Here is a 144,179-nt window from a genome sequence, read left to right on the forward strand (position 1 = left end):
TATCATAATGAACTACAAATGCCATGATGATCTGGACGAGACTGCCGAATCGAGGCAAGGGTAAGAATTTCTGGATTAACTATAATGTTAAATGTAATGCATAAATTGGCAACATTTTCTTTAAATTGTCTTGTGCAAGTTTGAAATTGTCACAATACCTGTTAGCAAAGGTGTCAGCTAGAGATGACGTGCAGGAATTTGTAGTTTTGGAAGAGGGCTACATTGATGCTAATTAGTATTTTCCTTATCTGAGAGTAAATAGAGTCGAATATATTAAGTTACTTTGTCCAAGAGAGATTTACATAGTTATCAAAACGTCACGCCAGGGTTAGGCTAGACGAAACACAGCCCTTATTTTAAGTGTTTCTAAAATCCCCTATGGGGAAAACGAATGGTGTAAAAACGATTGGAACCATTTCCCTGTTTGATCTCTAGGTTTTATGGGTATTATTAGACCTCCACTGTGGGGATCTATACTATGGGTAAGGAGAAAGGTTATCTTTTTAAAATGATAAACTTGGATTAGCTAACACAACGTGCCATCGGAACACAGGAGTGATGGTTGCTGATAATGGGCCTCTGTACACCTATGTAGATATTCCATACAAAATCAGCTGTTTCCAGCTACAATAGTAATTTACAACATTATCAATGTCTACACTGTATTTCTGATCAATATGATGTTATTTTAATGGACAAAAAATGTCCATGGACATTTCTAAATGACCCCACACTTTTGAACGGTAGTGTATGTAAACCTAGTTGTCAGCATATGGACACTGTGACACTGTGCTATCTAACCTCCAAACGAGCTTCAATGCCATACAACACTCCTTCCGTGGCCTCCAACTGCTCTTAAACGCTAGTAAAACCAAATGCATGCTTTTCAACCGTTCGCTGCCTGCACCCGCACGCCCGACTAGCATCACCACCCTGGACGGTTCCGACCTAGAATATGTGGACATCTATAAGTACCTAGGTGTCTGGCTAGACTGCAAACTCTCCTTCCAGACTCATATCAAACATCTCCAATCCAAAATCAAATCAAGAATCGGCTTTCTATTCCGCAACAAAGCCTCCTTCACTCACGCCGCCAAACTTACCCTAGTAAAACTGACTATCCTACCGATCCTCGACTTCGGCGATGTCATCTACAAAATAGCTTCCAACACTCTACTCAGCAAACTGGATGCAGTTTATCACAGTGCCATTCGTTTTGTTACTAAAGCACCTTATACGACCCACCACTGCGACCTGTATGCCCTAGTCGGCTGGCCCTCGCTACATGTTCGTCGTCAGACCCACTGGCTCCAGGTCATCTACAAGGCTATGCTAGGTAAAGTGCCGCCTTATCTCAGTTCACTGGTCACGATGGCTACACCCACCCGCAGCACGCGCTCCAGCAGGTGTATCTCACTGATCATCCCTAAAGCTAAAACCTCATTTGGACGCCTTTCCTTCCAGTTCTCTGCTGCCTGCGACTGGAACGAATTGCAAAAATCTCTGAAGTTGGAGACTTTTATCACCCTCAACAACTTTAAAAATCTGCTATCCGAGCAGCTAACCGATCGCTGCAGCTGTACATAGTCCATCTGTAAACTACCCACCCAATTTACCTACCTCACTCCCCATACTGCTTTTATTTATTTACTTTTCTGCTCTTTTGCACACCAGTATCTCTTCTTGCACATGATCATCTGATGATTTATCACTCCAGTGTTAATCTGCTAAATTGTAATTATTCGATTTATTGCCTACCTCATGCCTTTTGCACACATTGTATATAGATTCTCTTTTTTTCTACCATGTTATTGACTTGTTTATTGTTTACTCCATGTGTAACTCTGTGTTGTCTGTTCACACTGCTATGCTTTATCTTGGCCAGGTCGCAGTTGCAAATGAGAACTTGTTCTCAACTAGCCTACCTGGTTAAATAAAGGTGAAAAAAATAAAAATATATATATATATATACATACTCATCTCACTTTTCACAACAATTTGTAAAACAGAATTATTGTTTGCTACCATAGTAGGAGAATCAAAAGGAGAAAAAGAGGTTGTCTCAACCATTTTTAATGTTGGAAACTCAAAGAATAATTATTTAAGAAACTGTATAAAGTATATTTATTTCAATGGAATGTTGATCTATCTTTTTATATTTTGAAGAAAAAAATAAACATATCAAAAGTGTCATAATTTTGACTATTGAGACTTAAAATGTATGAATGTCAATGCGCTCTAATGTGATTAGAAATCTCGAAAACTGCTTGAATGAATACATTATTAAAGTCATGAAATGCTTTTCAAAGGCATTTAAAATGGTTGAAATCATTTGAAATGAACTTCAAATAAATGAAAAAATATTTCAAATCAATAAAGTACAACACCTTGATGACCACGTGTGTTTGTTTTGTGTCTGCATTATTTTAATATTGTATCGAGCATCATAACTATGATCAGTGTCGGTTTCATTTAAACTTGTGTTTCCCTTTTCAGAAGAAACGGAGAGGTTTCAAAACAAAGGCGTGTCATGTTGATGCTGAAGTAGTGCTGAGTGATTACTGCTTTTTTGAGGTCAGTTCGGGTTCGGGTCAATTATTAAAGAATAACAATGTTTTTCGGTTTCGATCATTAAAAAAAAAAAAAAATGCACTTTGAATTATGTGGGTTGAATTCTGTAACACAGAATAAAACTTTTAAGTCCCATGATTGTAGTGACTGCCCATTGCAGCATATCACTAATTATAAACTGGGTTGTTCAAGCCCTGAATGCTGATTTGGCTGACAGCCATGGCATATCAGACCGTATACCACGGGTATAACAAAACATAATTTTTTACTGCTCTAATCATGTTGGTAACCAGTTTATTTTAATAAAAGGCACCTCGGGTTTGTTGTATATGGCCAATATATCACGGCTGTAAGGGTTGCGGAACTGGTGGCAGTGAAGTCAGACGCAGGAGTGCAGAAATAGGTCATAGCCGGAGCAGTTTAATTACAAAACCCACGGCAATACAAAAAGTAACTACATGGGTACAAAACCCGACGCGCACCAGTAACATAGAGTACAAGCACTTACAAACAAACAATTCCACACAAGGACATGGGGGGAACAGAGGGTTAAATACACAACAATTAATGAGGGAAATGGAAAACAGGTGTATAAGAAAACAAGACAAAACAAATGGAAAATTAAAAGTGGATCGACGATGGCTAGAAGACCGGTGATGCCGACCGCCGAACACAGCCCGAACAAGGAGAGGAAACGACTTCGGTGGAAGTCGTGACAACGGCTAAGGGCTGTATCCAGGCACTTCGTGTTGTGTCGTGCTTAATAACGGCTTAATTAAACAATTTATTTACTTTACTTTAATAAAATATTTCAGTTGTGTATATTACATTTTGTTTTATTTGATGACTTTATTTCATTCCAAGTCATCGCATCTCTATAGAGCTGCTGCCCTTGCTGTCTGACAATCACTATTTTAGTAGTTCTTTAAAGTAAATAAGGCATCATTTTATGACTGCTGAATACCAACTATCAATCGCTTAGATCATGTATTTTCAGGTAGAGATACCTCGCGAAGCAACTGCTCCCTATCCATCTCGATCACGTATTCTCTTCTCTCCCTCTCCGTGTCTGCCCTAAACTAACCTAATGTAGCATGCGTAAAAGAAACACACAGACAGGACAAGTAGGCGCGCAATGGATTATGGTCATGTTAGTTAATTACCAGGTTTTCTGCACTAAACAATGTGGAATATTGGCCTGTTGGAAACTACAACTCCCTACTACATCGCACAATTAGGGCTTGATCTGATTAATTTCTAGAGAAACTGGGCAGTGACCCAGAAAAAAACAACATGTCAGTCAATTCGTTTAAAAACCAAATAACAGACATTTCGGTTAATCGCTCAGTACTATGCTGAAGACATATACATCGTTTTGTAAATACAGTACCAGTCAAAAGTTTGGACACACCTATTCATTCAAGGGTTTGTCTTATTTTTTACTATTTTCTACAGTGTAGAATAATAGTGAAGACATCAAAACTATTAAATAACACATATGGAATCATGTAACCAAACAAGTGTTAAACAAATCTAAATATATTTTAGATTCTTCAATGTAGCCACCCTTTGACTTGATGACAGCTTCACCCGGAATGCTTTTCCAACAGTCATGAAGGAGTTCCCACATATGCTGAGCACTTGTTGGCTGCTTTTCCTTCACTATGCTGTCCAACTCATCCCAAAGCATCTCAATTGGGTTGAGGTCAGGCGATTGTGGAGGCCAGGTCATCTGATGCAGCACTCCATCACTCTTCTTCTTGGTCAAATAGCCCTTACACAGCCTGGAGGTGTGTTTTTGGTTATTGTCCTGTTGAAAAAAGAAATGATACTCCCACTAAGTGCAAACCAGATGGGATGGCGTGTCACTGCAGATTGCTGTGGTAGCCATGCTAGTTACGTGTGCCTTGAAATCTATATAAATTGCAGACAGTATCACCAACAAAGCACCCACACACCATCACACCACCTCCTCCATGCTTCATGGTGGGAACCACACATGCAGAGATCATCCGTTCACCTACTCTACGTCTCACAAAGACATGGCGGTTAGAACCAAAAATCTCAAATTTGGACTCATCAGACCAAAGGACAGATTTCCACCGGTCTAAAGTTCATTGCACGTGTTTCTTGGCCCAATCAAGTATATTCTTCTTATTGGTGTCTTTTAGTAGTGTTTTCTTTGCAGCAATTCGACCATGAAGGCCTGATTCACACAGTCTCCTCTGAATAGTTGATGTTGAGATGTGTCTGTTACTTGAACTATGTGAAGCATTTATTTGGGCTGCAATCTGAGGTGCAGTTAACTCTAATGTGTGTGGAGGCCTAGGGAAACCCTTCACGTCTTCACATTTGGACTTTTAGATTTTTTTGAATAGTTCTTGAAAACGACACCATTTTTTAATAACTGAAATATTTTATCAGAACCCGAGTTATGAGCTTTTTAAAGTTGACTTCAGCTAAAAAGTAAAAACAGTAGAAAACAGCGATCAAAGATTCCATTATGTTTTTTTGTAATTCCATTTAGATGCATGAGAGACAAACACCAACACTGACATTGAGTGTTTCAAAAGTGTCACTATTGTATTACTTTTAAAACAGCAACTGCTGGTATTGTTTTTATTCATTTATATAATCATTGCTAGAACTAATAATTATACTGTGGAATAATAGATACATATATTTGAATTTGAGCCAAAATAATTTAACACATTTCAGTGTGATTATGATCTGTCAACAACAAATCCTTAAGTCAAATATTAAAGAAAAATCTGTTTGATTTTACTATATACAACACTGGATGGCATGAAAGATGGCAAAAATTATTATAAGTTAAATTCAGTTTTCCAACATCTGGCCACCAGATCCATGAGCCTGCCCATTTCCGTCAGCATCTTAACCTGAGGGAAAACAAAAACATGTTTCAGTTCTTTATCACTCTTACTTATTTGGGTACACAATAAAGTAAATAGTCATGGAGACCCAAATGAAAAATATTAAAATTAAGAAAAAAAAACACAAAGGGGCTCTCCTCCTCTTCAAACTGCTGTGTCTCTTCTCTCCCCCTCGCTGAATTAATTAACACGAACTTGTTATTTAGCTAACTTGTTTTGTGGAATACAGGGTTGAAAAATACCATGGCTGGTGAAATATTCAGGTGAAACATTTAGGCTAATGTTATCTATTCCAGCTTGTCATCATAACTTGTATTCAATAGTAATATCCCTCCAACAACACTGCCTTTAGCCTACCTTGAACAAACACAAAGAATATGCAGCCAGGTAGTGAAGGCCTGAGTTTATAAAGTCTATCTAGCTAATGCATTTTGTACTTAATTAGTGGAACATAAATTATTTATTAAGGGTCCTTTTAATAACCTAATATGATCACCAAGCATGTCCCAACCCCTAAACTTGCAAAAACGTTCATATGTAAATAAAACCTCTGTAAACTTTCTAGCTGACTGTCGGTGATCTGACCATCTGAATGGTCACTTCTCACTGACAGCTAGCAGTGGTAGTGTGTGGCACTGATAGCTTCTCTAGATGGCAGCTATCTCAAAACAGCTTCAACAGAACCAGCTCAAAAGAGGCGTAAAGGTGTTCTTACTCTATAGCCCCAGGCTGTAATAATGAATTTTACAGAACAGAAGGAGTCCACTACCATGCCCTACCACTCAAGCAACAATCAGTGTTGCAACAATGGCTTGTGGCTATGAAGCGCCAAAGCCCACCTGTTACTCACAAATGCATAGTTTGCAGTGCCCACTTCAAAGATTCAGATTTTGAATTTAAAAAAAAGTGAAATGCCTCTGGGATGCTAATTGAGGTGAAGACCCATAACCTAAAACCAGATGCAGTACCCTCCATATTCAACTTCTCAGGGTACAGTATTGGAAACACAGACCGGCAGTCAACACAGCAACGAGCAACTATGTTCGACACGGGGAGTGAGCGTGAAACGCGGTAGCAAGCTAGTGGAAAGAGAGGTAAGGTCCACAGCCCAACTGTAGCTAGTTGTAAGAAAGAGTATAGCTAAATAAGTGATGTTGAATCATGATGTCTTTATGCTCACATTCGATCCAAATCAGGTTATCAAACAGACGGAGCTAGATTTGCTTTGCTTTCCTATATTAGCTAGCTATCGGCAGTACTATTAGCTAGGTCGACGCTAGTTACTGCAATTCTATAGCCCAGCTGTCCATATAGCACACATTATTCAACAAAAAAGACTGCCACAGTGCAGGATGAATTTCACTACCAACATAAAATGTCATGTTTACGCTGAAAACACCTGCTGCAATGTAGTAAGATGGCACCGACAGACATGATTGTTCTGCCTCTAGCTCCCAAACATCTTTGCAGTATATATATATACATTTTTGTTATTTCTTACATTATTAGCCCAGAAAGTTTTCTGTGTTATTACATACAGCCGGAAATAACTTTTGGATATCAGAGCGGCGGTAACTCACCAGCATTCCGACAAGGAATATGACTTTCCCAAATTGGATCCTTTGTTCGTAACCCCCAAGGCAATTGAACTGACCCCAGATGCTGCCCCAAAACGCCGTTGGCGGAGAAGAGGTATTCAGAGTGGACTTCTAGTCGAACTCAGGAGGTGTGCACACCAACCACCACTTCTGAGTACATTACTTGCTCAGGTTCAGTCCCTGGACAAAAAAGTAGACAAGCTCAGGTTGAGGATCTCCTTCCAGAGAGGACTGTGGCATACTCTGTTTTATGGAATCATGGCTCTCTCTGGATATACTGTCCCCGTCCATACAGCCAGCTGGATTCTCAGTACATTGCGCAGACAGGAATAAAGAACTCTCCGGGAAGAAGAAAGGCGTTGGTGTATGTTTCATGATTAGCTACTCATGGTGCGATTGTGATAACGTACCAGAACTCAAGTCCTTTCGTTCACCCGACCTAGAATATGTCACAATCAAATGGCGACCGTATTACCTACCAAGAGAATTCTCTTCGGTTATAGTCACAGCCGTGTATATTCCCCCTCAAGCCAATACCACGACGGCCCTCAGGGAACTACGCTGGACTTTGTGCAAACTAGAAACCACATATCCCGAGGCCGCATTTATTGTAGCTGGAGACTTTAACAATGCAAATGTGAGAAACGCTACCAACATTTTCTCAACACTTTGCCTGTAGTACTTGCACTTTAAAAACTCTCATCCATTGTTACTCGCACTTCCGTTTTAAAAGTCCCTCCCTTTGGAAAATCAGATCACATCTTCATTCTGCTCCTCCCTTCCTATTGGCAGAAACTCAAACAGAAAGTACCTGTGCTAAGGTCCATTCAACGCTGGTCTGACCAATCGGAATCCATGCATCAAGATTGTTTTAAACACTCTGTCTGGGATCTAAAACTGTTTGAATGATGTCTGTGAGTATAACAGAACTCATATGGCAGGCAAAAACCTGTGGAAAAAATCCAACCAGGAAGTGGAAAATCTGAGGTTTGTAGTTTTTCAACTCTTTGCCTATCCAAGATACAGTGGACATTTGGGTTCCGGGTTGCCTCTGAGAATAACATTGATGTATATACTGACACGGTGACTGAGTTCATCAGGAAGTGTATAGGGGATGTTGCTCCCACCATGACTATTAAAAGTTACCCAAACCCAAAAGACATGGATAGATGGCAGCATTCCTGCAAAACTGAAAGTGCGAACCACTGCATTTAACAAACTATAGTTTTGGCAAGTCGGTTAAGACATCTACTTTGTGCATGACACAAGTAATTTTTCCAACAATTTTTTACAGACAGATTATTTCACTTATCATTCACTGTATCACAATACCAGTGGGTCAGAAGTTACATACACTAAGTTGACTGTGCCTTTAAACAGCTTGGAGAATTCCAGAAAATGATGACATGGCTTTAGAAGCTTCTGATAGGCTAATTGAAATAATTTGAGTCAATTGGAGGTGTACCTGTGGATGTATTTCAAGGCCTACCTTCAAACTCATTGCCTCTTTGCTTGACATCATGGGAAAATCAAAAGAAATCAGCCAAGACCTCAGAAAGAAATTGTAGACCTCCACAAGTCTGGTTCATCCTTGGGAGCAATTTCCAAATGCCTGAAGGTACCATGTTCATCTGTACAAACAATAGTACGCAGGTATAAACACCATGGGACACGCAGCCGTCATACCGCTCAGGAAGGAGACGCATTCTGTTTCCTAGAGATGAACGTACTTTGGTGCGAAAAGTGCAAATCAATCCCAGAACAACAGCAAAGGTCCTTGTGAAGATGCTGGAGGAAACAGGTACAAAAGTATCTATATCCACAGTAAAACGAGGCCTATATCGACATAACCTGAAAGGCCGCTCAGCAAGGAAGAAGCCACTGCTCCAAAACCACCATAAAAAAGCCAGACTACGGTTTGCAACTGCACATGGGGACAAAGATCGTAGTTTTTGGAGAAATGTCTCCAAAAGAAACAAAACATTTTGAAGAAACAAAAATAGAACTGTTTGGCCATAATGACCATCGTTATGTTTGGAGGAAAAAGGGGGATGCTTGCAAGCCGAAGAACACCATCCCAACCGTGAAGAACGGGGGTGGCAGCATCATGTTGTGGGGTTGCTTTGCTGCAGGAGGGACTGGTGCACTTCACAAAATAAATTGCATCATGAAGAAGGAAAATAATGTGGATATATTGAAGCAACATCTCAAGACATCAGTCAGAAAGTTAAAGCTTGGTCACAAATGGGTCTTCCAAATGGACAATGACCCCAAGCATACTTCCGAAGTTGAGGCAAAATGGCTTAAGGACAACAAAGTCAAGGTATTGGAGTGGCCAACACAAAGCCCTGACCTCTATCCCATAGAAAATTTGTGGGCTGAACTGAAAAAGCTTGTGCGAGCAAGGAGGCCTACAAACCTGACTCAGTTACACCTGCTCTGTCAGGAGGAATGGGCCAAAATTCCCCCAAGTTATTGTGGGAAGCTTGTGGAAGGCTACCCGAAACGTTTGACCCAAGTTAAACAATTTAAAGGCAATGCTACTAAATACTAATTGACTGTACAGTATGTGAACTTCTGATCCACTGGGAATGTGATGAAAGAAATATAAGCTGAAATAAATCATTCCCTCTACTATTATTCTTACATTTCACAGGTTGGATGGGGAGCATCGCTGCACAGCTATTTTCAGGTCTCTCCTGAGATGTTCGATTGGGCTGGGCCAATCAAGGACATTCAGAGACTTGTCCCGAAGCCACTCCTGCGTTGTTGTGGCTGTGTGCTAACTGTCATTTTCCAATTGGAAGGTGTACGTTCGCCCCCAGTCTGAGGTCCTGATAGCTTTGGAGCAGGTTTTCATCAAGGATCACTCTGTACTTTGCTCTGTTCACCTTTCCCTTGATCCTGACTAGTCTCCCAGTCCCTGCTGGAGGGACTGCTCCCAGACCCTTCAGCTCTAGGAAGAGTCTTGGTGGTTCCTGACATCTTCCATTTATGGATAATGTAGGCCACTTTGTTTTTGGGGACCTTCAATGCTGCAGAAATGTTTTGTTACCCTTCCCCAGATCTGTGCCTCGACACAATCATGTCTCAGAGCTCTACGGATAATTCATTCGACTTCATGGTTTGGTTTTTGATCTGAAATCCACTATCAACTGTGGTACCTTATATAGACAGGTGTGTGCCTTTCCAAGTCATGTCCAATGAACTGAATTTACCACAGATGGATTCCAATCAACTTGTAGAAACATCTCAAGGATGATCAATGGAAACAGGATCACCCTGAGCTCAATGTCGAGTCTCATTGCAAAATGTCTGAATACATTTTAAAATATTTGCTAAAATGTCTAAAAACCTGTTTCGATTTGTCAAGATAGGGTATTGTGTGTGTATATTGAGGAAAAAATGTATTTAATCAATTGTAGAATGTGGAATGTGGAATGTGAAAAAAGTCAAGGGGTCTGAATAATTTCCGAAAGGAACTCTATATACATTACCAGTCAAAAGTTTGGACACACCTACTCATTCAAGGGTTTTTCTTTATTTTTACTATTTTCTACATTGTAGCATAATAGTGAAGACGGCAAAACTATGAAGTAACCAAAAAAGTCTTTAACAAATCAAAATATTTGAGATTTGAGATTCTTCAAAGTAGCCAACCTTTGCCTTGATGACAGCTTTGCAAACTCCTGGCATTCTCTCAACCAGCTTCATGAGGTAGTCACCTGAAATGCATTTCAATTAACAGGTGTGCCTTGTTATAAGTGTATTTGTGGAATGTCTTTCCTTCTTAATGAGTTTGAGACAATCAGTTGTGTTGTGACAAGGTAGGGGTGGTATAAAGAAGATAGCCCTTTTTGATGAAAGACCAAGACCATTAACATAAATCTTCAATAATGTTTCAACCGGAGAATTCCTTTTTCTTTAGAAATTAAAAGGAACGCAGCTACCTCTCACAGGAGCGCGCCTGAATGAGCTCATGGCCTTCATGATAGACCCCTTACTCAATGAGCTCTTATTCTCTCCTCCTTTACAGTAGAAGCCTGAAACAAGGTTCTAAAGACTGTTGACATCTAGTGGAAGCCTTAGGAATTGCAATCGGACCAAATGTCCACTGTATCTTGGATAGGCAAAGAGTTGAAAAACTACAAACCTCAGATTTTCCACTTCCTGGTTGGATTTCTTTCACAGGTTTTTGCCTGCCATTTGAGTTCTGTTATACTCACAGACATCATTCAAACAGTTTTAGAAACTGCAGAGTTATTTCTATCCAAATCTACTAATAATATACATATCTTAGCTTCTGGGCCTGAGTAGCAGGCAGTTTACTCTGGGCACCTTATTCATCCAAGCTACTCAATACAGCCCCCCAGCCATAAGAAGTTAATCCAGCAGCAGTGTCAGATTTCAAAAAGGCTTTACGGCTAAAGTAGACCATTCGTTTATCTGAGGACAGCATCCTGCATACAAACACATGAAAGTCATATGTCAACCAGCCAGGTGTGACACAAAAGTCAGAAATAACGATATAATTCATGCCTTACCTTTGAAGATCTTCTTCTGTTGGCACTCCAAAATGTCCCAGAAACATCACAAATGGTCCTTTTGTTCAATAAATTCCTTCTTTATATCCACAAAATGTCAATTTATTTGGCACGTTTGATTCAGAAATACACCGGTTTCAACTCGCCCAACATGCCTACAAAGTATCTAATAAGTTACCTGTAAACTTGGTCCAAACATTTCAAACAACTTTCCTAATTCAAACTTAGGTACCCTAAAACGTAAATAATCGATACATTTTAAGACGGGATATACTGTGTTCAATACAGGACGAAAACAAAGTGAAGCGCGTTCCAGGTCGTGCGCACCAGAAGACTTGAGTCACTCCGAGTGACACATGGAAAGAACAAGACTACTTCGTCATTTCTCAAAAGAAAAACATCAACCAATTTCTGGATACCAATTTCTGGATATCATAAGGTGAATGCACCAATTTGTAAGTCGCTCTGGATAAGAGCGTCTGCTAAATGACTTAAATGTAAATGTAAATGTAAATTTCTAAAGGCTGTTGACATCTAGTGGAAGCTATAGGAACTGCAACCATATTCCTATTTAAAAGGGCTTCCCATAGAAACCTAATGGAAAACAGAATAACCTCAACAACAACAAAAAATCCCTGGATGGATTGTGCTCGGGGTTTCGCCTGCCAAATCAGTTCTGTTATACTCACAGACATTATTCAAACAGTTTTAGAAACTTCGGAGTGTTTTCTATCCAAATACACTAATAAGCTTCTGGGCCTGAGTAGCAGGCAGTTTACTTTGGGCACGCTTTTCATCCGGATGTCAAAATACTGCCCCCTAGCCTTAAGAAGTTTTAAACCTACCCTTTCAAATGACTTCAATAACAACAGTGAATCAATTTAGTTATCAAGCGATCACTCAATAACTATTCTCAAAATAGCACATTGCTAGTAGTCCGTGACAAATATCAAAGGACCGAGAGACAGCTTCTATCTCAAGGCCATCAGACTGTTAAACAGCCATCACTAAACACAGAGAGGCTGCTGCCTACATACACACTTGAAATCATTGGCCACTTTAACGGATCACTAGTCACATTAATAATGTTTACATATCTTGCATTACTCATCTCATATGTATATACTGTATTTTATACCATCTATTGCATCTTGCCTATGCCGCTCTGTCATTGCTCATCCATATATTAATATGTATATATTCTTATTCCGTTACTTAGATTTGTGTTGATAAGGGAATTTATAAGTTTAAAGATAATGATTAAATAATTCCACCCTGAAACCTAACTATGAGTGATCATAGTTTATGTAGCATGTACAGTGGGGAGAACAAGTATTTGATACACTGCCGATTTTGCAGGTTTTCCTACTTACAAAGCATGTAGAGGTCTGTAATTTTTATCATAGGTACACTTCAACTGTGAGAGACGGAATCTAAAACAAAAATCCAGAAAATCACATTGTATGATTTTTAAGTAATTAATTTGCATTTTATTGCATGACATAAGTATTTGATACATCAGAAAAGCAGAACTTAATATTTGGTACAGAAACCTTTGTTTGCAATTACAAAGATCATACGTTTCCTGTAGTTATTGACCAGGTTTGCACACACTGCAGCAGGGATTTTGGCCCACTCCTCCATACATACCTTCTCCAGATCCTTCAGGTTTCGGGGCTGTCGGTGGGCAATACGGACGTTCAGCTCCCTCCAAAGATTTTCTATTGGGTTCAGGTCTGGAGACTGGCTAGGCCACTCCAGGACCTTGAGATGCTTCTTACGGAGCCACTCCTTAGTTGCCCTGGCTGTGTGTTTCGGGTCGTTGTCATAATGGAAGATCCAGCCAAGACCCATCTTCAATGCTCTTACTGAGGGAAGGAGGTTTTTGGCCAAGATCTCGCGATACATGGCCCCATCCATCCTCCCCTCAATACGGTGCAGTCGTCCTGTCCCCTTTGCAGAAAAGCATCCCCAAAGAATTATGTTTCCACCTCCATGCTTCACGGTTGGGAGGGTGTTCTTGGGGTTGTACTCAACCTTCTTCTTCCTCCAAACACGGCGAGTGGAGTTTAGACCAAAAAGCTCTATTTTTGTCTCATCAGACCACATGACCTTCTCCCATTCCTCCTCTGGATCATCCAGATGGTCATTGGCAAACTTCAGACGGGCCTGGACATGCGCTGGCTTGAGCAGGGGGACCTTGCGTGCGCTGCAGGATTTCAATCCATGACAGCGTAGTGTGTTACTAATGGTTTTCTTTGAGACTGTGGTCCCAGCTCTCTTCAGGTCATTGACCAGGTCCTGCCGTGTAGTTCTGGGCTGATCCCTCACCTTCCTTATGATCATTGATGCCCCACGAGGTGAGATCTTGCATGGAGCCCCAGACCGAGGGTGATTGACCGTCATCTTGAACATCTTCCATTTTCTAATAATTGCGCCAACAGTTGTTGCCTTCTCACCAAGCTGCTTGCCTATTGTCCTGTAGCCCATCCCAGCCTTGTGCAGGTCTACAATTTTATCCCTGATGTCCTTACACAGCTCTCTGGTCTTGGCCATTGTGGAGAGATTGGAGTCTGTTTGATTGAGTGTGTGTACAGGTGTCTTTTATACAGGTAACAAGTTCAAACAGGTGCAGTTAATACAGGTAATGAGTGGAGAACAGGAGGGCTTCTAAAAGAAAAACTAACAGGTCTGTGAGAGCCGGAATTCTTACTGGTTGGTAGGTGATCAAATACTTATGTCACGCAATAAAATGCAATTTAATTACTTAAAAATCATACAATGTGATTTTCTGGATTTTTGTTTTAGATTCCGTCTCTCACAGTTGAAGTGTACCTATGATAAAAATTACAGACGTCTACATGCTTTGGAAGTAGGAAAACCTTCAAAATCGGCAGTGTATCAAATACTTGTTCTCCCCACTGTATAAGGAATAACTAAAGTATTAAACGTAAGTCCAACTAGGTTCAGAAGAGACCTGTGAGGGAGAGAAATGTATGTGTATGTGTGTGCCTAAGAAAATACAGAGAAAAATTCAACTGTGTTTGACCCAACCTGGCTAGAACTCTGAGAAACTTATGATAGGACAGGGAGTACTTCTCAAGGTTTCTCTAATCTCGGGGGAATGGAACTGTCGGCTGGGTAGTGATAAACAGTGGTGAGAACTCTGGAGAAGGATACAACTCACCTACTGTTCGTGTGTATGTATGTGCGTAGGATATCTACTGTTTGTGTGGAAGTATGTGCGTAAGTAGGAAGCAAGTATAAAATGGATGCCTTTGTATAATGGACTTCAGAGTACTCTCGTGAATAAACATTTTGACTATTGTAAGCTGGGACTCTGTCTGTTTAATTCAACCATAGTCTTACAAACTCTGGGTTGGAGACTGAGTAGATTCTTTTAAGTTTATGAACATTGATAACGGAATTCTCATAACAGTGTGTATTAGGTAGGTGTTGTGGAATTGTTAGATTACATGTTAGATACTGCTGCACTTTCAGAACTAGAAGCACAAGCATTTCACTACACTCGCAATAACATCTGCTAACAATGTGTATGTGACCAATAGAGTTTGATGTAAGTAGGGCTTGGTTAAAACCCTGGATGGGAGACCAAATGAATGGCGGTATATACAGTTGAAGTCGGAAATTTACATACACCTTAGCCAAATACATTTAAACTCAGTTTTTCACAATTCCTGACATTTAATCCTAGTAAAAATTCCCTGTCTTAGGTCAGTTAGGATCACCACTTTATTTTAAGAATATGAAATGTCAGAATAATAGTAGGGAAATATTTATTTCAACTTATATTTCTGTCATCACATTCCCAGTAGGTCAGAAGGTTACATATACACTCAATTAGTATTTGGTAGCATTGCCTTTATATTGTTTAACTTGGGTCAAACGTTTTGGGAAGCATTCCACAAGCTTCCCACAATAAGTTGGGTGAATTTTGGCCCATTCCTCCTGACAGAGCTGGTGTAACTGAATCAGGTTTGTAGGCCTCCTTGCTCGAACACACTTTTTCAGTTCTGCCCACAATTTTCTACAGAATTGAGGTCAGGGCTTTGTGATGGTCACTCCAATACCTTGACTTTGTTGTCCTTAAGCATTTTGCAACAACTTTGGAAGTATGCGTGGGGTCATTGTCCATTTTGAAGACCCATTTGCGACCAACCTATAACTTCCTGACTGATGTCTTGAGATGTTGCTTCAATATATCCACATAAATTTCCTGCCTCATGATGCCATCTATTTTGTAAAGTGCACCAGTCCATCCTCCATCCTGCAAAAAGTACAATCTCTGTCCCGTGTGCAGTTGCAAACCGTAGTCTGGCTTTTTTATGGCGGTTTTGGAGCAATGGCTTCTTCTTTGCTGAGCGGCCTTTCAGGTTATGTCTTTATAGGACTCGTTTTACTGTGGAAATAGATACTTTTGTACCGGTTTCCTCCAGCATCTTCACAAGGTCCTTTGCTGTTGTTCTGGCATTACTTTGCACTTTTCGCACCAAGGTACGTTCATCTCTAGGAGACAGAACGTGTCTACTACAAGTTTGGTTCATCCACCAAACTTGTGGAGGTCTACAATTTTGTTTGAGGTCTTGGCTGATTTCCTTTGATTTCCCCATGATGTCAAGCAAAGACGCACGGAGTTTGAAGGTATGCCTTGAAATACATCCACAGGTACACCTCCAATTGACTCAAATGATGTCAATTAGCCTATCAGAAGCTTCTAAAGCCATGACATCATTTTCTGGAATTTTCCAAGCTGTTTAAAGGCACAGTCAACTTAGTGTATGTAAACTTCTGACCCACTGGAATTGTGATACAGATAATTATAAGTTAAATACTCTGACTGCAAACAATTGTTGTAAAAATTACTTTTGTCATGCACAAAGTAGATGTCCTAACCGACTTGCCAAAACTATAGTTTGTTAACAAGACATTTGTGGAGTGGTTGAAAAATGAGTTTTAATGATTCCAACCTAAGTGTATGTAAACTTCCGACTTCAACTGTAGATAAATTCTCTAGTAGGAGGTGCTGCCCAGCCTATAGTTTTTTTTTCTGATAGTGGATATAACGTTGAAGATTTGACATTGTTTCGAAAAGGTACAAATTCAACATATTTTATACAAGGTTCATCTATGTTGAAAACTGGTTTCAATGATGACATAATCCAGTGATTGAAAAAACAATTTACGTTGATAACTTTTTCAAATCCAATGTATTTTCAATGTAGATTCCACGTCACAATACGTTGACAAATTACGTTGATTCAACCAATTTGTGCCCAGTGGGAACCTGATACGAGGGAAGGATTAAAAAAGAATCAAGAACACAGCAAGGAACTGCTCCTGTTGACCTTCCATAGGAAGGATTACAAAACCTTATTTGGAAGAGGAATTATAATGCGGAACAAGAAATTAAACACTTAGTTTCCATCCATTTTACAGGTATTTTTTAATTACAGCTTTTACAATCATTATCATTATTGTTATATTATTTTCAATTATCATCACTACTCTTCATTAATTTAAATCATAAGTTGTTTTTAAAATGTACATATACAATATTATCTTAAATGTCCATAACTTAAAACGCATTTACTTTAAACAAAAATTACAGTCAGTCTTAACTAAGTATAAAATGAACATACAGTTCAGATACACACACACAAAAAAATTATACAAATAAAACACACATTTTACAAATTACCCGTACCCAAGCTTTCATGTCATTACATGATTGATATTATTAATCTCACTCTAAAATGGTTTTGTTTTGGCATGCATATTAACAAACTTTTTTGTTGTTGGAACAGGATTTTGTCATAATGCACTTCACTCATTGTCCATTGTCCTTCTCATTGTGCACCTCATGTTGAATGTTATGGCTTAAGAACATGATTCCATTCCCTCACATACTCTCCCTTCATAACTGTTTATAACCCTTATAACTTATTTCGTAACCTCCCTCTCCCTCTGTCCTAACACAGTGTTCCTCAACCTCTGGTCCACGGACCGATCAGTTCCTTGGATGATGCTGACTGGTCCCTCAGATGGTTAGCTGTACCTGATTTAGTCAGTTCTCAAGTGCTCGTTTTAATGTAAATGGTTCCCCAAGAGAGAAGGACCTTAACTTGTGGGTCCTTAGTAAAGAAAATACCTTATCTTGCCTGTTCATGTCACAAAAAGGTTGAGAAACACGATCCCAATACCACGTTCTGAGATTTTAACAGATCGGGTATGCATGTTCTCTCGACAGTCCCCAAAAAGAGAGAGAGACAGAGACAGAGACAGAGACAGACAGAGAGAGAGACAGAGAGAGAGACAGAGAGAGAGACAGAGAGAGACAGATGGACATTCACTCTATTTTTGCATCTTTCCATTCTCTCACATTGTCCTTGTTTCTTGAAGGATTCCAAATGAATTCTTGTTGTTTGTGTTCTATTCTCCATTTTGTTGATGATCTTCATCTTAAACTGGGTGGATTTTTTTTCGGACTCTAAAACAAAGACAGGGTTGATAAATAATGAAGCAACCAAAAAATAACTGCATTTCAGTGTGGGTCGGCTCTTTTCTGAAACGTGTTTGGATGACTGAGATGACTGAAATGACAAATGTGTTCTGATGACAGTACTGAAAGGACTGAAATATTTTGGGATGATGGCTCACTGAAATTAGTGGAATGTTTTTGGATAACTGATATTACTTACTGAAATGTGTTTGGATGCATGAGATGACTGAAATGACATGTTTAGGTGACTGAAGTTCAGACACTTACAGAAGGTGACAAAAGCACCATTCAAAATGTAAAAAAGTTGATGCTTTGTTGAGCCAGGAATGACCATTGACTACTTTACAACCAGTGGTGGAAAAAGTACCCAATCTTCATACTTGAGTAAAAGTAAAAGATACCTTAATAGAAAATGACTCAACTACTGAGTATCAAAAGTAAATGTAATTCCAAAAAATACTTAAGTATCAAAAGTAAAAGTATGAATCATTTCACATTCCTTATATTAAGCAATCCAGATGGCACCGTGTTCTTGTTTTTATAATTTACGGATAGCCAGGGGCATGCTCCAACACGAAGACATAATTTACAAACAAAGCATGTGTTTAGTGAGTCTGCCAGATCAGAGGCAGTAGGGATGACCAGGGATGTTCTCTTGATAAGTGTGTGAATTAGACCATTTTCCTGTCCTGCTAATAAGCATTCCAAATGTAGCAAGTACTTTCATGTGTCAGGGAAAACGTACGGAGTAAAAGGTACATACTTTCAATAAGAATGTAGTGAAATAAAAGTTGTCAAAAATATAAATAGTAAAGTACAGATACCCCAAAAAACTTCTTAAGTAGTACTTCCAAGTATTTTTACTTCAGTACTTTACACCAGTGTTTACAACTTTGTACACGTTTATGATATTATTTGGCAATTAAGTATTTTTCTCACCTGGTGTGCTTATCTCTAGCAGGAATATGTTCTCACTGACCCTGACTCACCCCTGGGCCCGGAGTTCACTGAAACAGATAGCATTACGATTTTAAACACCAGTCAATGACACTAGATTTCCAGTCGATAACACTGAAATGATTGGTCAGCATGGAACCAATGACTCAAATAGCAGGTACCCAGGGGGAAGGAGATGAAAGAGACGACCACCTCACCTTCACTTTGGACTTTCCTCAGGGTGACGGAGGGCGTGGAGATTGCGGAGGCACGGAAGTTGGCGGGTAACGTTTCCGAGGAATCAGAGGTCACGCCCCGGAGGTCCTTCTCTCTGAACATCTTTCTCCACGAGGGTGAACGACTGAACGTCTTAGTGCCATCCTGTCAACGAGACAATATTGTATGATGATATAAGATTTACCAAGTGCTAATTAAAGTCAGAAGTTTACATACACCTTAGCCAAAAACATTTCAACTCAGTTTTTCACAATTTCTGACATTTAATCCAGGTAAATATTCCCTGTTTTAGGTCAGTTAGGATCACCACTTTATTTTAAGAATGTGTAATGTCAGAATAAAAGAGAATGATATATTTCAGCTTCTATTTCTTTCATCACATTCACAGTGGGTCAGAAGTTTACATACACTCAATTAGTATTTGGTAGCATTGTCTTTAAATTGTTTAACTTGGGTCAGACATTTTGGGTAGCCTTCCACAAGCTTCCCACAATAAGCTGGGTGACTTTTCGCCCATTCCTCCTGAGAGAGCTGGTGTAACCGAGTCAGGTTTGTAGGCCTCCTTGCTCGCACACACTTTTTCAGTTCTGCCCACAAATTTTCTATAGGTTTGAAGTCAGGGCTTTGTGATGGCCACTTCAATACTTTGACTTTGTTGTCCTTAAGCCATTTTGCCACAGCTTTGGAAGTATGCTTGGGGTCATTGTCCATTTGGAAGTCCCATTTGCGACCAAGCTTTAAACGTCCTGGCTGATGTCTTGAGATGTTGCTTCAATATATCCACATAATTTTCCTAGCTCATGATGCCATCTATTTTGTGAAGTGCACCAGTCTCCCCTGCAGCAAAGCACCCTAACAGGGGTTCATGGTTGGGATGGTGTACTTTGGCTTGCAAGCATCCCCCTTTTTCCTCCAAACATAACAATGGTCATTATGGCCAAACAGTTCTATTTTTGTTTCATCAGACCAGAGGACATTTCTCCAAAAAGTACAATCTTTGTCCCCATGTGCAGTTGCAAACTGTAGTCTGGCTTTTCATGGCGGTTTGGAGCAGTGGCTTCTTCCTTGCTGAGCGGCCTTTCAGGTTATGTCGATATAGGGCTCGTTTTACTGTGGATATAGATAATTTTGTATCTGTTTCCTCCAGAATCTTCACCAGATCCTTTGCTGTTGTTGTGGGATTGATTTGCACTTTTTGCACCAAAGTACGTTCATCTCTAGGAGACAGAACGCGTCTCCTTCCTGAGCGGTATGACGGCTGCGTGGTCCCATGGTGTTTATACTTGCGTACTATTGTTTGTACAGATGAACGTGGTACCTTCAGGCAGTTAGAAATTGCTACCAAGGATGAACCATACTTGTGGAGGTCTACAATTTTTTTTTCTGAGATCCTGGCTGATTTCTTTTGATTTTCCCGTAATGTCAAGGAAAGAGGCACTGAATATGAAGGTAGGCCTTGAAAGAAGTCCACAGGTACACCTCCAATTGACTCAAATTATGTCAATTAGCCTATCAGAAGCTTCTAAAGCATTGACATCCTTTTCTGGAATTTTCCAAGCTGTTTAAAGGAACAGTCAACTTAGTATATGTAAACTTCTGACCCACTTGAATTGTGATACAGTGAATTATAAGTGAAATAATCTCTGTAAACAACTGTTGGAAAAATTACTTGTGTCATGCACAAAATAGATGTCCTTACCGACTTGCCAAAACTATAGATTGTTAACAAGAAATTTGTGGAGTGGTTGAAAAACGAGTTTTAATGATTCCAACCTAAGTGTATGTAAACTTCCGACTTCAACTGTAGGTATACTATTGAACAGCATGTGGGAAAAATACATGCACATGGTTCCCAGTTAATGTTGGTAGAAACAAACTGCCTTTCTTCATGAGCAAAGCCTTCGGCAAGCAAATAATCCATTTCATAAAGATTGTAACGCTTGCTTGTATGACTCATTAACATTGAGCATAACGTTATTGATGTTGTTTTCATTGGCATTCTTTGATTATTATTATTTTTACCTCATCTGGTCTTCTCTCAGTTCCCATGGAGATGAGAGCATTGTACTCCTTCTCCAGCATCTGCCTCGCCTGGGAGAGAAAGAATGAGTGTATTAAGATTAGAATTAAGATTATCAAGGGCATTTAGTGATTACATTGAATTACAAAACAGTTGTAAATGAAGTAGGTTGGCGATTGTGGTGAATGATGGTTGTTCTGATTAGACTATTAGATAGTAGAATGGGTGATGCCTGTGCTCTGATTGGATAGTGGTCAGCCCGTCGGCATGGCTGGATTTTAGAGAACATTTTAGAGGACCCCATCTTGGCTGTGTAGAGACTTTTTTTTTTTTAATTTAAGGACAAGTTTCTCAATGGAGTTGAAAGAAATTGTGTCAGTTTTAAAGGTGTGATATGCAGAAATCGCATCGCCATTTCCTGATTAAAAAAATTAGAATAGTTTGCCTAATTTCAATTTGTGTGACAAAATAAGCAACAAAAACAAGTAGAGAATCATTGTACCATTTAAATCGCTGTGAAATATATTTTAACGAAAAATATTGAAATTTCAGCTTGTTTGAAGCTGGTGTACAAAAGTATCAAAGTACGAGATTAAAAGATGCAAAAACTAAACATAAGAATGGTAGGCATAGAGAACTCGCACATAGAACACATCTACTGCTTCTTAGACTGGCTTTCAATGAGAATGACAGATCTATAACTCACATTTCTATATGAATTTGGTCAGGTCACCCAAAAAGTGACATATTGCAGCTTTAAAGTAAATGTCTTAGCTTTTATTTTAGTGATTGTTAGTTCTCAAACATTATATTATTAAAATATATAGGTCCATTATTATCTTTATGTCTGGTTTTAGTTGTTTAGGTTTACACTGAAAGCATTTTTCCATCATAAAATAAATATGAAAAAACTTAGATTTCCATGGCAGAAAAATCCCTGGTGGTGAGTACCTGCATGTTCTGATTGGACTACTGTACACAAAAATATGCTGGGTTGTTTGGATGATCCAACTGCTGGGTTGCAGGCATTGGGCCACTTAGTTGGGTTGTTTACTTTAAAAAGAGCAAGGTTGGGTTATTGATGCTGATAGACCGTAGGCGTGGCTTAGTAGGGGCATGGCTTTCAGGTAGTTTTTGGCCACACATGAGTGCAAATGTCATTCCGGTTAATCTGTTCTGTTGTTGTATTGTTATCACATGAAGGTTGAACACTAATGCTTTTATAGCTTTAATAAGGGTCACACAAGTGTATGAGTCAAAAGCCTATGCATATCTAAATGTTGGGATAGCTACCACTTTGTTACAATATTAAAAATACTATTATTATTCATTTCATATCAGAATATGGAAAATTTAAATTTACAGCGTACAAACTTAACATGATGAACAGGAATGACATTTACTCTCACGGGTGGGCAAAAATAACTGTCTGAAAGCCACGCCTGCAAATTACCTATGGATTAGAATAAAAAAATGGTTTGTGTTATCCTTGGGATGTCCCTACCCTTAACCCTACCTGCATTTTACTGTTAGTCTACATCTGTTGTTTACGAAGCTTGTGACAAATACAATTTGATTTGAATGGATAAAGCCATCGATCACGTGACACCATTCATTCCTATGTGAAGACTCAATAGCGCATTGAAGCCAAATGAAGTCGGTTAAGATGGCGTCTCATGGAGACATACCATGCACAGTTTGAGCTACTCCAGGAAGTGATGTTGCAGGCTAGCTAGATTGCTTCACCTCTCACTGAGTAACTCGAGTTGAAGGCCGACCGGTGTACTGCAGGCTGCCATTAGCAACTCAAATATAACTTCTTCTGTGTTCGATTTTAAAATAATAAGTTAAAGGACATACTCACACAGGCCAGTTTATTAAGTACACCATCCACGGTCACGGAGATTATTATTTCTACAGACAGTGAGTCACGTGGCTGTGCCTTACTATACAAAGCAGGCAGACAGGCATCGAGGCATTCAGTTACTGTTCGATTGAATGTGCAAAATGAGTGACCTAAGCGACTTTGAGCGTGGTATGATCGACGGTGCCAGGCGTGCCGGATCCAGTATCTCAGAAACAGCCACCCTCCTGGGCTTTTCACGCACGACAGTGTCTAGGGTTTACAGAGAATGGTGTGACAAAAAAATAAATAAACATCCAGTCAGCGGCAGTCCTGTGGGCGAAAACAGCTCATTAATGAGTGAGGTCGAAAGAGAATGGCAAGAATTGTGCAAGCTAACAGGTGGGCCACGAACAGGCAGGCAAATAAATGCGCAGTACAACAGTGGTTTGCAGAACGACATCTCAGAACGCACAACTGGTCGATCCTTCCTATGGATCAGCTATTGCAGCAGACGACCACAACAGGTTCCACCACTATCAGCTAAAAACAAGAAGAAGTGACTCCAGTGGGCACACGATCACCAACACTGGACAATTGGACGGTTTCTGTTGTGTCATGTTGATGGCAGAGTCATGATTTGGCGTAAGCAGCATGAGTCCATGGCCCCATCCTGGCTGGTGTCAACAGTACAGGCTGGTGGCAGGGGTGTACTGGTGTGGGGAATGTTTTCCTGGCAGACATTAGGTCCCTTGATACCAATTGAGCAACAAATGTTTCCAAAACCTTGTAGAATCCATGCACCGAAGATTTCAGGCTATTCTGTAGGCAAAGGGTGGTCTGACCCGGAAGAAGACGGGTGTACTTAATACACTGTCAGGTGACTGTACATCTGGTGTATTACAAGCTATTATTGGTACCATGATTGTGTTTAAAAACTTTACACAAACATTTACCACGAAGATTGCAATTTTCCCATTCACTATAACGGGGGATCCTGTTTTCTGCTAACAATTCCTGCAGTACCACGGTTGGCTTTGAACTTCCGTGGCTTCAATGAGAGGGGGCAGTCATTCACCCCTGGGTCAACCCAGCATGAAAGTGATGGTGAAATTAGCCAGTGTTTGTGTAATCCAAACAACCAAACATATTGGGTTAATCACACAACACAACTGGCTGGGTCAAAATAACCCATTGTGTGTTCTGTCCAATATTTACCCGAATATCCGAACAGACATTATTATTCGATTACTTGTGAGAGTATATATTTTTTTATTTAAAAAAATAAATATATAATAATTTAATATAATAAGTATTTATTTTTATTAAAAGGCTTTGACTAAAATTGTATTCTCTATGTGACCTTGCTACATGCAAGGATAGACCATGACATTAAAAATGTTTATAAAACAACAGTTTTATGACAGTTTTGATGACAGTTTTTATGAGTGTGCCCATGAAAAAAGACTTACCGGCAGCCTACACACTTTTCACGCGTGTAGCTTGTTATTGTCAGTCAATCAAAACAGCTTTACTGTCAGAGGCTCTATGTGTGGCAGTGAAGTGGGAGAGTAGGCTACAATGATCATCCAATAGGTGGGCTGTTGATTAATATGAATAGAGTTGTTGGACGGGGAGCGCAGATAAATAGCCTCAATTAGCCTTGCTAGCTAGCTGGCTAACTTAGCTGGCTAGTGTAGCTAGCTAGCTTCTTAACTTCAACTTGATGCAGTCAAGACAGACACTACCAGATGAGATGATAAACGTGTTGCTGCAATAGGTTGTCTAACTTGCGCGAGTTGGTTTGGCTACTTTCTCTCTACCCCTCCATGTCAGACACTCTGCCCCTCCCGCACCGTTCTGTGCTGAAACAAGCAGAGTACACCTCTTGAGTCGCACGAGCAAGTCCCCATTGAAGTGTAAAATGTATTTAGACTATCCGGACACCATGATATTATTCGTATAGTGAAATTATTTCAAAAGCCCATCCCTAGCGTTGGGTTAGCAAACTGGGTCGTTTTTAACCCGGCATTTTTTGGAGTGTAGCAGGAAGGGAAGGTACCTGTGTGTTCTGATTGGGCATCTGGAGGAGCAGGGCTAGGTCGGTGTAATCAAACGTGTCGTCCAGGGCAAGGAGGGCCCCATGGACCCCACTCTCTGTGAGATTATCTGCAAACTCCTTTAGCCCAATGGCCTGGACCCAACACATCACTCGATCATTGGACCATACCATCACATCTAGGGAGCGGGCAGAAAGAGGCCGCTACTGTAGTACAATAACAATCAAGTGGGGTTACAAATACAGTGAACATTTTCATTTGAGAGACAAAGAATTTGGCGACGTTATAGCCCAAGTTACCCTTTTTATTTGCAAGACAACAATCATTGGCAATATCAGACGAGCCCCCAAATACGTTATGGTTCAAGATACCTGTACGTATACTGTACGTATGCTCACCTTGGTTCTGATGTTGGTTCTCATCCCTCCTCCTTTCAAGCTCCTTCCTGTCGTAGTTCAAACGCTTCAAGCACATGATGCCATAATGCAGACTGACCCTGCGAGAGAGAGAGAGAAAGAGAGGGAGAAAGAGAGAGAAAAGAGCGTTACTGTTGATGTCCTCACAACCAAACACACAAACACATTAAAAACCCTGACGCAGAGAAACTGGAGATAAGAAAACGATTGAGTAGGGTAGACCAGGGTTGGTTGTCACAGTGCTAATTACTCCCAATCTAAATGGCACTCTAATATTTTCAAGGTTAAAATATGTGAATTCTTTGAAAGAACTCGGACACCTGGTCAATTCATGTCATACATCCATGGACATACTACCTCAATTGGCCCGACCAACCAGTGCTCCCGCACATTGGCTAACTGGGCTATCTGAATTGTGTCCCACCTCCCGCCAATCCCTCCTTTTATGCTACTGCTACTCTCTGTTCATCATATATGCATAGCTCCCTTTGTTGCCCCTCTCTCACACATATTTGTTTCTGTCACACACCCACATGTGCAAACACACGCATACACTCACAAATTTACTAAAAAGGTACTTTGTTATTCTCACGGCCTAAAATGCTGAATTTTGTTAGGAATATCATTCGATCAAAGAAAGGCAATTTTTTTGTATACTATATTGCTTTATTTCCTGTAACAAAAGGTATACACTTCTAGCAAAAACCAACCCCATACTGTGTGACATCATTCCACAATGGGGCTGGTTGTCACAAGTGGACAGAGTGTGTGGTGGCTTATGGAATAAGATAGGAGAATAAAAATGGTCCCCGTTTCAAACCAAGTAAGTCTTTGGTCTTTCTCCTGATATTGAAAAAATTATTGTAAGATACACTACATAACCAAAAGTATGTGGAAACCTGCTCGTCGATCATCTCATTCCAAAATATCATTCCACTAGATGTTGGAACATTGCTGCGGGGACTTGCTTCAATTCAGCCACAAGAGCATTAGTGAGATCGGGCACTGATGTTGGGTGATCAGGCCTGGCTCGCAGTTGGCGTTCCAATTCATCCCAAAGGTGTTTGACGGGGTTGAGGTCAGGGCTCTGTGCAGGCCAGTCAAGTTCTTCCACACCGATCTCAACAAACCATTTCTGTATGGACCTCGCTTAGTGCACGGGGGCATTGTCATGCTGAAACAGGACTGGGCCTTCCCCAAACTGTTGGCACAAAGATGGAAGCACAGAATCGTCTAGAATGTCATCGTATGCTGTAGCATTAAGGTTTCCCTTCAATGGAACTAAGGTGCCTAGCCCGAAACATGAAAAATAGCTGCTCTAGAGTCCAATGGCGACAAGCTCTACACAACTCCAGCCGACGCTTGGCATTGTGCATGGTGAGGCTTTTTCATGAAAACCCATTTCATGACGCTCCCGACGAACGTGCTGATGTTCCAAACTGCCTCTGGAAGCAACTCGGTAGTGAGTGTTGCAACCGAGGACAGACCATTTAAACGCGTTACGCACTTCACCACTTGGGCAGTCCCGTTCTGTGAGCTTGTCTGGCCTATCACTTCTCGGCAAAGCCGTTGTTGCTCCTAGTCGTTTCCACTTCACAATAACAGCACTTACAGTTGACCCGAGGCAGCTCTAGCAGAGCAGAAAATTTGACGAACTGACTTGTTGGAAAGGTGGCGTCCTATGATGGTGCCACGTTGAAAGTCAATGAGCTCTTCAGTAAGTCCATTCTACTGCCAATGTTTGTCTATGGAGATTGCATGGCCGTGTGCTAAATTTTATACACCTGTCAGCAAAAGGTGTGGCTGAAGTAGCCGAATCCACTCATTTGAAGGGGTGTCCACATACGTTTGTATATATAGTGTATACTGGTGCTAAGAAATACACACAAGAGTAAAACGTGTGACAACCAACCCCTTCTCCTCTAGAGAAGAGGAATGAAAGAGATGATGATAAGAAATACATGTAAAAACCATTGAAATATGTAACTGAGCAGAGGACACTAGATAAGATGCCCTTTGGTTTAATATTCTGTTGATGATCAGTATTTTATTTGTTTTCATGCAGCACATAAATTAAGGAAGCAGATGTGCCAAATCAATACGAAGATTTTGGCATGAATCTGCTTCCATACATGGAATGCCTTTCGATGACAGCAAAGATTGATTGAAACTATTTGAATCCAACCTGTGGAAGCTGTCCACCATTTTAAGCTGTCCCCTAAGCTCCTTCTTGGTGAGGTGGTCCAGCATGCGAGCATCCACCAGAGACTCCATGAAGTAGGAACGGTACTGGGGCAGACCCAGGCTGGGCAACCACTCATTCCCTACCCACTCATGATTCATGTCCCCGTAGGCCAGGATCTAGATGGGGGGCAAAGAGGGAGGGAGAGAGAAGGGGTGTTGGGATACAAAACATAGGGGGGAAAGAGGGAGGCGGGATATAAAAACGAGAGAAAAAGTGGGTAAGAGAGAGCACCAGACAGTGAGAATCGATGGCCTCTGAAAGACAATTTATTTAAATTTCCTAAATTTCCTTCCAAAATCTTCTCTGAGAATAGATGAAATAATTTAACATTTGAACATTTGGATTTGGGATATACAGTTGAAATCAGAGGTTTACATACACTTAGGTTGGAGTCATTAAAACTCATTTTTCAACCACTCCACAAATTTCTTGTTAACAAACTATAATTTTCCCAACAATTGTTTACAGACAAATTATTTCACTTATAAATCACTGTATCACAATTCAAGTGGGTCAGAAGTTTACATATACTAAGTTGACTGTTCTTTAAGCAGCTTGGAAAATTCCAGAAAATGATGTCATGGCTTTAGAAGCTTCTGATAGGCTAATTGACATCATTTGAGTCAATTGGAGGTGTACCTGTGGCTTATTTCAAGGCCTACCTTCATATTCAGTGCCGCATTCCTTGACATTATGGGAAAATCAAAAGAAATCAGCCAGGACCTCAGAAAAAAAAATTGTAGACCTCCACAAGTATGGTTCATCCTTGGGAGCAATTTCTAAACGCCTGAAGGTACCACGTTCATCTGTACAAACAATAGTACACAAGTATAAACACCATGGGACCACGCAGCCGTCATACCACTCAGGAAGGAGACGTGTTCTGTCTCCGAGAGATGAACGTACTTTGGTGCGAAAAGTGCAAATCAATCCCAGAACAACAGCAAAAGATCTGGTGAAGATTCTGGAGGAAACAGGTACAAAATGATCTATATCCACAGTAAAACGAGCCCTATATCGACATAACCTGAAAGGCCGCTCAGCAAGGAAGAAGCCACTGCTCCAAAACCGCCATAAAAAAAGCCAGACTACGGTTTGCAACTGCACATGGAGACAAAGATTGTACTTTTTGGAGAAATGTCCTCTGGTCTGATGAAACAAAAATAGAACTGTAATGACCATCGTTATGTTTGGAGGAAAAAGGGGGATGCTTGCAAGCCGAAGAACACCATCCCAACCGTGAAGCACGGGGGTGGCAACATCATGTTGTGGGGGTGCTTTGCTGCAGGAGCGACTGGTGCACTTCACAAAATAGATGGCATCATGAGCTAGGAAAATTATGTGGATATGTTGAAACAACATCTCAAGACATCAGTCAGGAAGTTAAAGCTTGGTCGCAAATGGGTCTTCCAAATGGACAATGACCCCAAGGATACTTCCAAAGTTGTGGCAAAATGGCTTAAGGACAACAAAGTCAAGGTATTGGAGTGGCCATCACAAAGCCCTGACCTCAATCCTATTGAAAATGTGTGGGCAGAACTGAAAAAGCATGTGCGAGCAAGGAGGCCTACAAACCTGACTCAGTTACACCAGCTCTGTCAGGAGGAATGGGCCAAAATTCACCCAACTTATTGTGGGAAGCTTGTGGAAAGCTACCCAAAACGTCTGAACCAAGTTAAATAATTTAAAGGCAATGCTACCAAATACTAATTGAGTGTATGTAAACTTCTGACCCAGTGTATGTAAACTTCTGACCCACTGGGAATGTGATGAAATGTTATTCTGACATTAAAATAAAGTGGTGATCCTAACTGACCTAAGACAGGGAATTTTTACTTGGAATAAATGTCAGGAACTGTGAAAAACTGAGTTTAAATGCATTTGGCTAAGGTGGATGTAAACTTCCGACTTCAACTGTATGGTCTGTTTGCAATGTGATATAATCAATATAGTTTTGCTGATCCTGATAATAATATTATCGACAAAAACAACTCACCTGGTCCCAGCTGAACTCCTTCACTTCCTTCAGGCAAAGGAAGGAGAAAAAAAGGATAGATATAGAGGGAGAGGGAGAAGGAACGATTGCCAGAACGGTAAATGGCAGGAGGCATTATGGAGAGGAGAATATATAAGGAAGGATGGGCAGAAGGAGGAATAGTTTGTTAGTGAAGGAAAATTAGTTGGAGAAACACTACATTCAAAGAGAAATTGGGGGAGTAGTGGGGGAAAGGTGCAGCAATACATGCCTAATCAGAGACAAAGACAAAGAAAACAAATGATAAATGGCATTTCATTCAGCATAGTCTCAAGTTGCCTGATGATTTTAAGCCAGTTAAATGTGTACCATACAATCTTATACAGTTTCGAATGAATACACTATCGTTAGATAATTGTGTTGCACGAAATGTCTTAATTTGTTGAACATTTTGAAATAAGATATTTTCTAAAGGGAACTTAAATCAAATACAAAAATACAAAACAGCTTACTGGTTTTATGGTAGCGGTCAATGACTCCATTTCTGCATGAGTCATCCAGATATTACTGGTCGACTGTGACGTCATTGAGGACAATTTGAGATTGGAAAGGAATAAATGATTAGTTTGAATACATTTTCACTCAGACATATTCAAACTTCTGGATGTGTAGCAAGTATGTTACTGAACATATGCTAATGTTTGTGTGCAGGTTGTTACGTATTGTATCACTTACAGAGTGTGTGCTGGCCGGTGCCGAGGGGCTGGTGAGGGACACCATCTCCTGAATGGCCAGGCGCAGTTTAAGGCGGTGCAGGGGGTTACTGATGCCAATCTCCCGCTGGATCTCTGTGTCCGACAGGTTGGCCATAATGGCACCGCTCTTCACATTGGCACGACACGCAGCCACATACCAGGCGGGCATGCCCACCCACAACTAAGACGAGGGAGACAGAATATGAGAATATTTACACACATATACCTGCCGATAAGGCTGAATTGAATAATATGTTCATCATGTACAATAACAGTACAAAAGTTGACACCTACTCATTCAATGGCTTTTCTTTATTTTTCCTATTCTCTACACTGCAGAATTATAGTGAAGACATCAAAACTATGAAATAACACATATGGAATCATGTAGTAACCTAAAAGGCGTTAAACATATCAACATATATTTTATATTTGAGATTCTTCAAAGTAGCCACCCTTCGCCTTGATGACAGCTTTGCACACTCTTGGCATTCTCTCAACCAGCATCATGAGGTACTCACCTGGAATATATTTCAATTAACAGGTGGGCCTTGTTAAAAGTTAATTGGTGGAATTTCTTTCCTTCTTAATGCGTTTGAGCCAATCAGTTGTGTTGTGACAAGGTAGGGGTGGTATACAGAAGATAGCCCTATTTGGTAAAAGACCAAGTCCATATTATGGCATGAACAGCTCAAATAAGCAAAGAGAAACGACAGTCTATCATTACTTTAGAACATGAGGTCAGTCAACACGGAAAATTTCAAGAACTTTGAAAGTGAAGTTGCAAAAACCATCAAGAGCTATGATGAAACTGGCTCTCACGAGGACCGCCACAGAAAAGGAAGACCCAGAGTTACCTCTGTTGCAGAGGATAAGCTCATTAGAATTAACTGCAACTCAGATTGCAGGCCAAATAAATGCTTCACAGAGTTCAAGTAACAGACATCACTCAATGCAAGATGGCGCCGACAGAGATGGTCGCCTCGCCTTAGGAAACTATGCAGTTATGTTTTTTTATGTATTATTTTATGCATTATTTCTTACATGTTAGCCCAGGAAATCTCAAGTGTTATTACATACAGCTGCGAAGAACTATTGGAAATAAAAGCGATGACAACTTACCAACATTACGACCAGGAATAAGTCTTTCCCGAAGCGGATCCTTTGTTCGGAACCTCCACCCTGGACATGGGATCTTATCCCAGAAGCTGACCCAAAACAACGCGGTCGCCGCGGGAGAGGCAGACGGAGTGGCCTACTGGTCAGACTCAGAAGGCGAGCACACCATCCACTGCTCCCGAGCATATTACTCGGCAATGTCCCAATCTCTAGATAACAAGGTAGACGAATTTAGGGCACAAGTTGCCTTCCAGAGAGACATCAGTGATTGTAACATTCTCTGTTTCACGGAAATATGGCTCACTCGGGATATGTTGTGAGAGTCGCAACAGTCACCCGGTTTCTTCATGCATCGCGCCGACAAACAAACATCTCTCTGGTAAGAAGAAGGGCGGGGGTGTATGCCTTATAATTAACGACTCATGGTGTAATCACAACAACATACAGGAACTTAAGTAATTTTGTTCACCTGAGCTAGACCTTACAATCAAATGCCGACCGCATTATCTACCGCATTATCTTCTCCCCCCCCCCCAAGCAGATACCTCGACGGCCCTGAAAGAACTTCACTGGACTCTATGTAAACTGGAAACCATACATCCTGAGGCTGCATTTATTGTAGCCGGGGATTTTAACAAAGCTAACCTGAGAACGAGACTTCCTAAATTCTATCAGCATATCGAATGCGAGACATGGGCTGCTAGCATTCTGGATCATTGCTAGTCTAACTTCTGGGATGCATACAAAGCCTTCCCCTGCCCTGCCTTCGGCAAATCTGACCATGACTCCATTTTGTTGCTCCCAGCCTATAGACAGAAACTAAAACAGGAAATGCCCATGCTCAGGTCCGTCCAACGCTGGTCTGACCAATCGGATTCCGCGCTTCAGGATTGCTTCGATCACGTGGACTGGGATATGTTCTGGATAGCCTCAGACAACAAGATGGATGTATACGCTGACTCGGTGGGCAAGTTTATTTGCAAGTGCATCGGAGATGTCATACCCACGGTGACTATTAAAACATGTCCTAACCAAAAACCGTGGATTGATGGCAGCATTCGCGCAAAACTGAAAGCTCGAACCCCCGCTTTTAATCATGGCAAGGCAACTGGAAACATGACCGAATACAAACAGTGCAGCTATTCCCTCCGCAAGGCAATCAAAACAAGCAAAGCGTCAGTATAGAGACAAAGAGTCGCAATACAACGGCTCAATCACGGGACGTATGTAGCAGGGTCTACAGTCAATCACTGATTACAAAAAGAAAACCAGCCCCGTCGCAGACATCGACGTCTTGCTCCCAGACAAATTAAACAACTTCCTTGCTCGCTTTGAGGACAATACAGTGCCACTGACATGGCCCGCTACCAAAGCCTGTGGGCTCTCCTTCTCCGTGGCCAACGTGAGTAAAACATTTAAACGGGATAACCCTGGCAAGGCTGCCGGCCCAGACGGCATCCCTAGCCGCGTCCTCAGAGCATGCGCGTTTACGGACATATTCAATCAATGCCTATCCCAGTCTGTTGTCCCCACATGCTTCAAGATGGTCACCATTGTTCCTGTACTCAAGAAAGCTGAGGTAACTGAACTAAATCACAATCGCCCCGTAGCACACACTTCTGTCATCATGAAGTGCTTTGAGAGACTAGTCAAGGAGCATATCACCTCCACCCTACCTGATACCCTAGACCCACTCCAATTTGCTTACCGCCCCAATAAGTCCACTGACGATGCAATCGCCATAACACTGCACACTGCCCTAACCCATCTGGACAAGAGGAATACCTCTGTACGAATGCTATGTACGCCCTGTTCACCCATGACTGCGTGGCCATGCAAGCTTCCAACTCAATCATCAAGTTTGCAGACGACACTATAGTGGTAGGCTTGATTACCAACAACAACGAAACGGCCTACAGGGAGGAGATGAGGGCCCTCGGAGTGTGGTGTCAGGAAAATAACCTCTCACTCAACGTCAACAAAACAAAGGAGATGATCGTGGACTTTAGGAACCCCCCCCCCCCCATTGACGCGACAGTAGTGGAGAAGGAGAAAAGCTTCAAGTTCCTCGGCGTACTGACAATATGAATGTTCCACCCACACAGACAGTATGGTGAAGAAGGTGCAACAGCGCCTCTTCAACCTCAGGAGGCTGAAGAAATTCGGCTCGTCACCTAAAACACACAAACTTTTACAGATGCACAATCGAGAGCATCCTGTTGGGCTGTATCACCGCCTGGTACGGAAACTGCACCACCCTCAACTGCAGGCTCTCCAGAAGGTGGTGTGGTCTGCACAACGCATCACCGGGGGCAAACTACCTGCCCTCATGACACCTACAGCACCTAAAGTCACAGGAAGGCCAAAAAGATCATCAAGGACAACAACCACCCGAGCCACTGCATGTTCACCCTGCTATCATCCAGAAGGTAGGTCAGTACAGGTGCATCAAAGCTGGGACCGAGAGACTGAAAAACAGCTTCTATCTCAAGTCCATCAGACTGTTAAACGGCCATCACTAACATAGAGAGGCTGCTGTCAACATACAGACTCAAATCTCTGGCCACTTTAATAAATGGACTTAATAAAAGGTATCACTAGTCACCTTAAATAAGGCCACTTTAATGAAGTTTACATATCCTACATTACTCATCTCATATGTATATACTGCTCTATACCATCTACTGCATCTTGCCTATGCCGCACAGCCATCACTCATCCATATATTATATGTACATATTCTTATTCATCCCTTACATGTGTGTGTATAAGGTAGTTGTTGTGAATTTGTTAGATTACTTGTTAGATATTACTGCATTGTCGGAACTAGAAGCACAAGCATTTCGCTACACTCGCATTAACTTGTTAGGGACCCCTTTTCTCCATTTCCGCCTGAATAACATGCCCAAAGCAAACTGCCTGTAGCTCAGGCCCTGAAGCCAGGATATGCATATTTTGGTACCATTTGAAAGAAAACACTTTGAAGTTTGTAGAAATTTTAAAATAATGTAGGAGAATATAACAATAGATATGGTAGGAGAAACTCCAAAGAAAAACCAAACGGAAATTGTTTTTTTTGAGAGACCATCCTCTTAGAAATGCAAGAGAAAGCTCATATTGTAAAATGGCTCCCTGGATGCAATTCCTTTGGCTTCCATAGGGAGCCATACAAAATATTTATTGGCATTTCTTTTTTTACAAAACATCATGCTACATTGGGGCACATCGTGTAATTAATTACTTAAAAATCATACAATGTGATTTCCTGGATTTTTTTTGGGAAAACCTGCAAAATCGTCAGTGTATCAAATACTTGTTCTCCCCACTGTATGCATAAGTGTGCCCACTGCCGTTTTACACCTTAGAATTGATCTTATACAGTCTCTGGTGTAAAGTAGACCCTATGCAAAATATTGAATTGCACCAACTTGTGCCTTGTGTTAAATGAAAGACGCTGAGCATCTAAAAAGAGCTTTCCCCCTTTTCTCATCCTCAGAAATAAGACCACGGTCATCATGCCACTTCATGCAAGCTTTCAGAGCTTCATCATTCCCTAACAGAGCTTGAAGACTAGAGTAAATGTAAGAAATGAAACCTTTTACCCCTTTCCTCTCCAGCCACAGTTGATCAATTATAGGTTTACTCATGGGCTGAATCCTACCTCCCTGCTGAGTGGCAATATAATGCCTAACCTGTAGGTACTTGAAGAAATTAGTTTGAGGTAGCTGAAAATGAGATGCCAGTTGTTGAAAGGATAGTAGTTTTAATGTTTTAATTCCTTTGTTGAACCAAGAAAATGTAATACCATCTCTCAGGGCTTTGGGTAAGATGGGGTTATTATAGAAAGGTGTTTGTTCATATATAGATCTAAGCCCTTCTGTTTGTTTACAGACTTCAATCCATATATTTAAAAGTGTTTTTAATGAAAGGGTTGTTTATGAGACCTAGCGAAGCTTTAGGTGGGCTAATATAAGGTATAGATGCCAATGTAGCAGGGGTCAGACACTCCTCTGTCTCCAAGAGGGTGAACTTGTTGTTGTATCTTGCCATAACCCCACAGCCTTTAACTGAGATGCCCAGTAATACAACTGGAAGTCAGGTAGAGTGAGTCCTCTTGAGTATGGTTAGCATAAAGTTGTGAGTTTCACTCTGGGGGGGGTTTCCCTTTCCACAGAAATGAAGACACCTTCCTATTAAGTTGTTTGAAAAAAAATGGGGGAATAGGAAAGGGCAAGGTTTGAAAAAGGTACAAGAATTTTGGTAATATATTCATCTTTACACAATTGACCCGCCCAATAAGAGAAATTGGTAAATCCCGCCCGCAATCTATCCAATTCTTCCCCAACCTTTTTGAGAAGTGGAGTATTGTTCAGTTGATATGTCTTAATAATTTCAGAAGGAATTTGCAATCTAAGATATGTCATTTTCTGTGGTTTCCAAGAAAACGGCTGGACTAAGATTGGGTTCTTCATAGCTGCCCTGTTAAAAGGCATAATTACACCCTTCGATAGGTTTATTTTATATCCTGAAAAGGTCCCATATTCTTTCAGGATGTCAACTAATGTTCAAAGTGACATTTCTGGTTTAGTGAGGTTAAGCAAAATGTCATCGGCATATAGCGAGACCAGATGTTCACGCCCACCTATACGAACACCATGGATTGATGAGATCTAAAAGCTTCTGCCAGTGGCTCTATAGCCAAAGAAAAAAGGAGTGGACTAGCGGGACAACACTCTCTTGTGCCACGTGATAGGGAGAACTGTGAGGAAATGTTTCCATTAGTCAGGATTTGAGCTACCGGACATTTGTACAGGAATCTAATCAGACCAACATACTTAGGTCCAATATTCATCCTCTGTAAAACTTCAAACAGGTAGTTCCATTCTATGCAGTCAAAAGCTTTTTCCGCATCTAATGAAGTCGCCACTACAAATTCTTGGTCATTCTCTACATAATGCATGATATTAAATAATCTTCTGATATTATCAGGAGATGAGCAGTTTCTTACAAAGAATGTTTGGTCCATATCAACCAAGTCCGGAAGAACCTTATCCAGTCTAAGAGCTATGAGTTTCGCAAGAATCTTATATGAAGTGCTCAATAGAGATATTGGTCTATACGACCCACAAAGCATAGGATCTTTCCCAGGTTTAAAAAAAACTGTGATCAGTGCCTGTTCAAGTGTGTTTGGGAGCTTTTCTGTCTCTATGGCATAATTAAACTGCAAAGAGGCTCAATTAGTTTGGGTAAAAATCCTCTCGTCTTATCTGCCAAGCAACTTTCCTGCTTTATCTCCATGTTCGTAGTAGTTTTGTTGTCCTAAGAGCATTTTCCGCTGTATGGGTCGTCAGGGTGTTATATTCCAATCGCTTTGAGTCAAATTTTTGTGGAGTTGAGTCGTCAAATGTTATACTATGCTCATTTTACAGATCTCTAATTTCATTCTCCAACGAATCTACTTGAGCCTTATACATCTTACGAGCACCTGAACTAAAGGATATGATTTTCCCCCTCAGATATGCAAGGAGAGCTTACCATAATTAAGGGGGAGGCAGAGTTGTTATTGGTGCTAAGAAAATATGTCTACATGAGTGTTCAGAAATGTTACAAATGTGGGATTATTTAGTAAGTATGTGCCAAATCTTCTTGAGGGTGGTTGTGTTTTACTGATTGGTACTGAAGCCAGCAGGGCAGAATGATCTGATATACATCTTGGTAAGTAATTACAGACAGTAGTTAAACTTCCCTGGCCTGAAGGAATAAGAAATAAGTACATTCTAGAGTAATTTATGGACAGGGGAGTAAAATGAGTATTCTTTAACCATTTAGTTGTGTATTCTCCATAAGTCTACAAGTCCAAAATGTTTCATTTCTGCCTTTAACATTTTAGCTGCCTGTATGAGGTTGATACTATTAGAGGAAGATCTATCACTGGAAGGGTCCAGTACCAAGTTAAAATCCCCTGCCATTATTATATCTGATGATGGGCATGTTAACTTCAAAAAGATGTCTTGGTAAAATGTAGGATCATCATGGTTAGCCCCATACACATTCACAATGGTAATGGGCTCAGTGTTAATGAAACCTTGAATGATCACAAACCTACCACCTTTGTCTTTAATCTGAGATTGTATCTGAAAGGGGCAATGCTTATTAATGAGAGTGGCCACCCCTCTTCCCGAGAGGTGAAAAATGAATAGTACACTTGACCCACCCACTCTCTCTCCAGTTTATCATGCTCAGAGTCAGTCAGGTGTGTCTCCTGAAGAAGAGCTATATCAACCTTATGCTGCTTTAGATCATTCAGAATGCGTTTGCGCTTGACTGGGCATTTAGTACCCCTAATGTTAAGTGGCATAACTGTATAGTTATTAGGTGCCGACATCTTTAAAGAAAATAAGAAACAGGGAAAAGGAAAGAAACAAAATTGCGTTGAGTGTATACAACTTGTACAAAATTAAATTATGAAAGTATAAAGTAGTAAACATCTCATAAACTAATACCCTGATCCTACCACAAACACACCCAACCCCTCCCCAACTGAGGGAGTTAAAGAACCCATATCCTTAGACGCTAGTCTTTAAGCTAGATGTACCTGCTAGGCATAGCATCACTCGAATTAGGTTCATTCTAAATTATATGTATATGGAATTAGAAGTACATTGACTGTTCCTTGTAGCATGGAAATATTGTTAGTCAAGTAACAAAATACAATTTGATTACAACAATAATGACCGGACTATTTAGCCCCACTTGAGCATGTCTCAACAACAACAAAAACTTTGGGTGCATCCATAGTCACCAACAGAGCCTACCCGCACACCCCAATGTCAACCAATCGGCATTCCCCAATGCGCCCTGAAACCTGTCCCGCACGGCGACAAAAGCGATGACCAGCAGGTAAGGAAAAAAGACATCAAGCTATGATGTATAAATGAAAATCTTTACCAGACGATAAACTATCATCTCTCAAATATAAAAAATAGGGACAAGTAGTCAAACAATCACCATCCTCCTGAGTTCACCCTCCCCCCCAAAAATATTATATATGTACGCACATACACAAGTATAAAGCTATCAGCTAGCTGGCAATTAGGCGGACAGCCAGTGTGTAGCTTATCCCTGCCTCAGTATCACTAATGCTAGCATACATCTCTAACAATAAACAAGCCAGCAAATGTAATAGTAGCTAAAATTCCACGAAGAAATATAAACAACATAGTTAGGCTTGAAACCCAGTCAAAAGCCAAATAACTATTTAACCAAACCCGACCTATCTGCGTAAAATAAAAGTAGACAGCAAAAATGTAACTACCTGGCATAGTGTGGATGTATAGTAGCTATAGCTACACCCTTGTAAACTTAGCGAGCTGGCTAAATAGCACAGCCAGCATTAGCTATGATCCAACTTTACCTCGCCAGTCATTATCACGCTAGCCATCTAGCCAGTCGTTTCCCGGAGGGGATAGATCCAGAATTTTGGGAATCCATTCCTGTAGAAAGGAGATTGCGTCTCTTCCCTCCACGGGCCTCCGGGAAACCTTGTAGTCTCGTAATAATAAAATGTATCCTCGAGTTTAGAGATGGCGTCTTCCAACTTCTTGTATTTTTGGTCCACTTCCTCGCGGACGTCCAGGATGGCAGCCTGGTGGTCAGCATGGTCTTCTTCTAACTTTGTCACTCGTCCCTTTGTGACTTTCTGGTCTTCGTGGAGTTTATCGACCAGTATATCAATTTTGCTGAGGTGTTCAGAAAGTGTCTCTTGGATTCTTGTTATACCCTTGTCCATCTCCATTCTGAACCATGCTGGTGCTTCTTCCGAGCTAGCATCCTACGAGGCCGAAGAAGGGCTGTCAGAGAGGGGCATTTTTCCATGCCTCGTCTGAGGCTTTGACATATTGGGCATCTTTTGCTTTGGCGATAGAATAGATGTTTTAACTTCCAACTCACTATTAACGAACCGGTAAACCGTGTCAAAATGCCTTAATTTTTCGAAAGTTCGAGGACGCTACGCAGACGCGTCTTGTTAGAGCTTCGCCATTGCCGGAAGTCCCATGAAGACACAGTCTTGAAAATCTGTGTCATCGTGCGCCATGATGAAGTTGCGCACCTGCTAAAATCCGTTTCCTATTGAACATACTTCTTTCCGAAAAATATATTATAGTTTGATTACATTTTAGGGTGTCTGAGGAGTAAATACAAACGTATTTTGACTTGTTGAAACTAAGTTTAGGGGTAGATTTTTGGATTTCTTTCTCTGCAAGTTGAACAAGTGGATTACTCAAATCGATGGCACCAACTATACAGACTTTTTGGGATATAAAAAAATGATTTTATCTAACAAAACTACACTACATGTTATCTCTGGGACCCTTTGGATGACAAATCAGAGGAAGATTTTCAAAAAGTAAGTGAATATTTAATCTTTATATGTGAATGTATGAAACATGTACCAGTGCAATTTTCTTTGTTGATGTGGGGTGCCATCCTCAAACAATCGCATGGCATGTTTTCGCTGTAATAGCTACTGTAAATTGAACAGTGCAGTTAGATTAACAATAATTTAAGCTTTCAGCCTATATAAGACACTTATGTACCTAAATGTTTAACAGCTATAATAACTATTAGAATTTATTTGAATTACCGCCCTCCAGTTCGACCGGAAATTGTAGCGCCAGTGGTACACTGATCCCGAACAGGTTTTAACATCTGCTAACCATGTGTATGTGACCAATAACATTTTATTTTATTTGACATTAACTGTTCAGAGGAGACTGCGTAAATCAGGCCATAATGGTCAAATTGCTGCAACAACAAAAAAACTACTAAAGGAAAAAACTACCAATAATAAGAAGATACTTCTTCTTAATCTGCCTTTGGTCTGATGAGTCCAAATTTGAGATTGTTGGTTCCAACCGCCATGTCTTTGTGAGATGCAGAGTAGGTGAACGGATGATCTCTGCATGTGTGGTTCCCACCGTGAAGCATGGAGGAGGTGGTGTGATGGTGTGGGGGTGCTTTGCTGGTGATACTGTCTGCAATTTATATAGAATTCAAGGCACACGTAACTAGCATGGCTACCACAGCAATCTGCAGTGACACGCCATCCCATCTGGTTTGCACTTAGTGGGAGTATCATTTCTTTTTTCAACAGGACAATAACCCAAAACACACCTCCAGGCTGTGTAAGGGCTATTTGACCAAGAAGAAGAGTGATGGAGTTCTGCATCAGATGACCTGGCCTCCACAATCGCCCGACCTCAACCCAATTGAGATGGTTTGGGATGAGTTGGACCTCAGAGTGAAGGAAAAGCAGCCAACAAGTGCTCAGCATATGTGGGAACTGCTTCAAGACTGTTGGAAAAGCATTCCTCATGAAGCTGGTTGAGAGAATGCCAAGTGTGCAAAGCTGTCATCAAGGCAAAGGGTGGCTACTTTGAAGAATCTCAAGTATTAAATATATTTGGATTTGTTTAACTGTTTTGGTTACCACATGATCCCATATGTGTTATTTCATAGTTTTGATGTCTTCACTATTATTCTACGATGTAGAAAATAGTAAAAAAATAAAGAAAAACCCTTGACTGAAAAGGTGTGTCCAAACTTTTGACTGGTACTGTACGTTATTCAGATCCACTCATAATTAAATGGAGCACCTTCAGGTAAAACACTGCACATCATTAATGATTTCCTCCCAGATAGTTAACTAGTGAGACAACGTACCTCAAGCCATGTGACCACGGTGGGGCCATCCCATGAGGCAAAGGGAAGACCCTGACGACAGGCTTTTTCTAGCAGGTCTTGCTTCTTCTTGCTGCGGCGATCTTTCTCCACGGTGCCAGTTCCCATCTTGGCCAGGCCCAGGGGGTCGGCTGATCCCAGGTCATCAGAGGGCGTGGAGGCTGAGGTCAAAGGTCACTGCTTAAACCACAGGTGTCAAACTCATTCCACGGAGGGCGGAGTGTCTGGGTTTTCACTCCTCCCTTGTACTTGATTGATGAATTAAGGTCACTAATTAGTAAGGAACTCCTCACACCTGGTTGTCTAGGGCTTAATTGAAAATAAAAAATAAAAACCTGCAGACACTAGGCCCTCCATTGAATGAATGAGTTTAACACTGGCTTAAACCACCTCTGTCTAGGACAGGGTTCTCCATCCCTGTTCCTGGAGAGCTACCCTCCTGTAGGTTTTCGCTCCAACCCCAGTTGTAACTCACCTGATTCAGCTTATCAACCAGCTAATTATTAGAAGCAGGTGTGCTATATTAGGGTGGAGTGAAAACCTCCAGGACTGTAGCTCTCTTGGAACAAGGTTGGTGAGCCCTTGTCTAGGAATACTCCACATGATTACTGGAAAATCGGTTTTGCCATCGGTTTTTCTTCGTAAAACTGTGAAAGTAGCTGACCTTGTTGTATATGTCTTTAGGGTAAATGATATTACAAGAAATAGTGTATACTGTATAAGTGTGCAGGCAACCTTACATTGTTTCTAACCCTCATACCACACACATGGTTAACACTCTATATTGACTTACCCAGAGAGGCAGACTGACTCCCAGGTCCTCCAATCCTCCCTTTCTCCTTCTTTCCAAACAGGCGTCCAATGGAGGATTTGATGCTCTTCCTCTTGCTGGCTTTGTGGAGAGAGTCCTGACTACTGGTGGTTGCACCATCAGCAGACAGACTGACAAATTAATCTCAGAACATCACTAGTGACACATGAGGGTCACGGATCTAGTTGGTAATCTATTCTATATATATTATATTGGCAAGCTATTTTATATATTATTTTTTCTTTATTTCAACAGGAAGTCAATTATATTACCTAGCTTCCTAACAAACACCACACAATGTAGACTAAAGTCATTTCTGTACCTGCGGAATTCGCGGTGATCATCCAGCCCCGCCCCTGGGTGTGTGTGAGTCATTCTGTCTAATCGCAGAGCGCGAGGAACTGGAGGAGGGGTGGAGTCAATCAGGGCTAGCGCCCGGCAGTCGTCGCTCTCTTTGCTGTTCTGTATTGACAGAGAATCAGTTCACTGTAGACCACTCTAATACACTTTAATTGCTGTAGGAAGATGTGTTCATTCAAGTAACTGTGCTAGTTTAATTCATTTGGAACCCCATAGACAGTTCCACCCATTATAATCACAATAGAAAACTATATTTATTTGTTGTACTGTAAACAATTCCGCTTGTTTAAGTCACAGCACACTTGAGACTTGCAGCAACAATAATACCAGATTGGCATAATTGTTTTTCTCGCGCAGCCACATGAGAATATATTTAGAAGACCAAACAAAAGAAAAAGTGGAGTGAAGTGAAGTGTAAAGTGGTTGTTCCACTGGATATCATAAGGTGAATGCACCAATTTGTAAGTCGCTCTGGATAAGAGCGTCTGCTAAATGACTTAAATGTAAAATGTAAATGCAAACACACAAATAGACACAATCAAACACAGTGTAGACATAAAGAAGAAGCTCCTTTACCCAGCGGGTAAAACTATTGAAATGATGCTACAACTAGGTTATAACCAGTTCTGATTGTAAACTGACATGATGTCATTTCAACTAGCCTTACCCGTTGGGGAGCAACAACCAAGAAGTGCACATTGAAATGCTAGATGTGTCCAAACACAGACAGCCACCAGCAGTACGGTACTGTACCTGTCTGTCTGACTCTCGGGCAGGGGAATGTGACAGTCGGGGGGTGGAATGTCCAGAGCTAGGGGGAGACGGGGAGGCCAAGGTGGAGGAAGTGAGGGAGGGGGTCATGTAGCCCCTCCCCACACTCTCCCTGCCCCCGCCCAGTGAGGAGGGGGGGAGGAGAGGGTTGGAGTCCAAGGCCACGCTGCTCACCCGGCTCTCGATCTCCTCCGCCCTCAGCTGAGTGCTCTCCTTCTCCTCCTGGATCAGCCTGAGAGGAGAGTGGCAACGAGAGGAGAAAGGGGAGGAAAGGAAGAGTGATGCGACAGAAAGGGGCAAGTGGAGGAGATGAGAAAAGAGGAGAAGAAAGAGAAGGGAGAAAAATAGGAAAAAAAACTCCTGAGGAGAGCCGCAAAGAGATGTTTGCGGTATCACTATTTTATGATATGCATGTGCAATAAACCTCTGGCTTGAGTAAAGCAACTGAGTGTGAGTTTTTCCATCTGTATCGGTGTTATTATTCACTCCTGGTTTGGATAAAGCAGAGTAGAAAAGCAAAGAGCGGTCGATTTTTAGTTAATGTTGGGGTTTTGCCCTCTGGATCACCCATCGAATGGGACAGAGGATATAGTAAGAGTGTAGTTTATTGACGTATTTCTGAGGCAATTTTAGGTCCGTTAGGAATTCAGTCAAACCCACCATTCCTGTTTGCGTTGTACCAGAAGACTTACTTGATCTCCTTGTTGATGGCCTCCAGTTGCTCCTGCAGCATGATGGCGAGGGTCTGCACGTCCGTCTGTCCGCTGGGCGAGAGCAGCTCCGAGCCAAACAGGGTCTCCCTGTCCTCTTCGTCGTCCGAGCAGCCCCCATCAGCTCCCCCCTCAAACCTGGAACCCAGCATGGTGCCTCTGTCCCACTCTCCATACTGCAGAGAGACAGAGGAGAGAAAAAGAAAAGAAGAGACATGACTTGTAATGCTGTTAGCTACACTGTTAAACATTTCTTGTAAAATGAACAGTAAGACAGGGTTTGCCAAACAAAGCTTGAAGATGAGTTGGTTATTTGAAAACCACTGTGAAACGTTTCACCTAAATTGGCACAGGACTCTCACTAACGGGTGCAACAAATATAGCCACTTCAAGGCATGCCTTAAAATATGTTAATGAGTCAGAAACAACAATACTATGCACCCACTAGTGTTCAAAAGGTTTTTGGAGCTCCAAAAATAAAGTATGATACTGTATTCTGAATTATAGTAAATTACTGGCAGAAAATAGTCAGTGCTGCAGAGGAAAATATTTGTAGAAATTCTTCTAATACAGTATATTACTGTATTCTGTGGGGGTACTGCGTTCCCATAATTAATTCTGTAAAACACATTTATGGTATTTTACTGTGCATTCAACAGTGTTTTACTGTTGAAATTAGAGAAATGTCTTACAGTGTACTTGTATCCTTACATGTCACATCAAGACTCAAACTAAATGGCCCCAATGTGTAGGAGTGACAGGTCACTCAGTCAATAATAAATCATTAAAACACAAAATTAGGCACCACCCAGAGAGCTAGACTTGTCCAAGACTGTACATTGTGGGACAGGAGTTGAAACCCTTACAAAGGCAGCAAAGCTGTTGAAATGTTGGTATTTATTCAATTGCATCGGAACCACATACAGTGCCTTCGGAAAGTATTCAGACCCCTTGACTTTTCCACATTTTATTACGTTAAAGCCTTATTCTGAAATGTATTAAATAGTTTTTTCCCCCTCATCAATCTACACACAATAGCGGATAGTGACGAAGCAAAAAACAATATTTTTAAACATTTTAGCGATTTAATTTATTTTATTTTTTAAAATATGAAATATATAATTTACACAAGTATTCAGACCCTTTATTCAGTACTTTGTTGAATCACCTTTGGCAGCGATTATAGCATTGAGTCTTCTTGGGTATGACGCTACAAGCTTACACAGGTACACCTGTATTTGGGGAGTTTCTTCCATTCTTCTCTGCAAATCCTCTCAAGCTTTGTCACAGCTGCTGCACAGCTATTTTCAGGTCTCTCCAGAGATGTTCGATCAGGTTCAAGTACAGGCTCTGGCTTGGGCCACTCAAGGCATTCAGAGACTTGTCCAAAAGCCACTCCTGCATTGTCTTGGCTGTGTGCTTAGGGTCGTTGTCCTGTTGGAAGGTGAACCGTCACTCCAGTCTGAGGCCCTGAGCACTTTGGAGCAGGTTTTCATGAAAGATCTCTCTGTACTTTGCGCCGTTCATCTTTGCCTCGATGCTTACTAGTCTCCCAGTCCCTGAAAAACATCCCTACAGCATGTTGCTGTCACTACCATGCTTCACCGTAAGGATGGTGCCATGTCTCTTCCAGACATGACGCTTGGCATTCAGGCCAAAGAGTTCAATCTTGGTTTCATCAGACCAGAGAATCTTGTTTCTCATGGGCTGAGAGTCCTTTAGGTGCCTTTTGGCAAACTCCAAGTGGGCTGTCATGTGCCTTTTACTGAAAAGTGGCTTCTGTCTGGCCACTCTACCGTAAAGGCCTGATTGGTGGAGTGCTGCAGAGATGGTTGTCCTTCTGGAAGGTTCTCCCATCTCCACAGAGGAACTATGGAGCTCTGTCACCATTGCGTTCTGGGTCACCTCCCTGACCAAGGCCCTTCTCCCCCGATTGCTCAGTTTGGCCTGGCGGCCAGCTCTAGGAAGAGTCTTGGTGGTTGCAAACTTCTTCCACTTAAGAATGATGGAGGCCACTGTGTTCTTGTGTACCTTCAATGCTGCAGAAATGTTTTGGTACACCTCCCCAGATCTGTGCCTCAACACAATCTAGTCTCGGAGGTCTACGGACAATTCCTTCGACCTCATGGCTTGGTTTTTGCTCTGACATGCACTGTCAACTGTGGGACCTTATATAGACAGATGTGTGCCTTTCCAAATCATGTCCAATCAATTGAGTTTAACACAGGTGGACTCCAATCAAGTTGTAGAAACATCTCAAGGATGATCAACGGAAACAGGATGCACCTGAGCTCAATTTCGAGTCTCATAGCAAAGGGTCTAAATACTTATGTAAATAAGGTGTTTGTTTTTTTTATTTTGCAAAAATGTTTTTAAAAAACAGTTTTCACTTTGTTATTATGGGATATTGTGTGTACATTGCTGAGAATTGTTATTTATTTAATCCATTTTAGAATAAGGCTGTAACGTAACAAAATGTGGAAAAAGTCAAGAGGTCTGAATACTTTACGAAGGCACTGTAAATGCGCAGCCTTTCTTTTCTAGGAGTTGGCTATAGCCAATACGTTACGGGCGAAGGCTACCAGAGAGCTACAGTACTGTAGATAGTCCATGAGATCCTCACCTTGTTGCTTTCATCCCTAGGGGAAGCCCATCGGCCGCGGTGTGCCCTTCGGACCACCACGCCACAGGAGGAGCTGCCATAGCCGGCTGGGAGGGAGCCACCACCCTGGGGGTACCGGAGCTCTGAGGCACTCCCTGAAAGAGATCTTCAAAATAGATTGGAAGGAAGTGAGTTCACATTGCTCGCCCTACAGCATTGGTCACAAACAGTTGATCGCGATAGAATGGTCGATCTCCAAGGCATTCCTAGTTAACTTCTTACGGCTGAGATCGACTTGACAGTGAAAGTGCAGGGCGCCAAATTCAAACAACAGAAATCTCATAATTAAAATTCCTCAAACATACAAGCATTTTACATCATTTTAAAGATAAACTTGTTGTTAATCCCACCACAGTGTCCGATTTCAAAAAGGCTTTACGACGAAAGTACAACATATCATTATGTTAGGTCAGTACCTAGTCACAAAAACACAGCCATTTTTCCAGCCAAAGAGAGGAGTCCCAAAAAGCAGAAATAGAGATAAAATTAATCACTTACCTTTGATGATCTTCATCAGATGACACTCATAGGACTTCATGTTACACAATACATGTATGTTTTGTTCGATAAAGTTCATATTTATATCCCAAAATCTTAGTTTACATTGACGTGTTATGTTCAGTAATGTTTTGCCTCCAAAACATCCGGTGATTTTGCAGAGAGCCACATCAATTTACAGAAATACTCATAATAAACATTGATAAAAGATACAAGTGTTATGCATGGAACTTTAGATAAACTTCTCCTTAATGCAACCGCTGTGTCAGATTTCAAAAAAACTTTACGAAAAAAGCACACCATGCAATAATCTGAGTACGGCGCTCAGACACAAAAACAAGCCATACAGGTACCCGCCATGTTGTGGAGTCAACAGAAGTCAGAAATAGCATTATAAATATTCACTTAGCTTTGATGATCTTCATCAGAATGCACTCCCAGGAATCGCAGTTCCACAATAAATGTTTGTTTTGTTTGATAAAGTTCATAATTTATGTCCAAATACCTCCTTTTTGTTCGTGCGTTTAGTTCAAAAATCCAAATTCATGACTCGCAGGCCAGACGAAAAGTCAAAAAGTTCCATTACAGTTCGTAGAAACATGTCAAATTATGTATAGAATCAATCTTTAGGATATTTTTAACATAAATCTTCAATAATGTTTCAACCGGAGAATTCCTTTGTCTTTATAAACGAAAAGGAACGCAGCTACCTCTCACGGGGGCGCGCCTGAGTGAGCTCGTGGCACTCTGCCAGAAACCTGGTTGAAACAGCTCTCATTCCCTCATCATTCACAGTAGAAGCCTGAAACAATGTTCTAAAGACTGTTGACATCTAGTGGAAGCCTTAGGAAGTGCAATATGACCCCATATTGGATAGGCAAACCAATATTACTAATAATATGCATATCTTAGCCTCTGGGCCTGAGTAGCAGGCAGTTTACTCTGGGCACCTTATTCATCCAAGCTACTCAATACTGCTCCCAGCCATAAGACATTAATGGCGAAACATTTCTATAATAAAGCCTTGCATTCCTACTTTTTTCTGTCTTGCGTTGTTGGCAGTAGGTGCATTTGTTTCAGCTGCCCTGAACACCGGGTAGGTGAAGTATTCCCATTTTAAACCATTTCATGTGTCTGAAGGTACAAACTCTGCCTACTCGGCGTGCTCGGAGAGCAAATCAAGTGCACCTATAGACTTTCTCGTTGATACTGTGAAAACGTCTAAAACCATGACTAGAGAGAGACTGCCAACAAATACAGCAGTGCTGTTTTTATGAGTGAGTTCATGTTTAAGTTTCATTCAGCACAGTCAATACTTTTTATTCAACACTTTATAAGCCATGAAAGGCGCTGCTCCACTTGTACTGCAACCAGCACTGCAGCTTCAATGAATGAGTAGCAAAGTGTATCGATAGGCTTGCGTAGTTATTATTAGCGGCTGTGTTTTTTAATATCGTGGAATATTTCACTTTCTCTAGTCATAGGAGTAACAACATGAATTTGTGTATGAGGTAGAAATGATGCGGTGTGACTTGAGTTTCAGCATCAGCTCGAAGACGGTTTCCCCTTTTTGGTCAGTCTTAGCGGAGGGGGGAGAGCTGAGGGACGGTTCAACGATGAGAGGCAGAACCTCTGATGTTATCCCTCCGCTGAGACTGACCATCAGATGCAGGCACCATTAGTCCAGTAAAATGTAGAAAGAAAATAATTTAAATGTATGCTCACTTAGCTGTGTCTCACAAGTAATACAACAAATGATGATCTATTACCAGTGTGATCATATACATCAAGTTTTTAAATACAGAGAGGAACAACATTGGCAGGGCAAATTCAATCATAGCCAATATGCAGTGATAATATATTGGGCCTATAGCATACTGCACAAACCTCATTGATACAAAACTGTTTTTAATAGATTACTGTTGCATAGGCTTACGTTTTTTAAGTAATGTAAAAAAAACAAAAAACATCTGTGCTGTAGATCTCAGCCTGCATAGGGCAGTGGTCACCAAAAAAGTTAGTTGACCACTGCCCAAAAGAGTTTGTCATATTTTGTAAGATGAGAAAATAAAAACACTTTATTCGTTATAGCACATCTTTCAGAATGTATTTCTCTCATTTCCTGAAAAAAAAAAGTGATGCATTTCTTCAGGATCGGTGGGTCCCCCATGTGACGGTTACATAGGCTAACATAGGTTAATGCGATTAGCATGAAGTTGTAAGTAACCATAAAATTTCCCAGGACATAGACACATCTGATATTGGCAGAAAGCTTAAATTCTTGTTAATCTAACTTCACTGTCCAATTTACAGTAGCTATTACAGTGAAAGAATACCATTGCTATTGTTTGAGGAGAGTGCACAGTTCTGAACTTGAAAAGTTATGAATAAACCAATTAGGCACATTTGGTACAACATTTTGAACAGAAATGCAATGGTTCATTGGATCAGTCTTAAACTTTGCATATACACTGCTGCCATCTAGTAGCCAAAATCTAAATTGTGCCTGGGCTGGAATAATATTTTTTGCCTTTTTCTCTTGCATTTCAAAGATGATGGTACAAAAAATCATTAAAAAATTGTTGTTTTTTTTCTTTGTATTTTCTTTTACCAGATCTAATGTGTGATATTCTCCTACATTCATTTCACATTTCCACAAACTTCAGTGTTTCCTTTAAAATTATATCACGAATATGCATATCCTTTCTTCAATGCCTGAGCTACAGGCAGTTAGTTTTGGGTATGTCATTTTAGGTGAAAATTGAAAAAAAGGGGCGGATCCTAAAGTGGTTTTAATGAAAAAAGTTAACATTTGTAAATCAAATCAAATCAAGTTTATTTTATATAGCCCTTCGTACATCAGCTAATATCTCGAAGTGCTGTACAGAAACCCAGCCTAAAACCCCAAACAGCAAGCAATGCAGGTGTAGAAGCATTGAGGGAAATTGTGACATTTTATCCTCAATCACAATATATGCTTTATTTTTTACACTACATTAGAAAGAAATCTAATGCTACCTCAACTAACAGAAAGTGAGAAGAACAATGTAAACTTAAAGGTCCGGAACAGTCATTCTGATTCCCATGTAAAATAGCCTTTTGAGTGACTAAAGCATCACCTATAATATTTTTTATGGATAAAAATGATAAAAATGTTTTTTCTCTCATGTCAAACTACCAGGAAGTCTGAAAAGACAGATTGAGTGAGCGGGAGCTAGTAGGATGTTTGGGTGGGGGGGAGCTCACCTTGACTGGCGATTCTTTGAAAACACCTACAGTACAGTACCAGTCAAAAGTTTGGACACACCCACTCATTCAAGGGTTTTTCTTATTTTTACTATTGTTTACATTGTAGAATAATAGTGAAGACATCAAAACTATGAAATAACACATATGGAATCATGTAGTAACCAAAAAAGTGTTAAACAAATCAAAATATATTTTATATTTGTGACCCGATTCAGGAAACTAGGTGTATGTCGCAAGTCACGACTTCACAGGAGAGCCGGTGGATGGTAAAAAATATATTTTTTATCAAAATCCGTTTTTTGGCAGAAATGCCTTCTCGAACATGTGAACTTTCATGTGCCTTAAAAAAACTTGTATGCCATCTGTAAATACGAATAAAATTGTTAAATTACGAGCCTTGTTGGTTAAGCCACATAAAAAGATAGCAACTTTCCCACTAGCCATGATTGGCTGAGATAACGAGTGGGCTGAACATGCTGAGAAAGGAGTTCGGATTGGTCTGCCATATTCAAGGTTTATGTCTATTTTAGCTCATCAGTCTGGTGTTGGTAATCCGGTCGAACACCGGATGACATAAGTGTTATTAAGTGTTAAGTGTTACATAAGCTGCATAAGTGTTGTTCTCCACTTTCTGGAGGATCAAGTTTTGAAATCAGTGGAATTTCAGTATGATAGCTAAGGAGATGGCGAAAACAGCTGTCTCCGGATTATATCTTCAAACTAAGGGCAACCGTGGTATGGCATTCCTGACAGGGAGACACGTCCATCATGCATAATGATGTATACAGGTAAGATAGTCTAGCGTTAGCTAGCTACATTTTAACATATTACACATTTCTAATTTCGACAAAAAGTGGTTTTATTTCAAGCTAAAGTGTACTGTTAGCTAACTAGCTAACGTTAGCTAGCTGGCTCCCTAGCTGACATTATTATTTGTTTCCCAGAGCCGTTTGCTTTTCTAGTTAGAGCCTAATGTTAGCTAGCTAACATTGAACCTGGTTGGTTAGCTCCCAGCACTGTTGCATTGTTGTAACGTTGTTAATTGTTGTTTAACTAGCTAATGTTAGCTGGCTGGCTCGTTAGCTAATGTTACGTGACATGTGTGATCTTAAATGTTGTTTACCTTGCTAGGTTCATTGTTTACCTAGCTAGCTATATGTCTTAAGCTGAAGTGTACTGTTAGCTACCTAGCTAACGTTAGCTGGCTGGCTCCTTAGTGGAGGTTATTATTCGTTTCTCAGAGCTGTTTGCTTTTCTAGTTAGAGCCTAACGTTAGGCATTGTTGGAACTTTGTTCATTGTCGTTTAACTAGCTAACGTTAGCTGGCTTGCTCGTTAGCTAACGATACGTGACGTGTGTACAACACCCGTTGAATATTGCGGGTGTCAGTAAACATCTGCAAAAAAGAGTCATGAAATTGTTGCCAGCAGAGCTGGTTAGGCTGTTTTCATGTTATCCATAGGCAAATAAATCATCGGCCAGAACGTCAAGTGTGCGCTCCGAGAGCGCTCCGAGATGAGTGGGGCTAAAGCTTAAGAGTGTGTGAATGATGCTGAATGGGTGTAGATAAAGAAGAGCTCTTCACTAGATACCAAAACATTCAAATGCGATTTTCTCAAAAGTGAGTTTACAAGTTGATCAACTTTCAAAGCAGAGTTACTTTCACATTGTTCCTCAAATGCAGTGTATGATATGTCATTGTGTAGCTGAGTCTCTACTTTTATCCAATGTAAAAAACAACATTTCCCATTTTGCTACAAACGACCGAATCCAAGTTGTATAAACATCTCAAGGATGATCAATGGAAACAGGATGCACCTGATTCTCATAGCAAAGAGTCTGAATACTTATGTAAATAAGGTGTTTCTCTTTTTTTTTATTACACATTTGCAAACATTTCAAAAAAAAAAAATTTGCTTTGTCATTACCCCAGTATTGTGTGTGTGTATATTGATGAGAACAATAATGAATTTAATCAATTTTAGAATAAGGCCGTAACATTACAAATACTTTCCGAATGGCTTGTAAACCACGCCCCTCAGCAAACCTTTCTCCTGCGATGTTGGTTACAAGGTGCAACTTATTTAAATTCGGTAAGAGAATAAGATTTTACCATTGATGTATTCAAATTAGTATTTTTGTGGGCCTCCCGGGTGGTCTAGGGCACTGCATCGCAGTGCTAGCTGCGCCACCAGAGACTCTGGGTTCGCGCCCAGGCTCTGTCGCAGCCGGCCGCGACCGGGAGGTCCGTGGGGCGACGCACAATTGGCCTAGCATCGTCTGGGTTAGGGAGGGTTTGGCCGGTAGGGATATCCTTGTCTCATCGCGCACCAGCGACTCCTGTGGCGGGCCGGGCGCAGTGCGCGCTAACCAAGGGAGCCAGGTACACGGTGTTTCCTCCGACACATTGGTGTGGCTGGCTTCCGGGTTGGAGGCGCGCTGTGTAAAGAAGCAGTGCGGCTTGGTTGGGTTGTGTTTCGGAGGACGCATGGCTTTCGACCTTCGTCTCTCCCGAGCCCGTACAGGAGTTGTAGCGATGAGACAAGATAGTAATTACTAGCAATTGGATACCACGAAAATTGGGGAGAAATAATTAGTATTTTTGTGATGTCACAAAAAGCCCTTAATAATCTTGCCTCCATCCAGCCTCCTGAATCCATTTGACATTGGGGAGGGGACCAGTAACTTTAAGATACAATTTTATCAATGTAGAAGCAACAGTCATTTTTTCATACTTTGGTAGTCCTACTTTGATCTGGTTTCATCCAATTATCATCCAATTTCGTGAAAAACATGATTTTGACTGTCCAGGACCTTTAACCATCAGTGACTTGTCACCAACCATTATTTTTGTTGGTTTTGAGGGTATTAGGGCAAAACATATTGATAATATCTCTGCTCTAAAATCTTTGCTTTGGTCGTCTTAGCAAAATATTAAACAAACATTTAGAAAGTCTATCATTTAGGAGTGGTACAGTGTTCATAACATGATCCTCTGACAAGGGGTGGATAACTTTTCCCTCGAGAGAACAAATGTGTTTATTTTATGCTTTTATCAAATGTATTTATAAATACCCTTGCAGCTCAATTGTGGCTAACCTGGAATAGGAAGAGCCAGGCCTCCCCCTCAGTTGATCCACCTCCAGCTGAATCCTCTCCAGCTCGGCTATGAGCTGGTCCTGGGAGAGAGAGATGGGAGCACAGTACAGGATAACATTATATTCCACTAAAGAAAAGTGCCTACTTGTTTACATGCATCTATTTCCATACTAAAATAACAAAACAAAGAACACATATACGAATCACTAAAGAACAGACAGAACTGACAAAACTACAAGATCACAGAAGTCTTTGTCTGTTGGCAAAACCAACATATTGTTATCAGTGCAGAGCAGTGTGACTGGTCTCCAGTTCTCGCGGCGAAACAGACAAACCCTTGCGATGATAGATTCAATTGCATATTGAGACTGGGGAGGGTAAACTATCCACACTAGTATCCCAAAAAGGGTTTGCAAAAGTCGGTGTATAGCCCTAAAAACAACCGATGAGTAAGACCCGAGTCCAAAGTTATAAATCAGTATAAAGTACTGCTGATGTCCTCATTCCATGTATCGACAGATGTAAAGTACAACAACGATGTACATATTGAAATCGGATCAACTGGATACAATAAGGGGAAGATATGTACCTTGTTTGCTAAAAGATCATCTTGGATTTTCTTCATGTTTGCTAACTCCTCTGACAGTGCATTCTAGAAGAGTAGAGGAGTGATTATGCCAAGTTTACTCATGTTTGCCATTGATTGTGTCGATAAAAAAAATACTTATGATTATTGATGGCAATATTAGCTTAATTTAGCATATGGTTAACAATGCCTTATAGTACCTTCTCCTCTAGGGCAGCCATTCTCTCTTTGAGGTGAAGCTGCAGTCGCTCGTTGGACTCAGACAGTAGCTTGTCCACCGTATCCGAGAGGCGTTTGTTGTGTTCGTCATTCATTTTCTCTCTCTGCCTTGCCTGAAACAGATGAAATTACGTAGTGAGGGTCAAGGTAGAGAAAAGAAAAAGCTGAAGAAACCGTGAGCTTTTGGGTAAGAATAAGAGTTCATACAGTTCATAAAGACAGGATTGGGTTTAAATTGATTGGCCAAAATGGAGGGTAAGGAACACATTGTAACACATGGCCACTTTAGTAGGTAAAGTATAGCAGGTATAATGGTTTGTAACTTGTTATAAGCATGTATGAGACTTTATAATAGACCACTGTAAACCCAAGGTATTTTTTAATCAAATAATTATAGTAAGTTGAACTCAAAGTCAAGTTAAGTTATGATAACAAATTAACTTTTTTCCCAGCTTGTTCTACTGCAGGTGAATTTTCGAAAATCGTTTTTAATACCTGTGTTTTGCATGTACATTGAGGGATTGATTAATCTTATGCTACACTAAAAATAAATAACACACATTTTTCTAAACAAATCCAGTCATTTAGTTAGAATTTTTGCACCCTTGACTGAAATGTATGTTCCAGTTTAAAAGGCTTATGCAGTCTCCTCTCACTGTTCCTAACCCTGGCAGTCATTATGAATGCAGGTTGCTGGTGAATAACTGATATCAACGGATATCCTAACTCTGGCTGGATTCCAATAGGAATTGCACATCACTTTGCAAGCCATCATAATGTGACCTGCAGGTAGTGTTGTAGTGACGGGAAACTAACGTTTTCTGAAGGCTTCGGCACCTTCACCAAATTGTGCCAAAGAACGGTTCATTACTCAGAGCTTCATTATCTGTTCACAATGCACATAAGTGACATCTGCTGGTTAGCAATAAAAAGCATCGTGTGATTATCAGATAACCGTTTTTTTCTCTCCACTGTTTTCATCTAAGCGTCTTGATGCAATGGTAAGTCGCTGGCTATAATAGCCTATAATCAGTTGGAATAACAGGTATGCATGTTACAACACGCTTCCTTGTTTTTCCTTCAAGTTTACTATCTTTCAAAAAACTGTATCTATGGCATTATTTAGGATTCTTAACACAGACGCACACTATACTAAATAGAAAAACAAATATTTTAACAACAGTGCAGAAATTGTGGTTTCACATAAATCAAATCAAATTTAATTGGTCACATACACGTGTTTAGCAGATGTTATTGCCGGTGTAGCGAAATGCTTGTGTAGCGAAATTCAACTTCATTGGACCTCATACCCCTCACATCCCTGAGTGTTCCATAGTTCACTACTCTACCTGCTTAGCTACCGGTCAGGTGAAACATTTTGTACAAAATCCTAACTACACTGTACAAAAATATAAATGCAACAATTTCAAAGATTTTACTGAGTTACAGTTCATATAAGGAAATCAGTCAATTGAAATAAAGTCATTAGGCCCTAATCTATGGATTTCACATGACTGGGAATACAGATATGCATCTGTTGGTCACGATACATTACGATACGTATGTGGTCACCTGCTCGTCGAACATCTCATTCCAAAATCATGGGCATTAATATGGATTTGCTGCTCCCATTTGCTGCTACACCAGCCTCCACTCTTCTGTGAAGGGGCCTTGCTTCCATTCAGTCACGAGCATTAGTTAGATCGGGCACTGATGGGCAATTAGGCCTGGCTTGCATTTGGCGTTCCAATGCATCCCAAAGGTATTCGATATGGTGGAGGGCAGGGCTCTTTGCAGGCCAGTCAAGTTCTTCCACACCAATCTTAACAAACCATTTCTGTATGGACCTCACTTTTGTTTTGCTCGTTGAGAGAATGCCAAGAGTGTACAAAGTTGTCATCAAGGCAAAGGGTGTCTACCTTGAAGAATCTCAAATACAAAATATATTTTGATTTGGTAAACATTTGTTGGTTAATACATGATTCCATATGTGTTATTTCATAATTTTGATGTCTTCACAGTTATTCTACAATGTAGAAAATAGTAAAAAATTAAGAAAAACCCTGGAATGAGTAAGTGTGTACAAACGTTTGACTGGGACTGTACATGTATGTAGAGGGGCGGCAGGTAGCCTAGTGGTTAGAGCATTGGGCCAGTAACCGAAAGGTTGCTAGTTCTAAATCTCCAAGCTAAATCCCCACGGTAAAAATCTGTCATTCTGCTTCTGAACAAGGCAGTTAACCCACTGTTCCTAGGCCGTCATTGTAAATAAGAATTTGTTCTTAAAGCCTTGCCTAGTTAAATAAAAAATAAAAAAATAGAGGTAAAGTGACTATGCATGTATAATAAACAGAGAGTAGCAGCAGTGTAAAAAATGTGGGGTGGGGACAATGCAAATAGTCCAAGTTGCCATTTTAATTAGCTGTTCAGAAGTCTTATGGCTTGGGGTTAAAAGCTGTTAAGAAGCCTTTTGGACATAGACTTGGCGCTCTGGTACCGCTTGCTGTGCGTTAGCAGAGAACAGTCTATGACTAGGATGGCTGGAGTCTTTGGCAAATTTTGGAGCCTTTCTCTGACACCGCCTGGTATAGATGCCGTACGCACTACCCGCTGTAGTGCCTTGTTAGTCGGAGGCCGAGCAGTTGCCATACCAGGCGGTGATGCAACCAGTCAGGATGCTCTCGATGGTGCAGCTGTAGAACGTTTTGAGGATCTGAGGACCAGGGCCAAATATTTTCAGTCTCCTGAGGGGGAAGAGGCAATATCGTGCCCTCTTCACGACTGTCTTGCTGTGTTTGGACCATGATAGTTTTTTTGGCGATGTGTTCACCAAGGAACTTGAAGCTCTCAACCTGCTCCACTACAGTTCAGTCGATGAGAATGGGGGCGTGCTTGGTCCTCCTTTGACTGTAGTCCACAATCATCTCCTTAGTATTGATCACGTTGAGGGAGAGGTTATCCTGGCACCACACTGCCAGGTCTCTGACCTTCTCCCTATCGTTGTCGGTGATCAGGCCTACCACTGTTGTGTCTTCGGCAAACTTAATGCTGGTGTTGGAGTCGTGCTTGACCATGCAGTCATGGGTGAACAGGGAGTACAGGAGGGGACTGAGCACGCACTCCTGAGGGTCCCCTGTGTTGGGGATCAGAGTGGCAGATGTGTTGTTACCTACCCTTACCACCTGGGGGCGGCCCTTCAGGATGTCCAGGATCCAGTTGCAGAGGGAGGTGTTTAGTCCCAGTGTCCTTAGCTTAGTGATGAGCTTTGAGCGCACTATGGTGTTGAACGCTGAGCTGTAGTCAATGAATAACATTCTCACGTGGGTGTTCCTTTTGTCCAGGTGGGAAAGGGCAGTGTGGAGTGCAATAGAGATTGCATCATCTGTGGACCTGTTGGGGATGGTATGCAAATTGGAGTGGGTCTAGGGTTTCTGGGATAATGGTGTTGATGTGAGCTATGACCAGCCTTTCAAAGCACTTCATGTCTACCGACGTGAGTGCTACGTGTCGGTAGTCATCTAGGCAGGTCATCTTGGTGTTCTTGGGCAAAAGGACTATGGTGGTCTGCTTGAAACATGTTGGTATTACAGACTCGGTCAGGGACAAGTTGAAAATGTCAGTGAAGACACTTGCCAGTTGGTAAGCGCATGTCCGGAGTGCGGCCTTGTGAATGTTGACCTGTTTAAAGGTCTTACTCACATCGGCTACAGAGAGCGTGATCACACAGTCGTCCAGAACAGCTGATCCTCTCATGCATGCTTCCGTGTTGCTTGCCTCGAAGCGAGCATATAAGTAATTTAGATCGTCTGGTAGGCTCGTGTCACTGGTTAGCTCGCGGCTGTGCTTCCCTTTGTAGTCTTTAATAGTTTGCAAGCTCGGCCACTTCCGACAATCACCGGAGCCGGTATAGTACGATTCAATCTTAGTCCTGTATTGACGCTTTGCCTGTTTGATGGGTTGTCGGATGGCATAGAGGGATTTCTTGTAAGCGTCCGGGTTAGAGTCCCGCTCCTTGAAAGTAGTAGCTCTGCCCTTCAGCTCAGTGCGGATGTTGCCTGTAATCCATGGCTTCTGGTTGGGGTATGTACGTATGGTCACTGTGGGGACAACGTTATCGATGCACTTATTGATGAAGTCAGTGACTGATGTGGTGTACTCGTCAGTGCCATCGGAAGAATCCCGGAACATATTCCAGTCTGAGCTAGCAAAACCCGCAGTGGCAAGTCCTGTGGCTTAGCATCTGCGTCATCTGACCACTTCATTATTGAGCGAGCCACTGGTACTTCCTGCTTTAGTTTTTGCTTGTTAGCAGGAATAAGGAGGATAGAGTTATGGTCAGATTTGCCAAATGGAGGGCGAGGGAGAGCTTTGTACGCGTCGCTGTGTGTAGAGTAAAGGTGGTCTAGAGTTTGTTTGTTTTTTCCTCTGGTTGCACGTTTAACATGCTGGTAGAAATTAGGTAAACCGGATTTAAGTTCCCCTGCATTAAAGTCCCTGGCCACTAGGAGCACCGCCTCTGGATGAGCATTTTCTTACATTTACATTTAACATTTAAGTCATTTAGCAGACGCTCTTATCCAGAGCGACTTACAAATTGGTGCATTCACCTTATGATATCCAGTGGAACAACCACTTTACAATAGTGCATCTAACTCTTTTAAGGGGGGGGGGGGGGGGTTAGAAGGATTCTTGTTTGCTTTTAGCCTTATAGAGCTCTTTGAGTGCCGTCTTAGTGCCAGTATCAGTTTGTAGTGGTAGATAGACAGCTACGAAAAATACAGATGAAAACTCTCTTGGGATACTCCACCTTAGGCGAGCAAAACCGTGAGACTTCCTTAATATTAGATTTTGTGCACCAGCTGTTATCGACACATAGACACAGACCGCCACCCCATGTCTTAACGGAGGCAGCTGTTCTATCTTGCCGATGGACCGAAAACCCTGCCAGCTGTATGTTATCCATGTCGTTGTTCAGCCACAACTCGGTGAAACATAAGATATTACAGTTTTTAATGTCCTGTTGTTAGGATAGCCTTGATCTGAGCTCATCCATTTTGTTATTCAATGATTGCACGTTGGCTAATAGGACTGACGGTAGAGGGGGATTACTCACTCGCCGTTGGATCCTTACAAGGCCCCCCGACTTGTTGGAAAGGTTGCATCCTATGACGGTGCAACGTTGAATGTCACTGAGCTCTTCAGTACGGGCCATTCTACTGCCAATGTTTGTCTATGGAGATTGCATGGCTGTGTGCTCGATTCTATACACCTGTCAGAGACGGGTGTGGCTGAAATAGCCAAATCCACTAATTTGAAGGACTTTTGGCCATGTAGTGTAAAAAAAAAAATTAAGTAGGGGCGCGGATCAGAAAACCAGTCAGTATCTGGTGTGACCGCCATTTGCCTCATGCAGCTCGACACATCTTCTTCACATAGAGTTGATCAGGCTGTTGATTGTGGCCTGTGGAATGTTGTCCCACTCCTCTTCAATGGCTGTGCGAAGTAGCTGGATATTGGCAGGAACTGGAACCCGTTGTCGATCCAGAAAATCCCAAACATGCTCTGTCTGGTAAGTATTCAGGCCATGGCCATTTTTAGCTTCCATGAATTGTGTACAGATCCTTGCGACATGGGGCCGTGAATTATCATGCTGAAACATGAGGTGATGGCGGTGGATGAATGGCAGGATAATGGGCCTCAGGATTTAGTCATTTTTGAGAAATAAGATATTTTATTTTTTATTTAACCTTTATTTAACAAGGCAAGTCAGTTAAGAACAAATTATAATTTACAATGACGGCCTACCCCAGACAAACCCTAACCTGGACGACGCTGGGCCAATTGTGCGCCGCCCTATGGGACTCCCAATCACGGCCAGTTGTGATAATGCCTGGAATCGAACCAGGGTCTGTAGTAATGCCTCTAGCACTGAAATGCAGTGCCTTAGACCGCCACTTGGGAGTTTGGCAGGGTTTGGCAGCTGTAGGCTGTCATTGTAAATAAGAATTTGTTCTTAACTGACTTGCCTAGTTAAATAAAGGTTAAATAAAAAATTAAAAAAATGTCTGTCACTAACAATTACAGTCATAAGTGGTAATTCTGCAATTCACTCGAAAAGGCAAGCTGATACCGTCCAACTCAAATCTGGATCCCCCTACAGCATGTGTCAAACTCATTCCACGGAAAGTCGAGTGTCTGCGGGTTTTCCTTCCTCCCTTGTACTTGGTTGATGAATTAAGGTCACTAATTAGTAAGAAACCTACCTCACCTGGTTGTCTAGGTCTTACCTGAAAGGAATAAACTCAAAATCAGCAGACACTAGGCCCTCCATGGAACGAGTTTGACACCCCTGCCCTACAGGGTCACATCGACTCTATCGATTTGAGTAATGACTCCAAAATCACTTTAAGTAACTGTACTCAGATATATTTAGTGCAACAGGTTTCCTAAAAATGTTTGAATAATGACAGCACATTGGGGTTTACAGTGTACAAACAAATACTGCATTTATTACCCTCTGCAACTCCTGATTCTTCTCTTCAAGTTGTGCCTCGATCTGTCGTAGTCGCTCCTCAAAGTTTCCATGGCATTCCTCTGCCTAAATAGAAAAGATAGTGTCTGTATATGAGATCAAATATAAACTCAGACTAACACACGGACAAATAGTTGGGTTGCCAAAAGGGAGGACAACTCAGGTCATACAGACGGACGGACGGTAGAAAGTGGACAGACAGACACAACCAAGCAGTTTCACAGACAGTCAGAAATATCCACATGAGACAGAACAAACAGAGTGAACTTAGACATCCAGTACAGTACCTTGTTGAGGGCAGCCACTCTTTGGGCGAGCTGGGCCTCAATCTCGGGCAGTGTTTCGGCCCGCTGCAGGGTCTGCTGGAGCTTCTGCTTGGCGTCCTCCAGACGCTCCTGGAACTGCCTGTTCTTCTCCTCACTCTGACAGCACACAGGACGAGAAAGAGGGAAGAGAGCAGATGAAGTCAGGGATATTTTTATACAATCCAGGTCTGAGCCCGAGGGCCGGTTTTCTGGACTCAGATTAAGCCTAGTCCTGGACCAACACACACTTTTAATGGAGATACTCCATTGAGAATGACTTAAATCTAGGTACAGGAAATTGGCTGTAAGAATCTGAGCCTAAGTATTAAAAGACAATGCTACTCTGGATATAACCTACTCCTTTTTACAGGGTTATTGTACATCTATGTAAGCCACCCTTGTAGTCGTTTGTTAACCATTACCTGTCTGTGCAGTGACTCCTTGCTGGCCAGCTCATTCTCCAGCTTGTCTTTGATGTCATGTAGAGAGGTTGCTTCCCTCTGAGCACTAAGGTACCTGCAAACAACATGGACACATGGTGATGTGATGGTAAGGAAGGTGGATAACACCAACGGTGAACGTTGGTCGGGCCGATGACCGGCAGCGAGTAATGTCAATGTTAACGCTAACAAAGCTTATTTGGCACAGTAGGAGTGTAAACGTTTTCGCAACAAAGTTGATGTGCATTTATGCTCCACTACATCCCTGACCATTAGTTATGCACGTCCGCTCTTCACTGTATGTACAGTATGCAGACACAAGCCAACTATTGCAGTGTGCTGTAACGATTAAAAATACCCAAGCATTGAGATAAAGACGAAAGGTACATGTGTCGTGACACCTTGGTGACCGCTTTTCAGATAATGAGGGAAAAACCTGGTAGTTTGGCACCATTGTACTGGGTGTAGAAAAAGGGGAAGTGAAAAATCACACAAGCCAGTATCATATCAAATAGAGTTACCTGCGTTCTAATGTAGTAATCCTCTCCTCCATATCCTCCCTCTGGCACAGAGCCTGAACGATGCAGAAATGTAGTGAAGCATGGTTAATCATCCAAATAAACATATGATTATACATTACACATTGTGAATATCACAAACTGTATAAAATGGTAACCTAAACATTTGACTGAGAAATGTGCACATTTATATGAATTGACTATTCATTATCACATTTGTTCAGTCATTTAATATGTGCACAGGCTTTTTTGTCACCTAGGGCTCATCTTATAGCTACTCTTTCTTTTATATTCAATATTAATTGACATGCTTAATAATATTATAATATATATATATTCTTAGGGAAAGCCCCCTTTTTTTCAATTTTCGCCTAAATGACATACCCAAATCTAACTGCCTGTAGCTCTTGCCCTGAAGCAAGGATATGCATATTCTTGGTACCATTTTGAAAGTAAACACTTTGAAGTTTGTGGAAATGTGAATTGAATGTAGGAGAATATAACACAGGAGCATGCATGACTCGACCTTTACCTCTAACGAGCCAATTGGGGAGTTGCAGCGATGAGCCAAGTATGCTTGTGGCCATACCACCCAGAACATGTCTGATCTTGGTAACTAAGCAAGGTCGGGCCTGGTGAGTACTTGGATGGGAGACAGCCTTGGAATACCAGAGTGCTGTAAGCTCAATTTTAACTGACAAAAAATTATTATGCATCATTAACTACATGTTTGGACTTTTACATTTATATTTGGAACCATTATTTAACTAGGCAAGTCAGTTAAGAACAAATTCTTATTTACAATGACGGCCTACCCTAGCCAAACCCTAACCCGGACAATGCTGGGCCAATTGTGCACCGCCCTATTGGACTCCCAATCGCGGCCGATTGTGATACAGCCTGGAATCGAACCAGGGTCTGTAGTGACGCCTCTAGCACTGAGATGCAGTGCCTTAGACCGCTGCACCACTCAGGAGCCACTCGGGAGCTATATGATATATTGCCACTGATCCATGATGAATATAACTCATTAATGCATCTTTTCCCGTAATTCATACTAGGCATTCTTATGCTCTGTGCTTTGAGAAATTTGCATTGGATGCACATAATGGGATAGAAAAGCAGCTTGAACAGAGAGGCTTTGGGAACTGATAGAATGTAAGGCATGGGGTGTGTAAAAATCGATTCTCCAGGCCTTACTTGAGCATTTAAAACTAGATAGAAAGTACTGTATGTGGAAATTATAATTGCCCTATATAATTTTTAAATAACGGTCCTTTTTTGTCACTCAAATTGATTTTGACAAACAAATAGGTCATAGAAAAAATCACTACAGCCCTCCGTTGAATTTCGTAATACCGATGTGGCCCTCGAACGAAAAAGGTTTCCCACCCCTGACCAAAGGCCTTGGTCAGGAACAGATTGGCCCGACTGACCTCCTTCACGTCCCTCTGGAGCTTCTTATTGGCCTCCTCCGACTTTGTCACCTCCCTCCTGGCGGCTGCAAGCTGTTCCTCTATTTCCCCAACCTGAAATGACATGAGGAAGAGCAATAAGATGATAAGGGACAATAAAGGACTATAACAGGATAGAGGGCCTTTATGTGTGAAGCCGTGAAGCACTGGTTTGGGTAGAGGCAGGTTTTTGGCAATTATATAGAAAAGAGTGTCATGTACAATGATCAGGCTGTGTGGGTTTTGTCAAACAGATTAAATGTTATAACTGTCCACAAGAGAGAAGAAGGGAACTGGTTTTAAGAATCTTCATACACCCCCCCCCCCCCAACCTAATCTATTTTTCTTTACATTTCTTCACTTTTCTCTCTCTTTCACTTGTTCTCTTTCACTTGTTCTCTCTCACACAATAGTGTTGGGAATGGTTCGTAACAGTAACAGTATAGGTTGCATTAAGCTCATATTATTCAATGGGTGGGTCTAATCCTGAATGCTGATTGGTTAAAAACGCATTCCAGCTGGTGTCTATTCCACAAGTTACCACCTGCTAAATCCATGACGTTAAAATGCATATTTACTCTGTTCCATCTGACTGTGCAATCCACTGTCTCATCAGCCCAGCCAGGCAAGTTATAAACTTGATCTCCACGAGAAAAAACATCTAGACATTATCTCACATTTCTTTTAGATTAACATTTCGTTTTCAACAGCAGAGATTTCTATAAACCTTACGACATTTGCAACATTGTTTCAATATTAAAATATTCAACTGTCCCATAGTAATGAACGTGTAGGGATCGGGAGTCAGGACGAGAGAGAGGCAGGCAGCGTTTCTCAGACAGTCAATCATGAATCAGCTGGCATTTTTATGGATACATACAAAGAAATGTCAATTGAAAAAGGGTAAAACGAAACGAAGTGCAGCTAGCTTGCGGTCTTTCCAGCTTTAGTTTGAAGTTATTGTGTTAGCTGTGTTGTTGGCTAACGTAAACTCACCCCATTCCGTACAAATGTGCGCAACCGCAACATTCAAACGAGGCTACAAAGAAAACTAATGGGACTGTAACGACTGTGTTGACTTCAAAATCGGGGGTGTGAACTACGTTTCTATTCAAGCGTTGATCGACATGGTAATGGCTCTATAGTATTGGAGAAAAGTTGAAAAAACGGACCCTCCGTTACATCGTGACGTGTCATGTCGTAACGTACAGCACGCATAAAGCAACTATTTCTGTCTTACAATCTCTCTCCACCAGGTGTAGCACTTCTCTTATCGTTTAAAAACAAGAAATGGACAGTGACGGGGGTAAGGGGGGATACCTAGTAATTTTTTGCGTCATCATTGCATGCTATCATCATTCTCAAAGCCGCTGTTTACTTCTAAGATCACTTTAGCACCGCACTAAAAACCCGATTCAAATTCGACACAAACCTTCAAATAGGTATGCAATGACACATTATATAAACTCTTTATAGTGTTTTATTTACATTTTAGAGGCGATAAGGTGATAAGTTGGACAGATCGAGTGAAAAAAAAGCAATTTTCCCACACAACCTCTCTCCTTCTCACTATCACGCATTAGTTTCGCTTCCCCACCCGCCATTTTTAAAAAGACCCGACGGGGCTCATTGCCTGCTTGAATTATCAAGAAACGGGCAGCGTTTAGGTCATGTAATTGATAATGTTGGAAAGGGGAGAAATTGTGCTTTACAATGGTATTGACATTACAGTTGATCTGGAAGTATTACGTTTTTGGGGCGCTAAAATAAGGGCAATTGTACGGACCAAGGCGATGTACGAGTTTACGTGAGTTTACGTTAGCTCCTCTAAGTGTCCTAATAAGAGAGCAAATGTTCTATGCCAGGTGAAATCGTACCTCATTAACTCATTGTTATGGATGTATCCAAATAAATGTCACCAGAAAACAGCTTTAACAAATGCAGCTACTGTTGTTATTCTGTCTACACTGTTTGACGTGACCGTAAGTTAGCCGTAGTTGGCTAGCTAGCAAGCAAAGCATAAGAACGTTGCCAGCCAGTATGGCAATGGAACATTTAGAACGAACGACTGGGTCGCGTCGATAGATACAGAACAAAAAGACTGAACTACTGGGTCCCGTCTCTGGCAACCAAACCAATAGAACGAACGACCAGCCGGCTTGGGTCGCAACCCTAGATTTCTTTCGGGACTATATCTTGTGGAAGGATGAAATAGTATGAATACATTCATCAACATAACGTTTTTAATGAAAATATGTATATTATTATTTGAATATGTTGGTAAGCCGTTGTTTAAAAGTGATAATGCCTCGAAGGGCATTATATATCATCCAAACACCGGCTTCTCGGGCATTATCACTTAAATAAACTACACTGTAAAACTTTTAATGTAAATTTACAGTAACATACTGGCAGCAATTGGCTAGTAAGTCACTTTAATTTATTTTACAGTACAGCTACTGTAATCCATTTTACGGTACCACAAATATGACTAATCTAATTTACAGTACCAATTACAATTACAGAATATTACTGTAATTACCCAGTGACATATTAACCAGTGGTCCAGTATTTCAGAAACGGCCGGCCTCCTGGGCTTTTCACGTACGACAGTGTCTAGGGTTAACCGAGAATGGTGTGACAAACAAAAAACATCCAGTCAGTGGCAGTCCTGTGGGTGAAAACAGCTCGTTGATTAGAGGTCGAAGGAGAATGATAAGAATTGTGCAAGCTAACAGGTGGGGCACAAATGGCACAGTACAACCAGAGAGTCAGAGTCAGAGCAGGTCACAGATCACTGCACCTGTACATAGCCCATCTGTAAACAGCCCATCTATCTACCTACCTCATCCCCATACTGTATTTATTTATTTATCCTGCTCCTTTGCACCCCAGTATCTCTACTTGCACATTCATCTTCTGCACATCTACCATTCCAGTGTTTAATTGCTATATTGTAATTAATTTGCCACCATGGCCTATTTATTGCCTTAACTTACCTCATTTGCACTCACTGTATATAGACGTTTTGTCTTCTTTGTTCTACTGTATTATTGATTGTATGTTTTGTTTATTCCATGTGTAACTCTGTGTTGCTGTAGGTGTCGAATTGCTATGCTTTATCTTGGCCAGGTCGCAGTTGCAAATGAGAACTTGTTCTCAACTAGCCTACCTGGTTAAATAAAGGTGAAATATATATATTTTTTTAAACAACCGTGGTGTGTAGAACAGCATCTCGGAATGCACAACTTGTCGGCTCTTGTCACGAATGGGCAACCGGGTTCCACTCCTATCAGCTAAAAACAGAAAGAAGTGGCTCCAGTGGGCACACGGTCACCAACACTGGATAATTGAGGAGTGGAAAAAATTGCCAGGTCTGACGAATCCAGGTTCCTGTTGTGTCATGCTGATGGCAGAGTCAGGATTTGGCGTAAGTCTATGGCCCCATCCGGCCTGGTGTCAACGGTACAGGCTGGTGGCGGTAATAGTGTGGGGAATGTTTTCCTGGAACACGTTAGGTCCCTTAATACCAATTCAGCAACGTTTCCATGCACCAAATATTTCAGGCTGTTCTGGAGGCAAAGGGGTGTCCAACTCAGTACTAGATGGTTTTACTTTCCAGCACACTAACTGATATTCGGTGTTTTATATCACTTGCACTCTGATCTGTTCCCTACATACATTTAATTGTTAGGAAACCACTACCACATATTAGCTAAATTTGTACAGCATTCTCACGAACAGGTGCAACAAATATAACCTCTTACAAGACACCGCTCAGAATATATTAATGAGACACTAGTGTAATGGTTTTCGTCGCTCATGGTTTTCGTCGCTCAAAACATACAGCATGGTACTGTGTTCTGAATTACAGAAAATTACTAGCAGTGATATTCAGGATAAGGTTTGAAGAAATCCTTAAAATACAGTATATTACTGTTTTCTGTTGGGGTACAGCATTCTCACGGATGCAACAAATATAGCCTCTTACAAGGCACTACTTAAAATACATTAATGAGCCAGAGACTCTTTCACCGCCCACAACATTTTCCCACAATGCGCCATAATTAATTCTGTAAAACACATTTACAGTATTTTACTGTGCATTTTAAAAATGTTTACTGTTGAAATTACAGAAACATCTTACAGTGTAGGCAATGCATACATGTACCAAAACATGTAGGGTAGGCTACATTCTCTCGCTCTCTCACCCACCTGTCGACACATCAGGGCCAGTCTCTCTTTCAGCTGGGAGAGCTCAGCTCTTAGGCGCTCTATCTCCGTTTCTCTCTGTCTGTCAATCTCACCGTCCAATCCAGAAGACGGTCCATTGGGTAGGCGCTGATGTCACCGGCGACGATGGATTTCGAGAAAGGAGAGCGACGGGAAATGAGATCAATTAGACCCATGTTGAATATCAGAGACACATCATAATACCCATATACTATATACTGTAGTACTGTTATTAACGTTTGGACGCTAACAAACTTAAATACTGGAACCAACGTGCATAAATCCCGCCTTACATCTTTCCCGCCGTCCATCCCTTGTTGCCGTCTTTTAATTGGGTCTCTTAAAGAGATGACCTGCAAGAGAGGTAAATGGCAAAAAATAGAGTGAATGCTTTTGATTCTTTCTTATTGTCAAGAAATTGAGATATAACGTGCTCTAATAAAACATGTGTATCCCGTATGGCTTTTACCTCTTGTGCTGTGGCTTGTAGTTGATCCTCCAAAAGAGTCACTCTCTCAAGGGCCACCCGGAGTCGCTCTCGAACCTTAGGGCCAAAAATGAGAAACAAATGAGAAACGCTGAGAAATGTGTCTGTCTGGATCCCTTCATCAAAACAATACAGCGACTGTTAAGAGAAAAGCTACAGTAGCTGCTTTTGAGTGGGATGGAGACCCAAAATGGGAGCCGCCTGGTGACCTGGTCGCCCACCTTCTCATCCAAAGCCTTGTGGTGTTCAAACAGGGACTTGAGGGCCTTGAGGACCTCCACTTCACTGGAGACCCCTGCTGGGGACTGGGCCTGTCTCTTCACCACCGTCATCCTCAGACTGCGCTCATGACGGGACACAAGACACTCCAGGTGCTCTAGTAACAACTATATATGGGAAGGGAGAGGGAAAGATGGAAAGAGAGAGAAGGGGGGGGGAGAGAGTAGGAGAAAGAGACAGCCAGAAAGAGGCATATAAAGAGATTGAGGGAGAGGTAGAGGGAGAAAGAGAGAGAGGCAGAAGAGTTAGCAACACACGGAAGGAGATGGAGACGGGCAAAGGAAAGGAGAGAAAGACAGGCAAAGTAGGAGGTGGAGAAAAAGAAGGAAAAGGGAGGACAGAGAAGGTAAGAGAGGCAGAGGAAGAGAGAGAGACAATGTGGCAGAATGACAGAGTTTAGAGGGAGTAGATAGGAGTGGAAGAGCATAAGGTAGCAGAAAGAGAAGGGGGAGAAACATGGAGAAAAAGAGAGGGCAGAGGGACGGTGGGAGAAAATGTGAAAGTGTGTACTAGGGAGGAGAAGAGGGAATAATATAATGAATCAATACCACAACTACAATGGGTGAGAAAGAACAAACACAACTGCTGGGAAAGTGCTAAGGAGTAAAATGGCTGATCAACATCTTACACGTGTGTTGTTTCTCTCCGCCTTGAGCTCAGAAATCTCCTCTTCCCTCTCCAGTAGCTGCTCCCGGCAAACATTCAGCTCCTTAGTCAGCACAGCAAACTCCTGCAGAACCCCCAAGCAACATAACATTCATGAACAATATGGGCGACTTGTAACATGCTCACATATACTCAATCAATGTAGACGCAATATTACAGGAAATATACTGTAATCAGCAAGGTGTGCAACCAACTCTGAAAACACACACACACACACACGTGCAGACATTGAAGCAGTAAGCAAGCATAATAATCATGTACTGATACACTGACACAGATTACGCTGCGGTGACACTATCAGGCTCAGAGCCGCCTATGTCAACTGGCCTTCAAGGATTAAATCACTGAGTTACACAATGATACTGCACTGAAAGGCACTGGAATGGCGAGAAACACAGCATTGATATGTCACTTACAATACTAACTGGAAACACTGTCAACAACAGTGTGAGTAAAATATCTTGCCATCAGAAGGTAACACAGCATGCAACACTTTTCTAATTATTCCTTATGATCCTTACCCTTCCAAAAAAAGTGAAAATGATCCCTATTATTTGGAAGAAAAAGGAAACCCCCAAATGAAGCTTGGTTTTGGCAGCACACGCTTTATAATGTTCATTTTGGAGGCACAAGCTTAGGACCTTTTCACTTGACTACCTTCAGACTGGAGGACTACAGTGACAATGCGTACGCTGCAATGTAAGCGATAACAATTGCTGTCATCAACATGGCCTAAGACACAAAGAAACATGCAGCATGAAATGTAATGCAACAGCGATGGGAGTCAGAGATAAGAGAAGGAGAGTATACAGATGGTGACACAGTAGGATTGTTGGCACTCTGCTTTCTGGGGTTGGTCCTTGTTTGGATAAGGGTCAGAATTTCACTTGGCATCTCTGGTCATTTATTTTTATTCCATCTCTCTCATTCTCGCTGTCTGTATGATCATTGAGAGACTTTGGGCTCATTGAGAGACTTTGGGACTTTGGACTCCTATTTAAAGAGTAGCATACAAACATACCCTTTATCACACGGTCCAATTAGTAGTTGTGTGCTATATACTGTACAGTTCACGTATGCTTTGTTTATTGTACAGAGTGTGTGTTGTGTACTTGTATGTACACTTACTAGTTCTAATCTAAAATCACAGAATGGTACTGGGGTACCGTTCAAAAATCTTGTTTTCAGAATAAGCTGTGTGTGTGTGCAGTTGAGGCTCCGTAAACCAAGCATACATTTATTAAACTACATATTAATAAAAACAAAAACATAACATAAACTGTGGATGTCTGTAGGATCAGGGCAACCATCTCAGTGAGAAAAGCTAAATACAGCAGCCACTGTGTGTCTTCTAGCAGTGCATATTCTGCATATTTGGAGACCTTGAGAAACTCCTTGATTTCAGGCAACAACTCACTGAATCTCCCTAAAAATGTCCTTCGGCTCAGCCAACGCACATCCGTGTGCAGCAGCAGGTCTGTGTGCTCCGCTTCAGTCTCTTCTAAGTGAGCACGAAATAGCCTCCGCTGTAGGCTTCTTGCTCAAATAGAACGCACAATCTTCATCGCAACATCCATCACCTCTTTCATGTTTAACATCTTCCCACACAAAGCTTGCTGATGAATTACGCAGTGATAACTAAACTCAGCAAAATAATTAACGTCCTCTCACTGTCAACTGCGTTTATTTTCAGCAAACTGAACATGTGTAAATATTTGTATGAACATAACAAGATTCAACAACTGAGACATAAAATGAACAAGTTCCACAGACATTTGACTAACAGAAATGGAATAATGTGTCCCTGAATAAAGGGGGGGGTCAAAAACAAAAGTAACAGTTAGTGTCTGGTGTGGCCACCAGCTGCATTAAGTACTGCAGTGCATCTCCTCCTCATGGACTGCACCAGATTTGCCAGTTCTTGCTGTGATGTGTTACCCAACTCTTCCACCAAGGCACCTGCAAGTTCCTGGACATTTCTGGGGGGAATGGCACTCGACCTCACCCTCCGATCCAACAGGTCGCAGATGTGCTCAATGGGATTGAGATCCTGGCTCTTCGCTGGCCATGGCAGAACACTAACATTCCTGTCTTGCAGGAAATCACGCACAGAACGAGCAGTATGGCTGGTGGTATTGCCATGCTGGAGGGTCATGTCAGGATGAGTCTGACAAACGAACAAACGAAGAAGGGTACCACATGAGGGAGGAGGATGTCGTCCCTGTAACGCACAGCGATTGAGATTAACTGCAATGACAACAAGCTCAGTCCGATGATGCTGTGACACACCGCCCCAGACCATGACGGACACTCCACCTTCAAATCGATCCCACTCCAGAGTACAGGCCTCGGTGTAATGCTCATTCCTTCGATGATAAACGCAAATCCAACCATCACCCCTGGTGAGACAAAACCGCGACTCGTCAGTGAAGAGCACTTTTTGCCAGTCCTGTCTGGTCCAGCGACGGTGGGTTTATGCCCATAGGTGACGTTGTTGCCGGTGATGTCTGGTGAGGCCTACAGGCCTACAAGCCCTCAGTCCAGCCTCTCTCAGCCTATTGCGGACAGTCTGAACACTGATGAAGGGATTGTGCGTTCCTGGTGTAACACGGGCAGTTGCTGTTGCCATCCTGTACCTGTCCCGTAGGTGTGATGTTCGGATGTACCAATCCTGTGCAGGTGTTGTTACATGTGGTCTGCCACTGCGAGGACGATCAGCTGTCCGTCCTGTCTCCCTGTAGCGTTGTCTTAGGCGTCTCACAGTACGGACATTGCAATTTATTGCCCTGGCCACATCTGCAGTCCTCGTGCCTCCTTGCAGCATGCCTAAGGCACGTTTACGCAGATGAGCAGGGACCCTGGGCATCTTTCTTTTGGTGTTTTTCAGAGTCAGTAGAAAGGCCTCTTTAGTGTCCTAAGTTTTCATAACAGTGACCTTAATTGCATACCATCTGTAAGCTGTTAGTGTCTTAACGACGGTTTCACAGGTTCATGTTCATTAATGTTTATGGTTCATTGAACAAGCATGTGAAACAGTGTAGGGCACAACTTAAGATCTGTGAAGTTATTTGGATTTTTACAAATTATCTTTGAACGACAGGATTCTGAAAAGGGACGTTTCTTTTTTTGCTTAGTTTAAGATAATAAGATGCTATGGTTGCCGCCTTCTCTTTGGTCACTGGCCTGTGAAAATTGACTGCTGCGCTGCCAGTAGATTTTTTTGTTCTTGTACCTGTCACGATCGTTATAAGAAGTGGACCAAGATGCAGCGTGGTATGTTTCCATCCTTTTATTTGGAAGAGAAACTTAAAGAACAAAAACAATAAAGCAAACAAACGAAACGTGAAGCTCAGAGTAGTGCTCACAGGCAACTATACCTAGACAAGATCCCACAAAGCACAATGGGGAAATGGCTACCTAAATATGATCCCCAATCAGAGACCACGATAAACAGCTGCCTCTGATTGGGAACCATACCAGGCCAACATAGACATATAACTCCCCTAGATAACCCACCCTTAATCACACCCTGACCTAACCAACATAGCGAATAAACAGCTCTCTGTGGTCAGGGCGTGACAGTACCTTTCTTCTTCGTAATTCAGTCTTTGCTGGAAAATCTCTTTCCTAGTTTTTGTGTGTAGTTTTAAAATGTTGTTCTATGTTACCGTTCTTTGGGATAGTGATGCTATTATGGCAGATGAGGCACACACATTTTGAGTTTGACAGGCAAAAAAATAATACTCCTCCCATTCCTTGTGGAAATTATACGTTTTCAGATATTTTGAATCCTTCCCTTCACTCATTATTGCTGCTGTCGACCACACAACTTAAGAACAATTTAAGAACGAATCTGTCTACAGTCGTGGCCGAAAGTTTTGAGAATGACACAAATATTAATTTCCACAAAGTTTCCTGCTTCAGTGTCTTTAGATATTTTTGTCAGATGTTACTATGGAATACTGAAGTATAATTACAAGCATTTCATAAGTGTCAAAGGCTTTTATTGACAATTCCATGAAGTTGATGCAAAGAGTCAATATTTGCAGTGTTGACCCTTCTTTTTCAAGACCTCTGCAATCCACCCTGGCATGTTGTCAATTAACTTCTGGGCCACATCCTGACTGATGGCAGCCCGTTCTTGCATAATTAATGCTTGGAGTTTGTCAGAATATGTGGGTTTTTGTTTGTCCACCCGCCTCTTGAGGATTGACCACAAGTTCTCAATGGGATTAAGGTCTGGGGAGTTTCCTGGCCATGGACCCAAAATCTCGATGTTTTGTTTCCCGAGACAATTAGTTATCACTTTTGCCTTATGGCAAGGTGCTCCATCATGCTGGAAAAGGCATTGTTCGTCACCAAACTGTTCCTGGATGGTTGGGAGAAGTTGCTCTGGAAGGATGTGTTGGTACCATTCTTTATTCATGGCTGTGTTCTTAGGCAAAATTGTGAGTGAGGCCACTCCCTTGGCTGAGAAGCAACCCCACACATGAATGGTCTCAGGATGCTTTACTGTTGGCATGACACAGGACTGATGGTAGCGCTCACCTTGTCTTCTCCGGACAAGCTTTTTTCCGGATGCCCCAACAATCGGAAAGGGGATTCATCAGAGAAAATGACTTTACCCCAGTCCTCAGCAGTCCAATCCCTGTAACTTTTGCAGAATATCAGTCAGTCCCTGATGTTTTTCCTGGAGAGAAGTGGCTTCTTTGCTGCCCTTCTTGACATCCTCCAAAAGTCTTTGCCTCACAGTGCGTGCAGAAGCACTCACACCTGCCTGCTGCCATTCCTAAGCAAGCTCTATACTGGTGGTGCCCTGATCCCGCAGCTGAATCAACTTTAGGAGACGGTCCTGGCGCTTGCTGGACTTTCTTGGGTGTCCTGAAGCCTTCTTCACAACAACTGAACCGCTCTCCTTGAAGTTCTTGATGATCCGATAAATGGTTGATTTAGGTGCAATCTTACTGGCAGCAATATCCTTGCCTGTGAAGCCCTTTTTGTGCAAAGCAATGATGACGGCACGTGTTTCCTTGCAGGTAACCATGGTTGACAGAGGAAGAACAATTATTCCAAGCACCACCCTCCTTTTGAAGCTTCCAGTCTGTTATTCAAACTCAATCAGCATGACAGAGTGATCTCCAGCCTTGTCCTCGTCAACACTCACACCTATGCTAACGAGAGAATCACTGACATGATGTCAGCTGGTCCTTTTGTGGCAGGGCTGAAATGCAGTGGAAATGTTTTTTGGGGATACAGTTCATTTGCATGGCAAAGAGGGACTTTGCAATTCATCTGATCCCTCTTCATAACATTCTGGAGTATATGCAAATTGCCATCATACAAATTGAGGCAGCAGACTTTGTGAAAATTCATATTTGTGTCATTCTCAAAACGTTTGACCACGACTGTACAAAGTTAGTATATATGCCCACTGAAGTAGATTACCCTTCACCTACTGTGGCCATGAAGGTCAATCTAATGAAAAATATGAACACAGTACTACTGTATAATGTCCTATCAGATCCATAGGCTATTACACCTATTACCAATGACTGTATGGTAATTACAGTGCTAAAAACAAACAAATGTTTCCCTCAATCTGAGATGAAAAATAGCTCAAAGAAAATGCCGACAGTAAGGGAGCAAAAAGACAAAAGGGAACACAAGCACAAATCCTCTCCATGTGTAAGTACAATACCGGTTATTTTAAAGAGGCAGGACTGGAATTAATTGACGTCCCTCTCTACACTTGATCGTTTTTCTCTATATGGTGGAGCACACTGATCTGCCACTGCAGGGATTTATTGTGAGCCAGCTTTGCTCTGCAACTGACGCATACACAGACAAGCATGCGCATGCATGAACACACGCGCACACATATGCAGTCGCACACACGCACACCCGCACCACACACAAACACGCACGCACAAATACACACTCAGACACGCCAATCACACCCACATACTCACTCACATGAAAATACATTGACTGTACCCCCACTCATACATACTGTACCCCCCAACGCACGCACGCATGCACACACACACACACACACACACACACACACACACACACACACACACACACACACACACACACACACACACACACACACACACACACACACACACACACACACACACACACACACACACACACTACTGTACCTGTGGCAGGGCGATGGACAACTGTCTGGAGAGGGAGTCCTTCTCATGGCCTAGCTCTCTGAGGCGTAGCTGGGCCGTCCCAAGGCTGTCCTGGGTCTCCTTCAGGCTCTCCAGCAGCCTCTCCCTCTCGGTCAGCATGTTGACCATCAGGGACTCCAGGTTCCCTGTGCTGCCTCCCTCATCACCCCCACCCCTTGATTCTCCTCGGCCACCGTAGCCCTCTCCCTCTATGGCCCCACCAGGGCCCCCAGCCCCGACCCCAGGAGAGGAGGGGCCTCCACCGCGCCCGTCCTCCGAAATGGTGGGCATCACTTCGCACATCATCATGAGACTGGAGAGTGTGTGGCGGGTTCTGAGAGAAAACGTCTATGTTGGGAGTTTGTGTTTACCCAAAAGCCCTGTGTGCAGGTGGGTCAAAGTGTGTGTACGTGTGATTCGTTGACAGAATGTCTGTTACTTGAACGAGATCTTCTGTTTGAGTCTGTTCATCTCTGACTGAAATGACAGTGTATAAAAAAGATAAATTGTTCCTTTTTTCTTTGTAAAAAATAGCTTTTAATCATGTTTGACGCTTCCATTTCACTCCTTCTGATTCCATCTATTGCATTACTTCTTCTCTCCAAAACAACACTAATAAATAGGCCTAGTGCACTTTTCTCTCTCGCTGCTTTTTTCTTACTGTGCAACAACCTGGGTTTTGTTTACCAGGAAGGAACTATGTCAGGGTTCCCCAACTGGCGGCCTGCGGGGCCGGGACAAATTTGGCCCTCTGGTGATATTTTTTGGCCCCCCGAAGTTTGCAGAGCAAAGAAAATTGTTATTTCTTTCTTTTTGGACATTAATGACTGTAAAATCACCAGCAAATCAGCTACAATTATTATGTTTTAGTCAAATGTTATATCTGTTTGGGCTTCTTGCGGTCAGTTCCGGCCCCCAGACCATCCACTGAAGAAAAAATCAGCCCGCGGTTGAATCTAGTTGATAATCCCTGATCTATGTGCTCTTGAATGACCGAAGGAGGAAGTATCTATGTGAAACTGGGCTGTGGTAGGAGTCTAGCATTGGCTGAGGAAAGGGAGGGCAGGAATGGATAGTGGAAGGCCCACCTTCCGACTGGATCCACAGGTTGGGTCTTCACAACACCCGGAGCGATAGCTGAAAGAAATAAAGATAGACAAAGCGTCATACTAGGCCCACCTCAGTTAATGCACTGTATACAACATAGGAAAAGACAAGCTAGGCCAGTACTACAACTACTGTAAGACAATTCCACAACATAAACCTGTACTGTAACTTGATGTACTGTAAGTGTAGTAATCTCAAGCATCTCTCAAACATGGACAGATAATGATACGAAATATGTAATGAAATATAGGTGCGGGACCTGGGTCGTGTTCAGCAGGACACGTGTTTGCAAATGTTTTACACTGGAAAACAAAACGATCTGTGTTCTTATTGGTAGTACCTCCCCATTTCTACATGTTTTCTCCCTACTAAACATGACCCAGATATTGACCACATCTAGTGTGTTATACATATTAGTGTATTCTCTGTGATTAAACAAACAAAGCGTGTGCAAGGCACCAATACAGCACTAATGCACCTGATTCAGCTAATCAAGTTTTGAAAAAATTGCTGATTATTTGATTCAATCCTGGTCCTGGGGAGACACGGAGTGTGCAGGCTTTTGAGACCACGCAGACCTATGTAACCTAATCTAAATGCTGAAGACATGCCCAGTTCCAGACCCTCACCTCTCCAGATTGGGGAGCAGACCGGCACATAGTGGCTCTGTAGTCTTTTCGAGAGAGACTACTAGTGGTACAGTAATAACAACGGGCTGCGCGGGAAGACTACAACTCCCAGCCTGTGTCCCAATACTTTACACACCCTTCCTTCCCTTATATTTATCTAATGATCACAGATCAATAAGGTGACTGGATGAAAAAGCTTGTTTCCCACACCTGTCCAGTTTAGTTTTGTGAACAGAGAGGATAGGCCTAAAATAGAGATCTAAGGAAAGATCAGTGTTTTTCTTCAAGCCTGGTCCTGGGCACCCACAGGCTGTGCAGGCATATGTCCCTGCCCCTTGTTAACACATAATTCATTTAATAAATTGGGGTCTGGAAACTGGTGTGTTAGTGCTGTAATAGATGTAAAGCCTGCACACCCTGTGAGTCCCCAGTCAGGACCAGTAAGGAATAACACTGGTCTAGGACCATTGTTACATTTTATTACATGATGTGGTGGCTGTAGATAGGGCAAGTCAGGCCATCAGAACCATGAGTCAGTCTGGGTAACCACTATAGCATTCCCTCCATGACCTGCCAGGAAGAGGATGTCTGGCAAACTGTAACCCACCCAGCACCTACTGCACCTGGGTTACTCCTGCTGCTATATCAGCATCTTCCATCTCATCCAGGAGAGGTAAGGAGGACCACCAAGGCTGTCTCTCATGCCATCCTTCTACTGGTACGGGCAGTGGTCTCCAACCCTGGTCCTGAAGAGCTACTCGCTGTGCAGGCTTTTGTTCCAGCCCAGCACTGACACACCTGATTCAGCTCTGAGGTAGGGGTACTTAGTGATGGCCAGTGCACTGCCTGTACTGGGGACTAGAGAGACAGAGGACTAGAGATATTTACAGAGACACATTCAAAAGCAATGCAGAACACTGCCATATGATGAAAGCACAAACAGACTGGACAACCAGGCAATGTGACCCTTTGGCCCCTGCACTTCAGGACAAGTACTAGATGTGGCCCAAGCCTTTCCACAAAATATAATACCAATAGTAATGTAGTAGTATTTTCATTATCTTTGTGAGGTAGGCTATTCAAACATGTTAATGGCAATTACAAACAGTTGACACGAGGATACAAAAGCGACAAACCTCTCAAGACAAGCAAAGTCCCAAATGATGGACAAATTATTATATAGAGTCAAAGATGATTGGGCTTGTGATAAGATATTCCATCATTTTTCATGGCAAGAATAGGACTATAGGGGCAGCTGATTTTAAGCGTACTCAGCTTATGAATGCTAGTTGGTCATCTAGCACCATGTCTTCTTTGCACCTGACACACTGACTAATATGCAATGTCGACTAATACTGCATCATTGAACAGCTACAAAACGATCTCTGTATACAATTTATCATCATACTTGCCATCACCCTCATCATCTCTGTCAACACCCTATAGCTGTCACATTCCTAACATGGTGGTGGTTGTTCTTTCCAGCCCAGAGTAGTAGGCCATCTCATGGTTGCTCTCTATATGGCCAATTAGGAGCAGGCCTCAATCTTGTACAGTATTAGGTTACTAAAATAGCAGCTATCCACGAATGGGGGACTAATAAGGAAAATATGAAACGTTTGAGAGAGAGAGAGAGAGAGAGAGAGAGAGAGAGAGAGAGAGCGATTGACGAGGAAGGAAGGAGCAAGGCAGCCTACACAGCGCTGTTCACCAGACATTGGGGGGGAGAGGGGAGTGTGGCCAAGCCTTTCGCTATTACCGACATTGGAAGAAAGTGGGGCATGATCTGTTCACCATAAATGTTGTCTTATATAGCCTACTCAGCATTTACGCACACATTAAATTATTTACTTGACATTTTTACACATTAATGATGACTGAGACAGCGGCGGTTTGTCCTGTGACACATTATTCACAATAGCAAACACAACTAGCCTATTTAAATCCATCTCATATCACGAAACGCATCATTGAAATCAATAACTGATTGTCGGCAGCTGGGCAGAGCGAGACAGAATCAAAGGAAGGAAAGACAATCAAACATGTTTTTAATCGCATCCCCAACAGTGTTTCAGTGCTGAAAATGAGGCGTTTGGAGATGACAGCTATAGACTACTTCCATGTTTTAATGTATGGAAAGAAAAATATAATTTGATAAAACACACACACACAGCCCCACACAACTACAGACATTCCTGAATGTTCATAAAAACATCCACAGTTTGCAGGAAGATATCTCGATGGTTAACGCTCATCATGCCATAGGATATAGGCTACTCATTTTATGGAGAACAGCACGTCAGAAATACACTGAACGGGATCCAAAATACATGTCACGCATTTGATACAATTTACTCCAGAGACAAACGAGAGAAAAGCACAAAAATAATGCTTATTCTTGGAAATCGTTGCTTAATAACGGTAGTTTATATGCTAGTGTATTAGTTTATTATAGGCTTATGAGAACTTGGCAATGCATAGGCTACATATAACGTTATTTGTAGGCTACATTCTCTCTCTCTCTCGTGAGCGCCCTAAATACATCGAGGTGTGTGTTGCTAACGTGTGTTGCTAACGCACCTGTAGGTTTAGTACAGTACAGGTGCCTCGTTTATTTTTATTGCATCGTTTATTGTATGTATTTACCTCCCTCCTATATTCCCCTCCCTTCCTGACAACACAATAAACATAGGCTAACTGGTTATCGGCCACACACAAACGCACACATTTTCACAGACTCTTCTCGTTTCATGCCATAAGAAAATGGGTTGCGAGGGGCGGTGGAAGTTACATCCTTACCACAGTCATCGCGCGATGCTCATACTGTCCAAATCTGACGTTAAATATGTCTCGGACACATCTCCGCGGATTATGCCTCCGTGCCTGTGCTGCTTTCAAATACCCAGATATATGGTTCCCCCTGTCTCTCTCCTTTCCACGTGTAAACGGCATAAGGGAGCGGGGAGCGGCGCTACACCACCTTACCATAGCCTCCCCCTCTGTCGGATTGGAAGGCAATAGGTCTTAAAGAAACATCCTCTCAGCATTCTCCACATCTCTCTGTGATTTCCTCGCGCGCGCACACACACACACAAAACACACACACTGAGGCCAAACAAACACCTGATTTAATTACAAGTCCCCCTGACTGCAGCGTACGATTCCCCCTGACTGCGACTTGCGAGTCCCCCTGACTGCGGCGTGCAATTCCCCCTGACTGCGGTGTGCAATTCCCCCTGACTGCGGCGTGCGATTGCCCCTGACTGATTTAATTACAAGTCCCCCTGACTGCAGCGTACGATTCCCCCTGACTGCGACTTGCGAGTCCCCCTTACTGCGGCGTCTGATTCCCCCTGACTGCGGCGTGCGATTCCCCCTGACTGCGGCGTGCGATTCCCCCTGACTGCGGCGTGCGATTCCCCCTGACTGCGGAGTGCGATTCCCCCTGACTGCGGCGTGCGATTCCCCCTGACTGCGGCGTGCGATTCCCCCTGACTGCGGCGTGCGATTCCCCCTGACTGCGACTTGCGATTCCCCCTGACTGCGGCGTGCGATTCCCCCTGACTGCGGCGTGCGATTCCCCCTGACTGCGGCGTGCGATTCCCCCTGACTGCGGAGTGCGATTCCCCCTGACTGCGGCGTGCGATTCCCCCTGACTGCGGCGTGCGATTCCCCCTGACTGCGGCGTGCGATTCAGGGCCGGGCTCAATGTGGGCGGAGTCAAACGATGGACTCCGCCCACGTTTGACCACGCCCATGGGTTTTTGTTCATCTGAGGTTTTACAGTGACACACCGAATACAGACACACACCAAATACAGACACACACGTTTGTGCAAGGCACACGTTGAATAAAAACGTTTTTCATTTTTGAAGATAGTAAGAAAAATTATATAAATGTGGTACCAGCAGTTGTGTTGTAACACTTTTTGCTTCATGCTATATTTGAGACAAGCTATGGATATTGTTGGTGTGAACAGACTTGTTATGTATGTCATGTCCTGTTAAAATTGTGTTGATAAATGTTACATTATTTAATTGAGCATATATATATATATACACTGCTCAAAAAAATAAAGGGAACACTTAAACAACACAATGTAACTCCAAGTCAATCACACTTCTGTGAAATCAAACTGTCCACTTAGGAAGCAACACTGATTGACACTAAATTTCACATGCTGTTGTGCAAATGGAATAGACAACAGGTGGAAATTATAGGCAATTAGCAAGACACCCCCAATAAAGGAGTGGTTCTGCAGGTGGTGACCACAGACCACTTCTCAGTTCCTATGCTTCCTGGCTGATGTTTTGGTCACTTTTGAATGCTGGCGGTGCTTTCACTCTAGTGGTAGCATGAGACGGAGTCTACAACCCACACAAGTGGCTCAGGTAGAGCAGCTCATCCAGGATGGCACATCAATGCGAGCTGTGGCAAGAAGGTTTGCTGTGTCTGTCAGCGTAGTGTACAGAGCATTGAGGCGCTACCAGGAGACAGGCCAGTACATCAGGAGACGTGGAGGAGGCCGTAGGAGGGCAACAACCCAGCAGCAGGACCGCTACCTCTGCCTTTGTGCAAGGAGTAGCAGGAGGAGCACTGCCAGAGCCCTGCAAAATGACCTCCAGCAGGCCACAAATGTGCATGTGTCTGCTCAAACGGTCAGAAACAGACTCCATGAGGGTGGTATGAGGTCCCGACGTCCACAGGTGGGGGTTGTGCTTACAGCCCAACACCGTGCAGGACGTTTGGCATTTGCCAGAGAACACCAAGATTGGCAAATTCGCCACTGGCGCCCTCTGCTCTTCACAGATGAAAGCAGGTTCACACTGAGTACATGTGACAGACGTGACAGAGTCTGGAGACGCCGTGCACCATCCTCCAGCATGACCGGTTTGGCGGTGGGTCAGTCATGGTGTGGGGTGGCATTTCTTTGGGGGGCCGCACAGCCCTCCATGTGCTCGCCAGAGGTAGCCTGACTGCCATTAGGTACCGAGATGAGATCCTCAGACCCCTTGTGAGACCATATGCTGGTGCGGTTGGCCCAGAGTTCCTCCTAATGCAAGACAATGCTAGACCTCATGTGGCTGGAGTGTGTCAGCAGTTCCTACAAGAGGAAGGCATTGATGCTATGGACTGGCCCGCCCGTTCCCCAGACCTGAATCCAATTGAGCACATCTGGGACATCATGTCTCGCTCCATCCACCAACGCCACGTTGCACCACAGACTGTCCAGGAGTTGGCGGATGCTTTAGTCCAGGTCTGGGAGGAGATCCCTCAGGAGACCATCCGCCACCTCATCAGGAGCATGCCCAGGCGTTGTAGGGAGGTCATACAGGCACGTGGAGGCCACACACACTACTGAGCCTCATTTTGACTTGTTTTAAGGACATTACATCAAAGTTGGATCAGCCTGTAGTGTGGTTTTCCACTTTAATTTTGAGTGTGACTCCAAATCCAGACCTCCATGGGTTGATAAATTTGATTTCCATTGATCATTTTTGTGTGATTTTGTTGTCAGCACATTCAACTATGTAAAGAAAAAAGTATTTAATAAGAATATTTCACTCATTCAGATCTAGGATGTGTTATTTTAGTGTTCCCTTTATTTTTTTGAGCAGTGTAGTTAGGGTTGGAAATTTCAGAGTTTTTGGTGGGCTTCCTAAGCCAGGATTCAGACACGGCTAGGACATCCGGGTTGGCAGAGTGTGCTAAAGCAGTGAATAAAACAAACTTAGGGAGGAGGCTTCTAATGTTAACATGCATGAAACCAAGGCTTTTACGGTTACAGAAGTCAACAAATGAGAGCGCCTGGGGAATGGGAGTGGAGCTAGGCACTGCAGGGCCTGGATTAACCTCCACATCACCAGAGGAAGAGAGGAGGAGTAGGATAAGGGTACGGCTAAAGGCTAAAAGAACTGGTCGTCTAGTACGTTCCGAACAGAGAGTAAAAGGAGCAGATTCAAGGCATAATATACAGACAAGGGTATGGTAGGATGTGAATACAGTGGGGGTAAACCTGTTCATAGGGTGACGATGAAAGAGATATTGTCTCTAGAAATATAATTTAAACCAGGTGATGTCACCGCATGTGTGGGAGATGGAACTAAAGGGTTAACTAAGGCGTATTAAGCACGGCTAGAGGCTCGACAGTGAAATAAGGCAATAATTACTAACCAAAACAGCAATGGACAAGGCATATTGATGTTAGGGAGAGGCATGCATACCCGAGTGATCATAGGAGTCCAGTGAGTGGCTTCAGGCAGCTAGCGGGCCGGGGCAAGCAAGCTAGCAGACGGACCTTTGAGGGACGTCGCAACGGAAGAAAGTCTGTTGTGGCCCCCTCGTGCTGTTACGTCGGCAGACAGATCAGCAGGGCTCCGTGTGGTAAACCAGACCAATTGGCAAAATAGGTATAGTGGCCAAAGAATTTGTCCGATGGGCCTCTTAAGCCTCTTAAGCTAACAGTCCGATGTGCTCTAGACAGCTAGCGTAATGTAAGGGAATGTGTGTACAATGTGCTTTGTACATTAAGTTATACCAGTTCCAGTAAAGAGATCAGAGACTCTGTGACTTCTACATCATCTTTACTAAACACAATTAACAATTAACAATTAACACAGCAGACAAAACCAAGGTTTGACCTCTCCTCAAAAATGGCTTCACTCCTGCTCCTCAAAAGAGGCAAAGACAGTTATTTTCTTGTTGTCAACTGCCTCCACATAGAACATCTCATAATCTTTCTGTAACATGAATGGTTCCTTGAGGAGAATATTTCCCTCTTCATCCATGCGGTCTTCCCCGTCCATTCGAATTACACTAGGGGGGTAAACAGTGCCTTTAAATGTTTGGAATTCGCACCACCTTTCTGCCTCAAGGGTGTCCCTGGGAAGAACACCTGCTTCCTTGAAGAAAAAGGAAGAATAAATATTAAGAGTAGTGCCTCATTGGGTGATCAAGTCAAATTACACCCCACTTTCACAATACCAGCCATGCAAACAACATCTACTATTACTGAAGGGGTTTTCAGTGATATCTATAACTTTCATATGTTATAACAGAAAATAGGAGTAATATAATATACTGAATAGCCAGCATCTTACCATCAAAACAAACACCCCTGTCACGCCCTGACTTTATATTTGTTTTCTTTGTTTTTTGGTTAGGTCAGGGTGTGACAAGGGTGGTCTGTTTAGTTTTTGTATTGTGTAGGGGTTCCCTTGTCTAGGGTTTTTGTTTGTCTATGGGGATTTTGTATGGTCTATGGGTTTGTAGGTTTATGGTGGCCTGAGTTGGTTCCCAATCAGAGACAGCTGTTTCTCGTTGTCTCTGATTGGGGAGCCTATTTAGGTTGCCATTTTCCATGTTGGTTTTGTGGGCAGTTGTTTTCTGTTTTGTGTGTCTGCACCAGACAGAACTGTTTCGTTTGTTCCGCTTTGTTATTTTTTGTTCTAGTGTTCAGCTTTATTAAATATCATGAACAGGTACCATGCTGCACCTTGGTCTACTCCTTCTTCCTCAGACGAACATCGTTACAACCCCACAGTTGTTTGAGAAACCTTGGTTTTGTAGGCCCTGTGGTGTGAACAAGGTACAATTTTCAATAAGCTAATGACAATCAAATGGTATAGTTCAGTGGAATAGTTTAAAGGAATATCTAACCTGAACAACATCCACACCAAAGGTCCTCAAACGTCCAGGGGGCAAGATCCGAGTAATGTTTCTGTGAACACAGTGTATGTGAAAGTAAAGAAAAAGTACAATTCAACAGCTTTTTATACTTCAGCATGCATAACAGTTTTGAACACAGTTGGAACTGAATTAGCCCAAGTATATTTCACAACATGTGTTCCTGGACCAGAAAATCTATTTTCGATTGCAAACACACCATTTCTCACATCAATGCACTCACATGCCAAAAACTGTTCCTTGGACACTGTTTCAAAGCAATGTGTTTGTGCTTTCTTCGTAAATGTGTTTAAGTTTTTCTTATTTAACTTCAGTTTGCAGTGTGGACAAGTTACAATGACTTCTTGACTTGCCATGTATGTTGGGACCAGGTGATTTCATTATTGTATATACACTATGTGTAGGCTGTGTAGACTCACTATGTGTAACTAAGGTAATGGCATCAACGATACACATTTAGAGCCAGCCAAACACAAGGCATACATTGAAGAAACACAAATCAACGATCAAATTGATTACATAACTGTACATGTAAACCCAGGCTTACTGCTCAAGTAGGCAAATTTGTCCAAATAAGATTCCCTCATTGTGAGCAATTAGCTAGCTCACATGCAAATGGGTGCTAATTAACGCTATGCTAACATTGGTGCAGTAGTTGGTTATATAAAAAATATACCACTGCACTGGTATTACATGAATATTACAAAGTACATTATGCATAGTGACAGTCTCACTTACTTCCATAGTTTATATTTTTGTCCATGTAGATTAGGTTCGATTAAGATTGGCTTGCGTTGACGTTGATACCTCAGACGTTTACCTCAACTTGGGTGACCTTGAAGGAGACAGGAAGGGTTCGGGTTAAACGCGTTTGACTCCGCCCACATTGAGCCCGGCCCCGAACTGCACACTGCAGTCAGGGGCTTCTCTGAGAGACAGCTAGGCCATATTGACAGACAGACATACTTAACCATCATACCATGCGTTATGCACACTGTAAGATGTTTCTGTAATTTCAACAGTAAAACACTGTAGAATGCACAATAAATTCCCGTTAATGTGTTTTACAGCACATAAGACTTTTCCGCAATTTCAAAAGTAAAACACTGCAGAATGCACAGTAAAACACTGTAATACTTTGTTGCAGAGCACTGTAAGACTACTTTTCTGTCATTGCAACAGTAAACACTGTAAAATTACCTTAAATGAGTTTGATAGAATTAATGATGGTGCATTGAGGAAAATGTTGTGGGCGGGAAAAGTATCTTGCTCATTGACATATTTTGAGGTGTGCCTTGTAAGAGTCTATATTTGTTGCACCCGTGAGTGAGAATTCTGTACCCCCACAGAATACAGTAAAAATACAGTAATACAAACTGAAAATCTACAGCAATTTACTGGCCAATTGCGGCAAATCAGAATATGGTACCATAATGTATTTTTGGAGCAGCAAAAACCTTTTGAACACTAGTGGGTGCATGATATTGTTGTTTCTGACTCATTAACATATGTTGAGGGATGTCTTGTAAGAGGATATATTTGTTGCACCTGTTAGTGAGAACACTGTACGTGAATTTAACTGATATGTGGTAGTGGTTCCCTAACAATTACATTTATTTAGGCGACAGATCAGAGTGGCAGCAAGTCTCACACCTGAGTGGCTAGTCATGTCCTTTTGATCTGTTTTGCCTTGTAGTTACTTGTCAGTTGAGAAGCCTTTGTTGAGGCCTAAAGTGGAAGTGATATAAAACACCAAATATCAGTTGGTATGATGTAATATACAGTATAATTACATATTCACTATTAGCAGTTAATGAATAATTTTTCAATACAATTTAACAATAAAGTACTGTATTCTTTACTTAACTAGGCAAGTCAGTTAAGAACAAATTCTTATTTTCAATGACGGCCTAGGAACAGTGGGTTAACTGCCTTGTTCAGGGGCAGAACGACAGATCGGGGATTTGATCTTGCAACCTTTCGGTTACAAGTCCAACGCTCAAACCACTAGGCTACCTGCCGCCCCATATTATGGTGCATTGTGGAAAATTATTGTGGGAGGGTAAATAATCACTGTCTCATTAACATATTTTAAGGCGTGTCTATAGCTGTGGGAAAATCTTGCTGTTTGGGGGTGGGGGTGCTGCGATTTTATTTCAGCTGACGGGAAGTTTGGAAGCCTTTGTTTAGGCCTCTAGAAGTGCAAGTAATAAAACACTCCTATTATTAATGAATATGCTGTAATATCCAGTACAAATGCCTAGCATCCAACCTGCTTGCTCCAATCCCTTGAAATGTCTGTAAAATACTGTCAAAATATCTATCATACAGTTTATTTGTCACTTTTACAGTATTGTACTGTTTTTAATTGCTTTGGATATTGTAATAATTTACAGGACGCTGGCATCAAGTTACTGTGAATAGCTTAGTACTGTATTGGCACTATCCAGAGATAGTCATAGATATATATTCTGAAGACCACTGTATGCTTAACTACAACATTTTACAACAGTAATGGTTACAGAAATGTGTTACTTGCTATGACTGATGTGAGTAAAGGTAAATGTCACTGGGTCATTACAATAATATGCTGTTTGTACTGTAAATTGGTACTGTAAATTAGATTACAATAACTGACTCGATAATGTAAAGTAGATTACAGTAATATGTGTGGTAAATAAAAATTTTACAGTAGCTCTACTGTAAAATAAATGACAGTAACTTACTGGAAAATGAATGCCAGTTTGTTACTGTAATTTTACAGGAAATGTTTTACAGTGCATAACATGATAAGACCCTAACAAAGAAAAGTGAATATAGTGTGCTTTAGGCTAGTTTGAATATAAACTCAGCAAAAAAAGAAACGTCTCTTTTTAAGGACCCTGTCTTTCAAATATAATTAGTAAAAAAACAAATAACTTCACAGATCTTCAATGTAAAGGGTTGAAACACTGTTTTCCATGCTTGTTCAATGAACCATAAACAATTAATGAACATGCACCTGTGGAACAGTCGTTAAGACACTAACAGCTTACAGACGGTAGGCAATTAAGGTCACAGTTATGAAAATTTAGGACACTAAAGAGGCCTTCCTACTGACTGAAAAAGACCAAAAGGAAGATGCCCAGGGTCCCTGCTCATCTGCGTGAACGTGCCTTAGGCATGCTGCAAGGAGGCATGCGGACTGCATATGTGGCCAGGGCAATAAATTGCAATATCCATACTGTGAGACGCCTAAGACAGCGCTACAGGGAGACAGGACGGAGAGCTGATTGTCCTCGCAGTGGCAGACCACGTGTAACAACACCTGCACAGGATCGGTACATCAAAACATCACACCTGCGGGACAGGTACAGGATGGCAACAACAACTGCCTGAGTTACACCAGGAACGCACAATCCCTCCATCAGTGCTCAGACTGTCCGCAATAGGCTGTGAGAGGCTGGACTGAGGGCTTGTAGGCCTGTTGTTAGGCAGGTCCTCACCAGACATCACCGGTAACAACGTTGCCTATGGGCACAAACCCACCGTCGCTGGACCAGACAGGACTGGCAAAAAGTGCTCTTCACTGACGAGTCACGGTTTTGTCTCACCAGGGGTGATGGTCGGATTTGCATTTATCGTCGAAGGAATGAGTGTTACACCGAGGCCTGTACTCTGGAGCGGGATCGATTTGGAGGTGGGGGGTCCGTCATGGTCTGGGGCGATGTGTCACAGCATCATCGGACTGAGCTTGTTGTCATTGCAGGCAATCTCAATGCTGTACGGTACAGGGAAGACATCCTCCTCCCTCATGTGGTACCCTTCCTGCAGGCTCATCCTGACATGACCCTCCAGCATGACAATGCCACTAGCCATACTGCTCGTTCTGTGCATGATTTCCTGCAAGACAGGAATGTCAGTGTTCTGCCATGGCCCGCGAAGAGCCCGGATCTCAATCCCATTGAGCACGTCTGGGACCTGTTGGATCGGAGGGTGAGGGCTAGGGCCATTGCAAAATATCTAAAAAATAAGAAATTAAAGTAAGAATAATTAATGAGCAGCAGTTACAATAGTGTGGCTATATAAAGGGGGTACCGGTACAGAGTCAATGTGAGGGGTGCACCGGTTAGTCACGGTAATTCAAGGTAATATATACATATGAGCAGAATTATTAAAGTGACTTATGCATAGATAATAATAGAGAGAGTAGCAGTAGCGTAAAAGAGGGGGGAGTAGGGGATGCAAATAGTCTGGGTAGCCATTTGATTAGATGTACAGTAGACTTATGGCTTGGGAGTAGAAGCTGTTTAGAAGCCTCTTGGACCTAGACTTTGGTAGCAGAGAGAACAGTCTATGAATAGGGTGGCTGGAGTCTTTGACAATTTTTAGGGCCTTCCTCTGACACCGCCTGGTATAGAGGTCCTGGATGGCAGGAAGCTTCATCTGTGGATCTGTTCGGACGGTATACAAATTGGAGTAGGTCTAGGTTTCTGTGATAATTGTGTTGATGTGAGCCATGACCAGCCTTTCAAAGCACTTCATGGCAACAGACGTGAGTGCTATGGGTCGGTAGTCATTTTGGCAGGTTACCTTAGTGTTCTTGGGCACAGGGACTATGGCGGTCTGCTTGAAACATGTTGGTTTACAGACACAGACAGGGAGAGGTTGAAACTATACTTGTACAAATAACTTTTTAAGTTCGTAAAATGGCCTCTGATGTTTGTAATTTCACTCACTGCACCAATCAGTGAATATTTAACCGAATGTACATTTCTACAGATGTAGGATATTCATTTGAACCAGCTTGCATCAGCAGGAAAATAATACTGCAGCAACAGAAAATGTAAATTATTATGTGGATTATAATAATGGATTTTTTTTGGTCGGGTTGAAACATTTTTCGTTAGGGCAAATCAAGTCTGATATTTAAAAGTGAAAATTACACACTTTAGAAGCCTTTTTAAACCTCAAATACACTACACGTTTGCATTTCCTGCTATGCAGGAAAATTCTCAGCAACAAAAGAGTGATCAAATTAAGATTCTACATCTGTAAATAGTTGTTTGTATCTTTTATCTTTTATGTTACGCTATTATAACGCAGGAGTATTTAAAAATTAAATAAAAATACATGACATAAAAGTAGGCTAAACTATCCATTCCGGGCTAAGTACGGTATTGTATTGACCATTATAGTCAATACAATATGACAATAATATTATTATATGTTTATTACATGAATTAGTGTGCAGTTTGTAAATGTAGTTGTCATGTTGTATTCTGAATATGTTAATGTGTGAGTAGTAGACCATGTACATACCGTATACTAGCCTATATTCAATTCCATTGCATTGAATGTTCTTTCAAATAAATAAACTAACAAGACATTGTTTGATATAAATGTAGTTTCCATATAGAATATACCGATATTGATAGCATATCTCAGGTAAACAGATAAGCTGGTTGCGTTTGGTACAGTCAATTCAGAAGGTAGGGCTGTTTTTAAGCTGCAAGAGAGCCCAGCAAGTGGTGATGTAATGTGTTCTCAGACAGTGATGTCATTGACTGAGACGCAGCAAGGATTTAAAGTGACAAAGGCGTTTAAAAAAATAACAGCGCAATTCTTAATTCGGCCTGGTCAGAGAAGAGTTAACCAGAGGGAGTAGGAATCTAGAAGACCAGTGTTGAAGGAAAGAAAGCACTATTGACGAAACAAGAGCAAATATACGTGCATTACTCCCACATACAGTGGGGAGAACAAGTATTTGATACACTGCTGATTTTGCAGGTTTTCCTACTTACAAAGCATGTAGAGGTCTGTAATTTTTATCATAGGTACACTTCAACTGTGAGAGACGGAATCTAAAACAAAAATCCAGAAAATCACATTGTATGATTTTTAAGTAATTAATTTGCATTTTATTGCATGACATAAGTATTTGATCACCTACCAACCAGTAAGAATTCCTGCTCTCACAGACCTGTTAGTTTTTCTTTAAGAAGCCCTCCTGTTCTCCACTCATTACCTGTATTAACTGCACCTGTTTGAACTCGTTACCTGTATAAAAGACACCTGTCCACACACTCAATCAAACAGACTCCAACCTCTCCACAATGGCCAAGACCAGAGAGCTGTGTAAGGACATCAGGGGTAAGATTGTAGACCTGCACAAGGCTGGGATGGGCTACAGGACAATAGGCAAGCAGCTTGGTGAGAAGGCAACAACTGTTGGCGCAATTATTAGAAAATGGAAGAAGTTCAAGATGACGGTCAATCACCCTCGGTCTGGGGCTCCATGCAAGATCTCACCACGTGGGGCATCAATGATCATGAGGAAGGTGAGGGATCAGCCCAGAACTACACAGCAGGAACTGGTCAATGACCTGAAGAGAGCTGGGACCACAGTCTCAAAGAAAACCATTAGTAACACACTACGCCGTCATGGATTAAAATCCTGCAGCGCACGCAAGGTCCCCTTGCTCAAGCCAGCGCATGTCCAGGCCCGTCTGAAGTTTGCCAATGACCATCTGGATGATCCAGAGGAGGAATGGGAGAAGGTCATGTGGTCTGATGAGACAAAAATAGAGCTTTTTGGTCTAAACTCCACTCGCCGTGTTTGGAGGAAGAAGAAGGATGAGTACAACCCCAAGAACACCATCACAACCGTGAAGCATGGAGGTGGAAACATAATTCTTTGGGGATGCTTTTCTGCAAAGGGGACAGGACGACTGCACCGTATTGAGGGGAGGATGGATGGGGCCATGTATCGTGAGATCTTGGCCAACAACCTCCTTCCCTCAGTAAGAGCATTGAAGATGGGTCGTGGCTGGGTCTTCCAGCATGACAACGACCCGAAACAGACAGCCAGGGCAACTAAGGAGTGGCTCCGTAAGAAGCATCTCAAGGTCCTGGAGTGGCCTAGCCAGTCTCCAGACCTGAACCCAATAGAAAATCTTTGGAGGGAGCTGAAAGTCCGTATTGCCCAGCGACAGCCCCGAAACTTGAAGGATCTGGAGAAGGTCTGTATGGAGGAGTGGGCCAAAATCCCTGCTGCAGTGTGTGCAAACCTGGTCAAGAACTACAGCAAACGTATGATCTCTGTAATTGCAAACAAAGGTTTCTGTACCAAATATTAAGTTCTGCTTTTCTGATGTATCAAATACTTATGTCATGCAATAAAATGCAAATTAATTACTTAAAAATCATACAATTTGATTTTCTGGATTTTTGTTTTAGATTCCGTCTCTCACAGTTGAAGTGTACCTATGATAAAAATTACAGACCTCTACATGCTTTGTAAGTAGGAAAACCTGCAAAATCTGCAGTGTATCAAATAATTGTTCTCCCCACTGTATGTCATTTATGTTCCTAATTTTATAATAATAGTTTCAGTGCAACACATGGTAATGGCAAATATATGTTTATTAATTAAGACATTTGAGATACAAAACACAAGCACAATTAATGTTAAACAGTAAGAATAATAATACGTGATTTGTGAATAATAAACCCCCATCCAACTGTGATACGTGTGTATTTGCTCCGTGTTAGATATGTAAACTGGGTGGAATGACTCTGTAACCTCAGACATTTGACATGTAGATTCGTTTATTGCTAGTGCTGTAGCTTAAATTATATTCATACTACAAACGATCACAATGTATACATATAGTATACAGTAATCCCTCGTTTATCGCGGGGGTTACGTTCCGAAAATGACCCGCGATAAGTGAAATCCGCGAAATAGAAAACTTTTTTTTTTTTTACAATTAGCAACTATTACATGTATACAAATACAGTGACTCACGTGTAGGCCGTTTCGTCGACATTATGGGTTTAGGAGATGTTCGAAATTACAAGATAATTTGGCCAACTTAATGTAAATTTGCCAAGCTGTTTTATGTACGTACACATAACTGCACGAGACGACAAAATGATAGCACAATTCGTAGCATGTTTTGATACAAGAAGCGGGATTGAGTTTTTAGCGAATCAGAATGCAGAGCACAATGCACCAAAAAATAAAAAATAATGCATTATGAAAATCCGCGAAATAGCGAATCCGCGATAAGTGAACCGCGAAGTGGCGAGGGATCACTGTATACAGATTTTAGGGTGAATTCCATGTACGTACTTTTCTGTTGGTAGCATATCCTGATCATAGATTTATTTTCTGATCATCAATTTTTCCAGGATATTACATAAAAAATTACTTCAGATGTTTAACTGTTTTTATTGGTAACCATCAATATCTCTCCCTGAAACGTGATCCTATTACATCATTCTCCTATTCTGATAACAGTCCCATTCCCCCAAATTCTCTCTTCTCTTCTCCTCAATACACTATTTCCCTCTATCATTTTTATACTTCCCCCCCATCTTTCTCACTACTCTAGTCTCTATTGTACTACATATGTTTTGTCATCCTCAATGTTTGTGGTCACTCTATAAACTTGTCCGCAGTACTGTTACTCTCCGTCTTCCAAATGAGGCACTGCGATCCACGCTTTCACCCTCATATAGGCCTAAAGATTTGGTTTTGGATAGGCTACCTCTTTTTTGGACCACCTCTTCACTCTCTCCACCTAAACTGATATTGCCCACATTCAACTCTGAAGATCCCTCCTGTTCTACCTTCATATCTACTGTCTCAACTATTCCACAATTTCCTTCTCCTGTTTTTGCCCTTCGACATGTATCCATAGTTGCCTGTTCTGATTCAGGATTACCTGACAATTCGGGATTAGGTTTCCTTGATTCCTTACTTTTCTTGATTTTCCCTTGACTCTCTTGACTGGGTTCCTCCGTTGCTTTGGACAAGGCGTCATTGTCCGGTATCTCTTCATAGATGCATAGGTCATGTACTGGTTTGGTTGATGCACATGTTGTTTGATTACCAGATAGTGTCAGTTGTGCGTTCAGGTCCATAGATGTTGAGTCTTGCTGCTCATTGGTTGTAGCGATGTCTCCACTATCGTCTGTGGCTGTACCATGATTTGTGGAGGGTTCTGAAGGGTGGCAACCTTCGATTTGTTGATATGTTGGTCTTACCACACTATACTTCATCTGCTCTTGAAATCTCACTGGTTGCCCCTCCATCTTCTCTCCCTGATTGGATACTGATTGTCCATCAGTCAGTCTGTGTCTGATAGATTGATGTCACTTGTGATTCTATTGAAGAGGGCATGATTCTCCAACATTTTCTCTAAACTTTCACTGACAGAAAATGTGTCGCCATTGGAATCAGTTCCTGCATCATGAGATATTGGATAATTGTCCACATTCGAGCTTTCCTCATGCCACAGCGACTCTATTCCGTGGACTCGTAAAGGTATGAACTCTCGTCACTGATTGGTTAAGAGGAATCATTCTGCTCTCCGATTGGTGGACAGAGAACTGCTTTCACCATGATTGGTTGAGAGTTCTTCTTGGTCCTCCTCGTGTTCTTCCTCCTCGCACCTCCTCTTGAATCGCTGGCCTCCATCGGTCTGGTATACAGTCATCGAGGATATCTGATTGGAAAAAGTGGACGGTTTCTTTTCTTTTTTATGTTTCATTCACCCTTTCTTTCACTCTGACCTTCGTGTTGTGTTTTGTTCCCAATATGACGTTCGTGGCCTTTCATATGTCCCTTTCCCTCATCTGCATATAGTAGTGTCTCTCCAGGGGTATGAGGTTCTACTGTCCTGTACCTACAAAGAACTGCTCCATCACTATGGCACCAGCCTCCGCATACATCCTCACAAGGTCCAGCCACTGAAAAGTACAGAAAGTTCTGGAATTGGTGTGATTCTCTGAATGTAGTAAAGTGTAGACTGTATATTAACGAGAGTAATGTAGCAGAAAGGACAAACTTTCAGCATACATTTCTAAAAATAACTGATTGAGTGTTTGTACCTAAGCATTATGGCTAAATGAGTACCTGACATCTCCCTGCTATTTCTGGCCTTGTCATAGGTTTGTGTAGAAGGAGTGTTGTGGAGCTCCTGTTTCTCCCTCCTGATCAGTGGATGGCCGGTCGCCATGGCACTCTCTCTGACTGCACTGAGAGAGAGCGCGAGCGAGAGAGCGAGACATAGGGAGGAAGAGCAGAAAGAAGAGGTGGAAGAAAAGCCCTGAGATTAAAGCTAGATTTGTAGATGCATGCAAACGCATAAGAAAAACACATGACAAGAACATATAGCAACACAGAGACAGGTCTATGGACATGGGAGTTAGAGTAATTGATTTCCCTTCTAAGTGTCTCTCTACATAGTGAAACATACTGAGCTGTCACAGAAGAGATTTATCATGACCCAGCTTTCTGAATGAAACACACACACACACACACGCACACGCACACACGCACACACACACACACACACACACACACACACACACACACACACACACACACACACACACACACACACACACACACACACACACACACACACCTCTGGATGACTCTCTCCCTGATCCTCTCCACACGTCTCAGTTTAGCCTCTCTCTGCTCAGGGGTGATGCAAAGGTTAGGGTCCGGGGCAGAGGTTCAGAGAGTAGCATGTCCCTGAACCTGTAACATGAAAGAGTCTTTGTCTGTGTTTAATGAGGCATTCATAAGTTGTATTATTTTGGAATCAATGGATGTATATCATGAATCAAAAGGCAGTTGAATAGAAGGGCATCTACCAAATTGTGACTTTGAGATATGTGGCATGCTTAATTGTACTAGAGTAAAAGGCCAGGTAAAACTGTGATAAGACCTAACGTGTTACAGTTGATTAGCTGTTTGGCCCTGTCCGGGGGTATCATCGGATGGAGCCACAGTGTCTCCTGACCCCTCCTGTCTCAGCCTCCAGTATTTATGCTGCAGTAGTTTATGTGTCGGGGGGCTAGGGTCAGTTTGTTATATCTGGAGTACTTCTCCTGTCTTATCCGGTGTCCTGTGTGAATTTAAGTATGCTCTCTCTAATTATCTCTTTCTTTCTCTCTCTCGGAGGACCTGAGCCCTAGGACCATGCCTCAGGACTACCTGGCCTGATGACTTCTTGCTGTCCCCAGTCCACCTGGCCGTGCTGCTGCTCCAGTTTCAACTGTTCTGCATGCGGCTATGGAACCCTGACCTGTTCGCCGGACGTGCTACCTGTCCCAGACCTGCTGTTTTCAACTCTCTAGAGACAGCAGGAGCGGTAGGGATACTCTTAATGAATGGCTATGAAAAGCCAACTGACATTTACTCCTGAGGTGCTGACTTGCTGCACCCTCGACAACTACTGTGATTATTATTATTTGACCATGCTGGTCATTTATGAACATTTGAACATCTTGGTCATGTTCTGTTATAATCACCACCCGGCACAGCCAGAAGAGGACTGGCCACCCCTCATAAACTGATTCCTCTCTAGGTTTCTTCCTAAGTTTTGGCCTTTCTAGGGAGTTTTTCCTAGCCACCGTGCTTCTACACCTGCATTGCTTGATGTTTGGGGTTTTAGGCTGGGTTTCTGTACAGCACTTTGAGATATCAGCTGATGTAAGAAGGGCTATATAAATAAATTTGTTTTGATTTGATTAGCGATCAGTAGCTAATTAGCTTGTAAAAGCCTTTAATAGAATATGACACGTTTTATAACTGAATTAAGAGATGAGATGAAATGACCTGTACTGAACAACAAGTCCACATCAACATCTCGTCTTCTGTTCCTCCTTATGACCTCCTCCCAACACTCTTCTTGTAGAGTCATGACTCCCATCCTCCTATCTTACCCTGGGAACAGAGGCCACACACCCATTTTCCACCACGGCCCAGTCACAAGCCTGATGGGGCTTCAGGGCCTCTGCAGCAGTCTCCGCCTTTGTCCAGGGGTCGTCTCTGGAGAACTTGGTGGTGACATTGTGGCTTTGCTGGGCCCTGGTTGCATTGAGCCCAAATGGAGTTTTGTTCCTGCCTCTCTGAAGCTATCTCCTGTAGAGCCTTAGCCAACTGTTGGGCTGGTGGCTGCTCCTGGCTCATCTCCCTTATCTCTGCCTGGGACCAGTTGGAATTTTGATCAGGCGTCTCGAATAACAAAGCACCCCCTGGCGGTTTCTGGAGTATTTTCTTGCTCGTCTCTGTCAATCTGTGTTTCATCCCTGAAAGAATCTGCTCAGGCAGCGGAGTGGCCAGCTTATGAAGAGGCTTCTCCACAGAAACGGCAATCGGAGAGGGGGCCTGAAGAAAAAAAGTGAAATTTCCCCTGAATGATTCATTTACATGTATAGGCCTGCATGTATGCAAATACAGGTAACTGCCAAAGTAAATTATGGCTAAAAAGTATAATGAAAGCATGCGCTTCACACAGGTTATTGAGTTAATTAAGCAATTAACATCCCATCATGCTGAGGGTCATGAATAAAAATGCCCACTTGTCCATTATTGTGGCTACCATGGCTCAGTGACTTTGAAAGAGAGGTATCAAAGGAGAATAGGGGGGTTAAAGTTGTATGTATGTATGTATGTATGTATGTATGTATGTATGTATGTATGTATGTACAGTTGAAGTCGGAAGTTTACATACATACACCTTAGCCAAATACATTTAAACTCAGTTTTTCACAATTCCTGACATATAATCCCTGTCTTAGGTCAGTTAGGATCACCACTTTATTTTAAGAATGTGAAATGTCAGAATAATAGTAGAGAGATTTATTTCAGCTTTTATTTCTTTCATCACATTCCCAGTGGGTCAGAAGTTTACATACACTCAATTAGTATTTGGTAGCATAGAAATCCGTCTGGCCCTGCGGCCTTGTGAATGTTGACCTGTTTAAAGGTCTTACTCACATTAGCTACGGAGAGCGTGATCACACAGTCTTCCGGAACAGCTGGTGCTCTCATGCACGTTTCAGTGTTACTTGCCTCGAAGCGAGCATAGAAGCAAGCCATTCCACATCCGACGAGGATCGGAGCTGTTGTAGTACTATTCAATCTTAGTCCTGTATTGACGCGTTGCCTGTTTGATGGTTCGTCGGATAGTATAGCGGGATTTCTTATAAGCGTCCGGGTTAGAGTCCCGCTCTTTGAAAGCGGCAGCTCTACCCTTTAGCTCAGTGCAGATGTTGCCTGTAATCCATGGCTTCTGGTTGGTGTATGTACGTACGGTCACTATGGGGACGACGTCGTTGATGCACTTATTGATGAAGCCAGTGACTGATGTGGTGTACTCCTCAATGCCATTGGAAGAATCCCGAACATATTCCAGTCTGTGCTAGCAAAACAGTAGCTTAGCATCTGCTTCACTTATTGGAGATTCTGGAGTGGCACCTGAGAGACAGTGTTTTCCACCACCATCAACAACACAACAAGATGGAATTTCTCATGGAAGAATGACACAATGACACATTCCTCCAATAGAGTTCCACTTCTAGAACCTATGCCAAGGCGCATTGGAGGTGTTCTGGCGGCTCGTGGTGGCCCAACACCCTATCAAGACCCTTTATGTTGGTGTTTCCTTTATTTTGGGTCTTACCTGTACGTAGATATACAGTGGGGAGAACAAGTATTTGATACACTGCCGATTTTGCAGGTTTTCCTACTTACAAAGCATGTAGAGGTCTGTCATTTTTATCATAGGTACACTTCAACTGTGAGAGACGGAATCTAAAACAAAAATCCAGAAAATCACATTGTATGATTTTTAAGTAATTAATTTGCATTTTATTGCATGACATAAGTATTTGATACATCAGAAAAGCAGAACTTAATATTTGGTACAGAAACCTTTGTTTGCAATTACAGAGATCATACGTTTCCTGGAGTTCTTGACCAGGTTTGCACACACTGCAGCAGGGATTTTGTCCCACTCCTCCATACAGACCTTCTCCAGATCCTTCAGGTTTCGGGGCTGTCGCTGGGCAATACGGACTTTCAGCGCCCTCCAAAGATTTTCTATTGGGTTCAGGTCTGGAGACTGGCTAGGCCACTCCAGGACCTTGAGATGCTTCTTACGGAGCCACTCCTTAGTTTCCCTGGCTGTGTGTTTCGGGTCGTTGTCATGCTGGAAGACCCAGCCACGACCCATCTTCAATGCTCTTACTGAGGGAAGGAGGTCGTTGGCCAAGATCTCGCGATACATGGCCCCATCCATCCTCCCCTCAATACGGTGCAGTCGTCCTGTCCCCTTTGCAGAAAAGCATCCCCAAAGAATGATGTTTCCACCTCCACGCTTCACGGTTGGGATGGTGTTCTTGGGGTTGTACTCATCCTTCTTCTTCCTCCAAACACGTCGAGTGGAGTTTAGACCAAAAAGCTAAATTTTTGTCTCATCAGACCACATGACCTTCTCCCATTCTTCCTCTGGATCATCCAGATGGTCATTGGCAAACTTCAGACGGGCCTGGACATGCCCTGGCTTGAGCAGGGGGACCTTGCGTGCGCTGCAGTATTTTAATCCATGACGGCATAGTGTGTTACTAATGGTTTTCTTTGAGACTGTGGTCCCAGCTCTCTTCAGGTCATTGACCAGGTCCTGCCGTGTAGTTCTGGGCTGATCCCTCACCTTCCTCATGATCATTGATGCCCCACGAGGTGAGATCTTGCATGGAGCCCCAGACCGAGGATGATTGACCGTCATCTTGAACTTCTTCCATTTTCTAATAATTGCGCCAACAGTTGTTGCCTTCTCACCAAGCTGCTTGCCTATTGTCCTGTAGCCCATCCCAGCCTTGTGCAGGTCTACAATTTTATCCCTGATGTCCTTACACAGCTCTCTGGTCTTGGCCATTGTGGAGAGGTTGGAGTCTGTTTGATTGAGTGTGTGGACAGGTGTCTTTTATACAGGTAACGAGTTCAAACAGGTGCAGTTAATACAGATAATGAGTGGAGAACAGGAGGGCTTCTTAAAGAAAAACTAACAGGTCTGTGAGAGCCGGAATTCTTACTGGTTGGAAGGTGATCAAATACTTATGTCTTGCAATAAAATGCAAATTAATTACTTAAAAATCATACAATGTGATTTTCTGGATTTTTGTTTTAGATTCCGTCTCTCACAGTTGAAGTGTACCTATGATAAAAATTACAGACCTCTACATGCTTTGTAAGTAGGAAAACCTGCAAAATCGGCAGTGTATCAAATACTTGTTCTCCCCACTGTATGTTTGCACATACAGTATGTATATATCCATACAATGTTGGAACATATATTAATATATACATGGATCGTATGGAAATCCATTACACACTCATCCTCCCGAGTGGTGCAGTGGTCTAAGGCACTGCATCTCAGTGCAAGAGGCGTCACTACAGTCCCTGGTTCGAGTCCAGGCTGAATCACATCCGGCCGTGATTGGGAGTCCCATAGCGCGGTGCACAATTGGCCCTGCGTCTTCCAGGTTTGGCCTGGGTAGGCCGTCATTGTAAATATGAATTTGTTCTTAACTAACTTGCCTAGTTAAATAAAAAAACATTTAACCAACCTCTTCTTTTGGATCTGAACTTTGACACTGGGTTTGGGTCGTGAGATGCGGGAATGAGCGGTTTCCTCTGATTGGCTAGCCTTTCCTGATGTCTCCTCATCCTCTCTATCTGCTCCTCTTCACTCGTCCTCTCCTTATGAGGAAAAGTTGATACTTTAATACAATGTGTATGACTCCAACGCACAGAATGAATGGAAGTCATGGATGCTGTGTGTGAAAAAAGGGAATGGTAGCTGGAAAGCTTGAGAATGCCAAAGTAGTAATAGTGCCAATAGAAAATCTATGATATTGTGTGTGTGTGTGTTTGTGTGTGTTTGGTTTTACTATCCTTGTGGGGACCATAAGTACCCACAATGATTGTAAAACAAGGAACATTCGGATAAGTGGGGACATTTCGCTCGTCCCCCCAAGGAAAAAGACAATTTTAGGCTTAGGGGTTAGGTTACACTTAGAGACATACAGTATTTCCCTCAGATTATTCAGACCCACAAAGAATTAAAAAACAAATCCAATTTTGATAAACTACCATATCTATTAGGTGACATACCACAGTCTGCCATCACAGCAGCAAGATTTGTGACCTGTTGTCACAAGAAAAGGTCAACCAGTGAAGAACAAACACCATTGTAAATACAACCCACATTTATGTTTATTTATTTTTCCTTTTGCAATTTAACTATTTGCAAATTGTTACAACACTGTACATAGCCATGGTATGACATTTGAAATGTCTATTCCTTTGGAACTTTTGTTGTAGTTTGTTGCAAACAGTAATGCTTACTGTTCATATTTGATTGCGTATTTCACTTTCGTTTATTGTCTATTTCACTTGATTTGGCGATGTAAACATATGTTCCCCATGCCAATTAAGAGAGAGAAGGAGAGAGGGGTTTGGGTGTAACTAAGTCGAGAATCATAGAGCCATGTGTCTCTGTTTCCCTCTGTTGACTGTCAGAGATATTGCAACTTGACCTAATTGTAAGGAATCAGATGAGAATCAAAACGTTTGAATTTGGCTTTGATTGAAAGAAAACATCATTTAAAAAAAATCTGTCTGTTATTTGTATTCCATCAAGTGATTTACATTTTATCAAGGTGCATTTTGTGGAGACTGTAATTCATTTGACAATTGTGGACCATCTAGAACTAGACTGAGATGCTGAGGATGACAGAGATAGAGGGAAAATAAGTGTATAAGGAAGAGCAATTGATAACATGAAAATCTGACAAGGACAATATTGTACAGTGTAACACCATCAGATGAGACATTTGCTATAGTTATACCATACCGGTATTTGCTCAACTCTGGAAATCGATGATACATAGGTGGTTAATGTACACGATCGTCATGGGCATAGTCAAAAACTCCATATCATACTAGCTACCTGATGTCTCTCTCTGTGTTCTGTCACCATGGATATCAGATTGTCTGTTTCCTCTTCTGTCCAGTGGATATACTGGGCCACTGTAGATGCCCTGGAGTACATACTGTTAATAAACAGAGATCATGGACGCAACAGAGATGTTTACTGTGTCATTGTTGAGGATTCAAAGTGGTATTATCAGTATGGTTGCGTCCTGATTCTCTACCCTTCTCGCAAAGTGTGCGCTTGCACACTACCTGTCATGGATTTGAAACATTGCAGTGGTGTAAGCATTGGCTGGAGTTTCCACCATTGCTAAATCAATGATAAGAAGTGTACACTTCGAGAAAATGGTAAAGAATCAGAATGCAACCTACTGTGTCTCTCAGTACTCACCTCGTAGTTTGGACCTATCCACACATGCCCCTGGTCTCTTCCCTGATTGGTGTCTTGGAGCTCCTGAGGTAAAGGGGGGCGGGCCGAAGGCTCTGATTCCACCCCCTAACAAAATCATACCCATCATTAACCAGTCAAAGCGTATTGTTCAGTTCATTACACCAAACAGCACCCTCATAAGAACATTGTCTTACATGCCCTTTCCAATATCCCTTTGGATATATGATAGCGTGCAGGGACCCCACTCTGAATTGGTATTCCACAGCACTATGGTAACCGACTAGGTCACTGGTATTGTAGTATGGTAGTCGTACCATTGGCAATCCTTTCGGCATCCTCTCTGTTGAAGATCCAGGTGTCCCCGGGTGGGAGGATGACTTCTGGAAAACTCCTTTGCGACCTTAGAAAAGACACAGAGGTGAAGAGAATAAATTGCTACAAGAGCCATGCTGTATTTCTATATACAGTACTAGTCAAAAGTTGACACACCTACTCATTCAAGGGTTTTTCTTTATTTTTTACTATTTTCTACATTGTAGAATAATAGTGAAGACATCAAAACTATGAAATAACACATATCGAATCATGTAGTAACCAAAAAGTGTGTTAAAAAAATCTAAATATGTAACATTTTTGGGATTCTTCAAAGTAGCCACCCTTTTCCTTGATGACAGCAATATAGACTTGGGCTAGTAATAGGGGTTGCAGTCTTATTTTGTGTTGGTGCAATAGGTGTAAATTCTGATCCCAAAGTCGGACGTAGCTACGCCCGACCTAGCATTTACGGCCAACATTTTTATGCCCAACTTGTGCAACCGACCACAGAAGAGTAGGCGACAAAATGAATCTGACCATCCCCTTCCAGGTCTGTTGTTCAAAGTTACCCATTACACCGCAATGGTTTCGTGTATTATGAAGTATGAACCGAAGCTGAATGCTATGTGTTCTACAGAATCACTCTATATGGGACAAGCTTATCAAACTTGAACATCTTATTAGGTGCCCAATATCTCGTGAAGTTTACCAGGTACCACTGCAGTTAGCCATTGACAGCTACTGTTTGTTCCTTCACTTGTTTCTATTCTGAACAAAGTATTGCTTTGTCTAATAGGGTAAGCAACGCTCCCTGGCAGGCCGCTCCTACCAGGTGGCATGGAGAGGATCTGTGTCTGCTCCACGTGCTCTCACTACTGGTGTCAAATACAATTTCAATTGTCACATGCTTTGTGAACAACAGGTGTAGACTAACAGTGAGGATGGGGAAGAAGTTGACATTTGAGTTAGCAGCACACGCAGTTCCAGCATGGACTATATCCTGTTCATCCGCTCGGCTGAGAGAGCCCACTCTGTGATGTACAGGTTGGTCCTGCAGATTAAAGCCAGGGCTACTCTGGAAATCAGGATCGTAGGTAAGAGAAGAAAGACAACTGAAGATGAAAGGGTCGTGTTCATTAGAGCAGGCAAACGGAAAATGTTTTGCAACGGAACACAAAAATGTGTGTTTCTTATTGGATAAGTCCCTCCTCTTTTTTCAGTCTGTTTAATGCTTAATAAACACAACCCAGGATCATAGTGAAGCGGATGGCTAAGTAATTTAACAACGCTGCTGCCTTCCTGAGACCTGAAGTAGCTACTGTTGCCACAAGTACTTTTTGCATTGTTGTGCCGTGGGTCCGAATATACTGGCTTTTTTGTAGTAAACATCTTGCCATTTTCTTACCCTAATCGTAAAAAAATGACCCCATATTCTTGTCCAATCAGACACGCCTGGGCCTCCAGAGGTTGTGAAGGTCACAGATTTGTGGGGCTTCAGTGCTGCGCTGGAGTGGAAGCCACACAAGGACTACGGCGTCTCTAAGATCACCGGTTACACAATACAGAAGGTAGACAAAAAGACCAATGTGAGAAAGTGAGGGAAAAAGGGATCAAATACTCCATCCCCCAGTATGCAAAGTGATGGGTTAATGTATAGGATTGTGGCATGGTATTTGGGGGAAAAAACAACTGTTGTGGAATGGTCAGTCTCACAAATGTAATTATTTGGTAATGGACACAATGGAATTCTTAAAGTGTCTCGAAACACCAGATCACTGCAACTAACCACTGTCCTGAATTCTCTCTTTCGCTCTCTCTACCTCTCCCTTTCCATCTCCCCCCACCTCGCTCTCTCTCTCCTATCCATTCCATATCTTTCTCTTTCCCTCTCTCTAGGACTGGTTCAGTATTTATGAGCACAACAGAAGGACAAACTGCACAGCCTCAGACCTGATCATGGAGAACCAGTACATGTTCAGTGTCTTCAGTGAGAACCTCAGACGTCATACCTTAGATAGGTGTGTGTGTATGTGCTGTACATGCTTACATACATTATATCAACAAGGCCTACAGTATGTGTTTCAGAGACATCCGTTACAGTATGAATTCATTACCACTCCATATTAATTCACTGTATAATAACCTCTTTTTCAATCAGGATTGGAGTACAACCCACCTCCATTCAAGGAGAAGGACATGCAAACTGCACCCAAGTTCATAGTACAGCCCCTGCTTGACTGGTCTGTGGTGGCAGGCTACAGTACCACCGTCAGCTCTGCTGTCAGTGGCTTTTTTGTGGGACAAACAGTCTGAATGCGCTAACTGTAGATGCAGGGGTTTAAATTGGGGCTCTGTGCCAAATGTCTCCAATTGCTTTGTCACCATCTTCATGGCCACTGACCTGAAAGGACGTGTAAACGTATTCAGTTTTCTTTCTTCGTCATGAATGCACATTAGAGTGAATTAGATAAAAACAATATTTTACAACGTAAAAAAACAGAAACATAATTTCATATACTGTATGGTAAATTCATACATAAACATTTATGGTCATTCATAAAGGGATTTATATACGCATTTCTAAACATTTACAAGCATTTCCATGGGCTTATTCATGAAAAATGTAATAACATGTTACCAAGTCTTTTCCCTGATTTGTATTACATTGAAGGCCATTAAGGTCACATACTTGTCACGAAGTCTCTTTTGGGGTCCCTCTCAGCCTAAGCTCAAGTGAATGAGGAGAATCCGAGAATCTGAGAATCCTGATGCAGAACAACCAGGGGGTGTTGACTCTGAATATCCGCAAGCCCAGCCAGTATGACAGGGGCAAGTTCACCTGCACGGCCATCAACACTGCTCGTACAAGCTATGGGGGAGGACGTTGTGGAGTGCACTCTGCTCGTACAAGGTATGGATGGAGAGGGACGGAGGGGAAGGGAGGTGGAGAGATATGAGGTGTAGTGCAAGCTAGAGATAGGAAGAATGGAGATGGGAGGGTGGAGGGAAGGATAGGGGTGGTGTGTGTAGGTCAGGAGAAAGGGATGGAGAGAGAAGAGATGGAATGCAAGCTGGAGAGAGCGGTGAGGGAGGGGAGTGGAGGGAAGGAGTGCAAGCTGGAGATAAAGTATGGAGAGAGGGAGGGATGGATATGTGTTAGGACGAAAGGATGGGGAGAGTGAAACAGGGAGAGGAGAAAAATGCTTTGTAGCAACACAAGGTAAAAATATGCATGTACTGTATTTGTACAATCGTATAATGATTGTCATTGTAATGGGAAAAAACAGCATGGGTTCAAAAATAGTACTTTCATTATGATTGATCAAATGTATTTGTCACGTTCCTGACCTGTTTTCTGTTAGTTTGTGTATGTGTTAGCTGGTCAGGACGTGAGTTTGGGTGGGCAGTCTATGTTTTCTGTTTCTATGTTGGTTTAAAGGGTGACCTGATATGGCTCTCAATTAGAGGCAGGTGGTTTTCATTTCCTCTGATTGAGAGCCATATTAAGGTAGGTGTTTTCACACTGTTTGTTTGTGGGTGGTTGTCTCCTGTGTCAGTATGTTACGCCACACGGGACTGTTTTCGGTTTTGTTTGTTTGTTCGTTTTATGTAGTCAGTTTTCCTGTTATTGCGTTCTTCGTGTTTCATGTAAGTTCGTCGTCCAGGTCTGTCTACATCGTTTATTGTTTTGTTAGTTAGTCAAGTATAGTTTGTTTTCGTCTTGTTTAAATAAATATCATGTCATATCACAACGCTGCGCCTTGGTCGAATCACTACTCCTCCTCTTCGTATGAAGAGGAGGAGGAACACCGTTACAGTATTAGTTTTAATGAAGCATTATGCTGTACATTATCTCAAGTATATTGACCATGCAGTATGAACAGCACCTGAATGTTCCATTTTCTTCTTTTCCCTAAGCTCTCAAGGAGGATAAGGAGGACAAGGAGGAAGGAGATCAGAATTGAGATGCAGAGTTTTTTTCCCTTTTAACCATGTTCTCTATTTTGTGGAATCAGAGTAGTACATTGCAAATTAATACACCACATTGCCAAAATTATGTGGACAACTGCTCGTCGAACGTTCCAAAATCACGGGCATTTATATGGAGTTGGTCCCCCCTTTGCTGCTATAGCAGCCTCCACTTTTCTGGGAAGGCTTTCCACTAAATGTTGGAACATTGCTGCGGGGACTTGATTCAATTCAGCCACAAGAGCATTAGTGAGGTCAGGCACTGATGTTGGGCGATTAGGCCTGGCTTGCAGACAGCAGTCCAATTCATCACAAAGGTGTTCGATGGGGTTGAGGTCAGGGCTCTGTGCAGGCCAGTCAAGTTCTTCCACACCGATCTTGACAAACCATTTCTGTATGGACCTTGCTTTGTGCACGAGGGCATTGTCATGCTGAAACAGAATAGGGCCTTCCCCAAACTGTTGCCACAAAGTAGGAAGCACAGAATCGTCTAGAATGTCATTGAATGGTGTAGCGTTAAGATTTTCTTTCACTAGAACCAAGGAAAATAGCCCCAGACCATTATTCCTCCTCCACCAAACGTTACAGTTGGCACTATGCATTGGGGCAGGTAGCATTCTCCCAGCATCCACCAAACCCAGATTCGTCCATTGGACTGCCAGAGTGATTCATTACTCCAGAGAATGCTCCAGAGTCCAATAGCGGTGAGCTTTCCACCACTCCAGCCGACGCTTGGCATTACGCATGGTGATCTTAGGCTTGTGTGCGGCTGCTCGGCCATGGAAAACCCATTTCATGAAGCTGCAGACGAACAGTTCTTGTGCTGACGTTGCTTCCAGAGGCAGTTTGGAACTCGCTACTGAGTGTAATTGTAATTCGTAACATACCATCTTTGCCGCAATATAATAGAATTACCTGTAGGCCTACTATGCTACTCGTACTTAAACCATGAACAGGCAAGATGCAAAACTTAATTTCATGCCGTAATATAATAACCTGTTCGTATTTTCCCTATAAACAATGACTTTACTTACTTTTGATATTAGCCTAATACAGTTAAAAACTTATGTTGTGAAGGTTTGGTGTTGTATGGCTATTATTAGTTAGGGGGCAGTATTTTCACGTTCGGATGAAAAGCGTGCCCAGAGTACACTGCCTGCTACTCAGGCCCAGATGCTAGGATATGCATATTATTGGTAGATTTGGATAGAAAACACTCTGAAGTTTCTGAAACTGTTTGAATGATGTCTGTGAGTATAACAGAACTCATATGGCAGGTGAAAACCTGAGAAAAATCCAACCAGGAAGTGGAAAATCAGAGGTTTGTAGTTTTAAGTCACCGCCTTTCGAATATACAGTGTAAATGGGGTCATATTGCACTTCCCAAGGCTTCCACTATATGTCAACAGTCTTTAGAACCTTGTTTCAGGCTTCTACTATGAAGGGGGAGCGAATAAGAGCTGTTTGACTAAGGGGTCTGGCAGAATGCCTTGAGCTAAGTCAAGTGCGCGGCTGTGAGATCGAGCTTCGTTCCTTTTCATTTCTAAAGACAAAGGAATTGTCCGGTTGAAACATTATTGAATATGTATGATAAAACATCCTAAAGATTGTGTCTATACATCGTTTGACATGTTTCTACGAACTGTAATATAACTTTTTTGACTTTCGTCTGGACTTGCCTTGTGAATTTTGATTGGTGAACTAAACGCGCTAACAAAAAGGAGGTATTTGAACATAAAGATTAACTTTATGGAATAAAACAAACATTTATTGTGGAACTGGGATTCCTGGGAGTGCATTCTGATGTAAATCATCAAAGGTAAGTGAATATTTATAACGCTATTTCTGACTTTTACTGACTCCACAACATGGAGGGTATCTGTCTGGCTTGTTTTTGTGGCTTAGCGCTGTACTTGGATTATTGCATGGTGTTGTTTTTCCGTAAAGCTTTTTTGAAATCTGACACAGCGGTTGCATTAAGGAGAAGTATATCTTTAATTATATGCATAACACTTGTATCTTTTATCAAAGTTTATGATGAGTATTTCTGTAAATTGATGTGGGCTCTCTGCAAATTCGCCGGATGTTTTCGAGGCACAACATTACTAAACATAACGCGCCAATGTAAACTGAGATTTTTGGATATAAATATGAACTTTATCGAACAAAACATAGATGTATTGTGTAACATGAAGTCCTATGAGTGTCATCTGATGAAGATCATCAAAGGTTAGTGATTCATTTTATCTCTATTTCTGCTTTCTGTGACTTCTCTCTTTGGCTGGAAAATGGCTGTATGTTTTTCTGTGACTAGGCGCTGACCTAACATAAACGTATGGTGTGCTTTCACTGTAAAGCCTTTTTGAAATCGGACACGATGGCTAGATTAACAAGAAGTTAAGCTTTAATTTGGTGTATTGCGCTTGTGAATGTATGAAAGTTAAATATTTCAGCAGATGTTGTCGAGGGGTTCCGCTAGCCTTAAGAAGTTTTAAGCTACTGCAGGCCTATGAAGAGAGTGTGCTCCAGTGGACTCTGACAGTTGCATTTAAGGTGAGCAATAATGTTTTAGACCTACTAGATTTACTGCTTCAATCTAGCAATATAATACTTATCTTTGTAATAAATATTCTGATAGAAAATTATGAATTTGCCTCCTTCTGTACGCTTATATCTGTATAGCAGTAGTAGCCTATCTGACAAGTATAAAGAAATGTCAGTGTAAGTATGTGTGAGTGTGTGGGCAGAGTCCAGTGTGTGTGGATAGAGTCAAAAAGGGTCAATGCAAAAATGGTTAATGCAGATAGTCTGGTTAGCAGCAGGGGTTCAAACTGTAGAACGTAGTTCCTACATTTGAATTTAAAAAATGATTTTATCAAACAAAACTATGCTAAATTGTATTTATGGGACCCTCAGGATGACAAATCAGAGCAAGATTACTGAATGTAAGTACATTATTTACCTTCAGAGGTGAATGTATCAAACCAGTTGCCGTGATAAGTGTTTTGTTCTTGTGCAATCTCCTCAAACAATAGCATGGTATTTTTTTCCACTGTAATAGCTACTGTAAATTGGGCACTGCAGTTAGATTAACAAGAATTTAAGCTTTCTGCCCATATAGGACATGTCTATGTCCTGGAAAGTTGGCTGTTACTTACAACGTCATTCTAGTCACATTAGCGCACGTTAGCAACAACCGTCCCAGTTTAGGGACACCAATCCCATAGAGGATAACTTGGGTGGCTGGAGTCTGACCAATTCCCCCAGGGGCTCAGTTCCATGCATCAAGTCACTCGGCTCTGTCATATCCTCACATGGCCTCTCCTATCATTGCTATGTAGATGGAACTCAACTACTTTTCTACTTCCCCCCCCTTCTGCCACCCAGATGGCGAGACGCATCTCTGCGTGCCTGGCAGACATCTCAGCTTGGATGTCTGCCCACCACCTCAAGCTCAACTTCGACAAAACAGAGCTGCTCTACCTCCCAGGGAAGGCCTGCCCGCTCCAAGACCTCTCCATCATGGTTGACAACTCCACGGTGTCCCCCTCCCGGGAAATGCAAATAACCTTGTCATCCTCTGCAAACATCAAAGCAGTGATTCAGTCCTGCAGGTTCATGCTCAACAACATCTATAGAGTACAACCTTTCCTCACACAGGAAGCGGGGCAGGTCCTAATCAAGACACTTTTCATCTCCCGTCTAGACTACTGCAACTCTCTGTTGGCTGGGCTCCCCGCTTGTGCCATCAAACCCCTGCAACTTATCCAGAATGCCGCAGCCCTGGTGTTCAACCTTCCTAAATTCTCCAATGTCACCCCACTCCTCCGCACACTCCACTGGCTTCCAGTAGAAGCTTGCATCACCTTCAAGACTCTGGTGCTTACCCAGAGTCTGGGTAAGCACCTCCTTACCTTCAGGCTATGCTCAAACCCTACATCCCAACCCGAGAACTCCATTCCGCGACCTCTGGTCTTACGGGAGGGCAACACCCGCTCAGCCCAGTCAAAGCTCTCCTCTGTCCTGGAACCCAAATGGTGGAAGTCAGGACAGTGGAGTACCCGCCAATCTTCTGAAAACTTCTGAAACCCTTCCTCTTAAAGCCGCGACGTAGTCTCACCTAGCTATCTTAATCCTTAAGAATCTGTTGATGCACCCGTGTGTTAATCTAAGTAACATAATAAAAACATCCCCATCAAATTCTGTCAGTTAAAGCTAGAGATATAATTGTTTTGCGTGGTTTGCGTCTCAATCCACCACATCCGCTTATTTCGGCCTTCCGCATCTGTGGTGGAAGGTGGCTGAGCTACAACTGTGTTTGTCAGACCATAAAACATCCCGAAAATTGGTCTTCTCGCGAAAACGTTTGTAGCGTTCAAACCGTTTGAGCTACAAACTATTATGACCACTCAATGGAAAGAGGACTCTCATGAACACGATGATGTTCTCTGTTTTTCACCACCTCAAGTGTCACGGGACTTGTCTGAAGGTAACTCATACAAACAAATGGGTATGGAGGTAATTTTGTGTCCCCCAAAGTATTGGGTTAAATATGTGTCAAAAATATATATATATATATATTTACTGAGCTTTCTTTTATCTCCTAGATATAGGAGATGTCTTTTTTACTGTCTATGAATATCTTATTCAATGCTTTTCTATGGGCTATAGTAAAGGCAAAATTCAATATTTTATCAAAACATTCATTTTTATTTTTGGGGGGGATACCTAAAGTGGTCCTATAATGTCAAATCAAAAAACTAAATGATCCATGACCATCTTAAAACAATTCCATATGTTAGCTTAGTACCCACCCTCCCCCCAACGGCTTAGACTTTTAGAGGTTAAGATGAATGCACTAATTGTAAGTCGCTCTGGATAAGAGCGTTTATCTCCATGCCATGATGTTTTAAGGAAAACGTATTCAACCCTCGGAAAGCCCTACTTCCCATCACTGGAGTTTTCTTTTCTGGTGGATCAACACCGCTATGCTGGTCAACAGTGCCACCAATAGGAAAGCTACTGCTACTACAAGCGCCACTTTGCAAGAGTCACGAGAGACGCAATGAAGTTTAGTAATCAGATTTAAGATTTCAGTCTTAAAGAGAGTCCCGTTTCAATGAGTAGTGACAGTGTCAGAGGAAACATTGTGATAACTTTAAGTTATCTGTGGCAATATTTTAGGGTTATTCTGTTGTATAGAATGACAGAACAATGAGCTCCTCTGCCAAAGTAACAAAGCAAAACCTTTGAACCATGAGGAAGATATGGACTACCTCTCTCACCTGTGTTGGACCACAATGGTGTGAGCCCACACTCGGCCTCACAGTCCGTTGAGATGACATCTTTAACCGGGTCATAAAATGAGGTGAGAGGGCACGGGTCATCTCACAGCCAGACACAGGGGTCTGGTAGGGACCACAGGATGAGTCATTGCAGTAATACAAGTCAAGAGAATAGGATCTGGAATAGTTCACACAGACTATGTAGGGGAAATTTAAGATGAATAAAGTACATATTCAGTTAAGTGATTACCACAATGTATCATATGTTTCGTTCCTGTAATACACATGATTCTGTTCGTGCAAGGTTGATGGTCACTAGGCTAGTTTCTCCTATCTTCTGCTAGAGTTGGCAACAGTCTAAATGTGCCAGTTAAGTTCAAACGTAAGCTTGTATTCAATGCTTTTTGTTATGTGTTTACAGAACATACTGTATGTGATTAGGATATAAGGGTCTGCTGCGAGAAGGTGAGGGAGACATTTTTCGGTAACACTTTACTTCACACATTCAGCATCATCATCAGCATTCACGGTCATAATCATGTCATAACACTGTCATGACAGAAACATTTAGACTGTTGTGACATTTTTCTCTTATTTTATGTCTGGTTATGACACTTACAGTTGAAGTCGGAAGTTTACATACACTTAGGTTTGAGTCATTAAAACTCGTTTTTCAACTATTCCACAAATGTCTTGTTAACAAACTATAGTTTTGGCAAGTCGGTTAGGACATCTACTTTGTGCATGACAAAAGTAATTTTTCCAACAATTGTTTATAACAGATTATTTTATAACAGATTATTTCACTTATAATTCACTGTATCACAATTCCAGTGGGTCAGAAGTTTACATACACTAAGTTGACTGCCTTTAAACAGCTTAGAAAATTCCAGAAAATTATCTCATGGCTTTAGAAGTTTCTGATAGGCTAATTGGCATCATTTGAGTCAATTGGAGGTGTACCTGTGGATGTATTTCAAGGCCTACCTTCAAACTCAGTGCCCCTTTGCTTGACATCATGGGAAAATCAAAGGAAATCAGCCAAGACCTCAGGAAAAAAAATTGTAGACCTCCATAAGTCTGGTTCATCATTGGGAGCAATTTCCAAACGCCTGAAGTTACCATGTTAATCTGTACAAACTATAGTACGCAAGTATAAACACCATGGGACCACGCAGCCATCATACCGCTCAGGAAGGAGACGCATTCTGTCTCCTAGAGATGAACGTACTTTGTTGCGAAAAAAGTTCAAATCAATCCCAGAACAACAGAAAAGGACCATGTGAAGCTGCTGGAGGAAACAGGTACAAAAGTATCTACAGTGGAGAGAACAAGTATTTGATACACTGACAATTTTGCAGGTTTTCCTACTTACAAAGCATGTAGAGGTCTGTAATTTTTATCATAGGTACACTTCAACTGTGAGAGAAGGAATCTAAAACAAAAATCCAGAAAATCACATTGTATGATTTTTAAGTAATTAATTTGCATTTTATTGCATGACATAAGTATTTGATACATCAGAAAAGCAGAACTGAATATTTGGTACAGAAACCTTAGTTTGCAATTACAGAGATCATACGTTTCCTGTAGTTCTTGACCAGGTTTGCACACACTGCAGCAGGGATTTTGGCCCACTCCTCCATACAGACCTTCTCCAGATCCTTCAGGTTTCGGGGCTGTCGCTGGGCAATACGGACTTTCGGCTCCCTCCAAAGATTTTCTATTGGGTTCAGGTCTGGAGACTGGCTAGGCCACTCCAGGACCTTGAGATGCTTCTTACGGAGCCACTCCTTAGTTGCCCTGGCTGTGTGTTTCGGGTCGTTGTCATGCTGGAAGACCCAGCCACGACCCATCTTCAATGCTCTTACTGAGGGAAGGAGGTTGTTGGTCAAGATCTCGCGATACATGGCCCCATCCATCCTCCCCTCAATACGGTGCAGTCGTCCTGTCCCCTTTGCAGAAAAGCATCCCCAAAGAATGATGTTTCCACCTCCATGCTTCACGGTTGGGATGGTGTTCTTGGGGTTGTACTCATCCTTCTATTCCTCCAAACACGGCGAGTGGAGTTTAGAGCAAAAAGCTCTATTTTTGTCTCATCAGACCACATGACCTTCTCCCATTCCTCCTCTGGATCATCCAGATGGTCATTGGCAAACTTCAGACGGGCCTGGACATGCGCTGGCTTGAGCAGGGGGACCTTGCGTGCGCTGCAGGATTTTAATCCATGACGGCGTAGTGTGTTACTAATGGTTTTCTTTGAGACTGTGGTCCCAGCTCTCTTCAGGTCATTGACCAGGTCCTGCCGTGTAGTTCTGGGCTGATCCCTCACATTCCTCATGATCATTGATGCCCCACGAGGTGAGATCTTGCATGGAGCCCCAGACCGAGGGTGATTGACCGTCATCTTGAACTTCTTCCATTTTCTAATAATTGTGCCAACAGTTGTTGCCTTCTCACCAAGCTGCTTGGCTATTGTCCTGTAGCCCATCCCAGCCTTGTACAGGTCTACAATTTATCCCTGATGTCCTTACACAGCTCTCTGGTCTTGGCCATTGTGGAGAGGTTGGAGTCTGTTTGATTGAGTGTGTGGACAGGTGTCTTTTATACAGGTAACGAGTTCAAACAGGTGCAGTTAATACAGGTAATGAGTGGAGAACAGGAGGGCTTCTTAAAGAAAAACTAACAGGTCTGTGAGAGCCGGAATTCTTACTGGTTGGTAGGTGATCAAATACTTATGTCATGCAATAAAATGCAAATTAATTACTTAAAAATCATACAATGTGATTTTCTGGATTTTTGTTTTAGATTCCGTCTCTCACAGTTGAAGTGTACCTATGATAAAAATGACAGACCTCTACATGCTTTGTAAGTAGGAAAACCTGCAAAATCGGCAGTGTATCAAATACTTGTTCTCCCCACTGTATGTCCACAGTAAAACAAGTCCTATATCGACATAAGCTGAAAGGCCGCTCAGCAAGGAAGAAGCCACTGCTCCAAAACCGCCATAAAAATGCCAGACTACGGTATGCAACTGCACATGGAGACAAAGATCGTACTTCTTGGAGAAATATCCTCTGGTCTGATGAAACAAAAATAGAACTGTTTGGCCAGAATGACCATCGTTATGTTTGGAGGAAAAAGGGGGAGGCTTGCAAGCCAAAGAACACCATCCAAACCATGAAGCACGGGGGTGGCAGCATCATGTTGTGGGGGTGCTTTGCTGCAGGAGGGACTGTTGCACTTCACAGAATAGATGGTATCATGAGGGAAGAAAATTATGTGGATATATTGAAGCAACATCTCAAGACATCAGTCAGGAAGTTAAAGCTCAAATCAAATCAAATTTGATTTAGCTTTGTCGCAAATGGTCTCCAAATGGACAATGACCCCAAGCATACTTCCAAAGTTGTGGCAAAATGGCTTAAGGACAACAAAGTCAAGGTACTGGAGTGGCCATCACAAAGCCTTGACCTCAATCCTATAGAAAATGTGTGGGCAGAAATTAAAAAGTGTGTGCGAGCAAGGAGGCCTAAAAACATGACTCAGTTACACCTGCTCTGTCAGCATGAATCGGACAAAATTCACCCAAATTATTGTGGGAAGCTTGTGGAAGGCTACCCAAAACGTTTGACCCAAGCTAAACAATTTAAAGGCAATGCTACCAAATACTAATTGAGTGTATGTAAACGTCTGACCCACTGGGAATGTGATGAAAGAAATAAAAGCTGAAATAAATAATTCTCTCTACTATTATTCTGACATTTCACATTCTTAAAATAAAGTGGTGATCCTAACTGACCTAAGACAGGGAATTTTTCCTAGGATTAAATGTCAGGAATTGTGAAAAACTGAGTTTAAATGTATTTGGCTAAGGTGTATGTATGTAAACTTCCGACTTCTACTGTACATAAGAGTGTAAAACCCACAAAACAAGGCAAAACATTACATTACAACATAGCCTTTCTGTAAACAGTATGTTTATATTGTTTAATTGTTTTACCATAATGAATGATCATTGTAATTGCACACAAATTGATGGCAGACATGCACCTATCCCAATGCTCTGTTGCTGGTGACTGGGATGAATGCAGGAGCAGATTATAAAAGCAGGACAAGACGCTCTCTTTTTGACTGATGACTGATATAAGTGCATGTACGTGATAGGCCTATCTGGCTTATATAATTATGGTCGTAACGATTCTTCAGTATCATAAAGTGTATTTTCTACAAGTTATTGGATGTATGATGAAAAAAACATGACTGTAAAGAATTCATTGCAACAACAAAGGATTTAAGAAACAAACTTTCAAACGAAAGGGAACTTCTTGTTAGGAAAAAAACGAATTAGAATAAATGTGGGTTTTGACACTTATGTAGATGTCGTAACCAGCCATAAAATAACGAAATAACAGGTGTATATATATATGGGTCATGACAGTGTTATGACGATATTTTGACAGGTTATGACAAGTTATGTCAGCTGTTATGACATTATGACATAGTTATGACTAGGGCTGTTACGGTGACCATATTACCGCCACACCGGCGATCACGAGTCATGATGGCAGTCAAATTGTGACCGTTTAGTCATGGTAATTAGGCTTCTCCATACTCTGATGTTGCTGATGGTCATTAGTAGCCTACCAAACGTGCTAACTGCCATGTACTCCGCACTCTGTTGTCCCTCTAATCACTCTGACATCAATGTAAATTGTAATCAAAAATCTAATCAAACACTTAATGAGAGCCCATGAGCTCATGTTGCGCAACATTTCTACAGGCTATGCAATTGACGGTGTCTATCAGCTTTCTATAGGCTCGGCCTACTATATTTATTTCTCAACCTTCCTAATATTAAGCGCATTGCTTTTCTTTAAGACAGGAGTATAGCCTACCTGGCTGGCATGAAAATTAACCACAAAAAAAGCGTTGTCCATTCGCTATTTAAATGCATAGATTACTTTTTCCCCCCCTCGCTGGCCCAGTTTTGAGACTGTTGCATGACAATGGTCCATCTTAAATCGAAACAAATTTCTCTCATTAATTATTTAGTATATGTAAAGACAAGATTAAATCAAGAATAGTGTGATGGTGACAATATTAGCCTATCACTTGTGAATGACTAATGCAAAAGGCGCATACATTTTTCCCCAAAACTTTTTCAAATCATAGTCCCACACCATATGTAACCTAGCCCATAGGCCTATATATTTTGATAAGGTTTGTATCACAACTAAAGTGGCCAAATAACTTCTTAAAATGAAGCACATTAAACCGCTTTACAACGAGTGTACAGACTAACTGGCATACATTCGCAGCACGTGAGTTTCAAGTTTGGGGAAGATCATTTTTACCATAAAAAACGCACCTTTATAATAACAGCATTACATGCATAATCACATTAATTTGTGGTCACTTTTGAGAATAGCCCACAGCCATATGGCATAACCCGATCAGGGTCAAACATAAGGATAATAATGCACAGTATGCTATTCTGTTCTTCTGAAATAGACATTTTCTTCATATCATGTTTCTTTAGACCTGTCTAAAATAAAAATGTAGATTTATTGTGATGGTGTAGGCTATATTACATGGTGTCACGCCCTGACCTTAGAGATCCTTTTTATGTCTCTATTTTGGTTGGTCAGGGCGTGAGTTGGGGTGGGCATTCTATGTTTGTTCTATGTCGTCTATTTCTATGTGTTTGGCCGGGTGTGGTTCTCAATCAGAGGCAGCTGTCTATCGTTGTCTCTGATTGAGAACCATACTTAGGTAGCCTTTTCCCACCTGTGTTTGTGGGTAGTTGTTTTCTGTCTTTGTGTCTGCACCAGACAGAACTGTTTCGTGTTGGTCTATTTTTGTTATTTTGTCTTAGTGTTCTGAGTTAAATAAATATCATGAACACCACGCTGCACCTTGGTCCACTCCTTCTTCATCAGACGATCGTTACACATGGATTTATTATAATTTTTTAAATGTAGAAGTTCCAAAGGTCTGCATCGGTGGCTCGTAGGCTGTGCGTGGAAGACAGGAGATGCTAAATGTGTTTATGTTAATTTAAAAAACTCAATTACCATGAGACCGGCAGTTATTTGCTTGACAATCACTAACTGACAAAATGTCATCACTGCCACAGCCCTAGTGATGACCATGTCATAACATTTCATTACATTTTTCTATGTTCCCATGCTGGAGGTTGTCTCCCTGTTGCAACTTGTACTAAACCAGATAGATGTTTTATTTTCTTTGCTCTCTTTTTTGTTCACCTGGAATTTCCCTTTACAGATACAGTCGCGTGTTATGCAGATTTCTATAACACTTTCATACTCGTTTCACATATCACATACCATTTAGTTGTCATTTAAATCAAGAAGAACATCTAAAACAACCTATCCAGGGTATCGCGCTAAAACATTAGCCTTGTACATACTGTATCATTTCTAGAGGTATTGCAACTAATACTACATTACCCACCATCCTCTTGGTAGAACTCAAAGAGCTGACAGACAGTGTAAGGAGGAAGAAGACTGTTGTACATGTCTAGGGCACCCTGGAGCGTGATGAGGGTGGATCCATACTAGAGAGAGAGACGTACACATCAGGTCACATAGAATTAATTGGTGTCGTATTAAATTGCATCATCACATCGCATAACCATTGTGTTTGTATGTACGGTCACGCGTGTGTGTGCTTGTGAATGTGTAAATATGAATACGGAGACATGCTAGTAAATGTCTGATTGCATAATATGAAGTGTGTGCATTTTGGGCGCACGCGTGTGTGTGTGTGCCTTTGGCGTTCACAAACCGTTGAATACATGATGAACTTGCGCCTGCTCCATTGTCTTGGAGAAATTCCTCAGGATGGCATTCAACAGAACCCCTAAACATTAAACAAACATTGGATCAACATTATAAAAAACAATCACGGTGACATACAAGCAAACAGTTGGCATAATCCAACCTTCTATTACCATAACATTCAGACCAACTCACAAGGCCCAGCATATTCCACTACTCAACTTCTCAGCCCACAGCCACAACCTTAAAGCAACATTACCTCAACTCTTTTACAGCCCATAGCATCTCTGGCAACGTTTGAACTCTAACCTTTCACCTCCCGAGGGCCTTTCTCTTGTGTGTGACAACACTGAGCACGACCTCAAATGAGGCTATTTCCTGTATGGTGTTGAGTACTTCCTGTGTGGCCCAGCCCGGAGTGGTCAGGTTGTGATTCCTCTAACGGGTACAATGACAACCATTAGCATCATTCTGTTTGAAGCGTAATCTTCCATAACACGAGTCACGACCAAGCCTATACCCATGTAATTACTGTGGCTGCGTCACAAGTGGCACCATATTCCCTTTGTGGTACGCACATTTTGCCCGCGGCCCATAGGGACTCATGGTCAAATGTAGTGTACTATATAAAGGTAATAGGGTTCTTTTTGGGATGCGTCATGTATTACATGGCTTGTGTAAGTCTTTCCATTTATAGCCATCTCTAAAAATAAGAGATGTTGGAAGTACACGTTGCACTATTGCGAACGCGTATTACTGCAATTATGGCCAAGTCTACCTCTTACATAATCATGAATATTTCTCAATTCAATGTGCTATTGAAGTATTAAGCCCAAAGGCCCAGATGATCACATGGCAGTGTTTCACCTAGACTGCCTATTCCCAGATGGGGAACACAGGTCCAAAAAGCAATATCCAGACTTTCTGGCACCAACGTTGTCAATAGAAACCAATAAAATACAAAATATTTTAGACACAGGGCAAGAGAGCTAGGCAGGAGGTATCCCCATTCTGACACCAGTGTTATGAAGTTACACAGACAGCGTGCAGGAAACGTGAGTTTACTGGGTGTTAACCAAGTATATGTATGTAATGTATGCATGCGTCTCAAATTATTCCCTATTTAGTGCACTATTTTTGACCAGAGCCCTATAGGCCCTCCATAAAAGTAATGCACTATAAAGCGACTAGGGTGCCATTTGGGACTCTATTCTCTGGTCACCTTGCTCCCCACCCTCAGAAGGGGACATGCAACTAGTTCCACGGGGGAAACACTACATACATGTGGCATGGTGTTGATATCAGAGTCAGCGTGTGTATGTAGTGAGCTACATATGGTAGTCCAGTACCTGACAGGAAAGTGTCGTAGACCCTCCAGATGGAATTCCTGCCCAGCAGCTTAGACACAGGGTACCCAGTGTGGTTGGAGAGTTCCTGTATAAATCGCTGTGGGATCATAACTACATTCATTACATGATATTGATCTTATAAGATTTTTTTTTTCTTAAATCCAGTCAGTCAAATGTATTACTGTGACTGACGGATTCTTAAAAGCAATCAATATATTCTGTCACATTAGCTTTTTGCCTCCATAAACAGTTGATTATTAAAACCATATGTCTTGTCAAATAAGTGCACTGTACCAAGTTGTTTTTTACCCAGTGCTTAGCCAAGAGCAAAAATTACTCAGTGGAAGGATCTTATTGTTCTTCCCTTCATCTACACTGATGCAAAATACTTGACAAGTGTTGATTACTGTCAGTATGTAGCGATAGATTCAAGGTCCAGTATGTAGATTTGTGTGACCTGACCAAATTCACACAGAAATGTGAGTTGTAGATCTGTCATTATCATTGAAAGCAAGTCTGATTAGCGGTAGATCCGTTCTGTGTGTGCTAATTCTCTGCTTCCAGTCCTGGAGTTTTGCTTTTGCTCTTTTTACTTTCAGTTTTGTACACCAGCTTAAAAACAGCTGACAATGCAATATTTTTGGTTATTGAAAACATATTTCACAGCCGTTTAGATTGTACAAAGATTCTCTATATACTATATATTGCCTGACGTCACGTAAACTGAAATCAGGCGAACATGATCGAATTTTAGCAATCAGGTAATGGCGGAGCGATTTCGACATATTACACCTTTAAACCCTATTAGGCCTTCAGCTGCTCAATTCCTTCAGATCACATTGAATGACACAAGGAGAGGAAACCACTTTTGAATATTGAGATGTACCAAGGGTGACACAATTTTTCAGTTACTCCATGTTCCCACCAGAGGGTAGTAAAACGTACCAACGGACGCCTCCATAAATTGCCAGATTACTCCTTAATAGGAATCATGATGGGACTCAGTTTAATTAAAACCTTTTCATTTTAATTCCATCCTGTGGTTAATTAACAGCTCTGAGAAGGTGAGAGAAATTGCGTTGAGCAGCTTTTTGGAAGACGACAGAGAAAATTGACTGAGAATATCGCTGAGGACTTGATGTCGCACCAAAATAACTAAAAAGGCCTTTGTGACAATCAGACAATTAATTCAGTCTTTGGATAACAAACACATGTAGCAAGTGAGTCAAAAATGTATTTATGGGACAAGATGAATAGGGAGAGACAGGGTTGGGAGGAAAAGGGTTTCATGGCATATTGCTCAAAGCATATCTATCACATGATATGACTTGAAATGACGCGACAGAACAACAAAAACAAACATAAAAAAACAATGACATAAACAACAACAAGTTGTCAACAAACTCATAAAAGTTATTGAGGTGTGCTTGGTATATCTTGGAGTTTTCCATGTTGGGACTATTCTATTTGATTCAATTGGATCGGGCAACACAATCAAGCTCAAGCAGTATTTGACATTTTTTGACATACTGCTATGAATTTGACCCAAGTCTGAACATGCTATGTCATGTCTACTGTGAAGCAGCTTGTCAAATCCAAGACAAAAACACAAGTTTGAATCCGATGTCAAATGTGTCCGGTAAAATTCATGTAAACTCAGTTTACAGCTTTGCTTTATTAGCGGTCCTTTGTTTTGTTTTTATCGCCATTTCCATCCCACTGCCAAATGGCCTATTGGTAAGGGAAATGGATGTGAAAGATCCATGCTCACAATCACATCTCAAATGGGCGTAATGATATTGAGTCTCACATCAAGCGCCACAGAAAACCAATAGAACTAGTATTTTCTTTCAAATATGTTTGATTGATCCTACCTGGAGTGCCAGGTCAGATGGGCTGGGTTTGCACTTTTGGGACTCTTTCATTGGTTACAATGCAACCAGGCTAGTTCAAACACAGTTGACTGAGTAGACATGTTTTTTATGCCAGCTGCCTGCCGCCTACCTACCTTATCCTTGGCTCTGGTGACAGTTGAACTGGAATGGGCTGCCATGGTAACTAGGGCGTGAGGGGAGGGGGTGTCTTTTGGGGGGGAACAGCTCAGCCAGGTTAGCCTGGGCACTCATCAGGGTGCAGTAGTAGTCTGTGCTCTGCATGTACACCTGTGTGTAGGGGATGAAGTGAGGCTTGGTTACGTCCCACTGTCCATACTAGCATACCACAGAGAATGCATGTCCAAAAGATGTATTCACTGTAAGTGGTATGCCAGTGTGCATAATGGAAGCAAAGCTTCCTCTATTAAGAATTCATATGTTCTACTTAAAAGCCAGTATAGGAATATGCTAACAACATAGGCTTAACACGTATCAAACTGTTTGAAGTATTTTAACAGTTGAATAGGGCAAACAATTCAATGTAAGGTTATACTGTGGTATATGCCTGAAAACATGTGATGATATCAATAGAGAAAGATATTATATTTTAGGTAAAGGGGAAAGAAAGAGAGTGGATAAAGAGAGAGAATAGAGAGAGAGATGTCTCTCGTGACATCTGTATTTGCTTTTCCCTTTTCTATGTGAAGTGATAGGACACTATAAATCACTTTGACAACATTGGCTTTTCCCGTGATGCCGATAAAGCTGGTTAGAATTCGAATGTAACATGACAGGGGAGAGGAAAGGTGCAGCGTGAACTGAAACTTGAGCGCGACAAACACATTATTAGCGACAGCGAATTCCGAAAGTTGTTATTTTGGTGATATTTGCATGTTACTTAATGGATGGCGGGATGGATGGGAAGAGATGGGGAAGAGAGAGAGAGGGGGAGAGAGAGGGAGACAGGGACGAGCGAGAGAGAGAGAAAGAGATCAAGGGAAATAATGGAGTAAAGAGAAAGTGGGGGAGAGAGAAAGCAACAAGAAGAGGGAAATCAGATCTTTGTTGTAATGCCAATATGATGCACACAGAGCCAAACAACATGTATGCAGTCTAATGCACAGTGGGCCCTCAGGCATGATAAGCTCAGATGCAACATCATGTTATGAGGTTGGGGTGATGACATCATCAAAATGAGTCACTCTTATTAGCCTAGACCATAATCAAGCCCAAGAAGCCGGTGTTTGGAGGATATAGTGCCTTCAGAAAATATTCATACCCCTTGACTTATTCCACATTTTGTTGTGTTTCAGCCTGAATTCAACATGGATGACATAGATTTTTATTCTAACCTACAGGTAGCCTAGTGGTTAGAGCGTTGGGCCAGTAACCAACACTTTGCTGGGTCGAATCGCTGAGCTGACAAGGTAAAAATCTATTGTTCTGCCCCTGAACAAGGCAGTTAACCCACTGTTCCCCGGTAGGCCGTCATTGAAAATAAGAATTTGTTCTTAACTGACTTGCCTAGTTAAATAAAGGTACAAAAATATATATATATTCCTGCATTACACTTTCAGTAAATTAGCTAAAATTTAAAAAAACATATTTTCACTTTGTCATCAGGTGTATTGTGTGTAGATGGGTGAATATTTGTTTAAATATTTAATCCATTTTGAATTTAGGCTGTGACACAACATAAAGTGGAATAGGTCAAGGGGTAAGAATACTTTCTGAAGGCACTGTATAGAAATAAATAGAAAAACATAAAATGCAGCTAGTTTGCTGTCATTCCAGCTTCAGTTTTAAGTGACTGTGTTAGCTGTGTAGTTGGCTAGCTCCTCTGAACAGTGTCTTGGCTAGAGAGCAAATGCCAGGCTAAATCGTGCATCATTACCTCATTGTTATGGATGTATCCCTAAAAAATCACTCGAAAACAGCTTAAACAAACAAATGCAGCTACTTTGCCATTATTCTGTCTGCACTGTTTGACGTCTTAGCTGAAGTTGTCTAGATAAGAACGTTGCCAGCCATCATGTTATTAATGGAACATCTGAAATTAACGACTGGGTCGCATCCATAGATTTAGAACAAGGAGACTTAACGACTGGGTTGTATCTCTGGCAAGCGAACCGATAGAATGAACGACCAGCCGGCTTGGGTAGCAAGCCTAGATTTGTGTCGGGACTGACTGTATGTTGTAGAGACTTACCGAGAAAGACTCACAGCTGTAATCGCTGCCAAAGGTGATTGTAACATGTATTGACTTATGTAAATAAGATATTTCTGTATTTCATTTTCAATACATTCTCTAAAACATGTTTTCACTTTGTCATTATGGGTTATTGTGTGTATTAAAAAATTAAAAAAAATAAAAAGAAGTTTAACCTTTATTTAACTAGGCAAGTCAGTTAAGAACAAATTCTTATTTTCAATGACAGCCTAGGAACAGTGGGTTAACTGCCTTGTTCAGAAAGACATATGTTCACCTTGTAAGCTCGGGAATTCAATCGTGCAACCTCTCGGTTACTAGTCCAACGCTCTAACCACTAGGATACCTGAATATCTCATTTACATACGTATTCACACACCTGACTAAGGCGATTACAGCTGTAAGTCTTTTTGGGTAGGTTAAGAGCTTTGCATGCCTGGATTGTAGAATATTTACCCATTATTATTTTTTAAAGACTTCAAGCTCTGTCAAGTTGATTGTTTATCATTGCTAGACAGACATTTCATTTCTTGCCATAGATTGTCAAGCCGTTTAAAGTCAAAACTGTAACTAGGCAACTCAAGAACATTCAATGTTGTCTTGGTAAGCATCTCCAGTGTAGGTTTGGCATTGTGTTTTAGGTTACTGTCCTGCTGAAAGGTACATTTGTCTCCCGGTGACTGTTGTAAAGCTGACTGGTTCCCGGTTTTCCTGTCGATTTTGCCTGTGCTTATTGCTGCATTCCGTTTTTTTTAATCCCGACTCTCTAGTCCTTGTCGATGACAAGCATACCCATAACATGTTGCAGCCCCCACCATGCTTGAAAATATGAAGAGTGGTACTCAGTGATGTGTTGTGTTGGATTTGCCCGAAACGCTTTGTATTCAGGACATAAAGTAAATTTCTTAGCCACATTTTTTGCCGTTTTACTTTAGTGCCTGATCTGTACAGGATTCCTTTTTTTCACTCTGTCATTTAGGATAGTATTTTGGAGTAACTACATTGTTGTTGACCTATCCTCAGTTCTCATATCACAACCATTAACCTAGCCCTAAGAAGTCTCTCTTATGACCGAAAAGAGCTTCTGGACATCAGAACAGTGATTACTCATCTTGAACTGGATGAAAACTTTCTCTTTAAAAACTGTAATATCTTATTTTTCACCGAGTCGATGCTGAATGACTACATAAATAACATAAAGCTGGTGGGTTATACACTGTATCGGCAGGATAGAACAGCAGCCTCTGGTAAGATAAGGGGTGGTGGTCTATGTATATTTGTAAACAACAGCTGGTGCACAATATCTAAGGAAGTCTCGAGGTTTGGATCGCCTGAGGTAGGGTATCTCATGATAAGCTGAAGACCACACTACCTACCAAGAGAGTTTTCATCTATATTCTTCGGAGCTGTCTATTTACCACCACAAACCGATGCTGGCACTAAGACCGAACTCAATGAGCTGTATACGGCCATAAGCAAGCAGGAAAACACTCATCCAGAGGCTGCACTCCTTGTGGCCGGGGACTTTAATGCAGGGAAACCTAAATCCATTTTACCTCATTTCTACCAGCATGTTACATGTGCAACCAGAGGGGAAAAACACTCTAGACCACCTTTACTCCACACACAGAGACGCATACAAAGCTCTCCCTCACCCTCCATTTGGTAAATCAGACCTTAATTCTAACCTCCTGATTCCTGCTTATAAGCAAAAACTAAAGCAGGAAGCACCACTGACTCGGTTAATAAAAAAGTGGTCAGATGAAGCAGATGCTAAGCTACAGGACTGTTTTGCTAGCACAGACTGGAATATGTTTTGGGATTCTTCCGATGGCATTGAGGAATACACTACCTCAGTCGTCGGCTTCATCAATAAGTGCATCGATGATGTCGTCCCCACAGTAACCGTACGTACATACCCCAACCAGAAGCCATGGATGACAGGCAACATCCGCACTCACCTAAAGGGTAGAGCTGCAGCTTTCAAGGAGTGGGACTCTAACCAGGAAGAATATAACAAATCTCGCTATGACTTCCAACGAACAATCATACAGGCAAAGCGTCAATACTGGACTAAGATCGAATCATACTACACCAGCTCCGACGCTTGTCCAATATGGCAGGGCTTGCAAACTACTGCAGACCTAAAAGTGAAGCACAGCCACGAGCTGCCCAGTGACACGAGCATACCAGACGAGCTAAATTACTTCTATGCTCGCTTCGAGGCAAGTAACACTGAAACATGCAACGGAGCATCAGCTGTTCCGGAAGACTGTGTGATCACGCTCTCTGTAGCCGATGTGACTCAGACCTTGAAACAGGTCAACATTCACAAGGCAACAGGGCCAGACGGATTACCAGGACGTGTACTCTGAGCATGCGCTGACCAACTGGCAAGTGTCTTCACTGACATTTTCAACCTCTCCCTGTCTGAGTCTGTAATACCAACATGTTTCAAGCAGACCAGCATAGTCCCTGTGCCCAAGAACACTAAGGTAACCTGCCTAAATTACTACCGACCCATAGCACTCACGTCTGTAGCCATGAAGTGCTTTGAAAGGCTGGTCATGGCTCACATCAACAACATTATCCCAGAAACCCTAGACCCACTCCAATTTGCATACCGCCCCAACATATCCACAGATGATGCAGTCTCTATTGCATTCAACACTGCCCTTTCAAACCTGGACAAAAGGAACACCTATGTGAGAATGCTATTCATTGACTACAGCTCAGCGTTCAACACCATAGTGCCCTTAAAGCTCATCACTAAGCTAAGGACCCTTGGACAAAACACCTCCCTCTGCAACTGGATAGTGGACTTCCTGACGGGCCATCCCCAGGTGGTAAGGGTAGGCAATAACACACCCACCACGCTAATCTTCAACACGGGGGCGTGCTCAGTCACCTCCTGTCCCCTCTGTTCACTTATGACTGCACGGCCAGGCACAACTCCAACACGATCATTAAGTTTGCCGAAGACACAAGTGGTAGGCCTGATCACCGACAACGACAAGACAGCCTATGCGGAGGAGGTCAGAGAACTGGCCATGTGGTGCCAGGACAACATCCTCTCTCTCAACGTGATCAAGACAAAGGAGATGATTGTGGACTACAGGAAAAGGAGGACCGAGCACGCCCCCATTCTCATTCTCAACCTATTCCCCCTCCGGAGACTGAAAAGATTTGGCATGGGTCCTCAGAACCTCAAAAGGTTCTACAGCTGCACCATCGAGAGCATCCTGACTGGTTGCGTCACTGCCTGGTATGGCAACTGCTCGGCCTCTGACCGCAAGGCAGTACAGAGGGTAGTGCGTACGGCCCAGGACATCACTGGGGCCAAGCTTCCTGCCATCCAGGACCTCTATACCAGGCGGTGTCAGAGGAAGGCCCTAAAATTGTCAAAGACACCAGCGACCCTAGTCATAGACTGTTCTCTCTGCTTCCCCATGGCAAGCAGTACCGGAGCGCCAAGTCTAGATCCAAGAGGTTTCTAAACAGCTTCTACCCCCAAGCCATAAGACTCCTGAACATCTAATCAAATGGCTACCCAGACTATTTGCATTGCCCCCCTTTTATGCTGCTGCTACTCTCTGTTAATTATCTATACATAGTCACTTTAATAACTCTACCTATATGTACATATTACCTCAATTTCCTTGACTAATCGGTGCCCCCGGCCATTGATTCTGTACCAGTGCACCCTGTATATAGCCTCGCTATTGTAATTTTACTGCTGCTCTTTAATTATTTGTTACTTTTACTTATTTATTTTTGCATTTCTTTCTTAAACCTGCATTGTTGGTTAAGGGCCTGTAAGTAAGCATTCCACTGTAAGGTTACTACCTTAATACCTGTTGTATTCGGCGCATGTGACAAATAAAACATTTGATTTGATTTTCATGACAATGCTTGCAGCCACTTGTGTGACTGAGTGCTAGCTAGCTACCAACCAGAACTTTAAGCTAGGCAAGACAAACAACACAAAAAAAACAGACTATACAGCTTCAAGCTGTGAGTGGAGTTACAAACAGACTGTACTAAACAAGTAAAAAGTCTTACCTGTGATGAAATGACACTGCGTCCCCATATTTCCCACTCTCCCACACGAATAGACTGAATCCACAGGGCTCTTCTCGCAGGCTCTATTTCCCTACTTGGGAGCATTGCAAACCGTAGGTCGGGATTTTTGACCTGGCTACATGTACATTGAACAACACAGCAGATTTTATGGCATGTTTTGATATTTCTTTATAACAAAAAAATCAACAATGAATTGACTTTTTTTTTTTTTTTTTCAATGTGGGTCAATAGGAAAGAATGTAGATTTTTTTCAATTTGTGGGAGTATTATTACATGAATACCGACTGGGACTATAGACACCAGCTGGAACGCGGTTTTAACCAATCAGCATCCAGGATTAGACCCATCCGTTGAATAACGAAGCATTAAGGTACAAGAGGCTGTGCTGAATCATGAATAGTCACAAGTCAATGGCGAGTCAACTGATTTACCTGTGACTGTATTCATGATACAGCACTGCCTAGCGTGCCTTACGGCTTTTATAAAACTGTTACCAACATATTAAAATAACAATGAATTACATATTTTCATTAAAACATTTTTGGTATTTTTGCATAGTTGCTATGTGGTCAGTAGTTGTGGTCAGTAGATGTCTGGTCAGAAGTTGTGTGGTTGTGGTCAGTAATTGTGGTCAGTAGTTGTGGTCAGTATTTGTGTTGTTGTAAGTGGTTGTGGTCAGTAGTTGTCTGGTCAGTAGTTGTGTGCTTTGGGTCAGTAATTGTGGTCAGTAGTTGTGTGGTTGTGGTCAGTAGTTGTGTGGTTGTGGTCAGTGGTTGTGGTCACTCTCTTCACCCTCATTTTTACCTATGCTGCCAATGCGCTCCTCTGCTTCTGTGAGTATCCATAGCAACCACTCCGTTTGAGCTGCTCAATGATGAAACCAAGCGCTGTTAGCTGACTTTAGCTAGCTACATTTTGTAACTCTAAACTCTGATAAACAGCTGTAACTTTTTATTGGCAGGAGGTATTCCTAATCCGCTCTATCCAATCAGAGGGGTACAGCCCGCACTTCTCTTTAGAGACAGGCAAATTGGCGAGTTGAGTTATTTAGAGCACATACCATGAGCCTGAGAAGGAAGACAAAGCTGGTGAACATTAGTAATCTTCTCTGTATCATTCCAGGTCGTCCAGACTGGGAAGCATTCAAAATCTTATAGCTAGCTGTTCAGTCTCAAACAGATTGACAAATCATGAGAAATTGTTGAGATATGAAGATGTTGACTTCTACCGAGGCTGCCACCCCCGTACTTCACGGTTGGGATGGTGTTCTTCGGGCTTGCAAGCCCCCCCCCCCCCCCCTTTTCCTCCAAATATAACGATGGTCATTAAGGCCAAACAGTTCAATTTTCTTTTCATCAGACCAGAGGACATTACCCCAAAAAGTACGATCTTTGTCCCCATGTGCAGCTGCAAACCGTAGTCTGGCTTTTTGTATGGCGGTTTTGGAGCAGAGGCTATAGGACTCGTTTTACTGTGGATATAGATACTTTTGTACCTGTTTCCTCCAGCATCTTCACAAGGTCCTTTGCTGTTGTTCTGGGAATGATTTGCACTTTTCGCACCAAAGTACGTTCATCTCTAGGAGACAGAACGCGTCTCCTTCCTGAGTGCTATGACTGCTGCGTGGTCCCATGGTGTTTATACTTGCTTACTATTGTTCTGTACAGATGGGCATGGTACCTTCAGGCATTTGGAAATTGCTCCCAAGGATGAACCAGACTTGTGGAGGTCTACACTTATTTTTTCCTGAGGTCTTGGCTGATTTCTTATGATTTTCCCATAATGTCAAGCAGAGGCACTGAGTTTGATGGGAGGCCTTGAAATACATCCACAGGTACACCTCCAATTGACTCAAATGATGTCAATTAGCCTATCAGAAGCTTCTAAAGCCATGACATCATTTTCTGGAATTTTCCAAGCTGTTTAAAGGCACAGTCAACTTAGTGTATGTAAACTTCTGGCCCACTGGATTTGTGATTCAGTGAATTATAAGTGAAATAATCTGTCTGTAAACAATTGTTGGAAAAATGACTTGTGTCATGCACAAAGTAGATGTCCTAACCGACTTTCCAAAACTATAGTTTGTTAACAACAAATTTGCGGAGTGGTTGAAAAAAACGAGTTTTAATGACTCCAACCTAAGTGTATGTAAACTTCCGACTTCAACAGTACCTGTTTAGATAAATACAAGACAATTCAGACAGCAACATTAACATGATATTCTTATGGAGTCCCAGTTATCATTTTCAGATGGAACTGTTAGCATGCGTAGTGTGCCTGTGATGGCCAAAACAGCACAGCTTGGAATCAGCTTGTCCAATCAGCTTCCAGGATCCAAACATCCAGTTTTATAACAGACGCTAAGTACCACACACGGACATTATGTGGTCATATGTTCCAATGAACACATTTAGCACAAAATAGATATGGCACAACTGAAATGGACAAGCACCACATGGTAAAAAATGTACTTTCTCTCCTTTGTAATATGTACACGTTTAGGCTGCAGTAACACACCTCTTTGCTGTTGTAGTCTTCACTGTGGAAGTGTCTGTTGTGCTTATCTTGAAAAACCTGCCCAAGTCAAACTGCTAGGTCATCCCCAACTGAGACCGAGAGTCTACAGAAAGTTTACATCAGCTAGATCATAAACAAAGACGATTTTTTTTATATTTCTGTGATAATATTGCTTGTTTTTGTTGTGGTACAGGATTATATAACATTTTATGAGACTCCTTCCAATGGGTCAACAATATTCTGGGTCTACAAAGTAACTGAAGAAAATGTGTGTGCATGCTTCATTAAGCTTATAGTTGTTACAGGAACATTCATAATAAAAATATATGCACTGGGATATGTTTTTGGAAATATCATTTTCATTGCATACTCAGAGGATTCTATACCGCAGTTAACTGCCCAAAGCCTTGCACCCACATTTCCTCTCCGTGAGGGTCAATGGGAAACGACTTGATGGGGGGGGGGGGGGAATCGATCGCCTTGACAGATTACACAAGTCATATGTCTTATGCAATTATCCAACAAAAGCCTCATTTTTACCTGGTGCTAACCAGTGGTGGAAAAGTTCCCAATTGTCATACTTCAGTAAAAGCAAAACCTAGTAAAATACTACTTGAGTAAAAGTCTAAAAGTATTTGATTTTAAATATACTTAAGTATCAAAAGTTAAAGTATAAATCATTTCAAATTCCTTATATTAAGCAAACCAGACGGCACCATTTTCTTGTTTTTTATTTATTGACGGATAGCCAGGGGCACACTCCAGCACTCAGATATCATATAAAAACCAATAATGTGTGCTTAGTGAGTCTGCCAGATCAGAGGCATTAGGGATGACCAGGGATGTTCTCTTGATAAGTATGTGAATTTGACAATTTTCCTGTCATGCTTAACGTTCAAAATGTAATGAGTTCTTTTGGGTGTCAGGGAAAATGTACGGAGTAAAAAGTACATCATTTTCTTTAGGAATGTAATGAAGTAAACGTAAAAGTTGTAAAAATACAGTATAAATAGTAAAGTAAAGATACCCAAAATCTTTACACCACTGGTTCCAACATGAATTCTTTGTCCTAAACGTATACACATTCTGATTATGCACACAATGTAGCCGTTGCATCTACACATGGTATTAAAACCTGTCTCTTATCCATCCACAGTGTCCTCATTCTGACCAGATATCCTGGCCCCTCCAGAGGTGGTCGGGAAGATCTAATCACAATCAGAAAACAATGCGTCTTTGAATTTTCAACACGTGTCAAAAAATGTGGGCACAATCAGAATGTGGAAAAGATCAGGACAAAGGGCGTAGGTTAGAACCCAGTATAAACAGGCTACAATGGGGTTAATTTAAGCTTGATTAATTGGGTAAATACATGGCTCCTACATCAAGCAAAAAAATACAATATGATTATGGGTTATCAACAACTATCTCATTTACTTATTTTCTCCCTTAAGCATAAATCAAGTCGTAAATCTATCAGATTTCAAAATGAACCCAAAACAGTAAAGCAAAACTGAAAATAATTACGGCGACAATTCATTTCAGAATGTGGGATTCAGTCGATGAGAAACCAGAAAAAATGAAAAGGTATCCCAAAGTTCTCAGGGATACCCACATCTTTTCTGTCCTTTCTTTCACTTCTGCAACAGTGGGGTCGCCTTTTAGAGGTTAACTGAAAATATTGATAAAGACAATGAAAACATACGGCCAAATTCAGTCTACTTTCTCACACAGTATTATCAGAAACATTATCAGACCTCAGGATAAGACCCAGATGTAGACAGTTCGAAGTAACAAAATGTATTACAATAACAGGTGGCAGGAAAACGACAGGGCAGACAGAGGTCAGTAATCCAGAGCAGAGTCCGAAAGGTACAGAACGGCAGGCGGGCTCAGGGTCAGGGTAGGCAGAAGTCAGTAATCCAGGGCAGTGTCACAAGGTACAGAACAGCAGCCAGGGTCAGGGCAGGCAAAATGGGTCAAAAGCGGGAAAACTAGAAAACAGGGACTAGAGAGAAAAATGCTGTACGGGAAAAACGCTGGTAGGCTTGACGAGACAAAACGAACTGGCAACAGACAAACAGAAAACACAGGTCTAAATACACAGGGGATAATGGGGCAGATGGGGTTTTACCTGTAAGGGGGTGGAGACAAGCACAAAGACAGGTGAAACAGATCAGGGTGTGACAAACATGCTATTTGGCAATTCCAAATATAGCATAAATGTAATGGTGATTCTAATTCCAATAGTTTAATAGTTGTTAATGAACTAATAAATAGTTCATCCGTTTTGAACCCTTATGTCATTAAATGATGACCTGTCATGTAACAAATTATAATATTTATAAAACATACAGTATGTAGTGTAAATGTTCCTTTCCCTTCATGTTTATGTAATAGACTCAGACTGATTGCTTACAGCTGGTTTAAGAAATCTATGAGAAAAAGGCCCATTGCAGTACATCTCATCTGTGAAGCTATTCACAGATAACACCTGACATTTAGTGCATGTTGCACTAAAGTATGTACTGCTTTCATAACCCATCTACCTGACCACCTCTCTTCCGCCTCTCTTCCCCTCTCCCGTGTGATGCCTACTCCCAATTCACACTGGCCGCTCAAAATCCCAATCACTGTCTCTGTCAATCTCTCGCTCTCCCTTGACATACATGGACCAATAAATCGAATCGAATCAAATTGTATTGGTCACATACACATGGTCAGCAGATGTTAATGCGAGTGTAGCGAAATGCTTGTGCTTCTAGTTCCGACAATGCAGTAATATCTAACAGTAATCTAACAAATTCACAATGAGTACCTTATACACACACAATGTACGGGGATGGAATGAGAATATGTGGATGTGCAATGGCCGTGCGGCATAGGCTAGATGCAAGGTATAAAATACAGTATATTCATATGAGATGAGTAATGTAGGATATGTAAACATTATTAAAGTGCCATTAATAAAGGTATCACTAGTCACTTTAAATAAGTGGCCAGTGATTTGAGTCTATATGTTGGCAGCAGCCTCTATGTTAGTGATGGCTGTTTAACAATCTGATGACCTTGAGATAGAAGCTGTTCTTCAGTCTCTCGGTCCCAGCTTTGATGCACCTGTACTGACCTACCTTCTGGATGGTGGCGGGGTGAACAGGCAGTGGCTCGGGTGGTTGTTGTCCTTGATGCTCTTTTTGGCCTTCCCGTGACATCGGGTGCTGCAGGTAGTTTGTCCCCGGTGATGCGTTGTGCAGACCGCACTACCCTCTGGAGAGCCTTGCGGTTGAGGGCGGTGCAGTTGCTGCGGTGCAGTTGCTCCCAAGAGGATTGTCTTCGATTATAGTCACAGCCATGTATACCTCCCCCCCATGTAAACTAGAAACCATATATTCTCAGGCTACATTTATTGTACACCCCACCCAATATACCCAGGCAGTTCTCTTTAGTTCAGTATTTGATCTGTAAACATGCATGTGCACCTAAGAAAGGATAGCTCCCTTTATGTAGCAGCCATACCGCGCAGTGAGAATCATTACTCGCGTAGCTAATTTGTCCAGCAGCTAGTGGGGCTAGCAAGCTAGTTAGGCTTGATACGGGGGTAAAAGCTCACTGGTAGCCTATCATTTCTCATCTGGTGCCTCACTTAGCCCCCCCCAACCACACACACACACACGCGTAGCTAATTTGTCCAGCAGCCAGTGGGTCTATCTAGTTAGTTGTCGATAGCATGAATCTGTAACAACAAATCTGTATAAACAGGGGCTAATACGACAATTACATTTCAAGCATGCTAACTAACTCACTTGCACAGCCATCATACATATCAAAAGCACATCACAGGAATCCCCCAATATCTAACAGGTACCGTAAACATATACCTTATACACCAGGAAATGTACATAGTGAACTCGTACACGTTGTAAATATGAAAAAAGATGACAGTATTTCAAAACGTGACTTACCTCTTGCATAGAATTATCAGACTTGGGAGGATTTAGATTCACGATCTCCCCCTAATAGAGTGCTGTGTTGAAGTCACCACGCCGCCATCTTGGCACTCGCCCACTAATGTAAAAAAGATATTTTGCAAGATATTAGAAATGCATTTATTAATGTCTACATTCGTTTTTGCCACATTAATTCTGTTACAGACACCTTATTGCACACGTTTACATTATATTATGTGAGCTAAACATAAAATCAAAATGAAAAAATATGTTTAAAAAAATCCTTAAAGTATAATTTTTTGAGATTAGTAATGTTACTGTCCCCACTACAACAAGAAAATACTTAAATACACGTAATTTTGCCCTTGACACATTTAATTGAAACACTATAGAATTCCTTTCATTCCTTTGCTGGACTGCTCCTACTGGGGACTTCCAATACAGTCAACCAGTGGCGTCAAAGCCTCTCAATAGCCAATACATAGCATCAGCAATCCAGGGTTCATGTACATCATTCATTGGGACCACTGGCTGGGCATTCCTTTCTTTTTAAAATCAGAACGCAAGAGATTTACTGATCACATCTGTTACATATACACATACAGTACAGTCAGTACATGTATTCACACTAGACGAAAATGGTCCATATATCTTTACATGACACGTTTTTGATATTCTAGAACATACAGACCATTTCCAATATATATTTTGAGTTTTGTGGATATGAACCATATCCTGACAAATTCTGAATCACACATGGACCTTTACTATGGACTCATACAAAATCCTGAGATATGTGACATCCTATTTTCTCTCTTCATGTTGGCAAGTATTGAGTGTATACATCTGCACATTCAAGATATGAAGCTATATTGATTACAGATGTGCTTCTTTTGGCTGAGGTCCATATCTGGATCTTCATATGCTTTTTGATACGCTGACAATAAGGATGATTTCTGATGCATTTCTGAGTTTTCAGCGCATGAAATCCATATTTTTCTTTCATGCACAAATCATTTTTGGAATCCCTATATGTTACATGGTATGGCCGGATAATGACTCATTAGATATCCTGAGATAGGCCTATGTGGACATCTTATTTTCTCTATATGATGACAAATACTGACAGTAGTACTACATAGTATATTTTCTCAGCGCGTACAATGCATATGCTCTTGACTGAGGTCCATATTTGGATCTTGATATGCATTTTGGGCAATTTCTGATGCTTATTTGAGTTTTGAGGACATGCTCAATAATTAGACAAATATTAAATCCATATCATTATTTCAGACACTAGTTATCATTTTTGGATAAAGGTGTGCGCAAACCGCAAGCTAAAAGCACTGTAACCGGTAGCGTAGCATCAAGAATCACGTCTTTCCTGCTGTGTTCCAACTGTTATTTTTTTATTTGGGAGCTACAAATGACTGTTTAAAATGTGTGTGCTCGAACTGACAACTGGAGAAATAAAGAAGTGAGAAGCTGTTCAGAAAATACCTCAAAGAAGTTAGTGCTAAAGTGAGTAGCTCATTTGAGATGTTTTATTTATCTTAGTAACTAGAATCAAGAATGTTAGCTAATTTGTCCAGCAGACAGTAGGGCTAGCTTTTTTTATTTTTTATTATTATTGTTTTATTTAACTAGGCCAGTCAGTTAAGAACAAATTGTTATTTACAATGATGGCCTACCCCAGACAAACCCTCCCCTAAACCGGACGATGCTGGGCCAATTGTGCGCCGCCCTATGGGACTCCAGATCACGGCTGGTTGTGATACAGCCCGGGATCTAACCCGGGTCTGTAGTGACGCGATACAGTGCCTTAGACCGCTGCACCACTCGGTCCCGGGCTGAGGGTGAGGGTGTGAAACATTTATTTTCCGTTGACCTACGTTTGCAACTGTACAGAAAACATGTGTCGTGATTGGAGCTCTGGATTTGCTATGCTGCATTTTTTTTTTACAGAAATAGCAGAGATGTGCTTTGGAAATAGCAATTTGTTTGAAATACGACAATGTTTGCCTTTCAGTGCCTTGTATAGCCTACTACTGAATATGGTGCAAATGTATGATCAGTGCCTTCAGAAACTATTCATACCACTTGACTTATTCCACATTTTGTTGGGTTACAGCCTGAATTCAAAATTGATTCAATCAACAACAACAAAATTCACCTTTCTACAATACTCCATAATGACAAAGTGAAAACACGTTTTTAGAAATTTCTGCAAATTTTTTAAAATGAAATTCAGCAACATCTCATTTACATAAGTATTCACACCCCTGAGTCAATACTTTGTAGAAGCACTTTAAGGAGCGATTATAGAGGAGTCTTTCTGGGTAAGTCTATAAGTGCTTTCCACACCTGGATTCTGCAACATTTGCCCATTTTTATTTTCAAATGTCTTCAAGCTCTATCAAATTGGTTGTTGATCATTGCTAGACAACAATTTTCAGGTCTTGCCATAGATTTTCAAGTAGATTTAAGTCAAAGCTGTACCTCGGCCACTCAGGAACATTCACTGTCTTCTTGGTAAGCAAATCCAGTGTAGATTTGGCCGCTGACGCCAGGTCAGCGGAGTCAATCACCACCTTCCGGAGACACCTGAAACCCCACCTCTTTAAGGAATACCTAGGATAGGATAAAGTAATCCTTCTAACCCCCCCCCCCCCTTAAAAGAGTTAGATGCACTATTGTAAAGTGGTTGTTCCACTGGATATCATAAGGTGAATGCACCAATTTGTAAGTCGCTCTGGATAAGAGCGTCTGCTAAATGACTTAAATGTTAAATGTGTTAAATGTTATTGTCTTGCTGAACGGTGAATATATCTCCCAGTGTCTGGTGGAAACCAGACTGAACCAGTTTTTTCCCTAGTATTTTGCCTGTGCTTAGCTCCAGTCCGTTAATATTGTATCCTGAAAAACTCCCCAGTTCTTAACGGGTACAACCATACCCATAACATGATGCAGCCACCACTATGCTTGAAAATATGGAGAGTGGTACGCAGCAATGTGTTGTAGTGGATTTGCTCCAAACATAACACTTTGTATTCAGAACAAAAAGTGAATTTGCCACATTTGTTTGCAGTATTACTTTAGTGCCTTGTGGTAAAAAGGTTGCATGTTCTGGGAGTATTTTTATTCTGTACAGGCTTCCTTCTTTTCACTGTCAATTTGGTTAGTATTGTGGAGTAACTACAATGTTGTTGATCCATCCTCAGTTTTCTCCAATTACAGCCATTAAACTCTGTAACTGTTTTAAAGTCACCATTGGCCTCATGGTGAAATCCCTGAGCGGTTTCCTTCCTCTCCGGCAACTGAGTTAGGAAGGACAGCTGTATATTTGTAGTGACTAGGTGTATTGATACACCATCCAAAGTGTAATTAATAACTGCACCATACTCAAAGAGATATTCAATGTCGGCTTTTTTTTTACCCATCTTCCAGTAGATGCCCTTCTTTGTGAGGCATTGGAAAACCTCCCTGGTCTTTGTGGTTGAGTCTGTTTTTGAAATTCATTGCTCAACTGAGGGACCTTACAGATAATTGTATGTGTGCGGTATACAGATGAGGTAGTCATTAAAAAAATTAAGTTTTAACATTATTATTGCACACAGTGAGTCCATGCAACTTATGTTACTTGTTAAGCACATTTTTACTCCTGAACTTATTTAGACGGGCCATTTAGACAAGAGGTTGAATACTTATTGACTCAACACATTTCAGCTTTTCATGTTTTATGAATTTTCAAACATTTCAACAAACATAATTCCACTTTGACATTATGGGGTATTGTGTGTAGGCCAGTGACAAAAAATCTAAATTCATCCATTTTAAAATCCGGCTGTAACACAACAACATGTGGAAAAAGTCAAGGGGTGTGAATATTTTCTGAAGGCGCTGTATGTCACCTTCATGTGAAGAAGCACGGTGATTTTCGACACTTGAAACGTAAAATACATACCGTGTAAGGATATCTATTGAAATGATGCATCTGTGTCTTTACAGATACTAAAATGATCATGTAATGACTACAGATATGATACTTAGATATCTCAGCATGTTGACACATACCCCTTCTGGAGTTAAAATATTCTACCAATATGTAAGCGGGTGCACGAGCATCAGGTTGGAACTTATCTCACCCCAGATATCTCCCTGGACTGATACGGTAGCGCAGATTTCTGAGGTCCGGATTGGATGCATGTAGAAACTGTCCCATTACAGAGAATATCCTAGCCCCGTACATGAAATTATGTACATGTGTATCTGGAGCATGTCTACTCCTTGTATCTAATAAAATGTCAGATATCCAGAAATGTATAGATACAGTAAATATATTCCCTGGTATTGACTATATTTATTCAGTGCCACGCACACTACACACACACACACAGCCCAGGGCTACAAACATTCATTATACCATGCCATGTCATCCATGGGTTTGCCCCAAAATTACATGGCCTGCAGTGTTTTACCTGACTTAGCAAACTGGTAGTATCTGTTAGTATCAAAGTCACCTTGTGGGTCAGTAAAAATAGGGTAATAATAAGTGAGCTGACTTTTAGTGTTTAGTTATTCATAATTTCATTATGTTGTTAACCTGTAGGTATATTTATACAGAATAGGAGTGTGTATAGCAGTACACACACACACACACACAAACACACAAATACTTGTTAGCTGGTACATCGGTAAACTGTTAAAAAGTGAATCAATCTGTGGAAATGGGTCAGAGAATCCACCCGATACAATTGCATTCACACACACAGGAGAACAGGGGATAGCCTTATACAAGTTGACTGGGATCTGAGTTCCACCACCTACAAATGGGAGCATATAGGCCACAGGGAGCTAAAAAAAACATTTATCATATATTCAAATGTTAAACAAGTCTGGGTCAGTTCGTCCATCTATAAACTCTTCTACACGCACACACAAAACTGGCCCGTGAGTGATATTTCTTTTATTTTAAAAAAAAGTTTTGGGGGATTTTAGTTTTGATCACAAAATATTAAATCACCAGGAATTCACCAAAAATAATTACACTGGAAATCTGTTCACAAGTATTCCCCCCCTCCCCCCAAAAATATGATTGTGTCTCAATGTAATCGAGGTATAACATTGTTATTTTCAAATAAGTTGTGGTCAATTTGCAGTGTACAAATTATTATAATTATGTTTGGCCCCGGCCATCTTCTCTGGAACAAATTGGCCCGCCGCTGAATCTAGTGGCCTACCCCTGCTGTGCACACAATAATACACTGACTTACGACATCTGAACTGCATTTAAGTTGTGGGAAAACATTTTTTTTTAGCAACACTGTTTTTGTGTCTGTTGAAATAATTGCCATGATTTCACAATGGTTGTCATGGGAACTGAGAAGTTGGTGCATTTTGACAATCTGTGCAGGGAGACTGAGACACTAAAAAGGGGAGATAAGAGTTGGAGGAATACACAAATCCATCCGACGAGTGAACGTTACCAAATAGTGCAGGGAATTTCAACACAATAAGGCTCCGATGGGAATGAACGGTTGTGAGAAAGAGTGCAAGAGAAAATGCGAGGATAAAAGAGAGAGAGAGACCACTAAAGAAGACAGAGAGAAAGAGCAAGCTATTTTAGGCCGCGGTTGTCATGGAAACAGCAATCTCACGACTGCAAATGGAGACATCTAGAACACATGGATCGACAAATAAATGGCATGTGTAAAAGCGCATGCAAATTCCATGGCGTGTGTGACTACTCTCCATCTTGGTCGGGTTAATCCTCATAACACAGTCTCTTTCAGCAAGAGTGAATATGAAAGGGGGACTTTAGTGAGAGGGGACAAACGCTGGGAGTCAGGGGCTAAGTAACAGCCAGTAGTGTCCATTCAGTCAGTCAGTGAGTCAGCCACTCAGTCTGTCTTTTAATTAACCAGTCCCTTTAGCCACTTCCTTCCCCCTCTTTTTCTCTCTTTCCCTCTTTATCTTTCTTTACCCCTTTCTTTCCTCTCCCCCTTGCTCTCTCCCTCTCTCTTGCTCTCTCTCTCCCCACTCTATCTCTCTTGCTCTCTCTCCCTTTCTCTGAAGGACAGAGGTATTCCCACATTTCTCAGTTGCTATAGCAACACTGCAGTGAGAAAAAGAAAGGGAGGACGGAGCCGGGAGAAGGAGAGAGGGGGAGGAGGAAGGGGAAGGGGGAGGGGTAGACAGAAACAGGGCCTAAGATGAGGGGATGTGTGAACAATGTTAATGATAGCCGCTCCCGACCTGGGCGATGGCAAATCTCCCTTCGTAGAGCCGCCCAGAGCCCAGACTTATGTCACTCCCATTAACATAATTGTCGCTGGGTATCTTAGCTTACTTGGTGTCGATATCTCTCTGTCTCTACAGGACACAGTCAAGGACTAGAGCCTTCTGCTCATTCTTTTGACTGTCTTCTTATGATCACCTTCCATTAATGTAATAACAACGGCACTTAATCTCAGACGTGTACAAGTAGCTTAACTGCCAAAATAAAGGAAATACCAACATAAAGTTTTTTAAATAGGATGTTGGGCCACCATGAGCCAGAACAGCTTCAATGCAACGTGGTATAGATTCTACAAGTGTCTGGAACTCTATTGGAGGGATGCGACACCATTCTTCCATAAGGATTTCAATCATTTGGGGTTTTGTTGATGGTAATAGAAAACGCTGTCTTGGGAGCTGCTCCAGAATCCATAAGTGTTCAATTTGGTTGAGATCTGATGAATGAGACGGCCATGGCATATGGTTTACATCGTTTTCATGCTCATCAAACCATTCAGTGACCGCTCATGCCCTGTGGATGGGGGCATAGCCATGGTAGCCAAAATAATTGCCTGCCCAGCATTTGTATACATAACCCTAAGCATGATGGGATGTAAATTGCTTTATTAACTCAGGAACCACACCCGTGTGGAAGAACCTGCTTTCAATATACACTGAACAAAAATATAAACGGAACATGCAAGAATTTCAAAGATTTTACTGAGTTGCAGTTCATATAAGGAAATCAGTCAATTGAAATAAAGTTGTTAGGCCCTAATCTATGGATTTCACATGACTGGGAATACAGATATGCATCTGTTGGTCACAGATACCTTAATGAAAAGGTAGGGGCGTGGATCAGAAAAACAGTCAGCATTTGGGTGACCACCATTTGCCTCATGCAGCGTGACACATCTCCTTCACATAATCTTGATCAGGCTGTTGATTGTGTCCTGTGGAATGGCTGTGCAAAATTGCGGGATACTGGCGAGAACTGGAACACGCTGTCATACACGTTGATCCAGAGCATCCCAAACATGCTCAGTGAGTGACATGTCTGGTGAGTATGCTGGCCATGGAAGAACTGGGACATTTTCTTTTTTTTTTTTTTTCTTTTTTTTAATTTTCTCCCCTTTTCTCCCCAATTTTCGTGGTATCCAATCGCTAGTAATTACTATCTTGTCTCATCGCTACAACTCCCGTACGGGCTCGGGAGAGACGAAGGTCGAAAGTCATGCGTCCTCCGAAGCACAACCCAACCAAGCCGCACTGCTTCTTAACACAGCGCGCCTCCAACCCGGAAGCCAGCCGCACCAATGTGTCGGAGGAAACACCGTGCACCCGCCCCCCTCGGTTAGCGCGCACTGCGCCCGGCCCGCCACAGGAGTCGCTGGAGCGCGATGAGACAAGGATATCCCTACCGGCCAAACCCTCCCTAACCCGGACGACGCTAAGCCAATTGTGCGTCGCCCCACGGACCTCCCGGTCGCGGCCGGCTGCGACAGAGCCTGGGCGCGAACCCAGACTCTGGTGGCGCAGCATAGCACTGCGATGCAGTGCTCTAGACCACTGCGCCACCCGGGAGGCCCCAGAACTGGGACATTTTCAACTTCCAGGAATTGTGTACAGATCCTTGCGACATGAGGCCTTGCATTATCATGCTGAAACATAAGGTGACGACGGTGGATGAATGGCACGACAATGGGCCTTAGGATCTCGTCACGGTATCTCTGTGCTTTTAAATTGCCATCGATAAAATGCAATTGTGTTTGTTGTCCGTAGCTTATGCCTACCTGCCCGTACCATAACCCTACCACCACCATGGGGCACTCCGTTCACAACATTGACATCAGCAAACCGCTCACCCACACGACTCCACGTACACTGTTTTCCATCTGCACAGTACAGTTAAAACCAGGATTCATCCGTGAAGAGCACTTCTCGAGCGGGCCAGTGGCCATCAAAGGTGTTAATATTCCCACTGAAGTCGGTTACGACGCCAAACTGCAGTCAGGTCAAGACCCTGGTGAGGACGACGAGCACCCAGATGAGCTTCCATGAAACGGTTTTTGACAGTTTGTGCAGAAATTCTTCAGTTGTACAAACCCACAGTTTCATCAGCTGTCCATGTGGCTGGTCTCAGACGATCCCGGAGGTGAAGAAGCCGGATGCGGAGGTCTTGGGCTGGCGTGGTTAGTCGTGGGGCCGGTTGGACGAACTGGTAGAGATATTAACATACAATTCTCTGGCAACAGCTCTGGTGGACATTCCTGCAGTCAGCATGCCAATTGCACACTCCCTTAAATCTGTGGCATTATGTTGTGTGACAAAACTGCACGTTTTAGGGTGGCATTTTATTGTCCCCAGCACAAGGTGAACCTGTATAATGCTGTTTAATCACTTATTGACATGCCACACCTGTCAGGTGGATGGATTATCTTGTCAAATTTGAAATTTCCGCTAACAATGATGTAAACAAATTTGAGAGGAATAAGCTTTTTGTGCATATGAAACATTTCTGGTATCTTTTATTTCAGCTCATGAGACATGGGACCAACACTTTACATGTTGCGTTCATATTTCTTTTCAGTATACTTTGTATCCCTCATTTACCAAGTGTTTCCATTATTTTGGAAGTTACCTGTATATACAGTATGTGTATACAGTGCCTTCAGAAAGTATTCAGACCCCTTGACTTACAGCCTTATTCTAAAATGTATTAAATTGATTTTATTTCCTCAATCTACACACAATACCCCATAATGACAAAGCAAAAACAGGTTTTTATAAATTTTTGCTAATTTATTTAAAAAATCCGCTGACATATCACTTTTACATTTACATTTACATTTAAGTCATTTAGCAGACGCTCTTATCCAGAGCGACTTACAAATTGGTGCATTCACCTTATGATATCCAGTGGAACAACCACTTTACAATAGTGCATCTAACTCTTTTAAGGGGGGGGGGGTTAGAAGGATTACTTTATCCTATCCTAGGTATTCCTTAAAGAGGTGGGGTTTCAGGTGTCTCCGGAAGGTGGTGATTGACTCCGCTGACCTGGCGTCGTGAGGGAGTTTGTTCCACCATTGGGGTGCCAGAGCAGCGAACAGTTTTGACTGGGCTGAGCGGGAACTGTACTTCCTCAGAGGTAGGGAGGCGAGCAGGCCAGAGGTGGATGAACGCAGTGCCCTTGTTTGGGTGTAGGGCCTGATCAGAGCCTGAAGGTACGGAGGTGCCGTTCCCCTCACAGCTCCGTAGGCAAGCACCATGGTCTTGTAGCGGATGCGAGCTTCAACTGGAAGCCAGTGGAGAGAGCGGAGGAGCGGGGTGACGTGAGAGAACTTGGGAAAGTTGAACACCAGACGGGCTGCGGCGTTCTGGATGAGTTGTAGGGGTTTAATGGCACAGGCAGGGA

At 41.9% G+C, this 144,179-nt stretch overlaps 2 protein-coding genes, 2 long non-coding RNA genes and 1 pseudogene across 8 annotated transcripts in view; all 5 read right to left on the reverse strand.

Moving 5' to 3' along the window:
• Positions 1-17,052: 17,052 nt before the first annotated feature.
• Positions 17,053-80,351, reverse strand: LOC139541973 (liprin-alpha-3-like). 5 transcript variants are annotated; one of them, XM_071346914.1, is made up of 32 exons: positions 80,074-80,307; positions 77,898-78,132; positions 75,521-76,675; positions 69,316-69,417; positions 68,630-68,794; positions 68,391-68,465; positions 68,215-68,274; positions 67,904-68,029; positions 63,671-63,763; positions 62,238-62,290; positions 61,699-61,792; positions 61,259-61,393; positions 60,954-61,037; positions 54,421-54,552; positions 54,224-54,286; positions 53,611-53,714; positions 46,750-46,894; positions 44,109-44,302; positions 43,399-43,648; positions 42,608-42,747; positions 42,268-42,386; positions 41,457-41,635; positions 30,595-30,795; positions 30,372-30,434; positions 29,881-29,907; positions 27,825-28,000; positions 25,622-25,719; positions 25,226-25,401; positions 21,323-21,391; positions 19,282-19,444; positions 19,067-19,134; positions 17,053-18,115 (listed from the first exon to the last, which is right to left on the reverse strand). In XM_071346914.1, the coding sequence occupies exons 3-31, from the start codon at positions 75,845-75,847 to the stop codon at positions 19,082-19,084; spliced, it is 3,666 nt and encodes a 1,221-aa protein (XP_071203015.1). In that variant the 5' UTR covers positions 75,848-76,675; positions 77,898-78,132; positions 80,074-80,307; the 3' UTR covers positions 17,053-18,115; positions 19,067-19,081. The 5 variants fall into 5 exon arrangements, with proteins under 5 accessions (XP_071203015.1, XP_071203013.1, XP_071203016.1 ...); XM_071346912.1 differs by having other exon boundaries at positions 42,268-42,389; positions 80,074-80,305; XM_071346915.1 differs by having other exon boundaries at positions 42,268-42,389; positions 53,635-53,714; positions 80,074-80,303.
• A 3,493-nt stretch (positions 80,352-83,844) lies between these two features.
• On the reverse strand, positions 83,845-85,822 carry LOC139543227 (uncharacterized). Its single transcript, XR_011668625.1, has 4 exons — positions 85,699-85,822; positions 84,934-84,994; positions 84,760-84,846; positions 83,845-84,176 (listed from the first exon to the last, which is right to left on the reverse strand). It is a non-coding gene; the product is annotated as an uncharacterized lncRNA (long non-coding RNA).
• A 25,547-nt stretch (positions 85,823-111,369) lies between these two features.
• LOC139543210 (testicular acid phosphatase homolog) lies at positions 111,370-121,908 on the reverse strand (annotated as a pseudogene).
• A 9,345-nt stretch (positions 121,909-131,253) lies between these two features.
• On the reverse strand, positions 131,254-134,912 carry LOC139541965 (uncharacterized). Its single transcript, XR_011668431.1, has 2 exons — positions 134,501-134,912; positions 131,254-133,913 (listed from the first exon to the last, which is right to left on the reverse strand). It is a non-coding gene; the product is annotated as an uncharacterized lncRNA (long non-coding RNA).
• Positions 134,913-143,611: 8,699 nt separating this feature from the next.
• Positions 143,612-144,179, reverse strand: part of LOC139543228 (uncharacterized) — a gene marked incomplete at its 5' end in the record, with an annotated part of 914 nt that continues 346 nt past the window's right edge. The window contains one exon of the mRNA XM_071349486.1: positions 143,612-144,179. This exon is cut by the window's right edge and continues 346 nt beyond it. Coding sequence (XP_071205587.1) covers positions 143,752-144,179 — 428 coding nt within the window.

Source organism: Salvelinus alpinus, chromosome 17, assembly GCF_045679555.1.
Source record: "Salvelinus alpinus chromosome 17, SLU_Salpinus.1, whole genome shotgun sequence".
In the NCBI taxonomy this organism is placed as follows: domain Eukaryota; kingdom Metazoa; phylum Chordata; class Actinopteri; order Salmoniformes; family Salmonidae; genus Salvelinus; species Salvelinus alpinus.

What these genes read in the sequence shown, in the direction of transcription:
- LOC139541973 (XM_071346913.1), bottom strand. Translation starts at nt 75,847, where the DNA reads ATGATGATGTGCGAAGTGATGCCCACCATTTCGGAGGACGGGCGCGGT. An exon ending in CGGAGAGAAACAACACACGT is followed by an intron (nt 68,795 to 69,315) that starts GTAAGATGTTGA and finishes TCCCATATATAG; the next exon opens with TTGTTACTAGAGCACCTGGA. An exon ending in GCCACAATTGAGCTGCAAGG is followed by an intron (nt 46,895 to 53,610) that starts GTATTTATAAAT and finishes TCTATTTTGAAG; the next exon opens with ATCTCTTTCAGGGAGTGCCT.